At 30.8% G+C, this 102844-nt stretch overlaps 14 protein-coding genes and 1 non-coding gene across 20 annotated transcripts; 9 read left to right on the forward strand and 6 right to left on the reverse strand.

The window, feature by feature from the left end:
• The first annotated feature begins 2513 nt into the window (after positions 1–2513).
• Positions 2514–9580, forward strand: LOC113858345 (protein LNK1). 3 transcript variants are annotated; one of them, XM_027490948.1, is made up of 8 exons: positions 2617–2672; positions 5196–5286; positions 5528–5888; positions 6001–6340; positions 7143–7808; positions 8355–8503; positions 8975–9110; positions 9197–9523. In XM_027490948.1, exons 3-8 carry the CDS (start codon positions 5566–5568, stop codon positions 9281–9283), a joined length of 1701 nt encoding a protein of 566 aa, XP_027346749.1. In that variant the 5' UTR covers positions 2617–2672; positions 5196–5286; positions 5528–5565; the 3' UTR covers positions 9284–9523. The 3 variants fall into 3 exon arrangements, with proteins under 3 accessions (XP_027346748.1, XP_027346747.1, XP_027346749.1); XM_027490947.1 differs by lacking the exon at positions 5196–5286 and having other exon boundaries at positions 2514–2672; positions 9197–9580; XM_027490946.1 differs by lacking the exon at positions 5196–5286 and having other exon boundaries at positions 2526–2715.
• A 2237-nt stretch (positions 9581–11817) lies between these two features.
• Positions 11818–15472, reverse strand: LOC113858793. Its single transcript, XM_027491545.1, has 4 exons — positions 15045–15472; positions 14805–14940; positions 12749–12917; positions 11818–12280 (listed from the first exon to the last, which is right to left on the reverse strand). Exons 1-4 carry the CDS (start codon positions 15264–15266, stop codon positions 12061–12063), a joined length of 747 nt encoding a protein of 248 aa, XP_027347346.1. The 5' UTR covers positions 15267–15472; the 3' UTR covers positions 11818–12060.
• Positions 15473–17367: 1895 nt separating this feature from the next.
• Positions 17368–27000, forward strand: LOC113857800 (endoplasmic reticulum-Golgi intermediate compartment protein 3-like). Its single transcript, XM_027490006.1, has 13 exons — positions 17368–17756; positions 18594–18667; positions 18987–19070; positions 19250–19330; positions 19867–19947; positions 21262–21354; positions 23741–23920; positions 24055–24122; positions 25147–25198; positions 25603–25656; positions 25740–25826; positions 26033–26099; positions 26528–27000. The coding sequence occupies exons 1-13, from the start codon at positions 17615–17617 to the stop codon at positions 26617–26619; spliced, it is 1155 nt and encodes a 384-aa protein (XP_027345807.1). The 5' UTR covers positions 17368–17614; the 3' UTR covers positions 26620–27000.
• Positions 26704–28193, forward strand: LOC113859952. The gene is made up of 2 exons (XM_027492601.1): positions 26704–26755; positions 28096–28193. Exons 1-2 carry the CDS (start codon positions 26704–26706, stop codon positions 28191–28193), a joined length of 150 nt encoding a protein of 49 aa, XP_027348402.1.
• On the reverse strand, positions 28096–28246 carry LOC113860474. The gene has a single exon (XR_003503925.1). It is a non-coding gene; the product is annotated as a U4 spliceosomal RNA (small nuclear RNA).
• A 618-nt stretch (positions 28247–28864) lies between these two features.
• LOC113858694 (3',5'-nucleoside bisphosphate phosphatase) lies at positions 28865–32138 on the reverse strand. Its single transcript, XM_027491425.1, has 5 exons — positions 31536–32138; positions 30751–30875; positions 30258–30572; positions 30000–30169; positions 28865–29538 (listed from the first exon to the last, which is right to left on the reverse strand). Exons 1-5 carry the CDS (start codon positions 31890–31892, stop codon positions 29123–29125), a joined length of 1383 nt encoding a protein of 460 aa, XP_027347226.1. The 5' UTR covers positions 31893–32138; the 3' UTR covers positions 28865–29122.
• Positions 32139–38585: 6447 nt separating this feature from the next.
• Positions 38586–44418, forward strand: LOC113859953 (cationic peroxidase 2-like). Its single transcript, XM_027492602.1, has 3 exons — positions 38586–38675; positions 42228–42387; positions 44006–44418. The coding sequence occupies exons 1-3, from the start codon at positions 38586–38588 to the stop codon at positions 44416–44418; spliced, it is 663 nt and encodes a 220-aa protein (XP_027348403.1).
• A 2087-nt stretch (positions 44419–46505) lies between these two features.
• On the reverse strand, positions 46506–49917 carry LOC113858477. Its single transcript, XM_027491149.1, has one exon. The coding sequence runs from the start codon at positions 49791–49793 to the stop codon at positions 48612–48614; it is 1182 nt and encodes a 393-aa protein (XP_027346950.1). The 5' UTR covers positions 49794–49917; the 3' UTR covers positions 46506–48611.
• A 401-nt stretch (positions 49918–50318) lies between these two features.
• Positions 50319–52665, forward strand: LOC113857463 (3-hydroxyacyl-[acyl-carrier-protein] dehydratase FabZ-like). The gene is made up of 4 exons (XM_027489388.1): positions 50319–50532; positions 50606–50666; positions 50755–50899; positions 51914–52665. The coding sequence occupies exons 1-4, from the start codon at positions 50319–50321 to the stop codon at positions 52169–52171; spliced, it is 678 nt and encodes a 225-aa protein (XP_027345189.1). The 3' UTR covers positions 52172–52665.
• LOC113857462 (chlorophyll a-b binding protein CP24 10A, chloroplastic-like) lies at positions 51896–54058 on the reverse strand. Its single transcript, XM_027489387.1, has 3 exons — positions 53760–54058; positions 52665–53225; positions 51896–52016 (listed from the first exon to the last, which is right to left on the reverse strand). Exons 1-2 carry the CDS (start codon positions 53978–53980, stop codon positions 52676–52678), a joined length of 771 nt encoding a protein of 256 aa, XP_027345188.1. The 5' UTR covers positions 53981–54058; the 3' UTR covers positions 51896–52016; positions 52665–52675.
• A 5840-nt stretch (positions 54059–59898) lies between these two features.
• Positions 59899–61650, forward strand: LOC113859089 (non-specific lipid-transfer protein-like protein At5g64080). 2 transcript variants are annotated; one of them, XM_027491904.1, is made up of 3 exons: positions 59899–60303; positions 60712–60738; positions 61426–61650. In XM_027491904.1, the coding sequence occupies exons 1-3, from the start codon at positions 59961–59963 to the stop codon at positions 61617–61619; spliced, it is 564 nt and encodes a 187-aa protein (XP_027347705.1). In that variant the 5' UTR covers positions 59899–59960; the 3' UTR covers positions 61620–61650. The 2 variants fall into 2 exon arrangements, with proteins under 2 accessions (XP_027347705.1, XP_027347706.1); XM_027491905.1 differs by lacking the exon at positions 60712–60738.
• Positions 61651–65408: 3758 nt separating this feature from the next.
• Positions 65409–65948, forward strand: LOC113860103 (chaperone protein dnaJ 20, chloroplastic-like). The gene has a single exon (XM_027492755.1). It carries the CDS (start codon positions 65409–65411, stop codon positions 65910–65912), a length of 504 nt encoding a protein of 167 aa, XP_027348556.1. The 3' UTR covers positions 65913–65948.
• Positions 65949–75955: 10007 nt separating this feature from the next.
• On the forward strand, positions 75956–78890 carry LOC113858220 (F-box/kelch-repeat protein At1g22040-like). Of its 2 annotated transcripts, none has more exons than XM_027490745.1 (2): positions 75956–76111; positions 77053–78890. In XM_027490745.1, exon 2 carries the CDS (start codon positions 77108–77110, stop codon positions 78551–78553), a length of 1446 nt encoding a protein of 481 aa, XP_027346546.1. In that variant the 5' UTR covers positions 75956–76111; positions 77053–77107; the 3' UTR covers positions 78554–78890. The 2 variants fall into 2 exon arrangements, with proteins under 2 accessions (XP_027346546.1, XP_027346547.1); XM_027490746.1 differs by having other exon boundaries at positions 75981–76044; positions 77053–78764.
• Positions 78891–80281: 1391 nt separating this feature from the next.
• On the reverse strand, positions 80282–85945 carry LOC113860180 (BRASSINOSTEROID INSENSITIVE 1-associated receptor kinase 1-like). 2 transcript variants are annotated; one of them, XM_027492857.1, is made up of 11 exons: positions 85671–85945; positions 85014–85146; positions 84862–84933; positions 84075–84218; positions 83633–83704; positions 83452–83523; positions 83136–83209; positions 82229–82357; positions 81791–82132; positions 81252–81646; positions 80282–80789 (listed from the first exon to the last, which is right to left on the reverse strand). In XM_027492857.1, the coding sequence occupies exons 1-11, from the start codon at positions 85780–85782 to the stop codon at positions 80472–80474; spliced, it is 1863 nt and encodes a 620-aa protein (XP_027348658.1). In that variant the 5' UTR covers positions 85783–85945; the 3' UTR covers positions 80282–80471. The 2 variants fall into 2 exon arrangements, with proteins under 2 accessions (XP_027348658.1, XP_027348657.1); XM_027492856.1 differs by having other exon boundaries at positions 82229–82363.
• Positions 85946–95444: 9499 nt separating this feature from the next.
• LOC113857623 (beta-xylosidase/alpha-L-arabinofuranosidase 2) lies at positions 95445–100384 on the forward strand. The gene is made up of 7 exons (XM_027489703.1): positions 95445–96219; positions 97033–97320; positions 97443–97612; positions 98011–98108; positions 98347–98697; positions 99184–99594; positions 99689–100384. Exons 1-7 carry the CDS (start codon positions 95791–95793, stop codon positions 100258–100260), a joined length of 2319 nt encoding a protein of 772 aa, XP_027345504.1. The 5' UTR covers positions 95445–95790; the 3' UTR covers positions 100261–100384.
• The last annotated feature ends 2460 nt before the right edge of the window (positions 100385–102844 follow it).

Raw genomic sequence — 102844 nt, forward strand, 5'->3', positions numbered from 1 at the left:
AGATAAAACTGTAACATTGTTTTACAATTTTTATATAAACAAAATTATATATTTTTTTTGTAGCTTGCTGAAGTTTCATTACCTTCAATAGTTCAACCCGAATTGGTCAATTCGCCCATTTTACTGGCTTTAGTTTTAAATTTTGAAAACATAATTTAATATAATTACAATGCAAATTCAGTGTAGCATTAAGTTATTTTACGATAAAGAAACAAAAATCATTTGTTTGTTTTAGGAATTGAAAGCAGTTAATTAAACTCGATTCTTTTAATATTTATTCATTAATTTTAACGTTAATAATATCTTTTTATTCAAATTGTAAGTAAAATACTTATACACCGTCTTATTTATAGGAAATAACTATTAATAATTTGTCTAAATTATAAATAATAAAAATTTATTTTCATATATATTAATTATTAAATTATTTTTATATCATTGTTTACTGTGAGATGACTGATTTATTTATTAATTATATAAATTCATTTAATATAAAAACTACCAATTAACTCTTTATTACTGTGAATATTTTTATAATATTAATTGCGTATTTTTTATTAATCGTAATAAATTAGTTATTTTTTTATAAAAAAATAACAAAAGAAGAAAATTTGAAAAAAGTTGTGCAGTTTAACAGTATATACGCGCTTAGAGCCATTGTAATTCAAGATGTGCACATACACATGCTTCATGATGAGACGACATAAGATATCAAATATGATATTTTTATTAATAATTTTTAATAAAAATATTTTTTGTTAGTTGAATCATTAAATATTTTTGTACAATTTAAATTTAATAATTCATAAATGTATTATTTTTAAATGCTAAAAGTAATTAATACACACATATCTAAAGCTCCCATAAAAGGCCTTCTTCCCTACTATGCAATAATTAATAGTCCACATATTGAGGCCCAATGAGAACCTAATGCAACAACGAACAAGGCCTTTCCAGACCAATAAACCAAATCACTGTTGGACACTACCATGCACCATGATATTTCTTTAGTGTGACACCAAAAATCTAATTACTCTTTATGAAAAAAACTTAAAATCAAAATAAATATATAAAATAATATAAAGAAAATTAATTTTAAATTATAATATTCTTCACACAAATAGTTTCCCCTCATTTTCCTGACTTGATTCTAATAATTGCAAGATTCTTACTTGTCCTTTTCACTGCATCAAATGCATAATGCATGCATTGTAACCTGAACAAGTCATGTATTTTCTACGTGGTAAAAATGATATGTATAGGGTTTGTTATTAACTTTGGAAAACATGTCAATAAGTAGCAATTTCCAGTTAATTAAAAATTTCTTGTGTAATTTATTAATTTTTTTAAAAAATAAAATTATATTAATATCAAATATTTTAACAAATCACAGTTTGGATTTATGGAAATAATTTTAAAAAACTACTCGCATATTTTTCTTAAAACAATGTGAAAATATGTTAACAGTTCCTTATACACTGAATATTGAATTGAGTGTCAGACAATTTATAATAATTAAAGTTCCAACACCCGTGGCAATTTTGTTAATATACATGCACTCGTAAAGTAAAATACGATTTTCTTAAAAATGTATTTCTAAGTATATATTAAGAATTTATATATTGTCAATTTTTATTAAAATATATATTTAATATAATAATAAATTTAAATATTATATTTGTTATACAAATATAATTTATTATTTTTAATATGATTTCTTAATATTTTAAAAATTAAATAATAAAATATTAATTTTATTCTTATTTATCTAATTAGAGAGGAAGAAACTTACACAGACAAAAAAAGTAATTATTTTTTAAAATCAATTGCTAAACATACTTAATTTACTCATCATTAGTAATATTTTTTTATTTCTTTTCTATTCAAATAATATAAATATCAAACTTTTAAATGTGCATCCTTAAATATAAAATAAAAATAAATAATAAATAAAATTTATTAAAAAATATAATATTTATTATTACCAATAAATTATATTTTTAATAAAAATTTATTATGTATAAATTCTTGTTGCTGTCTTCTTATACGTATGTTAAAAAATTGAATAAATAGTTTATTTAACTTTAGCCTTTATAATTGATTTTAAACATTTAAAAACAATGAAAATTTATTAAAATAAAAATAGTATAGTATAAAAAACTTTTACATACTTTCTTAAACATATTAGAAAATTCATATAAATAAAAAATACTAACATAAGAATAAGAATAATATTAACATATACAGATTAAATAAAAAATAATAGTTTTGGCGGAGGTGGAATCTAGTACGGGGTAGCACAGCGTTGCATTTGGAAGTAGTTGTCCCAGGACACGTGTAGGGATCAGAAAATTAAAAAGGTACGTGGACGAATAGAAACGCAGTAACTGATCGGATCTCAGTGCCCACCTCCCGTCCACGAACTCCAATTTTCGTGTCCACGTGTCGCTTTCTGCGTGATACCTTTCGCTTCAATTTCAAAAAACATTAAATAAAATATTCATTAAAATGTTTTAAAGAAAAAGGAAAAAGGAAAAAGAAAAAGAAAACTTGTGCCGCAGAGTTGAGTTCGACGGAAAAGAAGACTCTGGAAGCTCCATAACTGCAGAGGTGAACAAAGCTCATAACAAGCCCTTCTCTCTCTTGTTTCGCCCCCAGGATTCTGTTCTCTGGTTAGTTTAGCTTAGCAGGATGCTAATATACTTCTAATTTCGGGTTATTTTCTTGTTCTTGCTTTTTTTTAATTTTTTTTTATTTAATGCTTTAATTCATTCAAGATAAATTTGCAAGGGAGCTCCTAATTGACTATTCTTTTATATATATACTTTGGGATATTCTTTTTAATTTTTTTAATTTTTGCAATAGGCTAGTTATGGTTGCATAGTTTAATTACTGTAATTTTATCTTAATTTTTTTTTAAATGTAGCGAAACAATAGAGTTGGTGTCATATTTTAATTTACTGGCAAGGAAATGCTAGAAATTGAATTGGAGTTATTTTCTGCGATTTAAATTTGCAATCTCTTGTGAACTTGGGGTTGGGATTAACTTTTGGGTTCTAGATCTCGACTTTCAGTGTTTGTCTAATTAGTTTAGTTTTTTTTTTTTTTTTTTTTTTTTGGTGAATTTGTTGTGGTGTATCTTATTGAAGATATTGTATTATTAGTTCATAAATGAGTGGAAATTCAGTTTTGCGCTTTGGGTCAGGCTTCAATTTTAAAGAAGAGAGGATTGTTATGTTTGTTATGAGTGGTTTCTTTCCTGAGAAAGGAAATCTGATTTTAGCGCTTTTTAGTATGGACAAATGTCACGGTCACCTATTTTCGTTTATATCAAATGATAGAGCATGAGATATGGTTGTATAAATTTCCCCGCTGATGTGTTGTTTTGTCAAACACATCTGTACACGAACATTTTGGATGGTTCAGTTTGGTTATAATGTTTAAAATAAATAGACTCTACTCATAATCTAAAATACTAAAGTGATCCTTCTCCTTGAGTTAAAGCTTGGGTTTTTTTAAGACAATAATTTTTGATTGATGGTGGGTGCAGCTGATGTTGCTGTTAAATGCTACACTACTTGTTAACTAGTAAATAAAAAACTTAAATGTGTGTACCTTTCCTTCTTCTCTTCCCTTGGTATGGTTCCACATTTGTCTTTATTTATATCAAAGGTCTAATTCTTGTAAAAATTCTTGATTATTGGTCAAGCCTGAGTTAAGCTTCCTTGAGACTTTCAGTTTTAATCTTAGAATTCCATGCTTCAGGTTTTCTAAGATGGAATTCTATCTATAAGACTCTTCTAAAACCTTTATAGCAGGGTATATTGGCACGACATTTTGGTTCTATTGCTTTAAGATTCTTCTAAAGCCATTTTAGCAGAGTGGTCTATTTAACATTATGTATGACTTTTGTGGTCTCCACCCTGTAACTTTGAAAGACACAATTATGTTGATGCATTTCTGAATGCAGATATCTCTGCTTGTCATGTAAGAGGGTTGTGGAGTTTGGCCTTAAAATTATGATACATTTCTTGGTGCTAAGGTGTTTATTGTTTGTGCATGTGTTGATTTTGTTCCTTTCATGGTACAAGACTGATGTGGTAAATAGATAGAAACCTGTCATCTTATTTAGAAGAAATAGGGATAAATCCCAGTAACAAAGATAGACCACTATCAAATTCGAGGATCTAGAGCTTCAATTCCCCAACTGACTAAATAACTCCCTAACTAACTAATTATTTCACTAACTATGTGGGTGACTATCCTAAACCCAGAAAATCTATTACCTCAATGAAGTTCCTTTCTGGAAAGTTACATAATGTTGGACAAGACTTCTCAGTATTCATTTTGCATGGTCATTTCTCTATAGTGTATGACAAAATCTGATTTTTCCTTGAGAACGTTCAATTATTTTAGGCTATGATTTATCTTGTTGAACTGCTCTGTCTTAAGAAGCACCATTGTGCAGAAAATTTGAAGATGTTCATCATGGGAAATTTTTATGGATAGTGATTGCAACTAGAATATTACCTTGGGGTCAGGGTTGTAGTTGCAGAAATAGGCTCTCCATTCACCGGATTGTGGCTGCATATATTTGAAACACTCCCCCCCCCCCCCCCCCCAACAAAAAAAAAAAATCCCAAATGGTAGGAGCTAGTGCATTGGACCAGCTTTTTTTTTTTTCTTAAAAAAATTTGAATTTGATGCTGAACCTTTTCTTCACTAAAAATTTCATTGCTAAAATTTTCAATTTTGGGTGTGTTTGGATAAGCTTTGGCAAAAAGTGCTTCTAAGATATAGCTCTTTCAAAAACTCATGTTTTCATTTCAAGCAGTTTTTTTTCTTTTTTCTTTAGAAAACCCCAACAAACAACCCTTATATTAAACACACATCATAATTACAGAAAGACCTGTGGCATTAGAGTAGCCAGTTGAGTATCCTTCTCTTCTTCCATAAACTTACTAACATATTATGTTTTCCTAATTTACAGATTGAATGAGGTGCACATAACATATGTAAATACTTATATCCACACTTCTTGCGGAGCTAAAAGTTTAACGTCAGATCTGTTAACTTTATGTGAAAAATTTTGCTAAATGTTCTAATCTAAAGCTTTAAATGTCATTTCTGTACATTTAGCTGATCTCAAGAATTGCATACACATTACCACTTTGTTTCCTTACTAATTTCTACAGAACTGATAATCGTCCTGAATGTGCTCAATTTGTCGTATTCAACCAGTAGCAGCTGTGCATTCACTAACTAAGATGTTAAAAAATTTTGAAGGTTTGTAACTTCAAAATTTAAGAGAGGTTGAACCTATGTTTTCTGGTATAATATGAAATTATTTCCAGGAAACAATATGTTTTTCCACCATTTCATTTGCATCATTTATTTTTTCTCTCTGTAAGTTATATTGAAATTCTGAAATGATTATAATATGTTTGTGGAGTATTTATTATGTTCTATGATGCCAGGTTATCATAAATAATTTTTATTAAATTTCTGTCTTGGTGTTACAACTCAGGGTAAGGAGAAATTACTAATCTGAAAAAGAAAGAGAGAATGCTGGAAAAGGGTACTTGGTCTCACAAGCCTCAAGATCTGTTTTCTCCATGCAATAGTGACTCATGCAAAGAACAGAAAAGGCCAACATCAGATAATACAAGGATGTCTGATCATTGTTTCAAAAGCAGCAATGTAGATTCTAGTAGTAGCGAGCTTTGTGCAGATGATACCATCTTAGGAGACAAGTCTGTGGTGGAGGATGATAGTGTGTCTCAATATCCAATCAATCACATATCTCAAACTGATAATGAACTCAGCTTTCTTGATAATGATGGGTGGCTCAATATAGGAAACTTTGAAGATATTGATAGGATGATGTTGTAAGAAATTTTCTTATGTGACAGAAGTTTTTTCACCTTTCACTTTGAATGAAATGCTAATCAATTCGTCACAATCACCATAAGTATCTGATTATTACTTTTGAAAATGCAGGAATTGTGACTTAACATTTGGAATGGGGAGCCTAAATAACGAAGAAGAGTTCTGCTGGCTCTCATCTTCACATGGAACTGAAGGATCTGATGATGCATTGAAGTCTGAGTTCAAGTTTTCATCTGCTGAAGGGAGTCCATCAAAGAGAACATCAAATTATAATATAGACACGGATGAAAATATTGAAGATCTGCCGATTAATGATAAAATATCTCCTATTGATAAAATACTGACATCTCAAATGGATGCTGATCATGATGCTGTTCCTTCTTCATTATCAATGTTCCATGAATCAGACATGAAATCTTGTAATACAGATGACTTGATGCCTAAACCAAAGGTTGTGAATTTCTGAATATATATATTTTAATTTTCACTTTACAATTGAATTTCTGGATTTCAAATTTTGTAGTTATGATCTGCATGGATTCTCTTAATAAACCACACTTGTAGACATACATATATACTCAAACAAATTTGACTTCTCAAAGGCATATGACACTATTTGTTTGATATTTGCCTCTGGCCTTTTGAAAGTTGTTAATGCCATTGAATTTGGTTATTGAAGTCTGGTGAAATGACTTATGAGAAAGCTATGATGTAGGCACTAGACCTGATTATATTTGGCATTTCAATGATTTAATGTCAGAATTTATATACTCTAGAATTCGATTCAATTGATATTTAAATATCTTCATATAGTTACCCATTTAAAATAGGTTTATAGTTTATGAAATTGAATATATTTCTATCATCATTGACTCCTAAAATTTTAGGAATTGATATTCTTTAGTGTTGAAATCTCATATCGACTATGGATATAACTAGAGTAGAACTTATAGTTATAAATGTTAAGACAATTCTCACCTTTTAAACTACATTTGGGGGTTGAGTTAAGCCTAAGCTTGAATTCAAGATAGTATTAGAGCCTATCACAGGTCCAATATGTGGACCTTTAAGTAATACTCAATTTCAGTTGCTTCATTTTTTTGGTGATCTATTGCATACATCTGGCTTATGTTTGTATTAACAGTATTAACAGTGAACTAATCTGATTGCCTGCCGTATTTAATTCAGGTGAACGTATAAACTAAAATTGTCCCTTAATTTGTATATCACAAAACTGTCTCTTTGCATGACAGATGCAAGGGAAGCTATCAAAGCCATCAACTGGAAAGAGAAAAAATGGCTACCTAGAAAATGGTGATTCCGATCATCCTCATGCTCATGTGGAGCAAAATCTGAAGCAATCTTTTGGAGCCTCTTCCAGTGGGATCACTTCACAGGATAGCATCCATGAACACAGACCAAACATGGATTCTGTAGGACATATACAAATGCACTCAGACTATAGTCGTTCTTCAAATTATACTTCTCTCCTTCCAACTTTGTCTGGATCTAGGTCTGAACATGATGGACAACATCCATCTCCTTCTTTTAAAGAATCATCATACACATCAAACATGGAGAGTTGTCGTGGTAATCCTTTGGAGGCTGCTGTCTTGAAAGCAAATGATGAGAGAGAACAATTATATCTTTGTCATGATGCACAGCTATTAAGTATGGGTTTTAAAAGTGAAAATATGGCAAATCCTGTGCCACTTGAAAGTCAAGGTTCAGCTCAGAAGGTAGGTCATCAGGTTGAAAATGAAAATGAAGGTCACAGTGAAGTTGGGGGAGTTAACATAGGATTTTCACAAGAAATAGACTCATCAAATGTGCAGGAAAGCTCATCTATGAGCTCTGCACTGGGTGAAACCTCACTTGAAGCAATGAGCTTTCACCAGCTTCAACAGGTCATGGATCAGGTATTGGAATCTCTTGCAATGTTCGAGTTTGATTCTGTGTTGCTTATTACTGTCTCTTGGACTACAAAGTCAAAATTAACATGGCAGCGTCTACCTAATTTCCATTTCTTCATCATGATATATATTTTTTTTTTCTGGGCTGTGTTAAGATTACATTGCTAATTCTGCTTGGCCATATAAATGTTGTAAATTTGGTGCTCCTGAAACACGTTAGGAAGCTTGCAGCTAGTATCAACCAAAATATCCCCTCCCCCTCCCCCACTAAAAAAAATATATAAATAAATAAATAAATAAATCCATGTTGTATGATTTGGTTACTCAAAAGTGAGGAAGGCACTTTAAAGGGAAAAAGTACTGACTTATAACAAGTTTTAGAAAATCAATGGCTGTGATTTTGAGAAAACACACACACATACACATGCATAACTAACTATAAAGATATAATTCATTCTCTTGATTTTCCAACCAACAGCTATAACTTTGCACTATTTATTTTGAAGTGCACCCCTCATTGTAGATGAACTAAATCACACGTTTTGATCGCAGTTGGATGCTAGAACCAAACTGTGCATAAGGGACAGTCTATACCGGTTGGCTAAAAGTGCTGAACAAAGACATAATGATGTCAATGCAATTGGTCAAATTGGTGATGATGTTGGAGTGTGCAAAGCAGTAATGACACAGGATGGCAACAGGTATCACTCTCTTCATTTATTTAGTCACGTTCTCAAATTGTAATGAATTCGTTGGGACCTATAGGCAATGGGGATGTGGGTAGAAAAAGTTGAGTCATGGGATCAAGGAATGGTAGAGTTACAGAGTACTCCCGCCCATCCCATGCAGGTGCTATCACTATTTGGAAATTTGTCTTTGGATCTGAGTCATCATATCATATGTACCACATGTATTTGTTGGCAACTATTTTCTGAAAATTTTATTACTTTAATCTAAATATCATTTAAATATATTTACAATAAAAACATTTCAAAAATATTTTGTTGATACAATTACAAAGAATGTTTCTCAACAGATAGGAGAGGAAGAACACGGGTAGTTTCATGTTTTCGCTCCATTCTTTGTTCTTAGCTCCCATCCATTTTAAATATCTACAGAAAAGTGTTTATTTATTATTATTTTTAATTAGTATAACAGCTTGCTCTATTCAGGTGTACGGACTTCATGAATATTGAGACTAATACAAATCCCATTGATCGGTCTGTAGCACACTTGCTGTTTCACAGGCCTTCAGATCCATCAATGTTGCCTCTTAATGATCCTTTACCTTTCAAACCCAGTTCCATGGTATGCTATAATAAATTATTAACATGCTTCAATGAAGTAGATAATTGTTTTTCGCTGGTAGTCTTATTTTTCAGTTTGACTAACAGGTACATGGATCGGTGATCAATCCACCAGTAGTGACAGAGAAATTGGTTTGTGAGGCAGAATCTTCTGCTGGGGTAGATAAGTCTTAAGGGTTAACAGGTGGTAGAAGTGAAACTAGCGTGGGCGGTTTTTGGGGGTAGTCTTCCTTTCATGTCAGTCATCCTATCATACATGATATATAATTATTCGAGACTTATTCATATACCTTTGTTAGGGATTCATTTTTTTTTTTTGCATTTGATATCATTATATTTATGTATAATTAGCCGATCATAAATCTAAGGTAGTGTATGTTAGTTTTTTTACGTTAAATATACAATTTTCTGGCGCAGATCTTTTAATTTGATAGGCATTTAGCTATTCGAATCCAATGGTCTCCATAATTGAGACATTTTTACAGGGCAGGGGTACTTGAGTTTACCAGTTTAGTTTTTGAACAAAACTTAAATGTAGAACTTTATTTAAGATTGGAATTTTACTTTGAAAAATAATGCAACATTAACTTTTATTATGGTGTTAAAAAAATTATTAACTTCAATCTTTAAAATTAAATTTAAACGTAATAAAGTTTTACTAAAAAATTGTTTATATCTTTATAAATTTAATTTTAATAAATGTGTTATTTTTAAGCAAAAAGTTATTATTCTTAAGTGTTTAATTTGTCAGGGTTTCCCTCTTGCAATCTTATTTATTTTGATCGATAAAGGGTTTTAAAATGTCTGGTTTATTAGGTTTAAATGAAGAAAAAAACTCCACCATTTCAAAGAAGGGTTTGTATTTTTTTTTTTGAAATATTGATTATATTTTAGTTATAATTATAGACAATGTGTTTTATTAGTTTCTATTTTTAAAGTTTGTGAAGGAAATAATTGACTGTGATGTTGACCATCTCATTTTGTAAATTTTAAAATCAAAAGATAAGATAAAACTAAAATATTTTTTTAGTTATCAATAAAATAAATTACGTTAATCTAACACACGCACACATCATAATTCAACTATTTTAAAATAAAAAATTATATAAAAGAGAAAAATCATAATTATAGTCATTAAAAAAAATAAAAATTAAAACTTAAAAAATACACTATATATATATATATATATATATATATATATAATCACAATCAAAATTGTTATTTTTTAATTTAATAATTATAATTTTTCACTTTACTTTCTCTATTATGAAATAATAATTAGTTTATAGGATTAGAGTATTGAATAAGAATAAAGAAAACTAATGTAGCTAAATTTACGTACCTTATTTTAAACAAGTGTCTTTTTAGGAGTAGTTCTTTTCTTATTATGTCATTTTTTAAATTTAATCTTAATTTAATATCTTAAAATTTTCATAATTTACTTTTATTTGATATGATATATTTTTTATTGATAATTAACGTATTTAATCTTTTTTGATTTATAAAATTTATGAAAATTAAAAATAATCATATAACATTTGTTTACTTTTATTTACAAAAATTATTTCAATTTAATAATATACATATAATGTACGAAAATTATACTACTTAAATAAAGTATACTAAATAAAGTTTATGTTAATATCACTTCAAATATTTTATGTCAACAAACATTATACTGATGCAAAAACTACTTTCTCTTATAGACCATAAAGCAACATTATTGCTCTTTTCTTTATTTTTTAATTGCTCTTCTATCCTTTCAATGATTGTGGTGAGCCTCCTAAATTAATGTTATTGTTTATTGGAGTATGAATTATTTCACATTCTCTTTTATGTTGAAGTGTCTTTTCTTTTATATTTTCACTTTCAATCATCATTGCTGGTTAGTTTTACACTCCTAAAGTCCCTAGAACTTCATAAAAATCTTCACTTGAAACACATTCCTAGATTGACATGTAAATGTATCTCACCGTGAAATCACTAGTAGACCTCTAATTTGTTTTCTTTTAATTGACCATTTGATAGTTATATGTCAAAACAATAAATATCAATTAGTGGTTAGCTAAATAAAAATAAATTACGAACAACACTAAACTTTATTTCACTAAGTAAAGTCGACTTCATAGATTAACGACGTTATTGAGCTTATTCAAAAACTTAAATGAAAGTGAATTACAAGCTAAACAAACTTTACAATTTTCAACTCTCAAACATACTATTCTCCTTTATTTTATTTTTTTTCTTTTCCTCCCAACTTTTAAACATACCCTAAAGATAACATTACCCAATTAACATCATTGGCTCAAGAAATTAGTCTCACAACTAGGTCTAAGAGAACATCTAGTCAAAGATTATAGAGACAGATAAGTCGTGAACAATGTCTGCATGGAGGCAAATGACATGAGGATAGTAGTTGTGCTGTGCAGAGAGAAAAGTTTCTGATCATGGTGCTACTTACGGAGATCGAACACGAAATTTTCTAAAATGGCATTTTTTGTTTTTAAATGTGTTATTGAAAAAATTATTCATGCTAGTTTTGAGCTTTTCATTTCCAAAACTTGTTCTTAAAACAAGTAGGGAAGAGGATCAACTAGGCCCTAGTTTTATTATTCTTTTCGCAATAGCATGTTTGGTTTCATGCCAAATTTATTCAAATAGTGATTTTGTAGAGATTCTAAACATGCTCTAAGACAAAAATTTGTTTCAGAAACGTCAAAATAATAATAATAATAATAATGTCTATGATACTCAACCAAGGGACAGTTTTGGTAGCGTTGTTTAGATACGACAGCCAAAAGAGATTTCTCTCCCTAAAAGAACAAAACTCAAAAATTACTAATATAATACCGTAATCATTGTTAACAACAAAGTTTGTCTAATTAACAGCATAGTCCTGAACACGTCACATTATACCAGGTATCTGAAACTACAAAGAGACAAAGATAATGCTAATCAAATTGTTGCCTTAATTGCATCTCAGTTTCACTTTTCCAGGATGCATGGGATGATTGGCCCTTCATCCTTTTAGATTTTTCCTTATCCTTGATAGTTGATCCTTTCTTCTTGGACTCGGTGCTGGTATCCTTTGGAGGGCGATCACCACATACAGGGCAGACCATTCCACGTTCACTTGAGAAGGTCTTGGGAATCCCACATTGCAAGCACATTCTACACAGAGAGTGAAGTACTTAAGAATACCAGCAACCAAGAAAATATCTATTCATGTATATATATCAGATAACGATTCTTCTGATGTGTGCTCAGAAGCTATTTATATTTATATATAGTAAATTTTGATTGAAAATAATAGAATTCAATGTATTGATAACATTAAATGCAACAATTTTTAATAAAAACTTAGTATTTATTATTGTGTATCTTTGGACACACGTTAGAAAAACTGATAAGATAATATGATGTTTTTAACTTATTCCTTGAGTTAATGCAATTCTGCTCCAAGAATAAAGAGGAACTTCCTAGTTATCTCATATCATAAACACTTTCTCCATGTTACACCTATTGTGAACTCACAAAGGAGTTTTATGTACAGACAACATGCAGCATTCTTGATATAAAGAGAGTAAAAAACAATATTTTTAGGTCCTTAGTTACTACTTAGTAAGGAATAATGAATACCTCAAAAGCTCTGCAGCATCTTCAGCATTAGGATTTGTTGCAGTTGGCATCCGCTTGCCTCCTTCTGATGCGCCCGAGGCAGTTGATATTGGCGGTTGACCACCATTGATGTCACTTCTTACTCGCTCATGAATCCCAACTAGTTGAGCTTTTGCCTCTACCACCGCACCTATAAGGAATGTATCATAAATATTTACTTTACACCTGAATGGAAAACACATCTATACCCAATGAACAAGATTAACCCACAACAAGAAAAAAATTAAGAGAGGATTCTTCATTTTAACAACTACCAGCTGAGTCAACACATGAAGCAATGTGACAATGCCTAAGAAAAATTGATTTTAACTACCTACTAGTTGTTTTCCTGGTAAAAGTGCATTTCAGATACAGCGACTTAAACAACAATCACCTAGAAGCATTCTCTTTAAACTTGATAGGAAACCATGCAATTTATTTATTTATCTTTCTTTAAAAAAGCCAGATCAGAAGCATTTCTATCTTTTCTTTTCATTGTCTCAGCAATTTGTTCAGGAAAAGGTCTGTAGAAGATATCTTCCAAAAAAACACATACACATTGTAAAAAGCTTGAAAGAGCTATTTAAAGCTTCAGTGAATCTGCTTTAATTTTTTTCATGTAGTTGGAAGTCTCAACTCTCAACTCTCAACTCTCAACTCTCAACTCAATTAATGGTAGAATGTTCAATCTCAATTCTTTTACGTGTTTTCTATTGAGTATCCATGGACACATGATAAGAAGTCAAGAATAGAATATTATACTAGTAAAAAAAAATTTATTACATTGAAAAGGAAATAATCATTCAATGTTTGCTTTCTAAGTGGTTACACTAGTATTTAGAATGTGTTTTGATACATAACTCAAGTAGTTATTCAATAATCTCTTATTATATGAAGGCCATGACATAATTTAATCATGAATTTTATTTAAATAAGTTAGAAGAGTTTATTTTGACAAGCTATACTAAGAAATTTATTGAAATAAAATAAAAAAAGTTTGTAAGACACATAAGCTTCTCAAAAGTCATAAGCTCTTCTAAACACCCCTTAATGCCTGCATACTATGTGTCCATAAGTACACAACACAATAAAAAGCACATTTTATATTGTTCAAGGCTTTTAAGTTTGGTGTTCTGATAATCATTAATCTGTCTTAAATAAATAAAAGATTAACATACAGGAGATTTTAGTATCAGAAAGGATTTCAATAATTTTAATCTCAGATTGCCAGTACCAGCCGTGACCAAAATTTCACAAGACGAGTTGCCAATAAAAGAAAAGAATATGGCATGTTAAAAATCTTTATCATTTACACTACGGACTGGTGTTGTGTGACTAACGAAGTGATCGATCACTGGACCAGTCAACAAAAGTTAAATCCATATCCATATGATATACAATTTTTTTCTTCAGAAGCAATTAAGCACCAGGAAACTATATCCACACACATGAACATATTAATCTGGAGTTATAGCTTAGTCACCCCTCATTATTTTTAATCCACCCCAAATTAAGGCCTAGCTGCTTAACTTGCACAAGTAACAAATTAATGGATTTGGCTTCCCTAAAGTAAAGAGATGCACAAAGGGAAAAAGTGAAGCTTTATCTATTGTTGATTTAAAGTTAATTATGTTTACAAAATACTTTAACCCACATCAATGATGAGTAAAGTCTCACTTTCTTACTTTAGAGGAGCTAACAACATTACAAACCCGAAAAATGTTTGCAATCAATAGTAAACAGCCACACTGAATACTCTATGTAGTTGTACACACAACAACAGATCCGCAGGTCTAAAGGGGCAAGGAAAAACTACCCAAAATCAATACCAACACCTCGTGAATAGCTTGTACCATAGACAAAAGAAATATTGAGACTTAGTTCTATCCAAAGTGAATTAGAGCTTAATAACCACATAACATCCACACTCCAAACCAAACAGACCCTTCTACACCATGAGACCACAAGTTGCATATCTTGCATACAAAACCATATTTGAGATGAAAAATCCCCAAAAGAAAAAAGAATGATATGAAACCTGTGGGTATATCTTTCTTCTCCCTGCGCTGCCTCCTAGTGGCATGCCTCCCTTGTTGTTGCAGATCAGAATCTCTTGCAGGGTTGTTGTTGTACTCTTCCACGCTGTTGTTCAGAAATTGGGGCGGTCCTGAAATCTCCGTTAGGGTAACAGAACAAATTCAATAACTGGGGCAAAATTAAAAATTTCGATTATCGGAATTCCGAAATTTGAAAACTTGAATTGCGGAATGGGAGTTACTTCGGAGAATACGTCGAATGCAGAAGGAAGACCGGAGGCAGAAGGAGGATTGGGACGGTGGTCGAAGATGGATCTGTCCCCCAGAGAAGGGTGGTCTGCGGCGGAGGGTTCGCCGGCAGCGCCATCATCGTCAGAATCTTCGACATCGGAATTGTGGGGTTGGATTTGGTCTTGGTCGTCTTCTTCGGCGGAAGAATAGCCTTGAATAAGAGACAAGCTCATTGTGTTAGTGTGTTTGATTCAACCCTACCCTGAACCTACTATGACTACTACTATTGGTTTTGGTGTTTCTCAGTGGATATAACACTTAACTCTAACATATCATCCATTGATATGTTTCATCTTCATCCTCCTTTGTGTCAGGTGTTGGATTTAACACTCCTCGTTTACTTGCATAATTGCACACTAGCTAGCAAGATTGCAAGCCAATAGAATAAAAGAATAAATTAAACACGAGATTCGATTATCTTCATAAAATTAGTTGCTAAACTGTTTTTTTTTTTTTCATTAATTGAATTACTCTTACACCTATTGAAATAGTATAAATATTTTTAATTTATAAAAAATTAAATAAAAGGTTATAGATTATTTTTATTAAAAATTACACAATTTAATGTAATTTAATATATTGGTATTGTCGTATTTTTTAAAAAAATTATTATTATTTTATTACATGTAATTTTGTATATGTTAAAAAATTAAAATATTGTATATAGACAGAATATATTAATATAAAAATATAATTAATATGTTTTTATGTTTTTTTCTTATCAGGTAAACAAGAATAATTTTTTTTTATCTCTTTAGACTGGTAAATAAAATTGGAATAAGTGTATAAAAATGAAAATACTAACCATGAATGTAAACTTGCTTTGTGTTAAATGTTTTATATTATCCTAAGCAATTTTTTTAAAGAATTAAAAGTAATGTTTTTTATTGAAAACTTAAAATGCAATAATTGTATAATTTTTAATGCATCTCAACTTATTTTTCAACAAAATTTGCTATTTATGATTGCCTAATCAATATTTTAAGGATGAATATTAGTAAAAAATTTCCATAAAATGATTTTAAATTTTATTTTATTGATTAAACATAATTTTATGAAGGAAAAATGCATTGAAATATAAAAAGTCTTAATGTTTTTAAAAATTATTAATATTTAAAAAATTGAAACAAAACCTAATGAATCAAATTTCTTTCACACATGAGCCAATCTTTAAATAACTAGCTTAGCAAATTCTTGCTTGTCCAATGACCAACTCAGTGAAATCTTGCTCATTCGATGACTATTTGTTATATTTGAATAATTAAGTTTTTGTGTCAATTTTTTGGTTGTAGCACAATAATTGTGTTGTCTAATGTAAAATAATGAAAAAAGATTAAGTTCTAACAACAGTAACATGCTTATCATAATGTAGATTACTAGTTTGTTCTCTGCTTGTATTCCCTCCTCCTCTATAAATGGAGGAGCTGAGTCTTTTGAGAGTAAGAGAATTTGACAAACAAATTTCATTTTTTAGCTTCTATTATACGTGCTTTTTAAACTCTTATTTCTCTCGAAAGCTATTTTTCAATATATTATATAAAAAAATGCTAAGAAAAAAACTTGTCTATTAGAAATCTTGGATCGACTGTCTCTGTTATGGTTCTCTCTATCACGATGATGACGGACTTAAAATTAGCCTTATTATGGGATTACATGCTTATGGTTGACTTCGACATGTCCCAAATAAAGGTAAAATCCTTATTATTTTTGTGGCATGAGAGGCTGGTTACCCCATTTCTCTTCTTCAATATATATATATATATAAGTTACCAATATTATTACAAAATTCGAAGTTATACAAGATTTTTTCAAATAACAAAATTACATGTACAGTTACAAAGACATTTATACTTATCACACAAGAGGCATCAATAATTTTATCTTAATTAAAAGTACTGTTAAAATACAATTACATTGATTAAAATTAATTAAACATACTATATCTTATACAAAATTACTTGTCTCATCTTTAGTTAATAAACTATAAATAGTAGAAATTCGGTCATAAAGTTTTAGATTTCATTTCAAAATTTATTTTTAAATAAAAGAAACGTTTGGAGAAATTCGCAACTTTAAAATGAACAAATCTAAAGATTTATTTTTTTCATCCATTAAGTAAATATATTTTAAGAAATAAAAATCAGTTAATATTATATTTATGGGTATTGAATGCAATCATTCAAAAGTTTATCCACTTGGAGACAGAGAGGCGTAATCCATCTGATTTAATTTAATTTGAGAATTTATTTCCAAAATTAAAAAAGCTGAATTTTGCCAATCAATCAAGAAAAAATTTAGAAAAAGAAGGAAATTAAAAAAAAGAAAAAGAAAAAAGGTGTGAGACGACAAGTTGGACTGAATTGACCTTGAATAAGGGGTGTCATACGATTCAATGTTTGGGTCTTTCTTCATTCTTCAACAAACCCATTTATTCAGCTCGCGCCATTCTCCGGCCACCGTCGCCGACGGAGCGCCGTTTTTCCGATAATATCCTCTGAAAGGTGGGTGCTTGTGACCATCCATGGATAAAGTCTTCCACAAGCTCCGCAATTTGGACGCATACCCCAAAGTCAATGAAGATTTTTACAGTCGCACGCTCGCCGGCGGCGTCGTCACTGTCGTCTCCGCTGCCGTCATGTTCTTCCTCTTCTTTTCGGAGCTAAGTATGCCCCTATCTCTCGCTTTTTCTTGTTTATATTTTTTCTTAAATGTTAGAACTTTGAATGATTTTTTGTTACCTGGTTGGTAAAGCTGGGAAATTTAGAATGGTGAATTTGAATTCCGTTGATTTCTGTTTCCGGGTAGTTGAGAAAATCGTGTCAATTTATGTAGTCTGCTTCGCAGTTTTTTTTTCTCTGGTTTTGCATTGAGATGAATTTTAAATGTCTCTTTATTCGGTGGAAAGGGAAGTTTCGTAAAGAAAAATATTTCTTATTGGGTGGAATTGGAGTTTTCTTTTTTCACCTTTTTTATCCCAATTCTGCTTTCTCTTCCAGCCATTACCATGTTTATAATAAATTAACGGTTGAGAGTGCTAAGGCAATGAGTGTTTGATCCAATGTGTTAATCATGTAATTCATGGCAAGTTAGGGGTTTCCATTTGGCCTTTCATTTGGGTGCATAGATTCATCTCAGAGAAGATTTTCTGACAATATGGACCCTGATTTATGACTTGAGAGTAATGTATCAACTATTGGCGCAAGGGTGGTATCAGGTTCAATTAGTGATGCTCTATTTCTAGTGCTTACCCTTTTATCCCCTGAAGCTTATTTTTCTGCAAGTATCATATGATGGAGTCATTGCTCTGGCTGTGGCTGTTTTTTTACTGAGTTTTAGGGATAAAAGGTATAGATCCAATCTTTAAAACGCTGAAGTGATCTTAAAATAAACATAGATAACCGATGCTATCTTTTGTCTGAATCATTACCATGCTGCATACATATGTGACTACTGTCTTTCCCATTAAACATTAATAATGTTATCTGTTACTTTGATTACAGGATTATACCTATACACAGTCACAGAGAGTAAGCTTTTGGTGGATACTTCAAGAGGGGAAAACTTGCATATCAATGTAAGTATTGTTGTTATATTTGTCATGTAACTTTTATAGTTTTATTCAGTTCTTCGTATTCCATGTCCAACCTGTGGGCTATGTATTCATGGATTGCATTTTTTTATTTTTTTGATAAATTTATTGCTTTGGTCAATTGGTCATTTATTGTTGATAGATAATATACAATTTGTATAAATGCTATTATTTCAAATGATTTTGTTTGGGTTTGATTGTCTTTGACTTCTTATGTCCTGTAACTTTGCCCAGACTAGTCTTTGTATTGACTCTTCCTTTTCAGAGTAAAAATTTGATTCTTTTTTCCCTGTTTGAAATGCAGTTTGATGTCACTTTTCCTTCTGTTCGATGTTCAATACTCAGTTTGGACGCAATGGATATTAGTGGCGAGCAGCATATTGATATAGTATGTACTGCTTAAATTAGCTTTTATCATTTAATTTTCAGTTCTAGTAACTCTAACTGCAATACCGCATATTTATACTTTTTGATTCACTGCATTTTTTCATATTATCTATCATTCTCCAAGTCTCTTGTTCATATTATTGTTAATTATTATTTATGCTATACTCTTGCTATTTGCAGCGACATAATATAGTGAAGAAAAGAATCGATGCAAATGGTAATGTGATAGAAGCAAAGAAGGATGGAATTGGTGCACCAAAGGTTAGCGTTGGACTGGGTTTGGCATTCTATTGCTGAATCTCTGATTATTTCTCTTGTAGATTGGTTTCCCTGCATCATATTTGTTCTCCCATGTCAATAATGTTGCTCTTTCTTCTGAATGTTATAAGAAATAGAGGGTTCTCTCTGAATTCTTTATTTGATCACTGGTATACAAAAGATTATACATAGTAATGAGTTGTCTACATTTGCAAAGACTGCATGATGCATTTGATAATGTAATGTTTTTGCCTTTATAGAGTTTGTTCTTAGATCTTGGTTTGTCCCTCTTCATCACCAATAATTGTTGGCATAAATTAAAAAGACAACTGCTGTTAATACCTATGAATCTGATGGGCAAACTTATAATGTGGCTATTTGTCTTGGACCTTGTGCATCTTAGAGGAGTTGAAATCCATTTTTCTATTTTTCATCATGTTTCTACTATTTTTTTTTTCGTTGAAAATGAAAAGACAAAGGTTGATATTCATGTATAATTAATTTACCTTTTGGTTTCCTGTATATCTTTCCTAATGCAGATTGAGAGGCCCTTACAGAAACATGGTGGCAGACTTGGACATGATGAAAAGTATTGTGGGTCATGTTTTGGTGCGGAAGAGGTAGTTTGACTATTTACTATCCTTAAATTCGCTCTAGTTTTCTTATATGTGTAACTACTGTAATATGTACTGGGGAATCAATTTGAACTGTCAATACGTGCAAGGCTTTGATAGATATTGATTTAAAAAAAATTTAGGTGAAGGATTTGGGCTTTTATCAGAAAAATGGGGGAGGAAATAGGTTTCAAGGGTCATGGTGGCAGAATTTCGTGAGATTTAACTACAATAAAAAATTTAGGGATCTATCTAAACAGGGAAATCAAGGGTGCCAAAAAACTAGTGCCTCATTGAAGAAAAATGTTAAAAATAAAAAATATTTAGCTGTTACACTGAAAAAACGTGTTTTACTCTATTATTTATTGACATTGAACAGAAATCCGAATGTGTGTATGCTCTGTACATGTAATTAAAAAAAAATTGCTTGTCACTGCACTCTGTACATTAAAAAAATAAAATGGAAACATCGAAAGCTGAATAAAACATCTTCCAGGTGATTTTATCTGTTTGAATGAGATGGGAACGGTCCATCTGATGTTGATATCTGGTGAAGTTTCTAACTACTACCTTCCTTACATGATACATTTTTTATGCCCTGGCCTAATTTCTTTGTAAGCTACTCTCAAGTCTCAACATTTCTTCTGTGTTACTGTTTTGAAGCCTTGATCTAATATAACATTGGAATACAGTTTATTACTTTTCTAGATTAGATAATTAACTCAGAAAAGGCTTGGTTGTTGTAGTATTAGATTAGATAATTTTAGATTTAACTTTGTTTTTTCTACCTTTAGTTTTCATATCACTGACTGTTTTGCCTTTGATATAATCAATTTCTGTTCTATCCCTTTTATGTTTAGTTACATCATGTTCTCATGTTTGGTAAGTTGGAAAAATAGGAAGGTATATACTCTATAGTATTTCCGTGTGCTTATTCTTAAGCAGGAGAATCGTGTTCACTATTATTTTTTAGTAACAATGACAATAACAATGATAAATCCCAAATCATTTTGTTAAATGTATTTATGTCGTTGACAAAGTTAAGCTGGTGCAAATGTTTGCGGAGTAGCATGCTGGACAAGAAATTTTGTCTTGATTAACACAGTAGCATTTGTTCTTGTGTGATCCTAGAATATATGGTTGACTAAGTTTGAGAGTTAAATTAAATAATGATCATTAATGCTTTCATTTTAGTTGTTCAATATGCTGGCTAAACTGTATATTTTTCTGTGCATTCTTTTCACCATCATTTTAGTGTAACTTACAAATTTTTTTCCTAATTTCTTATATGTCTCCATGCTCTCTCTCTCTCTCATGCAGTCAGATGACCAATGTTGTAATTCTTGTGAAGAAGTGCGTGAAGCATATAGGAAAAAGGGCTGGGCACTGTCAAATATGGATTTGATTGACCAGGTTGGCAACCCACTTTGTATAACACATGAATCCTGTTGTTTACTTTAGACGCAAATGCCACAGTTATGAGGCTGTAAACATTTTACTTGTGTTGTTGCTGAAGCATATTTACTATACTTTATAAAAGCTTAAGAATGTAATGAGGAGGCTAACAACAGCAATGAGAAGTTTCCAACTGTAGCTTATTCTATAAACCCTCAGCTCAGATATAATGCCTTTCTGAGCTTGTTGTTGAATGAATTCTAACACCTGTGTTGATTGTTTTGGACTAATGTATTTTTTGCTGATGCTTGAATTTTTAGTGGGAATCATCATGGACCATTAATCCTCTTCTTTGACAGGGTTGAGGTGTGGGTGGTGTAATTAGTAGTTGGCTGACTTTTAACATCCAAAGTATTTTGTTGGGTATGGTCACCAAATTTTTAATGATTGCCATGATGTGATTTATTTAATAGGAAAAATAATATTTTATGGATATAAAAGAGAAAGGGGAGGACAATATATCCTCCAAAACAGAAATTAAATGGAAAATAGAGAACTATGGAGGTTTGGAATAGGACGAAGCTTTTCATGCTTCAGCATGTCAGAAATGTAAATTCCCTCTAAACAATCAACTATTGACATGGCCATGTCTCTAAGACAAACATCCATGTCTTGAAGTCAGATATGATTTTCACCATGTCCTGGCTGCAGTTCTCCTCAGTTTGGAGCTCATGGACACATGATAATGTCCTTTCAAACTTTGCATTTTCATGCTCTTTTTCTCCTGATTTCGTATAATTCCTTAATTCTAAAATAGATGTGGAAACTTTATAAGAATCTAGCAGAAATGATCAACGAATCCTAAATTTCCATGTTGGATTCTTCAAATCAAGCTTATTAACACACACTTGAACGTTTTGCTTGTCTTCAAGTAAAGAACATGCACTGAAACAAAAATTCTGAATCAGCTCCAAATCAAAAGAAATTTCAAAACTTAAAATGAGCCATGTTTGGCAATCATATCCAACTTAGGATAGCAGGCAAGTAGAAGCTTAACTTGAACATTCCCTGTACTAGCAAAAATGCAGTCAGTCCTCTTTCCATTTCTCAAAGGTGTTTAAGTTAAAGAAATTTACTTCAATTCTTTACAGGAAATTGCACTGTCATAAGTTTGTTTGTCAACATGTTCTTCACTGCTAATTGTTAACATGCAAATATGCAAAATAGAGGTTAGAAGGGTTTTTATTGGTTATAATGAGGCTAAGGGAACTATTACAGCTAGGGGAAAGAAAAATGAATAATGGTTTAAGGAAAATTAACAGATTAAAAAGCAACAAAAAAACAAAAGGCAAAGAGAATAAATTAAGTACTAATCATAAGGATCATATTCAATCTCAAAATTCTCTTTCAACCCATTTTTTGTTCAAATCAATTCTCTTTCTTATTTTTTTATGCTTTTAGATATAAACTCAACTAGTGCTGGAACTATGACTGCCTATCCACACATTAATTACACCATTCATGCTCATACAAGAAAAGTAGTGAATAATTTCAATCTACCATATTGGATTAGGTGCCCAGAAAAATCAGATTCTGACTCAAAGCAGCAACTAGGGGATTGTTTGTAAGGAAGAGTTCTGTATGAAGAGAAATGACGTGTCAAGGATTTAGAGATTGACATGTTTACTAGAGAGGAAGATTATACAATTATATTCTGAATCACCTTATAATCAGCCTCCTACTTTACACCAATTAATCATCACTGATTTTAGCTACCAGATTTTACTTAACAAATAGGATTTTTAATGGTTCACACTTGAAGTTTCTTTATGAAATTCCTTTTTCAGAACTTTTGGTGAATGTTGGGTGCGTCTGAGTCTCTTGAGGTCCTAGGACCAATGCTCATTGATTAGCTTTTATGGTTTCAGTAGAAGTAAAAAGGATATTTTTTTGTGGCAATGTGAAACCTTACATTTGGTTGGAGACTAAGTATCGTAATTGTTAAGGAGGATTCTATGGCACACAAGGATAGTTTGGAACAAAATTAAGTATTTGGCTTCAAATTTTGGCGTAAAGCACATGCCCTTTGTAATGGAGTTCCCTTAATCGATATGTTGAGGGATTTGGAATATGTGCTGCACTGATTTTCTCTTTTCTCTGTTTTTTTTTTTTTTTCTGTTTTGTTCTTTTGTTAAGGAGGATTCCTTATCCTCTATTCTCCTTGTAACCTCTGCTCCTCTTCTTAATGCATTTCTTCTTTTATCCAAAAATTAAAAAGTCTTAACTGTATGTATCCGTTGTTTATTTGTTTGTTTATGGCTTAAAAGCTCTGGAAATCATTATTCAGTTTTTGAGCATTGGGCAATTTAACTATTTCTTTCTGACACTTTGCTTTTGCTTTTAGTGTCAAAGAGAGGGTTATGTACAGAGGGTAAAGGATGAAGAAGGTGAAGGATGCAATATTCATGGATCACTTGTCATTAATAAAGTGGCAGGAAATTTTCATTTTGCAACTGGGAAGAGCTTTCTTCATTCTGCTATCTTTTTGACTGATCTGCTTGCTTTACAAGATAATCATTATAATGTAAGACCGAACTGAGTTTTTAATATCCCTTGCCTGAAGTATGTATTATATTGCAAAAACATTGACAAATATATGATGTTTTCCCGCTGCTTGCAATCTCATGATTGATTTTCAAAATATGGCGTACGATGCAGATAAGTCATCAGATCAACAAATTAAGTTTTGGTGATCATTTCCCTGGATTGGTAAACCCTCTCGACAGGTAATTTTCTTTCTTCTCCAGCAGAAGCCTTTGTTTTCTGGTAACAAGGATGTTATAGGTGTTTTCACACTAGTAGATTCTTAAATATGGATCTAAAATAAAAAATGAAATTCTAACGAAAGTTACTTTCCCGTTATTAATTATTAATGTGTATATATAACTAAACACTTAATTCATATGGTTTAAATTGCTTTCAACACAGACCATGTTGTCTTGCATTGCAAGGCACTAAAATGAGATGCAAATATGTTTTCATTCTGCCAAATGTCCATTTGAGAGCTTTAAAAAGAAATAAACAGATCACAATAGTTTTGGTAACTAAGTAAGTCTACTTCATGGATAGAGCATGGCCAAATGCCATTTATTACAATTCAGCCCTATTTGTTGATAACAAGGCAACATGCAAACTTTGGTGTAGCCGAAATTTCAATTCAAATGGTTGGCCACCAAGATGAACCTTTAACTCAGCTACTGCAAATGAACATGTTCTCCCTCTCCCCCATTCTCTCAACATATAGGGCTGAATAAGGGTGAGAAGAACTTTTAAGTGCAAAAACACCCATTAGCTTATAGTTTCACTTACAAATCTATTAGGCTTTGTAGCATTTTGAAGTTTTAACCTCCTAGTTTTTGTATTGATTTTCATAATAGAGGGTTTGAGTAGTAAAAGCTGAAAAGTGCAGTGGAAGGGAGAATAACTTGTAATCATAATGTACCTAAAACTTGAAGTAGGTATGAGATTTAAGCTGTTAGGTACAGGTATGAGATTGGTTTTAGATACTAGTGCACATACTATTCATGCTTTGCTGCAATAAAGCTTGGCAGTGAAGCTTTGCTGAAGCAGAAAATTGTTATATTATTCACTTTTTTCTTTACTCTCTTCAGTTACATGTAATTTGACCATGAGTACAAAGTTAGTTTCTCATGTATAGTCCTAAGCAAATGATAACCTATTCTGTGACTGAATTCTTTCACCCACCCTCAACCATTTAAACACTTTTTTTCTCCTTCCAATCCCTTGCAGGGCAAAATGGGTGCAAGGACCAACTCATGGCATGTACCAGTATTTCATAAAGGTTGGTAGTTGGTACTATCAGGGAATATTTTCCTCATTAAATATGTGACTAATGATTTAGTGAGATATTGACTATACTGTCATTTTTATGGAAACTGTTAACCGATACTGAGTTCATCGTGATGCTTGCAATATATGTTAAATTTTATTAATCATTATGAATTTCTATTATGTTCATTTTTTATGGTGATGTATACTGCATTCATTTGTAACAAACTCTAGTCGATTCTTGTATTTGTCTTGTATACTCTATATAAGAGAACCAGCAAAAATGTTCTTGAATATTTGTTTCAAAATATTGCATCCAATGTTGTTTTTACGCTTTCTTCTAACCGTATGAATATTGTGCATGCAATTATGCACTGGGTTGACGCATGTTTGGACCTCTTTGTGCATGCATTACAGGTGGTCCCAACAATATACACAGACATTAGAGGTCATGTTATCCATTCGAATCAGGTATTTTTGATATCATGAACATACTGTTTTTTCATGTTTCATTGGACAGTGCCTAAGTAACATCATAAATGTCATTTGCACAGTATTCTGTGACCGAGCATTTCAAGAGTTCAGAGCTGGGTGCTGCAATTCCTGGAGTTTTCTTCTTTTATGACATATCTCCAATCAAGGTAAAATTGCCTAGTAGTCTTGGTACACCCTATAAGATAATCTTCTGACCATTTTGTCGTGTAGTGAATGGTGCACATTTGTGAAATTTGGGGTTCAGTGCCAAATTTTTTGCACATAATTTACATGATGCATATAATTGTGCAATTCATAGAAAAAGAGGACTTTGTTATTGGCTATTTGGTAATTGATATGTTTTATGTTGCAGGTCAACTTTAAAGAGGAACATATTCCTTTTTTACATTTCCTGACCAATGTTTGTGCAATTATTGGAGGTAATTCCTTGTTCTTTTCTATCCACTCCAGCCTGGAAAATGAACAAGATAAGGGCGATAGACTAATTTCTTATCAAACAAGTGCTTCGTTGTAAATATGTAGACAAAAAAGTTGGGATATGTTACAGTTGATAACCAGCCTGATAGTTATGACTTGTGACATATTTTAACAGTGAAAAAAACTGATTGCTTCGCCATTTTCTGTTAACTGAATTAATCCTTTCTCAAGATAATTATACTTCTGTCTGAGAATCAATGATTCATGAATATATGAACTTCTCTCTTCCCCCTTTTTGTCTCTCTCTCTCTTTCTCTACATATGTATTTATCCAAACATATCTGTTTAAAACATACTTTTGCTATTCATAATTCACTTGTCTTGTGCCTTATGCAACTGATTAAAAATGGATTTCAACCTTTCTACGCAGGTATATTCACTGTTGCGGGAATAGTAGATTCATCGATATATTATGGTCAGAGAACAATAAAAAGGAAGATGGAGCTTGGCAAATATACATGATGTGATCACATCCTACGTGGGTCATCTAACTGAGTCTGCTTTCTTGACGTTCATGGTTGGCTGGTGCATTGAGTATCGTTTATAATGCGATCTCATATGCACGTAATGCCAAGATTAAGCAGAGCTGATGAACGAGGTGTATTTTTTGGATCATGATTTACCCCTTCATGTGTAGCAATTTCAATTCAGTTGCTACTTTGGTGCCTTTTTTTCCATGTACGGATGAATATGAGGAATGCAAAGAGTTGGAATTTTTTGCTATTTTTGCTGCATAATATGTGACATGATCATGGATAACATACGGTTCTTTTATTGCTCTATGCTGTAATCTTGCGAAGATTTTCATGGAAATTGAAGAAATTGAACCGGTTAAGTTAGGATTTAAACCTGTTGTCCCATTTCCTATCTATTTAGTTAATGTTTGTAATTTAGCTACAGCAATCAACAATTTTAGGTAGAGTTACGAATGAGTTTTTAACTAATTAGAGCAGTAATTCCGGGTTACATGGAAAATACAATTATAACTAAATGATGAAAATCGTAAGTCAAAACTATAAATATTTGTGAATTAAGATATTCCTTTTCGATCATTTAGATTCAAGCACCATTTTTATGTAGATTCGCACCAAATAAGATAAAACCTTTTGAGTTGGCATTTGAGTCTGAGCCGTAAATTTAGTTCCTTGTTCCATGCATGATTGTCAGGCACCAAATTTCTCGCACCCCAACCATTCACCAAATATATGGTTCCTCAAATCGTCATGTACTTTGTTTAATATAAATTTATCTCCATTACCTTACTTTCATATTACACTTTGCTACTTGATCATTACTCATTAAAACATACAAATAAATATTTTCTAGGTAGTGAGGTACACTTAGATGGTCTACCACTACCAATCTGCCATGGCTGCGTCAGTTATGTCCAAAAGTGGAGAAAATTTTTGGCCCTCTCATCATCATACATATTTCCTTATTTGGTCATTTTCTTTTTTTATTTTAAAATATTTAAATCAAGAAAAAAACAACCGTGCAAAGCAGGTTATTATAATTATTATAATATAAAGAATGAATACGAAACCTAATAGCTTAGCTAAAGAAATGAATATTATTTTCAAGCTAAGTTAAAAGAATAACCGTGCAAAAGGGGTATTGCGGCTTAATGTAGTTTAGAATTCGATTATTTAGCGTCGGATTGGAAAAATGTATACCGATCAAAGACCAACATGGATGCTGCGGTTTAGAATAAACACTTTAATTAGAACAACAATAAATGTGCACAGCAAAGTCGCTAACAGCAAAAAACACGAATAAAAATTTGCCTCCGGGTTGGCTAAGCAAGAATTCCATTTGCTGATAGGCAACAACAATTGGAAGTTCTACGCTTAATGTAACTTAAAACAGATTATTATAATCTCCAACAACCATTGACACTAACACCCAAAATCTGAGGCAAAACTCGAACTAAATTTGCAGGGCTTTACCCCAAAGGGAGCCCTTCCAGAAATTCTCGAAGGCCTGAGCCAAACTCAGGCCTAAGAGGGGGTTTGGAAATAGTTTTCAACCAGCAATAGACGCGCCTCGGTTAGAACCTCACTAGCTGCGTCATTGCCCCAAGCGCAAAGATGAGAATTACTGTGTCCCGGGTCGGAATATATGAGACAGTTTCATGTCTAATAAGGTCCTTCCCCATCGATGTGGGACTAAGTAGTATGATAATGTTAATTCCTATCGATGTGGGGCTAGCCTATAATAATTTTATTATGATAGTAAGTACATCCATTTGAACAACGGTGTCCTTATCTGAGAAAATCAAAGTCGTTATTGAAAACAGCAGATTTACGACTACAATCCAACTAGAACCTTACCTTTCAAAAAAATTTCCCCCCATCATTTACATATAGTTGTTTTCTCAAAAGACTTCGTTTTTTCATCTTCCTCACGAAGCTCCTTTAATCTAATGCATAGGTGGTTTTAATGGTTAGTGCAGCAAGTTCAATTAGAATCGGATTCCTGCACCGCCAAATTGATGGGAGTATGAATACTACTGGAACTGTATAATTTTGAAAACTGACAAAAATGATTGATGATTGAGCCATTTATTAATTGATAGTGTACACGATTTGTCGAATCTTCTAGCTACGGCAAACTAAATTACTCTCTACCACTACCAAGAGAGACTGTATAGCACGTTACCTACTCCAAAAATAATTCAAAATGGATGGAAAATTTTAACGAAATTTGAACGGAAACTGCATTTAGTTTGTCTTTCGTATTAATACAAAGTAAGTTCTTAAGAAGAATACACAAGCTATTCAGAATAACAAAAGAAATCCCATCAGTGATGGAAGATAAAACAATAATTTGAGAAATGTTTGCTTAATGATCATAGAAAAAATTCAAAAAAATCAATAGGCAATTGAACTTGGGAAAATTAATATTAAGATTAGCTGACAAGAATACAGGGAATGATCATCAACATATCTGCTGCCATACAAAACTATCAAGTCTCAATGAGAACCTGAATTCCTCCTCCATGACTAACAGAAACATTGGAAAGCTTCAACTTGATAGCTTCAAACCCAGCATTTTCCATCTCTTGGCTAGTCAACCAGAGAGGTAAACAGTGATCAATCAAGTCCTGTCCACAACTCAAGGGTGAACCTCCCTTAAAAACCCGGGTTCTCCCAAACCTTGTAATTGTTGCTAGGTTAGAATCAGAAGGCTCTTCAGCATAACACTCTAATATTTCCCTGATGGCATTGCACCAGATTGGCCGAGCTACATTAAGGAAGTCATGCAAAACTAGTACTGGAAGGTTCACACTTCCCAGTTCAGATTCGTTGTGCCCTCCTCTCCCATGATAGTCTGACCCTCCAACTTTTAGAAGCCCATAGGCATCAGCCAGGTCACTATATGCTGGACACCAAAAGCAAAAATTAATATGCAAGAACAAATCAATAAGATTTTACTTTTATTTCTGCTTAATGAAATAAATTCCCATCACACAAATTCAATAAGGTAATTTATGACTATATATGTATAGTCTTAGTCAGAAACAAATGGATGTTCTGATACACGAGTTGACAAAGCTGATGAGTTTTTCTCTCATAAATTGGACTAAAATTTAGAATAGCTAATTCAGATTATCAAACAGTTGAATAGGGCAAGTGGAAGGAGGGGGAGAAAAGGCATGTAGTGCAACTAGAACAATTTATGATGTCCGTTTGGAATAAATTATGATTCAACTTGTTACGACAATTGACAAAGTACATAAACACTAGGTTTGGTTTTATATGGAGATTGATAATCCTAAACTATTCTATAACATCATTTTAACAAATAAACAAATGAAAAAAGTTTTGCTATTAAACATGTACCTGCTAGCCTTCCATCACTTTTGTAGACCTCCATTCCATGAAGGCCAGCTTCTTTCAACCTCCTGACAATGGGAACTGGGTTTTTCAATGCCCATGGATGAGCCAGAACAGCAACACCCCCAGTGTGACAAATCATTTTTATTGCTTCCTCTGCCAGAGGCTCACTTCCCCTGCAACACAATTATCATCATATCTTTGACCATTTTCCTTAACTACACAAATAATTGCAATCAACAAGAGGAAGCAATGCAATATTACGTGGAATAAGCAGGTCCACCGTCAAAGAGATATCGAGCAAAGGCTTGTCTGAGATTTTCTACATAACCTGCTTCAACCATGGCACGGGCTACGTGAAGCCGCCCTGGGGCAACCCCCTTGCCTGCAATTCTGCAGACATGCTCCCACTGAAGAGGCAATTTGAGCTTGTTCAATTTTAGGACAATGTTCTTTGCACGAAGAAAACGTCCATCCCTTATATTTGATAAAAACTTGTCCAGCTCCTCAAACCTTGTTGGTCCAATACTGCTGTAATATGCTAAAATATGAACTGGCTCCTCTGCTTCAGAATCACCCCTGCCAGCCATCAAAGTATTGGAGAAAAGAAAAGATACCAAGTATAATTGATTTAGAAAACTATAGTTCGTAAAAATTCTTAATCGCTCTCTCTAAAGAGAGAGAAACAACTCAAGTAATTTAAAGGTTAGTGTTATAATTCAATTAAAAGGCACAAGGAATCAGCAATAAAAATTACCTAGGAGAAAATATTGTGCTAATTTCAACACCAGGGATTATCTTGATGCCATATTTACGAGCTGATTCTACAGCCTCAGGTATGCCTGACAAAGTGTCATGATCTGTGAGAGCAAGAACTTTCACCTGTTATGAGCAAATAGTATAATTAAGAATGAGCCTAACACTAAAAAAGGAAATCCTATGCAAAGCTGGTGTGGTGGCTCAGGCAATAATCTTTGAATATCATGGTTAAACAGGATTTTGAAATAAGTAGAAAGTGCAATCCATAAACAAAATCAAATCGATCATAAATTTCATCCTCACTTATTTTAGAGGACTCTCCACTGTATCAAACTTTCTATCACCTATACCATCTCTTAAGTGGCCTCATTATCCTTATTAAATAGTCATAGAAATATTAGACAACGTCTTAGTTAAAAGGTGCACAAATTTCAAGGAAACATCCCTTTAATTTATAAATACTAATCCATGGTCTGATCTTTTGATTAGCGGATATTACCAAAATGGAAGTTAATGCAGAAGACAATGAGAGACTAGCACAACCTAATAATACTCAGCTGAGTTTTTTTATTTTATTTTATATTTATTTGTGTTGTTTTGCTTTGTTTCTGGCTATAACAATAACTACCTTGAAAAATATCCAATAGAAAGGTAACTAACAGCTTTTGAGGTTCTGTGTACAGATGTTAAAAAGAAGTATACATTTCACAATCAGGCTTAGGCTAAGCATCAAAACACAACTTTTAATCGTTGAAGAAAAAAAAAAAGGACATCGAAACTTACGCCGTTCATGTGAGCTCTCTCAACAACCTTGGAAGGGGACAAGAACCCATCACTGAATTTGGAGTGTGAATGCAATTCAAAGAGAAGCTTATCCCCACCTCTCCCCAGTGGTTTATGCACCCCAAAATCATCCACAACACAGGAAGAGGAAGTTGAAGAAGCCAAAGCAGAAGAAGGGTGATCCAAGAAAACCCATTCACTCACAAACTTGAAGGCCAGAACCTGCTCATGGGTCATCTTCTTCTTGGTGCCACCCCTGTTCTTCTTCTTCTTCTTATTCTTTTTATTATTATTAATATTACTATCCTTACCCTTGTTGGAATTGCTGGTGCCCTGAAGCACACAACCATCTCCCATTACTGGATTGAGCCTTTTGCCCAACGCAGTGCAGAAAAAATCAAAATTTGAAGGGAAAATTTGGTTCTTTGTTAGGGTAGATAGATGGGCATAACAGAGAGGAGCTATAGGCCTAGATAGAATAGAAGGAGAAATTTGAAAAAGGTTACTTACCCTTGTTGTGAAGGGCAGTGTTCAGGGTCACAGGTGTCCTCATCCTTAACCCTTTGGTGCATACGCTCAGACAGGTGTACCGCAGTACTCTCTGCCCTCTCTGCCTTATACGGCTAACCCTTTTATCCCTTCGCTTTCTGTTTCTGGCCACTATTTTCCCATCAAGTAATTAATGTTGCCTTTTATAAAAAAAAATCGCTTTTGTTAATGGTACTTATCAAACAATTAATTATAATCAAAATTATATAATAAATAAGCAAAATAAACTTATTATGAAACTAAAAAGATAATTCTTTTTTACCAAAATAGAATTAATATGGTACAAAATTAATTTCAAGCAAATCCTAAACAATCTATAGATGTCTTTTCTAAAGTCTCAAGAATTAGAATCCATCACATCGAGAGTGATGTTGGGACACATCGTTTCTAATTTATATTCCCTGAAGATGTCAATATTCCAAGCTGTGTAGATTCGTTCATAGTCATGAATTCGCGATGCATATTATTTTGTTGCCAGATTCCCTCGTAACCATAAACAAAAATGTGAGTAACTTAAATTTATTTTTAATCTAAATAAAAAAATTAAAATTTAAATCAAGAAAATAAGTTCTAAAATTGAAATATCTAATTTTAAAATACACACAATTAATTATTTGCATCAAAATTTTAATATAAAATAAAATTTTCATATATATATAAAGAATTAATAATTTGAAAATTTTGAAAATATTAAGAAGTGACATGAAAGATAGAAAATACAAAAGAAGATATTCTCATATTTAAATTTTAGAATACTAGAGTTAATAAATTATGTTAGAAAAATTCTTGTACTGTTCTCTTTCTTTTGATAAATAAAGGATAATTATCGGTTATTATGAGTACTTTTAAATTTGAGTAAAATTAGGAAATATAAATTGTAAGAAAGTATATGATTAACTTAAGTAAGTTTAAAAAATCAAATTAAAAGAAAATATATAAAAATAACATCATGACAAGAAGATTTTTTTATTTTTTTTTATAACTCGTGTTAATTTTGAAAAACAATATTGACATACGTGCATATAAAAAATATAACATACGAATAAAAGAGAAACATGATTATAAATAATGTCAATTATTGAATATTTAAATAATAAAAGGTAAAAACTAGTAATAATGCATAGGAAGAGGAACAAGAGTTACATGACAAAGGAGGCTAAAGAGAAGGAGTACAATTACGAAGGCGAAAATGACCAAACGTTGGAATAAATAAATAATGAATGAAAGTAAAAATAAAAGGGTCACTCTTCCATGATAACACTTTTGCCAGCTGAAAAGAATATATTTATTGCATAATTAGATTGATTTATTTTAGGATAAGTATAAAAAAGATATTTGTTATGTAAATATAAATTCGATTTATAAATATTAATTTTTTATAAACAAATCAACGGGTATAAGTGAATTTTAACATAAAGTTAATTCTATCAAAATTTAAATCAAACCTCCACTTTTGTTGCTATGAACTTTCCCATAGAACAGTAAATTTCAAGATCTGATTTTTAATTTTGCAGCCTTTGATAATTGGGTTTGAACACTGATACATGTTAGTGGCAACACAGATGTAATGATTTTGACCGCAACAACTCAACCTTTAAAATTATATGGGCAGAGTTTTTCACAGTCACAGGTCCTCACTTATCTTTTCTTGATGCTACTTCTCATGCTCTTCACTCAACCCTTTTCCATGGTTTTCAAACCATTTCTCAGTGCTTAGCTATACATGGGAGTCAATGTTTGGTTATTCTTCTCTTTTACTTTTCATTGCTTTGTTTTTTTCCTGAGATCACTTCCTTACATTGTAGCCCCCCTTCCCTTTCTTGTGTTCTCTTCAAAAGAACCCATTTGTTCTTTCTCTTTCTAATGTCAAACAAAGCTTCTCTCTTCTTTTGTTTCCACTTTGGACCCAAATTTCGTACAAAATGAATGCCAATGCTTGCTCATTCAAGTGCAATATATGCAGGACATATTAGTCTTTTCCTATAACCAATATTTCTTTCTTTATTTATTTGGAGCTGTCTCTGATTTTACTGTGAAACAATTAGATGTGTTTAGAAACACTAAAAGAAATATCTTCAAATGCAGATTTAATAAAGAAGTTATAATCAGTATTATTAAAATGTATATTTTTAATTTAATTTTTAGACTTTACTGTATTATAACTTTAACAAAGGACTATAGTAAATAACAAGTAAACAAAATGAATTAAAACATTTTATAAGAGCAAAAATGTCAAGGTAATAAAGTTTCATATTAAAAGATTATTCATAAGTTAAAGAATATATAAGTTAAATAAAATAGACTAAGACAGTTTACATTCAAAATCTTAATATGATATCAAAGTTCAATATAATAAAAAATACCAAACCCAAAATAAAAAAATTCTACTCAAATTATAAAAACATCAATGACATTTTTAAAAATAATAAAAAGGAGTATATGTCTAAATAATTAAAAAAAAACCCTATGTTAGAGGTTTAAACTTAAAGTTCTGTAACCACTAGTAAAAAAAAAAAAGTTACAAAAGTGTAAGTCGCAATTCAACCAAATATAGTTATACTTAAGAAAAAATTTCTAAAATTATAAAGTCTCACATTATTTGCTAGTAAAAACGTTATAAGTCTAATTGTCTAAAATATTTTGAACAAACAAATAACACAAATTCGAAGTACACTCTCTTCTAATCTTGAATTGAACTTAGATTTAAAATTATAATAAAAATAAACAATAATATTTATAAACTACAAGAAGTTATTTTTTGTACCAGTTAACATCCTAACATAAAAAAAAATTGATGATAGTAATATGATACTATTTTTTAAATGTATTTAAGTTGATCTAACTAATTGTTTTTAAGATTTTAATTTGAAAAATATGTATATTATTTAAATGTATATATTTTATTTAAAAATCATAACAAGAATATTATCTTACAATTTTTTTTAAATATTTATTTTATGAAAAGTTTAAAATATAATAAATATGTTATTTTTTAAAAAATCTATCTATAAAAAATTATTTTTCATAAAATCAAGAGAACAAATACTATTTCCTTAAAAAAGATGTGATTATAAAAATTATTTAAAATTTTAAGTGTAAAATAATAATATTTTAATACCAATCAATCATACTTTAAATGAACAAAATCAAATATGCCAGTGTCATGGTTTGTTTGTTTGTTTGTTTTTTTTCTGATGGGAGAAACAATGATTTCTTTATCAAGCTCAAGAAATCCCAGTAGTGAAATAACAAGAAGTACAACAATCCCAGTATTATGAAAAACATGTTTAATGAACTTGTGACATGCTGTGCTATGGACTGAATCTACTTAATACATCCACCAGTGGTCTTTTACACACATATATATAGTTACCATTGCCAAAGTTGAGTATGGAGATGTTACAGTATAAAGATATGAAAGCTTTGTTATTTATTAAGAAAAAAAAGTCCTCACATGCTCACAAAAATATATCTATACAGCTCTCTTGTGCAAGTATTAAGACATATTATTATTATTATTTTAACAATAATTTTTGCAGATTTTTTTAATATTTTTTATTATATAAATCATTTTATGTTATACTTCTCGGCTCCTTTTTTTTTCTTATGGTTTTTTTTCAAAATTTAAAAAACATGAATTTTTTAATAAAATTATAGAAATATGAAATTAAAAAATTGTTAATGACAATTTTTGATATAGTAAAAAATAAAAAATAAAAAAAGTAATAAAGTTTTAAAAGTCGTTATTGGTAATTTTTAAAAAATATTAAAAAATTAAAAAAAATCAAAAGTTACCGATAACAATTTAAACAAAATAATTAAAAAGTATATAAAAAATTATCATTAACAGTTTTTTTTTTGTCAAAAGTCACCAATAATAATTTATTAAAAAATTCATATTTATGTAATTTTTGTCAAAAATTCTATATTTTTGAATTTTAAATAAAAAAATCATATATTAAAAAAAAGCCAATACTTCCCTCTCCTTTTTTTTTTTTTTTTTATCTCTTACTTTATTGTAAAAAAAAAAGTTTACATACAAACAAGTACAAATATAACATCTCTTTCCGTAATAATAGTGTTAAAGCTGAAACCTTGCGTGTCACTATGTAGTAGCCTGTGTCAATACTCAGTTAGTATCTCAGTAGAAGAGACAATATTAGGGCATAAATATTGGACCCGTTCAGGGTTGCAAAGTGCATGCAAAACACACACAAAGAGAAGACTAAGCAGAGCCAGAAATTGACTAATTGGTGCAACACAATTGTAGCATCTTATGTCAGGGCAGGCACTAGCTATAGAATGGTAACAGAGGCAGAGAACATTTTAGTACCCTTTGGTTTAAAACCTGCATCTGTTCAAAGAAGGAGGAAAATGGAATAGTAATGCAAGCTCTTTGGAGGCACTTGACAGGAGTTAGTTGCTTGTGAGGATTTTTGGAGTCAGCCTGCTGCACCTGATTCTGATTCTGTATAGGGTCATATATCAGCATTGTTTCATGTGAAATTTTGTATGCATGTGGTAGCTGTTATCAGATACATTGAGTTCAAAGTTCAAACCATCTGAGTTTTAATTTCTATTTCACAGTTTTGCTCTAGTAAATAGGTGCTTTTGCTTTTGGCAAGGCTAGCACCAATAAGTTACTAAAAAAGGCCTGACATGCAATCGCAGTAAGAAAAATTGAGACTACATAAGAATTATCACAGCTCTGATCATTTATATTAATTTGCATTGGCACAATGTTGAATTTATGAAACCAATATAACTACTAATTAAAATTATAGATGCACTGTATATGAAAAACCATGACCCCCTCCTCCACCATTTTATTTTAGGTCTCGTGGAAAATAATGTTAAAATATATTAACATACACGACAGTATGTATATAGTTTTACATTTTTTAATAAAATATTTTTTTAGTTTTTAATCAATGTTTTAAAGGTACTGGTTAATTTTCTTTTATTTTTAAATAAAATCCAGTGAAGTTTCGAGAAATCAGTCAATATTTGATAAAGATTTGTTTTTCTTTCACTGTTGCTCGTTTGCTAGCTGGAATTGGTTTTTGTTATCAATTAGGTCAAAGTACTGAATAGTTTTCGGCAGTTCAAAAAACTGAACAGAACAAAACCTCAACGAAATACTGGACCAAAAGCATCTAATGATCCGAATACCTAACTCTCAATTTAACGTTTATAAATAAATGAACTTTCTTGATTAAAAAGTTGAGGATGGCACGGAACATTACAGTCACAACATGTTTTTTTTTTTTTTTTAATGTATATATTGTTTGGATTTGCCTTTATTGAATGCTTCAAAGTATAAACACCACTAAGGTGATTTCATTAAAAAAATATATATTTGGTTATGTTATACCAAATTCATGTGTGTTTTTAAAAGCATATTTGATTAAAAGTAAAGGAAAATGTTATATTTTTGCTTGAGTTTGATAATTTTATATTATTTTTTATTGTAAATCTTACTTTTTAGATATATTTTCTAGTAAATGATATAAATTATTTCGTTTCAAACCTATTTTTAATTAAAATTAATTTTGCATAATCAATTGTATCAAATCCTTCTCCAAACTCCGGTTAATAATAAGAGAAAAGATAACAAAACAGTACACAGCAAGAGGAACAAAAGTCACAACAAAAAAGTGACTGGGGAGAAGTACCGTTCCACCAGGAAAATGACCAAACAATATGCTTAATTAAGATCATAAAGAGCATGAAAATAGTAGTTCCCCCGAGAAAGGGATGAAAACAGACGTAAAAAGACGCCTTTTTAGCAATTAACACAATTGACCAACATTGAGTCATTGAGCCTGAGCAAGTAGGTTTATACACCTTAAGCATAAGATGTAACCCATTTATATACTACTCAATATTATATTGTTTGGACATTATATGTATAATTGATTTTTATACAAAAATATATATATATATATATATATATATTATATATATATACATATAATTCTAAAACATATTTTTTATATAAAAATAAATAAAGCTGTTAGGACTAAAGTTTTGTTTTCTGCATATTTAATATAACTATATTTAATGAGACTTGAACTTTTATATTTACATGTACGAATAATGTTAGTAATTACATTCTTTAATACGCACTCTCTTACACACTAAAATTTATTAAAAACTATAAAAATAATTAATTTAAAAGTAAAAAAAAAAAAGAATCATGTAGTTTTAGCTAATAATAAAATATGTGTGAGAGAGTATATTAAAGAATGTGTTGCTAACGTTACTCTTGTTTTATATATATATATATATATCTTAGTTTTTTCATATTTGTGTTAAAAGATATTATCCTATTACAGATGGTTAATAAATAAATGCACCTTTGAGGATTTATAAAGGAGGAAGTTGGTGCTGGGAGTGCCTCTTTCTCCGTTTTCTATTCTTGGTTTTTCTGAAAGAAAGCAAATCTATAAAGGGTTTTGTGTTAAGTAATCTAAGAAGAAGTGTATTTATATGCTACTTATGGGAACTAGGTCCTCTTGCACATTGCACGTGACATCTAATTTTGGAAGAAAGCAGCAGGGGACTGATCGAGAAGATAGCAATGTTACAGTATAGATAATGGTAATAAAGCTGGAACCTGTGACGTACTATATATGTTGTAATCTTGAATCACGAGATCTCAATTATAGTGTGTCAACACTGAATAAACATTGCAGTAGTACTTGGCACTTTGGACCACATCTGGAACGTAAACTGCATGCAAAACACGCTCACACAAAGACAAGACAGAACAAAGCCCCCAATTTACCGCTTAATTGCCTCAAATGCTTTATTGTTTCATCTTATGTCAGAGCATATATATGCTGCCACTGGTTATAAACTCGTGACGGGAGCAAGCAACATTTTAATACCCTAGGACCAGTTATCACTTGTTTCTGTTTATAGATGAAAGGAAATGCCTTAATGGTGAATACAACAGTATTATCGTGAATACAAATTTGTAATTTTTTAAGTTATTTTAACTTGTTTTTCAATAAAAAATAAAGTTATTTTTCAATAAAAAAAAATTTTGTGTTTGAGATTGTCTCACTACTTAATGAAATGAAACTTTTTATTTAAAAATACTATCATAAATATTTTAAAAACCGTGCTTAAATTTTAATTTGTCCTTTGAGATATTGGCACTTTGCAAGAGTCAATTGTTTGTGATGGAGTTATTTTTTCCCATTAAATATTTATACAACAAAAAATTTAATGACACTTACAATCAAATCGTGTTAATTATCTAGAGTATTATAACACTACATAATAAAAGATTAAGCATTAAGCATGTATATTAAATACTAACCACAATAAATAGAATAAATTTTTTACTTTTTTGCAGAAAAAACCCGATTATAAAATAAAATGATTCTCTTTTTCTTTATTTTTTCTCCTTTAAATTAGCATAAACAATCGTCCATTAACAAAAATTCTTGCAAAAACAACTTGAAATGACAACAATGAATTTGACCATATAGCATGATCGATGAAACTCTAAAAACCTAAAGGCAACTCTAATGAATTTGGATATAAGGAAGAAATGAGCCAAATGTCAAAAAGAAGTGGTCAAGTGGAAGAAAGATAAATAAAAAAATCTCTCAATAAGAAGAGACAAAAACTCACTCTATATTTAGTAAGAAGCTTCACAAAAGAAAAGAAAAGAAAAAGGATGGTCTTGATAATAATCTGCACCTGATGGTTTTTTTAATCAATAGAACAACGAAGCCCAATAACAAAACATGAAAGAAAGCCATACAGAGCTTCCAATCCAAGCAATGCTGCTCTACTTCATTGGATTCTACGTAAGTACTCAACATAGGATTCTACAAAACAAACTATGTAGGTTTGCTTATGTGAGGGAATCTAAGATAGATCTGAAATTGGGAAAACAAAATTACCCAACTCGGGTTTTCAACAGTGATAAAGCCACCAAATTGCTGATTGCCGAGAGATTGAAACGGCATCGGAATCTACACAATCCTTGCCGCAAGAAAACGGGTCTCTCTATGAGAGCCTGATTGGTATATATGGTCATACTTATCAGCTTTGTTTCATGTGAAAATTTTTATGCATGTCGAATAAGTTACTTCACTTCTTTGAAAAGTATTTTGGCCATTGGGATGATAGGAAGTTAAGAACCGGAAAAAGCTTAAAAAGACAAAGAAGCTTAACATGCATTTCAATATACAATATAAACTTCATGCATATTTTAAGAAGTATAACATTGAAATTCAAGGAAAAAAACAATAACAATCCTAATGATAATGCTTACACATACTTCCAAAAATAATACTTTCGGATCTTTTTTATAAAAAATAAAATGAATTACTTTTTTAGTTTTTATTATAAGAAATAAACGATAGATACAAGATGCATTAATTGTTATATTTTTTTTATTAGTATTATTAAATATATAAATTATTAACTACACAATTTAATATCACAGATATTTTTAGAATAAAATTTATATTTATAAAAAATATAATAAATTTAATTATTTTTTTTTATCTGAAGATTTAGTCTTTTATTTTTTATAAAAAGAATCAGAAAGAGTATTAAGTATGCTATTAAATTATTTGTACTTTTATGTTTGAACAATATAAATAATGTAGATGACTGATCAATTTACAACGTTGTAAACTATATTCATGTAAGTAACTAATCTAAAAAAAATTATTAGATAAGATAGAAGTGAATATAACTTATAACAAATTAAATAACAACTAGTATAAAGTATGGCCGACAACCTATTCGAACCTCTCCCTTGACAATATATTTTTTTATGTAAATTTTGTGTTTTAATAAATTTTTATTAAAATAGTGTAAAAGTGATAATAAAAATATATATTTTTAATTTAATGACTTTTTTTAGCTTTTAATAATTTTACTTATTAATTTTAAATATATTTTAAAAAAGTGTTAGAAAGAACCTCACTTATCTTATAAAAAAATTTAGCAGTATTTTTTCTATGATGTAACATTCAATAATAATTTATAAAAATTAAATTTTATTAAAAATTATAAGATATTATAAAATTCAGTATATTAATAATATCACATATAATAATATTTAATAAAAATTATTTATTAATTTCTTATTATATTATGTCTTTAAATGCACGTTAAAAAAATTATTTTTTATAATTATAACAAAATTCTATTAATCTCAACCTTTATTACTAAATTTAAACACTTCAATGTAGCAAAATTTTATTAAAATATATATTTATTACGTTAAAGTTATAAAAGTGTGATAAAAGTCGGTTTAACATTTTTATATAAAATAATTTAAATACATTAATTACTAAATTTTAAAAAAATATTAATTTAAGCAACTAATAATGGGAAGAATGAGCTGTTATTGAAAAAAGAAACATGAATTTATCACAGTTTTATAAATTAATATAATAAATATATTTTTTAATAAAAATTTACTATTTTTAAATATTTTAATTTATTTTTATGTATCTGGCTAAAAAATTATTTTTTATATTTTTATTTATTGTGAGATTTATGTTAATAAAATATTCATTCTTTATTTATATAAATGAATATATTTATTTGTTTAATATATACGTCTTGACATTTAAAACTAACTACAAATATTTTAAAATATAATATAAATTTATGATACATAGTTATTTATTAGTAGTTCAAAAAATTAACTGTTTATTTAATATAAAAAAAATATTTCACTAAATATACTTATTTGAATACATTATCAAAATTTTTACAAGTTTATTAATTATGGATGGCAATATAAAAAATGGTTAAAAAAATATATTTATCATGCGAATGAACTTGAACATAATTTTTTAATAAAAATTTATTTATTAATTTATTAGTTAATATTTTCATAAGTTTGATTAAATAAACGTTTTAATTTATTTCAATCAACATCAAATTTAATTGTATAAGTTTTATTTGATAAATATTTAATTAAATTCTTTACCTAAAGGTTTTTAGGTGACAATGTGAGATCTTAGTTTTCTTTCTTGTATTTTTTCTGCTTTCCTTTGATACCAAGAGAAAAAAAATAATGTAAAAAAGTTGACAACATCATGAGTTGAATATATTTTGAGTTTATGGAAAGTTGGGTTAATGGTTGATGCGATGTAGAGTGGTGGAGAAAGTTGGCAAGTGCCAACAGGACGCAGAGATGGTCGCATCTCAAAGGCTTCGGATGTGGATTTGCCTCCCCCAACTGAGCCTGTTCATACCCACAAACACAAGTTTGCAGCAAAAGGCCTCAACACTCTTGACCTTGTCACCCTTGCAGGTTAATCTGCACTCTCACTCTTCATATCAATTTAAACTGCTTATGCTGTTATTTAATTAAGAGTAAAACCATGCATTGTTATGATATAAAGCCTCATGTAATAAAATTTATTTGAATGAAAAAATTAAAACTAAACACATTTGAGGTCATAAAATTTACAAGTTAAACTCGTGTTCTTTTAAAAACACACAATTAAGAGGGATGAAAATAAATAGAAAAAAGAGTAACAAGATATATATTATTTAAATGAATTAAAATAAAAAGTGAAAAAAATAAATATAATAGTAATATACATTTATTTATACTAATTATAAAGAGTAAACTTTAGTTTTAAAATTTAAATTTGTATTAAATTATTTTTCTTAATATCAAAATATTTATTTATTTTTGTATTATTGAAAGAATTAACAACTAAAACAAGAAAAAAGAAAGCAATGGTTTTCTCCTCTCACATTTCACATGTATTATGGAGGGAAATTGTTTTATGTGAGACCCACTTCTTCTTTATTTTTTCCCTACTTTTGTATCATTCAAACAATGAAAATGTTCATTTCACTTTTCTTTTCTTCTCTCTCGCTTTCTTCTTTGTCTTTCATTCAATTCAAACATAATATAAGTCCTGTAACTCGCAAAAAATAATAGATTGTTTTATTTTACATAACATTAAAAATATTATTTAATAATGAATAAACTTCAATCGAGTAATAACTTACCGATAAACATGATAAGTCAAAACAAACATAATCAATCAAAAGGTTATTATAGTAAATGAATAAATGGAAGAAAACTAGAGCTAAATCGAATAAATAAAGGTGCAGAAAATATTTTATTTAATCGAATATATTTTTTTATCATTTTATATTTTATTCTAGTAATTTTTTAATATAATCATATATAATAAATTAAAGTTTTCAATTTTTTTTGTAGCAATTGATATAAGAATAAAGAAGTAAGGTCAAGTGTGAATCTAATTAAAGAGCTTACAACTATTGATATTTTTATAAGACACATGTAATTAAATTATACAGTTTAATAAAAATAAATAAATAAAATTATTTTTTTTTATAAAAAATATTATAACGAGAAAATATTACCCCATGTATAATACTATTGACTTCCACTATCAACATTTATTTTTATTGGTTTTATTTTAGGTTTTCATTAACTCCATTTATTAAAGACAAATGAAAAAATATATAATAAATATTTCATAAAAACTACGAAATGCCTTATAAAATTGACCATTAAAAGTTTTTAGAATATGTTTTATAAAAAAACTAGAGGGAGTGTACTGAATGCCAAATATCATGGTCGGACAGAAGCTATAGCTAATGGAAGACAGTAAATTCTCTCATGCAACATACAAAAATCTCTAATCAAAATGATTAATGATCTAATTAATGAAACCACGAAATTAAACTCCAAAACATTTTAGAACATCAACCTCTTTTGATGGCATAAACCATGCAAAGTGTGAATTATACAAACTAACAAAGCAAGGCTAATATACTGACCTATTCATCCATCCACACGTATTGGCTTTGGCAGATTACAAATCCAATTAATTAGCTTTATACTCACAAAGATAAGTTTTGAGCGGTATTTGCGAAAAATGTAGGTGGACATAGCATTGGTACAGCATCATGTCAAGCTTTCAGCAACCGACTGTACAACTTCAATGGAAATGGTCCTGACCCTTCCATCGACCCTTCATTTCTTTCCAAACTACAAGCACAGTGCCCACAAAGCAGTGGAGCAAATAGAGTGGCTCTAGATGATGGTAGCCAAAACAAATTTGATACATCTTATTACCATAATCTAAGGAAGGGCAGAGGAATCCTTCAGTCTGATCAGGCACTGTGGACTGATGATTCAACAAAGACCATTGTGGAGAGGTACTTAGGCATAAAAGGTTTAGCTGGATTAACATTCAGTCTCCAATTTGGAAAATCTATGGTCAAGTTGAGCAACATTGAGGTCAAGACTGGGACCGATGGTGAAATTCGCAAGAAATGTTCTGCTTTCAATTAGCTAGTAGATAGTATATGGCGTAGCATCAATCAAGTGTGTGATAGATATGTAGTTTGGTTTTTCTTTTGCATAAATTTTCCTAATAAGCTGAATGCATTCAAGTGTAAAAGTTGGTATAAACAGAAGAAAATGCATTATACTAAATAAAGTTATTTTCTTTCTTTCTCTATTACTTAAGAGTATGAGACCTTACATAAGAATGTCTTTTTTTTTGGGTCAATTACGCAAGCATATGTCTATCTAGATTTCCAAGCATGATAGAAGGCTGATCAACATATATCACAAAACGTAGCAGTTGTCCTTCCAGGGATTGACATGGGCCAAACCAAACCCTATGCTCACTCTGACCCAAAATAAGGTATTCTCGAGTGATCGTGGGAGAAGTTAGCTTCTAAGAACTCCAAACCTTAAACCGTAAGATAATGGAGAATGTGAGGAACTTGCTCAAGCCTCAAGCCATTTCTTCGGTTATTACTTGTATTCGAAAGAGATAAGGCCACTTAAAACACGCGCACATATAATGGATTGGCATTCCACCGTTATCGTCATATCTATAACGTTTTTTATTTAAATTTTTGGTCAACATCATATCTATAATGTTGAATAGAACTATCTTTTAGCAGGAGATTGGATTTACTCAAATTATCGGATTTTGGTGAGAACATTAGCTTAGTCTCTAAAAAAAGCAAGAACTTCCTTGCCTGTCTATCTGTTAAATAAAAAACAAAATACTAGAAAAGCATTATAAATTTTTACTTTTAATAAATGCTTGCTTGTCCCACAAGCGTTTTGGTCATTATTTTAATATTAATTTGTTTCACTCGTTTGTACTGTAGTAAGTTTTTTTACAAAGATTCATTTAATATTTGGTCATGTATATGCGTATTTGTTTAGTGCTCGGGAGAAACTAATCTTACATATTACCACAAAAATGAACAGTCAAAATTAATTCCTATATAGGTTGGGAGCCGTTATCCATCAGAAAACTGAAATAGATTAATTTCTTACATATTCTCAGTAGAAAATATAATCGTTTCTTACAAGAAAAGTAAACTGGTGGAATATACACAACTTATTTGGTTGGGACTTTGTAAGTGCTGATCCAATAAATAATGAAGCAGCAAATTTTATGTTTAAAACAATGCTGCTAAATAAACGTTTGCATGCATACAAAATAATGGAAAAATTAAAATCGGTAAGCAAAATACATAGATTTTTCATTTCTCATGAAGCCAAAAAAGGGTGCAATTGCAAGAACTCGAAGCATCGCCCGAAGAGAACCATTGAAAGCACAGTTAAGAATGGCGACGGGACGGGCGTATGTTAGACTAGAAACAATCGGAATATTAACAGCCAAGAAAAATGCTAATAAAGAAAAGAATACCTAAAACCCAACCAAAACAAAGCTATTCTATTAATGTAGACCTTAGGAACCAAGTGACCTACAAGATCTTAAGCTCCCTAAAATTTAAAGATTCCTGTAAAACAACAAAGTAGCGGTAACAGGATCATTACACTACTTGCTTACTGAGATCCCTATTACCACAAGCATTCAAGAGGTAGGCAGAATTAGACTAGGAGTCTCCACATACCTTAATGATGACATTATTTGCTGCACTTTGTTATTTATAAAATTTGCATAACAAGACTGCAGTCATCCTTGACAGTGTCCTTAATGGCACTTTGTCTACAAATCCTTGAATGCCACAAGGCCTCAATCCCCCAAAGAATCCAGCTTCAAATGATTAAACCCTTATCATGAATTCATTCTACACTCCAACACATCCAGTGAAATCCAAGCAAAATAGAAAATGGATTCCGAATTTTATTCAACCCATCTGGTGTTCATACAAAAATGTTGCTTAGGAGGAGCGGTTAGATCAGGAAAAAAAAGGATCACATGTATTACAGAGAAAGTGAGAGTGGTGCTTATCTGAGAAGATGGATGATTGCCTAAGTTTGAGGCAGAGGAAGAAAATTGGAAACTTTTTTTTTTTTTGAAGAAACCATTAAAAAGTAATTTAGATCTAAATGGCCTCTCTGGACACTTGGTTTTTGATAACACAATAGCATCTTTTGGTCTATGTAGCCAACTCCACTTAGTGGGAAAAGACTTTGGTTATAGTTGTTGTATTTTATCCAACCTATCCTTGATCTAAAACAATTCAAACTAAAAAGGCATACCATACTTAAGGATGCTACCTTCAAAGTTCACAAATTTTTATTGCTTCACACAAACTCCTTGGATGTTTAACATTCATGTTCACATTCCCTTCCAATCTTTGTTTTTAATGGTCCAGAACGTGTAACGAAAACCAGGGTAATTAGCATGTACAGCCTTTAATCTTCGGCCACCCACTAACACTAAAAATACCATTCAAATCACATATATCAACTAGCTATGAATATGGCCAAAGCAGTCCTTTGGGTTGAATTAGACCCAGTCCATTTTTAACATCGTATCAATGGTTGAAGTCTTATTGATGTTGGGTCACCCACAAAAATCCAATTCTACAAACTTCATGTTCTAGATGTTCATTCCTAGGTTGAGGGAGGTGTTAGGAACCCATATTAGCTAAGAATAAGACCAAAACAGTCCCTATAAGATAGATTGGGACAATCCTTCCCCCTTGAGTTAGCTTAATGGATAGAGTTAGGCCCAATTCATTTTAAAATATACCCTACTCGTACATATATCTTAGTTCATAATGACCCAAGAGACAATATATAAAAGTAAATATAACACTACATTTTAATATCTAAGCACCAACAATGAATCTGTTAACAAGGAGTAAACTCTACAGTGCCCTTCACTGCTTGACCAAAATGAAATAAAAAAAAAAATTATTTTGTATCAGGGCTTAGAAGCCACACCAAAATAGCAATCTGATAACAAGAGTTCAACACTTGATAGATGAGAAGGATTGAGCAAATTGAAGTTTCTATTTTCAGCACATAAAACTGTTGTCAAACTGATTACTCACATAAACTTGAGATTTCTAGATCCACAATTGTCATACTGTACGGGGGTTCAAATTATCCTAGGGTAGGGAGTATTATTCTTCATGATGTGTTTTTCCATAATTTCTTCTAATGAGTAATGGGTACTAAGGTGAAATTTTTGACAACATAAAATTCCACTGTATCTTTATGGCAAGCATCAACCAACTATAAAAATTGTTTGCACATCCTCCAATAGAACAGAAAATCATGGGTAAAACTGTAGTATTGATATTTTGGTATAAAATCCCAATCCAAGTGATATCTACAAAATATCAGAAATCAGAGGGGTATGTGTCTATACAAGTAGTACCCAACCCAGAAGCAAAGATAGCACAAGAAAATTCAAGATTGCCTACTCTTTACCAAACCAGAACAATCCAAAAACTTCCTTATCCCTTTTCTGCTCTCATCACTTCTAATCCCTCCGTTCTAATCAAATTTCCCCTTGCATTACAAATACCCTGCTGCTGATGAGTGGGCACCAGGTTGTTAAGTGAGGCACACTTTCCATACCCCCACTAAGGGGGTTAATCCCCTTTATAGCCTTCCCTTTCATCCTAAGAATACAATATTCTAGAGGCGGAATATCATTTATGTTATACCCAACAAATGCAGCAGGAATGCAGGATCAACGTCATATTATATATATGATGATTCATATTTAATCTTCTAATAGTAACTATACAGTTGGCATTGTCAGTCTGGAATATGGATAAGCTCATAAGCAATAGTACAGAAACCTTGACTCCTTAGCATATTCAAAACAAACATATAAACATGAATAAAATATTAACATTAGAAAAGCAAAGCACCTGATCAGACCACCATAATCTAGGGAAACTAAAATCTCCAGCAAAACCCCCTAAGTAAATTATGACTCATCGAGAACACCCCATTCGATTTCCTCAATCTTTACAGAATACAACAATAAACCAAAGACAAAAAAGGCACACACCACACAGAAACTGCACAACCACACGCATTATAAATCAAACCATGGCACAACAGAATGACAGACCTCATAATTCTATCAAGAAACAAAGTCAATACATCTACCTAAACACTCAGCCAAAAAAATATTAACTTATAAGAATTAAAAAAGAAAAAAAATGACACCTATGAAGATACTATGATACAATAATGAATTCAGCTTACAGTAAAGCACAAGAGACAGTGTGAATTACACATCCTCACTTGGAAACCAAGAGAATTTCAGGCTTCTTAACCTTGGTGGGGGTGTTAGCATTGGCATTGGCAGCAGCAGCCTTGGCAGCCTCACGAGTCCTGATATCAAGCTGAATGAGACTCCTCGTCGCGAGTATCGCCTGAGGCACCAAATCGTGTGACGCCCTCGCGTACAAACACCTCACTGCATAAGAAGCTGCGTCCTTCACCTCCTCAGAGTTCAACGGACCCAACAAACAGTGCCCTAAGATTCTCAAAGTCGGCTGCAGAATCTCCCAAGGCAAAGGGATCCTCTCCCCCTTTTCCTCACTAACAGAACCTTCCTGAATCTGCACATTCCTCATCCCTTCCACAACCTCCTCAATCTCGCCGTCGTTACCGTCACTGTCACGGAGCTCGCTGTCGCTGTTACTGTTACTGTCGTTCTTGTGATCGAATTCGGTTCTGCAGGGACAGTCCTGGCCGGCCCAGGCAGCGGCGAAGCGAGAGAATTCGAGTTTGGACCAGCTTGGCATGTGGGAGATCTGGGAGAAGAAGGAGTGGAGGGCGACGCCGACGATGCAAGCGCGTTTGGTGGATTTGACGGCGAGTTGAGGCTCTAATGGAGGGGAGATAACACCGATGGAGGAGGGGGAAGGAGAAGAGGGTTTTCGAAGGGGGGAGTGGTAGATGGAAGGGTGGGAGAGGTCGGGGACGGTGACGAGTAAGGGTTTGCCGTTACGTGATTTGGTTTCGGCGGCGTAAAGAGCGAGGAGGAGGGCTTCGAAGCCGGCGAGGGAGGGAGGGTTGGAGGAGTGGATGCGAGAGAGGTAGAGGGCGGAGAGGAGGGGGACGAAGGAGAGAACGACGAGGCGGAGATGGGGGTCGGAGGAGAGGAAGGTGTCGTAGAGCCAGTGGCAGAGTGGGTCGGAGTGGGTGCCAGAGAGGGAGGAGGAGATGGCGGTGTATGCGGCGTGGGATGAGAGGAGGGAGAGGGCGGGGCGGTCGGAGTCAGCGAGGGCGGTGATTGAGTCGGAGGAGGGGAGGATGGCGGCGAGGGCGTGGATGCGGGAGCGAGCCTTGGAGACCGATTCCCACCATGAGTGCATTGGGTCCACCGACGAAGAAGGGGTTTTCTGCGTGATTCCGATGGAGGAGGAGTTGGACGACGATGGCGACGACAATGAGTTGTTGCGTTGCAACTCCATCCTCCCAACGAACCCACACACTACACTGTCGTTTTGCTTTCTCAAAACTGCCAGCCTCACCAACAACCACTCCCCTTAATTAAATTACTAGCGAGTCAATATTCAAGAACAAACATCGAATCAACGCTCCCTTTTATTCACATTCATTTCATTTACATTTATATTTTAATAATCATAAATTTACATTATATCTACTTTCACATCTAACATTCATTTACAATTGCTTATTGTTATTCATATGTTCATTTATATTTTTATTTTAAACAAAAATTAAAAATTTTAGATTTAAAATAAAATAATGAGTCTATCTAAAATAATATTAATAAATGGCGAGAGAGCAGTGGCTATTTTGTAGTTGAACAAACAAAGGTTGGAGACTCCGTCCAAACACGAAAAAAGCCATTAGGGGATGCATTTGGAGCTTCGTTACTTTCGCCAATGCCTCATCTAACTAACGTCGTACATTGTAATAAATATGCATCCATACCACAAACCCAAACTGCATTCTAACAGTGAAGCTCATCAATGGCAGCCCCTGCTTTCTCTAACACCATCGTCTCTTCCACTTTTCCTGCATCCCATTCTTCTCTACCCAAATTTTCATCTCTCAGCTTTCCCAGCTCAAGATCTCCGCCTCCGCCTACCCAGTTCAGGAACGCCAGGGCCACTAGACGGTTTACAACGTTTTGTTCTTCAGATGTTTTAAATGGTCCAAAGGAAGACACCCCAATTGAATTAAGTACGCATTTTTGTTTTCCTCTTATCATTTTGGATTCTCTTCGCTTTCCATTTGCTTACGCGCATGGTTGCAGGGTATCCTGCATTTCCGACATCACTGGACATCAACAAGATTCGTGATATTCTACCCCACAGGTAAGCGTTGAATTTTCTCTGTTTTTCTTTCTTTTTTTAATAGACTAAGCTTTTCTTTTTCTTTGTTATTTTGGTTGGTGTCATTTAGGTTTCCATTTCTGCTAGTGGATAGAGTGATTGAATACAATCCTGGAGTTTCTGCAGTGGCCATAAAGAATGTAACTATAAACGACAACTTTTTTCCTGGACATTTTCCAGAAAGACCAATCATGCCTGGTGTTCTCATGGTTGAGGTAAAAACTATGCTGAGGCTACCATTTTATTTCCCCCTTCTGTTATGCTGTTGTCTTTAATGCTGGTGTGATTTCTTATAATGAAATTTTGGAGCACTGGTTAGTGATTTTGTCAATTATGATGGTCCAACCTGTTGCTAAGAGATCATCATCAATTTGACACATTCTATTTGAAATTTTATGTGCTTGATGATTGAAGCTTTTGTCAATGTAGCCGCACTACAATTATAGGGTAGTAGTCTTTCTATATCTCTTCAATTGTCAAGAACCATGGTCTTCAGTACTAGGTTCTGGGACATTAGCAAGCTGTTGTTTTGCTCCTTGATATCATGTATGAATATAAACACCGGCTTAGGCATAAGGCTAAAATTTGAAGATGGAGAACAATTTTGACTAACTTAAATGTTTGTCTAATCTCAATTATTGTGAATATGATATGTATATTGTGACATTCTGGCTTCTTGTGTCAAGTTTCCTTCATATTTCATTTATGGCTCGTGTTTTGGAGGCACAGAAGGCCTGTGCGATCATACGCCTTAGTGTCTGGCTTGGGTTTTGTTCAACTTGTGCCGGTTTGAGGATTTGAGTGCCCGAAAAACATCAGCAAGAGCCCAATATCTTTCTGGTCTCTAGAGCTAATATTGCATCGTCATCTTGATTGGATCAGTGAACAATGTTTTGTTACCTTCCATTTCTCATTAGACTTTGTAGCTCATTTATGTTCACTGCCCTGCTTCTAGAGACCTGGTTTTTGATAGAGCTTTTAAGTTGAGATAGACAACAGGTTTCTGTAATTTTCTACATTTGCTGTGTGTAAAACACAAATAGCTTTTCCAAGGTCCCGGTCACCAGGACTTCATTTTTAAAAAATGGCCTGAATTGTTTATATTATAACGTTATATCTCATATCTGATCTGGCCCATAAGAAAGCAAAGAGAACCGGAGGAAAAGATCTTATAGGTTCTGTTGAATCATCTTTGTAAGTGTTGATGAATTTGAGGGGTCTTGATGCAGGCAATGGCACAAGTTGGTGGCTTGGTTATGTTGCAACCTGAAGTTGGAGGTTCTCAAGAGAATTTCTTCTTTGCTGGAATAGACAAAGTGCGATTTAGGAAGCCCGTGATTGCAGGAGACACGTTAGTTATGAGAATGACGCTTATCAAACTGCAAAAACGATTTGGAATAGCAAAGATGGAAGGGAAGGCATATGTTGGAGGTGAAGTTGTGTGTGAGGGTGAGTTTCTGATGGCTACTGGATCTGGGAGCGAATAATTAAGACAAATCCTCCAACAAAAAGAAAGGAAAAGAGTTGATTCTACTGCATTTCTTTAATGCTTCTAGCATTCTTCTGGTTGCTTAACCCTAGATTATTTTTTATGACATGAGCATCATTTGACCTCATGTATTTAACATACTCAGATTTCTTGCATAGTATTTATTTATGGCAGTCCAAGCTATCTTTGCGTTTGTGTTGTTACCACGTTGAAAATGAGTATGACATAGATAATAGATACTTTGTGAGAAATTGGCTACATACAAACATGGCCCAACTTGCAATTTTCAACTATCACTATCCCTTTCACTCCACCTGGTTTGGAAATGAAAAATACATGCTAGTATTTATATGAGGCGTCTATATTATAAGTATATAATGCATACAGAAGGTGAATACATCAGAGATTAGAGCATAAAATTTGAAAATTTTCATGGCTCTACAAGACAAAGTTTCGTGTTGTCTTCCTAGCCTCTCAATTCAACCACGTACATTATTTTTGTTTACAAGCCAAGAGCACCAAGAGGTGTCTTCCCCTGTCCAGCCTCAAAGTAGAAAATCAGCATAGCCAACATTGCAATCCTAGCATGCTTAATCTCAGCCAATTTCAGTCTTTCTAGCTTCTCTGCATCTGGAATGTAGACACCATCCTTGATGATGCCAGCAAATCCCAAAGGGTCAAAGAATTTTCCCCCAGGGTAGCCTTGATCACCAGTAGCATTGCCAAAGTTCTCAGCAGTTCTTGACCATGGGGTGGCCCATTCCACTGATTGTGAATCTGGGTTGAAGAAGTCCACCCATCTCTTGCTCTCAACCCATCCCATGAGAAGCAATTGGGTACCTAATAGAGTACCAAAGGAGAAAGGAGCAAGTGCATTAGGATCAGCTCCAGCCTCAAACCATGGAACTCCACTCCAGGCCTGCCCAACAAAGATTCCTACAACTGCCGCCATTGCCCACCTCCCATGAATGAGTTCAGCTTCCCTATACCATTTCAGGAATGCTGGGTCCTTGCCTAGACCCAGTGGGTCAAAACCATAGTCACCTGGTAGCCTTCAGTTGCAACATTGAACACGAAATGAATCCATCAAACTCTCAAAGACTAAGAAAGGATCAATTGTACTTTTAATTTCTATTACTGCTTGATTTTTGTTTCAGCCTCTAAATAAATAAAAAATTCTATATTCTGGATTTTTACGAAAATATTTACGGATTGATTCTTTATTGAAATTATTACAACTTCAATATGTTTTTCATGCAAGAACCAGAACAAAAGAAATGATATGTAATATTTATGGCTTAAAATGTAGAATTTTGTTTTTCTATGGAGGACCAAAACAAAGTATAAGTATAAATATTAAAACGAAACATAATATTAAGCATATAGGATAAAATTTAACACTATTCTAACTTCACTCAAGGGTACGGGGACTGGCTTATAAACAATTTTTCATATGAGAACTAAACTGTAAGATTTGTTTGTGTTATGACTAAAATGGAAAAGATATCTAATGTAGAGACAAAATTAATAATTAAATCACTAAGAAATTAAAGAGAGAAACTGAGTAGATAGGTATGTGGACTCACGAGCCATCAAGCCATTCTGGGTCAACGAAATTTCCACCACCCTTCACAGCAGGGATCCATGATTTCTTTGGGGCAGCAGCAACGATAACTCTTCTGCGACTAACAGCAGCACCAACTTTGCCTCCAATGCCAGCAGCCAGAAGGGCTTTGCTCCTCTTTCCTCCACATAAGAAATGAGATCCAAACCCATTTAACACACCACCAGATGTTGCAGCTGCCATCTCTCTTTCACCTTGCTAAATGCCTTGAGGTTGGTTTGGAGTTTTCTGTGCTGTGATTAAAAATGAAAATCCGAGGGAGCTAGCATACAACAAGGCCAAGTAGGACTATGAAATCTTTAGAAGAAATCTTAAGCTCTCGTGGATAGATTTTGGACCAATGGGAACTTGGTCTCCATCCCCATCCCATGTTGCATACAGCCACGTGGATCACCACCTCGCCACATATAAAGTTTTGGTCCTTCATATCTGATGCTCCTGTCCACACTTTGCCTAAGATCAATAATTCCTGATAAAAAAAACTCAAAATTTTGTTATATAACATTTCTGACATCATGGGTCTCCGGCTAGCTTACCTGTAGGGCATAGCTTACCTGAATATACGACAACGCAATGAACCTCACCTAAATATTTCTGACATCATGGGTCTCCGGCTAGCTTCTTGAAAGAACAAATTATATAAATTACATTAACTAAACGTGTATTTTGAAATTAAAATCTAATAAGTGCATAAGAAAACATAGAAAGTGTATTTTTTTTAAGTTATACTTTGCGTATTAAACCAAAAAGATTAAGTTGGATACGTGTGATTTTTAATAACATCAACTCAAGGTAAAATGTGTTTCAAGTTAATAAGCTCAATCTAAAAAAACGATGTAATTATTTTATAATGGCCTTCAATTGGACAATCTATACCAGCAAGAGATAGCTTCAATTATAGTCACTACAAGCTGGTTTTAAACAACGCGTTGATATTCTCTTTGCTTTTCTTTTCGTTTCGGGTTTGTTCATCTTTGAAGTGCTTCCATATATTCATTGCATATTGTCGAAACCCACTGTTTTGTTTTCCTCTTTTTCATTTTATTTAATTTTAATTAGAGCTGTAAAAAATTTGGCCAGTCCTTACTCTAGTCCCTAATTTATGAGAGTTAGGGTCAAAAAGTCCTGCAGGCCAAAAAAAAATTTATTAATTCATAGGTTCATATGACTAAAAGCCCACGAGACCAAGGTTAAGATCACAGTTCTGTGGATAAATTTTTTTTTATGTTCTTAAAAATTAAATTTAAAAAAATTTGATATAAATTATGATAATTATTAGAATATTTAATAAAAATATTTATTTTATATAACTTTTTATTATAAACTTGTAGTCCAATAATATTACTTAAAAAATAAAATAAAATTTAAAAAAAAATAAATATTTATAATCATTGCTGTTATTAAATAAAATTAATAAAAATAATGATTATTATATAATTTTAATAATTTTTATTTGTAATATTGATAATTATTAATAATTATAATAATTTTTTATATAATTTTATAAATAAATTTTAAAATATTATTTGAGTGTTAATTATAAATTTTTTTATATTATAAAAGTTTTATATTATTATTTTTCTTAATTTATTTTTATAAAATTATTAAAAATTATATATATATATATATATATATATATATTAAGGATCATATTATATTTATGTAAAAACATCTTATATTCAAAAAATAAAGTCACAATAAACATATAAAATTGATAATAGAAAATAATATTGATAAAATTTGTCAAATCTATTAAATAAAAGTTAATATATTTAAAAAAAATAAATAAATATTTTCATCGTAGAAATTATAGATATAGAATATTTTACATTATAAAATTTATAAATACAGAAAAGTAACTTATATTTTTAAATTTTTATCTTAATAGAAAAATTATGATAGAACTTAATACAAAATTATAAACTAAATGTAATATATATATAATATTTAATTTAATTGTTTTATTAATTTATTATTTTAAATTCATAAATATATATAAAATTAATTATGCCATAACATTAATGTAATATAAAAAAATAGTATGTATACAATAAATTAAAATACATATTTATATATTATATATAAATTAATAAATTGACTAATAATTTAATTTTTTTATTTATACATTGATTTATATAAATATTTACTAATTATTAAATTTCAAATGTATATTAACAATTAAATTTTTTTAATAATAAAAAATTTATCTATACTTATACGTATCTATATAAAATATATTAAAATTAATCATTTAAGATTTTACATACTTATATTTATATTAAAATAACCATACTACGTATAAACCTAAGCTATAATGAATTTATAATTATTAAAAAATATTGACGAAAGATCCTCCTTCCTTGATTCATTGTCCTTTTTCCCTTCCTTCTTTCCATTGCCACATATTTCGGTGCAGAGGGAGGAAAAGAATAAGAAGCAAGTTAAAGGCTATAATATCTCACATTTCACACTAACACATCCAAAGTAATCATGGAAGAATATTGGTAATTGTAGTACTCCTATCTAAACTCTATTATTTTCTCTCAAGTTAAAAAAATCAACTTCAATGTCATTCTCATGTCCACCACTCCAATCACCACAACCCTAGTCTCTACTCCTTTACATGCACCATAATCTCAACAACACTGTTCACAAGGGTCCTTTGAGCACTCAGAAGTTTCCTTTTACCTTACAAATAGTAATATAGTATAATTACGCCTTAACAGTGATAGGAGTCATCACACAAGGCCATTTGCTGATGCAGCTCAAACTATGGGCCACCAGTTACAGTGTCGTCGGTTTAAAGCAGATCTAATTCTCATTTTTTAAAATAAACTCACAGTTATTTATAAATTATTTGAGCATAATTATTTAAATCAGTGAAATTCAAGTTTTGCATAATATATATCAATAGTTCACTTAATATTTTATATGTTTTATTCTAATTTAAATTTTTAAAAGTCATATTTTAAATAAATTATTTAAAAATTATCATTTTCATAGTAGATATTTTATTTTCAATCTAGTTTTTCTTTTTCGCAAATGTAAGTTATGTTTTAATATCATTTTACTTCAATTTTATCATAAAATATTTACTAAATACTAAATTAATAATTTTAAATTTAATTAAAAATATCAATAAAAACAAAGTTGAAAATGAATAAAACGAATAAACGATAAATTTTATAATTTTTAACAAGGTCAAATTTTAACTTTCACTGAACTCGACAGACACGCTGAAAACGTTAAATAACGTATAAATGACAAGAACTACAACCTATGCCCTCAAGTTTTTGGTTGACGTAGTAACTATAAGTTTGTTCAGAACCTAGCACTAGTCTCTCCCAAAAAATTTTAAAAAAAATAAATTTCTACCTAAATGCAAATATTAAAAAAATAATTATAAATCACGCGAGACTAAATAGTTTTAATGGTATTTTGAAAAAGAAAATTAAAAATACTTTTTACAAGTTTTTTTTATGTTTATTATTGTTTTCATAAAAAAATATGTAAAGATCGTATTATGGCTCTCTAATAATATTATTCTTAAATTTCAGAAATCACCGATCAAAAATAGGATTGCAGAATGAGATGGAGCAGATCTCAGTTCCCACTAGAGAATACCTTCCTTGCCCTCTTTAGTTAACGTTATAAGAAAAAGTGATTAAAATAATAAAGATAAGAGAGAGCATTTTGGTTTTAATATAATCTAAAGTGTGAAAGGGCCCTATCATCTAACTAATACATCATAAGCATCATCTAAGCATGCATGGGAGGGTTTGAAAATCAAGAAGTGAGGCACATAATTTGAACAATAAAATACACAAAAATTAATTAAGGAGGTCCAAAATGAGCTCAGCTTTTCCCTAAATGATTGTGGGAAATTGCTGGTTGACAATGCAATCACTTCAAATAACGCTGAGTCCAGCTCCATCGTCTAAATTTATATTCATAGCTTTTCTCATTTTCTCTTTAATTTGCTTTCTAAAGCACACAACAACACAAGCTCTAATAAGTGTTGTTGCATCCTTTTGGCGAGGATTGTGGAATTTGCTTCCATTATTGTCACTAATTTTGCCGGTGCTTGTGATTCCAAATCATTATAATCATTTGCACTCGCCGGACCCATCTCATCATTATGTGCATCTCTACTACTTTCAAAGATTTTGTTTTTTTAGTCAAAAGTTTTCAAGCAAATAAATAAAGAAAATTGCCAAGTACTACCTCTCCTTTTCATCATGTCCAGTGCACAACAATGTTCTACCGTCTACAAAACAATTCCAAGTCTTTTCCTACAAATTTGAACTTTGAACACCTCTCCTTCTCTCTCTTTCCCCACCTCTATCACTATTCATTTGATGTCCTCTTGTGGCTTCTGTTTGTGGCTTCTGCTTTCCATGCTAAACCATTTAATAGAATATGAATAATAATGTGTGTACATAGTCCATAAAAGCATGGTTGGAAAACTAACATGGGAAACATTTTGATTAGGGGACCAGACTAATATCATTGAAGTTGAAGATCATCATGTGAACCATTCATGCTCACTTCACACCACTTTTCTCCTTTTTATTTTCAATTTAAAGAAAGATACATTATTCATATTTATCCAAATTTACTATATTTGTCATTTAAATAGCCTAGAAGATAAAGCAAGCTTAGAAATGAAATTCCAATTATTTTATATTGGATTTCTTTTTCTATAAGCTCATCCATTAAAACGAATCAAAGAGAAACTCCCTTGAGTAATAATCATGCTCAAAGCAGTGGATGAGAGGGGCTCAATTTATGAAATTATCACGTAATGCATGATATTCATTTAAGATGTGTTAATTGAATAATAAAAATGAACATTCTTTTTAGATAAAGAGAAAAAAAGAGAGAGAAGAAGTAATAATAAGATGGGTATGACTTAAAAAAAAACAAATAAATTATAAAAAAATGTTATGTAAATATATAATTCCTTTTTCTTTAATTTCATTGGCATGTTTACTGTGCCCTGTCCATTTTCTTGACGGCTGGGAGACTCTGAAGAATCAGGAATAGATCCATCATGGGTTTCATACTCTGTCCTCAATAACACTTAACACTGGTTGACCCAGAAATAAACACCTAACACTGTAGATTTGAAATTTTACATTCTAAACTTTTATTCAAATTCGTTGGTAGGGACAGGATTTGATTGGAATTTCTAGGTCCCCTGTTCTATTTTTACCGTTTATTTATTTAATATAATTCCTAAAAATAAAGACACAGGTTTAATATATACATGATCTTATTAATATTCATTTTCTATTTACTTAACTTAAGATAGTTTTTATTTTTTCTTTTTTATATATTTACAATTGTGAAATAACGTGTTATCGTTAAAAATCAACTTTGAATGAGAGCAGTATGTTAAACACAACCGATAATTAATATTAAAAACTTAAAAGATTAAAATAATAAATATATTAATTTTAAAATTAAATTAATGAATAATCTCAGTTTCATAAACTAAATGAAAGTGGTAATCCACGTTGACAGAAAGCATCAGAGTACTGTGATTAATGCACCTGAAAACTTTTGAAGAAGGTGAACTACATACATGACACGTGGACACCTGCGTTTTCATCCACTTTATGCTGTGGCCACATGCCAGAGTAACTCTCCCTTCGGCGCTTCCTTTTCAAAAAAAGTCCCACTCTCTCTCTCTCTCTCTGGAATAATAACTCTCGTCAAAGCTTCAAACTTTTCAAATTTTTAAGCAATGTTTTGGGAATATTATTTAACCAGTATTGTATATAATTAATATAAAAATAAACATGAAATATTTTTCAATTTAATTCAAAATCGAGTCAATTAATTTAGTATTATTATATCATTAAATATCATTACTTGTTATGCTCAAATTAATCAAACTAAATATTTTCTAATTAGCACTTTATAGACTATTTTGTTTTTGAATTTGCACAAAAAAAGACATTATTCAACCAATGTTTTAATAAAAAAGATTTTTCAGTTGCATTTTGCTAATTTTCAAAATAAAATGTCACCATTTCCGGTTTTACATTCTTATTTAACTCCCTACAACCCAACCTTTCTCCTGCGTGATACATTCATTCCTCTTCTTCACTCTTGCTTCTCTACTCTTCTCATTCTCTCTCTCTCTCTCTCTGAAGAAATGGCATCAAAGTTCTCTCTGATTCTCTTTGTTCTGGCGATGTGGGCCATTGATCTCGGTCAAGGTGCTTCATCCCATAATGCCCCAGCACCATCTGTGGATTGTTCAAACCTGGTGTTAACCATGGCTGATTGCTTGTCCTTTGTTACAAACGGAAGTACCACTACAAAACCAGAGGGTGCATGTTGTTCTGGCTTGAAGTCTGTGCTCAAAACCGCTCCTGGGTGTCTCTGTGAGGCATTCAAAAGCAGTGCTCAGTTTGGTGTTGTCTTGAATGTCACTAAGGCCACCACTCTTCCTGCTGCTTGCAAAGTCTCTGCTCCTTCTGCTACTAACTGTGGATGTGAGTTTTTTCTGCTTTTAGTTGTTCCCCCCATTTGGGTTTTTCTCTGATTTGTGTTTTGGATAGTTTTGTTTATCAAAGTTTTCATTTTTATGGGTGTGTGAGATGAATCAGTCACATAATGCCATTCGCTAACACGGGTGAGAAATATTCAAGACTAATAACAATAGGTTTCAACAGTTTTTATTTAAAAAATCTATTAATTTTGCCTTTGTCCTTATTTTTTGTTACACCGCTCTATTAATTAAGTGCATGAGAAGATTCTGGTCCTATTTTTTTGTTTGTGTACATTTGATTTTGAGGAGTGATCTTTTATTCCTACCCTTCACCCTTTTCCTTTTGGAGTTTTTTTTTTTTTTTTTTTTTTTCTGTATTCATGTCAGTTACCATGGCTTTGTTGTTTTGCAGTGTCTGAAACTCCTGCTGCTGCCCCTGGTATGTTTATCACTTAACATCCTCTTTTTTTAACTTCGTATGATTTACAAATCTTGATATGTGGTTTTATGTTCAATTTTGGAACAAAATTACAAAGGCAAAGGGGATCACATGTTTTATGTTCGATTTTGTGGTTTTCTTCTAGATATTCATTTCGTAGACTCTGGATAATTTAAAATTAAACATCATTATACTGTATTATATTTTTGTATGGTTGTGTGGCCTCTGCTGCACTTGCTGTTTATTTGCACTGTCTGTCTACCAAACATCATGGGGTCTACCAATTGCTGCCATTACAAAGAATTCTGCCAATTATGTTAAAGAATTGTCAATAATTTAAACAGAGATATGGGCGTGTCTATTATTGTTATTGTCTTGCTGTTATCTGTTAGCCATTTAGGTCTAATCTGCAACTTTTTTTTTCATTGTTAGTACTGTAATGTATGTATTGTATTCTCAAGATGCACAAAAATGTAAAATTTGAAAGCCAAAAGTTGTCATCAATATCTTCTGCATGCCAAATAAATATGCCGGATTTCCATCTATATATTCATTTTTATCACATATAGTGTGTATGCATTAGTAATTTACTTTTGTTGTATGAAAAATCTTGATCATTTTGATTCTGGTGTTAGACTCAGACATTATTAGTGTTTCTAATTGAAATATTATTTTATTTATTTCTAGCTGGAGGCCTCCCTCCCCAATCTTCATCTTCTCCAACATCTCCTGCAGCTGCTCCTGCTGGTTTGAATGGTCCTGTAAATGAGGTATCTCCAGCACCAGCACCAACTCAAGGGAACTCAGCTTCAGCACTATTCCCAATTTCAGTTGGATCCTTGCTTGTTTGCCTATTGGTAGCTACAATCTCAGGCTTTTGAGATGAGTTTCGTGCTATTTTGAGAGTAGAGAGATGACAGAAGAGACTACTTTTATGTTTTTTGGGTTTTGCCATTGGAGATCTTGCTATTCTATGTTTGACTTAAAAGTAGATAAAATTCATTCTGTGAGTGACTTGAACCTATTTTGAGGTTGTACCTTTTTTCATATATATAAGTCTATTTATTTATTATATAACAAACACAAGTGTTGTTGTGGTGGTTGGTTTTTTATGACAAGTACATGTGCCACAGTCACAAGGAAGGACATATGTTGTAGCAAGATGGCTCAAATGAACACTACCAGATGGTGCTAGGAGTTCCTATTTAATCATAGTTTCCATAGCCACCACAACTAATCTTTTTGCAAAATCATTAGCTAGCTTGGCTGATTTAAATTAGGTATCATTGGTGCCGTAGTGTGTGTTTTGAAATTTTTTAATTAATTTAACTAATGCCAGTTTGAATGATTTAGCTAATGCTAGTTTGAACCTGCCATCAAACACACCAAGTGGATGTGCTATTTGTGGTGTAGACCTGACCTTTATTGTCAATGAAGCTGTGTAGTTGCCATGCGGTGGCCCTTTTTCTAGGCAGAAAGGCATTGCTGCATTGATCTGTGCTTTCCACTTTTCGGCGCGTGCGTGATAAAAAGAGAGCGAATGTGCAATGCAATGCAAGAACTTTTTCTTTTATTTTGCAAAGCTTAAACAGAAGAAGTTGCTCATTAATAATAGTTATTGCGCAAAATCGTGTTGGTGCAATGCCATGGTTCCACAAGTATGGCATACACTAATTTTCAAGAAAACAAAATATGGAAAGACCGAGCATCCTCAACATTTTTTTCAACATAATTCTTACTTGAGTTTAAATTTATGTAAAATTGGTCAATAATAATAATAATAATAATTTAAGTTATCTTCAATCATGAAAAGCATGAGGATATGATCAATTCCTTTTTTTAGAGTGTTAGCGATACAATTTTTTAATTCGTTAAAATTTATTGTTGAATTAAGAGTACGATTTATAAATTTGTGACTTTTAATAAATTTTAATTAATAGTAAAAAGTGTGTTAAGAAGATAATGTTAAAAATGTAGTTAACTTTTTTTTTTCTTTTTTTTCTTTTTAGACTTTTGGCATTGAAAAGATAAGATACTTTAAATCATAACTTTGAGTCAAGCCATGTTTTTACTATGGTCAAGGAGTCAAGCCATGTAAGATAAGATTGTTTACACAAGGTTTGGATTGAAGGAGTGAACAAGGGAAGAGAAGAAAATGAAAGAGTGAGAAAATTTGGTGTTTAGATGAGAGGAAAAAAGAAGTGGGAGGGGGAGTGGTGTTAAAACATTTGTATAATACCAAAAAAAAAAAAATTCTATTAAGAAAATATAATAAAAAATGTTTATTGAAATTAGTGTAATTTTATAATTATTTTAATATAATCTAATTATTTTTTATTCTCTTTTTTATTCATTTAAATAAGCAAATTTTTTTTATTTCAACTCATCTAAATATTAAATCTTTATAATTTTATTTTTACTCTATTTTTTAACCTCTTATTTTTTTATTTCTTTCTTTTTATTTTATCTATATATTTATTGGGCTTAAACTCAATCAACAACTATGCTGAAATTTTGTGTACAAAAGTGTCCCTACCATGATTGCAAAATATGATAAGAATAGGAAGACAACCTTAAAGAAGTCACTGCAGATCACCAAAAAGAAGTCCCAACAAAAACAGTTCATCACACAATAGTGGTAAAGATAAAGAAGTACCCTGGCTACACAAGCATTTCTCTTCCAACAAAATATGTTTAGATATACCCATGCGTGTGTTAAAAAAATTATAATTTTAGATTCAATGTATAACTTATAATTAATAATATTAAAGTAAACGCAATTTCATATGCATTTGAATGTAAAACTAAACACACTATGCATTCATTATGCTGAATACATCCATATGAGAAAACTTCATACATTCTACATATCTTAGCATTGGACCAGTCTCAGTCACCTACCGAATCAAGGGATATATTAATTGATCACAAAGAATGAGAAGACATTAACATTAGTATGATATAAAATAGTAGTATCAGAATCTCATCCCTAAAAAAAAGAAATTACTTTTGTACAAGATTAATTATACAACATTTTTTTATAACAACCATACGTAGGAAGAAAATAGAGAAAAGTGTGTGATAAGATTAATGATGTTATATACCAAGAGAGAAAAAGATAACATGGTAGAAAAATTTGTAAAAATAGAATGATATAAAATAGTATTGCAGAAATCTTGCAAGTATTTGGGCCTGTGAAAACCAAAAACATCACTTAAGAATGAAGTATTGCAAGACATAAATAATGTGGTACTGTGGGCCTAAGGCATCAACAATAAAATACCCCAACAATAGTGTTGGGTGGCAAAACTGTAGTTGCCACAATCAACAGAAAATAAAAATAAAAATAAAAATGCTGATTGAGGTTGCCCTTTCTTTCTACTTCAGTGTGAAAATTCTGGCATGGTGTTCCTGGGTAATCAATTCATGCTGCAAAAATGAAAGACATCTCTAAGCATTAGAAAAAGAAGAAATTAAATAGCAAAACATGGTCGAGAACAGATATTTCAAGAGTGTAATTTATTAATCAAAATTGGAGTTTTTTTTTTATAATATATGATAACAAACGTAAATATTTTATTAAAAATAAAAATTTATTTTTAATTAATAGCAATTTTAACTTAATTTTTAAAAAATATATAAACCCAATTAAACAAATTAATTTTAATGGAGATAGTTTGATTCGAATTTATTTTAAAAAATTTAAGAAAACTGAACTAAACTAGTGTAATGGTGTTTCTATAATAGCCAATCACGAACCAGTTTTGTCTTAATAGGGCTGTTTCCTAGGAAAATACCAGTTGGACTTATCCAACTGAAATCCACTTTGACCCTGCCGGCCACCTATGCAAAATTAAGAAATAAACACATTGACTAAATCAGTCAAACATGGTTGCTAGCTAGTAACTTTACATTTCTCACAGCTTGTTCATATTCTATACATTAATCATATGGAAAATGATTATCATCCACTCGTTAGCTAGCTGTATTGCATGAAGTAAGAAAGAACAAAAATAAATAAATAAATAATGTGTAAGTTGCTACGATATAATAAAATAAATAAATCTAAAAGTGTACTGATATATACATGAACATTATTGTAAATAAAATTTTTTCCTATAAACAAATAAAAATATATGAGTAACATTTCAAAAAATAAAATAAATAAAAATAAAGGAATAGTTATTATATACAATACAAATCTTTAATTATTCAAGTAATAGCTATAATTAATTATATACTAGTTATCCTTTTGTTAACAAAGTTTAGTTAGTAAATGCCTTTATCCCTTAAACATATTAATAAAGGGTTTAGTTCTTAACTGTGTACATACAAAAGACTTTGTTAGGAAAGTTAAAAATTATTTTAATGCTTTCTATACTTCAAAGTAATTAATATCGAATGTATGATAATTGACCGGTTCAAAATGGTGTTATTATAAAGTTAACACTTAAAATTTTCTTTGAAATTTCAACGTTGTTTTCCACTAGTGTATAGAAAATTATAAATCAACATAAAATAATAGGTATCGTTATCATTACGTGTTGAAAGAAACAGCGAGGCTTCTTCGTAGCAACATCTAGGCTCCTTCTTAACACATTTATAAATGTAAGTGAATTTGATGAACCCATTTTCTCAGATCAAAGAAAGGCACACAATTGAATACAGCAATGGATGCATTATCCTTAAGCTCAAGCCTAAGCATTTGCAAGCCCTCTCAATTTCATTGCCTCCCACTCTCAAGTAAGCAGCAAAGAACTTGTAATGTGAAGTTTGGTGTTTCATGCAGAGCCACAACAACACATGGAAACTTGTATAAAATGTTGTCACTGAGTCCAGGAAGTGCAACAATGGATGAGATTAAGAGAGCTTATAGATCAATGGCTCTTCAGTACCATCCTGATGTGTGCCATGATCCTTCAAGGAAAGAGGAGTCAACAAGGATGTTTGTGCAGCTAAACGCAGCTTACAAGACTTTGTCCAATCCTATGCTCCGTGCACAGTATGATACTGAATTGGGTTTGAGAAGCAAAATGAGTGTTGGTGATCATCATGAGAAATGGGGAAATGGGTTGCAAGAGCAAGTGATTGAGTTGAAGAAAAGGTCTCGTAGACGAATGGGACAAAAAGGGGGTTCATGGGGCAGCAGAATGAGGACAAAACATGAAAGATAGGGACTCATTTTCTGGAGCTTGTTGCTATTTTCATGTGATATTCTTCAATTGGTCTAGTTTTGGGTGTTAATTCTTTCGTGTACATTTAACTATAATGATTTGGTTTTGGGGGAAGAAGGGTCTGCAGTTTCCCAAATATAAGCATTCTTTTAGCAATGAACGGAATAATTCGGTATTTGTTTTTATACTCTTTGCAAGTGTTTACATTCAATGATTTAGTTTAAATACTATTAACATAATTAAAACATTCTTCATGTAATTATTAACATAATTGAAATTCTTATGCTCTACAAAACCAATCATTTTTATTTCATGGTTTAGATATCAGATACAAGTTCAATTTGTTCTATTCCTAAGGTTCAGTAATATGGTAAAGATTCTTACAGTTCAGTTGGTTGAAGTGTAATATCCCAAAAAAATAAACGCAGGATGTACACAAACATCACAATGATTAACTTTTTTGCATGTTTGAACTAACGCTTGAATGATTATTTAAAGCTACATTTATTTAAACACTATTAATTATAATTTTTACTTTGAATTTACGTTTTTTTAACGTGTTTTTATTGATACTATTTATCCTTTTTTATATCTCTTCATCCTTGAAGGACCATCCCTACCAAAATCAATGATAATATTCTTAGTACCTCGAGAGAAACTACTTCACTATATCCAAAACTTAAATAACAGAAAGTATTTGTATTTGACATAGTTGTCCTTGGTGAATAAATATGACTAGTGATTATTGTATTTGACGTAAGACAAATTGAACGCCGGAGGCACTGTATACTATCTATCATTCATTTGTTGTATTATTTTTATGAAAATTTTCAATATCAGTGTACTTTGATGGCAAAGAGAATTCAAAGTCAAGAACTGAAAGAGCTTTTTCTCACAACGGTTTTAAGCAATGCAACTAGAACTACAGGGGCATAAAAGAAAGAAATTGCAAAGTGGAATGAGGGGTAGATAACATTAAATTGTCATTGAACATCACCACCAGTACCAAGTGACTAGAGCAGCTTACTGCCCACCCAATTCCCTAATTTTATTGTGTTGAGGACCACAAGGTCCACCACCATATGAAGATGTTAACAAATGCAAAGGAAGAGGCCTATTTCAAACATTTTGACTCTGCATCTGCATCTCCTGTGCTTCCCTTTAAGGTACTCTGAAGTGCTTTAACAAGCAGTCCAGAACTCTGCCCTTTTCACCTTTGAAATACTCTCAAGAACTGCCACTGGAGAAATGTGCCCCATCACTGTCACCCTCTTTGACTCTACATCTATACTGAATGATGTAACTCCTGATATTGTAGGTTTAAAATTACGTTAGTACCTTTTAAACTACAAAAATAAAATCAAATGCTGTAACATCAAATATAATTTTAAGTCATTTGGACCCAAATTAACTTGAATGCAGAACAGAAACTCCTACTTAAAAAAGTTTAGTAGGTCATTCTTCATTATTATATGTATACCTTGACTCCTCTTAGTGTTTTTAGAGCATGTATTCCTATATATAAATTTTATTTCAGATTACCAAAATGTTAATGTTGTCGTATAAGTGACCTATTTAATGTTTTATTTTCTATTTTACCATGTGAATCTGAAAGTTATATAATTAGCATGAATAATTTTAAAAGTTACTTTTTATATCTATATATTCTTTTAATTACTAATAGATAAACTATTAAATACATTATATATTTTAAAATAATAAATAAATTAACTTTTATGTGATATTAATTTTATAAAATATTAAGAAGGTTATTTAGAGAATTATTAAGATTATTAGGAGAATATAGCAAGTAGAACTAGTACTGATGAATACCTTCCATCTTGGACAGATGTTTTTTCACCTTTCCAGCGCATCCTTGACAATGAATAGCAACCCGCATCACAACAACCTGCATTTAACACCTTTCAATATTTGTCGTAATAAAATTTCAAATATGATAGAGTACAAATGAAGTGTATAAAATTTTCTTATCCCCATTGAAATTTATTGCTATTTTTATATCACATAAACATCATGAAGAGATTTGAATATGAGATTCCATTATTCCATTCAAAATATATATAATATGTGACCCATATGCCTCTAAGACACATACCCATAAATTAGAAAGGAAAACAAATTATTCAGAGGGGTTATTTTACGCAGAAGGGACAAAGGCAAACGGCGTGGCCTCTAATATTACCATCCAAATCCATGTGTATTACCTAATAATTAAAAACCCATTTGCATAAAAAGGACATAATCATTCTTCTTTCTCTACGGAATATGCATGGGACAGGGTCAAGTAATAAGCACGTGAGACATCTTGAAACCTCTGCAAATGACAAATATGAGGAGGACAAATAATGGAGATAATTTGTTTCTTTGCAGAATCCACCTGACACTACCGGTTGTATAGTCCTAGCCATTCTCTTCATCTAACAAATAATCAAATTAAAGGTTAAAATGGAATAGTGTCTAGTGAGTTGTGTTGACCCCATACCTACTGTAGTAGAAAAGGCAGCAATATACCTACATTTATGAATGATGATCAGTCTAAAATCCATTCTCTACTTCCATTTCATATATTCTTTATAGACCTGTTTTTATGACATTTTATTTTGATTGCTTTCTTGATCATTAGATAAACACATCTGTGAAGCTTAATAAAGTTAATATCTTTCATTTTTTATTCTATATAATTTTTTTAGTTTATGTAATAATATAATATTATATTTTTCTTTATTATATAATTAAATATCAAGAAGTGTGAATGTAATTTACTACAATATTATTCCTACAACACTTTTTTCACATCAATTTTTACAATACTGTTTTCTCTTTATCTCTGCATGCTCCACCATTAATCTCATCCCTCATTTCTATTTCTTATCTCCTTATCTCTTTTCTTGACGTAAGCATTGTTGAGAGAAACAAATGTGTATACAGCATTACTCGTTTCAATAACATTAATTTAAAATTTTGAACTACTACCATAGAATAATTACTCATTTCCTTGATAATTAGTGTTATGAAAACAGCAAAGAGAAAGGAGTTTAATTTATGAAACTCCATAAGATAAACAATATATAAAGGAAAATGAGTTGATGACAAAATGACATTTGCATATCTCACTTGGTGGAGGAGAATATGTGAACTTACTAACCTGAAAGACATTATCTGTAGGTGTTTTTTGAAGTTCCTTTGGTTTATTGGCTTGATCTTGATCCTGTCCACGAAGCTTGATCTTTGGAATGCGATTAGGCATGGGAGAGTGAACAAGTTTGGAGTACTTGGCATAGTTGATCAACCTGGTATCATCAAGAAAAACACTTTTGTCAAGCCTCCTAGGCACAACTACAGATCGAGGATCACGGGTACTCATGCACACTGCTATGGATGCCTGAGAGTGGCACATGAAACCCTTTCTCATTTTCTTGTTACTGCTTTTCTGGCTCATCATAGAGGGAAGGGGAGTATCAATGGTGAACAAGAAGTGCAAGCTTGAAGGCAACAAAAAAGGGGTATGGTGTGTGTGTGTAAATATACGATTGCAGTGCTAGTGCTGGTTTTCAGATTGATAGGAGAAAGGGACAAAGAAATGCTGTCATTAGCTAACAATAGGTTACTCCCGGAGTAGAAATATTTTTTTGTCATTTTATGCATATACCTAGGACCTTAAAATCTCCAAAATCATGTCATTTTCATTGATTAATGCCGATAAATTGACAATAACCTTTTTTATTTTTTTTGCTATGAATAAAAAAGACATGATACAGAAAAGTAATTGACAAATTAGACTGAAAATTCGACAAAAAAGATTCATTTTGCGTTTATTTTACTGATAAAAAATTATTTGATTGGTACAAAATGGCTTTCAAAAGATATAAGGGATATTAATTTGATCATCTAAATGTTTTAAATAGTAATTTAGTTCTCAAAAAGTATACAATATATTTATTAGGGACATGATAAAGAAGTAGGTTGAATAATTAGAGTGAAAATCAGATAAAAATATAATGAACATGATTCTTTTTTTTTTTTAAGTTTATCTTGCCAAAAAATAATTAATTTTTCCGTGGAATAAATATATGTGTGTGTGATACTATTATTTTGGTCCCGGCTATAAATATATTATACATCAATGTAATTGGAAATCTGATTGATCGATGGATTGATGTTTAATTTATTTTATACACTATGAAGAATTAAATTGATATTCACAATTTTTTTAGAATAACTTGATGTTCTGTGTATTTTTAAGGGACTTTATTTTGGATTAAGGTATAATTGAGTGATCTGAAATTTTTTCAATTAGGTATCGGTACTTTAAATTTGTACATATTGAATATAGTTCAATGAGACATGAAATGAAAGATTGAATGACACACATTATTTAATTATACTATTTTTTTTATTGGAGAGAATCCTAATCTTGAGATAAACTCAATTAAATCAAACATTAAGAAATTCATCTTATTTATTAAATAAAAATGTCTACTTTCTACTTTATGTGATTCAAAATAAATTTTATGATATACTTTTGTACAATTTTTAAAATAATTCATTAAAATCATTATTATTTTAAATATATAATAGGATAAATAAGCATAGATATAATCAATTTTTATTTTAATGTAAACATGTATGAGACAAAAAGTTAAGAAAAAAGATTGTGAATTGCTGAAAATAGTTGTAAACTATCAATTGAAAAGAACAAGAAATTAGAAAAAGATCTTCAATAAAATTTTTATTTTTTATTATCTCATAATAAATTAAAAATTCACATAAAATTAAAAAAAAAAAGGTACTTACCCAATGCCTAATGATCGCTTTCTATTATAGTTTTGTAGGAAATAGTCACATAATTAAATCTTTGTTTTTCGAAAAATGTTAGAGATAAAATTTACAAAAGTGCCACTTTTGCACTAGATCAAGTAAAGGACCTTGGTAAGATGGAGAAATTCACAATACAAATTTGATTATCTGCTACTTTTTTAAATGGGAAACCATAAGGTGCAGATTAGTTTTTTATATCTAGTATTTAAAAATAATATATACAAAAATATAGGATTTAAATATTGTTATTGACAATTTTTTTTAATGTAGACATAGAAATTTACAGATAAAAAAAATCAAAAAATTATAAAATATCAAAAAGTGTGAATGACATTTTTTAAAAATATTTTAAAAATTAAAACTTATTAAGGATAACTTTTAAAATAATAATAAAATATTTTAAGAGTTCTAAAAGTTGTCATTGATGATTTTTAAAATTTTTCTAATTCTTCTAATTAAAAAAAAACTCATATTTTTGTAATTTTAAAATTAAAAAAATCATAAAAAAGCCTATAGGTGCATGTCACAAACTGCAACCGATGGATGATTAATATTTATGAAAAAAAAAATCATTGTAGGATAAAAGACTTTTTTAAGAAGAAACGTTTAATTTCTGTTAATAATATTATTTATCCAACAGTTATAAACTTAAAAAAATAAAAAAAAAGTATATATATATATATATATATATATATATATATATATATATATCAGCAGGTAAAAATATCTTCGAGGATGAAAAGCAAGTAGCAGACTAATATTTACTAACATACATGGATATGTCTCCTCATTAAATTTCAAAAGAATAATTTTAAATTTTCTAAAAACATTTTTTATAAATTTTCTAATTTATTAAATAAAAAAGAACTGAATGAATTTTAAGTTTTGAAGGCACTAAATGTATTCATATTTTTATTATATATTATTTTACAGAACATTAGGATAATTAGTTTTAAAAAAAATATAATAAAAGAATGCAGCATTACTCATTTTCAATTTTTTTTTTGTCATTATAACCTTAAGTTGTTATTTAAGTCTCATCACTATAGTTCTGCATTACACAAAAATTTTCCCTCATAATAATATTGGTAACAGCAAATGTTCTCCTCAAATGCTTCAGTTCGTACATTAATCACTGATTCATTACACAATTGTATGTTTGTAATCTAAGTTGTGTCATTAGGTATCATGTTATAGAGGTTAATTTGTATAGTAATTAAATGGCTTCTTTGTAAGCCTGTGCACAAACGTGTAAATGATCGAAAAAGTTTTAACAATCTTTTTAAGGTGTGTATAAAGCACACAATAAAATAGATATATAATAATTTTTATTAAAAATTATAAAGTATAATACATTAATAAAATTAAATGCTAATTTTCAAAAGCTGCACTAAAGATTATTCACAATGATTAAGAACATCATGAGGTGCAGCAAAGCCGTACATAATGCTGAGTGCATAAACAGTGGTGATGGATAAAGCTTTTAATTGCTTCCTTTCATCTGTCCCATGTACTTTCAGCAGAATTAATAGTAGGACCACTGGAATCAATCTATCCTTCGATAAGTTCTTCCAAAACCTTAGCAGTAACTTGTAAATTCCACCCCTTCAGAGAAACTGCAATGCTAAATTAAATGCAGAAACATAAAAGCTGTTTATTTTTTATATATAGAAATTTAAAATTATATATATCAAATTACGATGTTTTTTAAAAAGTACAGAAATATGATGTTTAAAAATCATCAATTTTAGTGTAAGTACTGATTAAATGATTAAAAAAATACAAAATTTAAAAAATTGTTACTAGTATTTTTTAAAAAAATTAAAAAGTTAAAATTCGCTAATGATAATTTTTTAATTAATAAAAAAAGTAAAAATACAAAATTATTAATGATAATTTTAAAAAATAAAAAAATAAAAAATACTAAAAAAAGTCACTTATTTTTGTTATTTAGATATATAAAAAGTGATCAAGATTCAATAATTTCTTCACTGGATACTTTTTTTATAAAAAAAATAATGATTAAATCTTTTTTTAATCTTGAAACAATATTATTTTAATTTATAAAATCTTTAAAATGTCAGGCTTTACGTAATAAAAATAACATTATATGTAATATAATATATATTTTTATTTTATTTTAGTCCTTAAAAATGTTATATACTAGACATTTTAGTCATTAAAATTATCACCAACAAATATTTTAGTCCTTAATTTTTTAAATATTTTATTTATTAATTCTTCTTTTTCATTGTTTTTCATTATAAATTATCATTGCTTGTCACTGTCAGTGTTCTTTGTTAGCGACAAAGTCACTACCATCTGACAATAATTATTATTCTTATTATTAGTTCAATAATCTCTTATTTGAATTTTATGTTATTATATGTTTCCTTGCTAAGAGTTCCTAAAATCTTTTCTCAAAGGATTCGCAACATAACCTGAGAAAAACTTTTAATTTCAAGCTCCAAATCTAAAACATCATTGATGCATAAATCTAAATAAAGTTCTTAAAATCTTCTTGTAAGAGTACCTCCTTTACTCATGCTAGGGTGTGGTTATTGTCACTGCATATTGCGATAGTAGGATAAAATCATTCCACACTTACATGTTACCTATACCATTTTAGAATGATGTGACTTTTCTTAGATTAAAGAATATGGTCAAGATTCATTACTTTTCTTGGACATATCCTTAAAGAATTACATGCTCATGGAGATTCAAGAGAACAAAGTAGTAAGGGTGTCCACAAGTTGGTTTGGTTCAGGTTTGGCAGAAAAAATAATCTGAACGGATTAAAATTGATTAGTTTGGTTTGATTCGAATTTATAGAAAAAAAAATTTGAAAATCGAAATCAATTTGAACCAAACACGAACTAGTTGGTTCAGTTTGGATCATTGGATTATCCGATTAAATAATATAAAATAAAAAAACATATAAAAAATAAAAAAAATATCATTTTTTATTCAAATAATTCTTGACACATAATTTCAACATAATTACATAACATTTCAACACAAATTCAAAACAAACCTCAATTCAAAACAAAAAAATCAAATTCAAAATAATTGTCAGGAATCTCTAAAGCCAAAATAATTCAAACACTACAATAACATAAACACTTATTCTTCATTTCTTCATCCACTCTTGACTCTTCACCACATTACAATAATATAAACACTTAATTAGCAAATAGTAGCTAATTAAAGAAATATTGAAATTTATCAAGTAGTATTCATCGAGTTAATTTAGATATATGTTCAGGTGATCAAGTTAGCACAATGTCACTCGTTATCGAACCAAACCACGTTGGATTTGATCGATTAGGATCAGATCGGATCGGACCCGTTAAATATTGGTTTGGATCATTTTTCAGTTTGAATCGGTTTACATTAACGGGTTCGTTGGTTTACCTGATTCAATGGATGCCCCTACAAAGTAAGTTGAAGTAAAAACTTTAAGCAACAAGCATACATTTGCAATTTTGATGAATCATGGACTTTTGCTTTTGAAGGGTCCCCTTTCAAATTTCAAGTGATTTATATTGTTTGTTTATTCTTGACAAGTGGTGACACTATTATAGTTCTAATGTAACTCTACTAAATATTAGTAAGTGGTTGGCAAAGGTAGTTTTTTTATGATGAATAATGAAGAAGAAGAATGATGTATGATAAAAAATTTTAAAAACTATAGACTAAAATATTTATTAATGACTAAAATGTTTGATGGATAACGATCTCAATGACTAAGATAAAATGAAAATGTATATTATACCATATATGATATCATTTTTGTCACGTAATTAATCATATATGTTATTTAACGTAATATGTTATCATTTAGTTAAGTCTATTAATGATGTCTAAGTCTAGGACTAAAATGTTCAACAAAAATAGAAGAGACTAACGTAATATTTTTAAAATTTTTACAATTAAAATGTCTAACGCTTATTATCTCAAGAATTAAATTAAAAGTTTAGTTAAAAAATAATATCAAAATAACTTAAGGAGATGAAAAATCAGAAAAACAACAACATTAGTTAGTAATATTTTGTAAACTTTGGACAAACGATTAAGTAATAGAATAATATTATTTTTGTTAAATGATTACACACTTTTTATGATTAACAAAGAGAGATAAAATAAATAAAAAATAAAAAATAAATAATATGATGAAGTGATATAAAAAATATTATAAAAATTTTAAGGAGAATAACATTACTCTAAATAATATTCTAGTTCTATAATAACCATTTTTACATGATTAGAGTTTACACATAGCACATAATTTATGCTAGTATCTTTTTTGCTTAAACACAAGTATGCCAAGCAGGTATACAAAGTTTATCAACCAAAACTGTTTAGGAAAGTGATAGTTGGTAGTACCTTGTTAATTTTTTCCTTTAAATGGTTTATTGATTATTTGTGCTAATGAATTTTTAAATTTGTATTATTATTTTTATATAATTTTTTAAAATGCATTTTTCATTATTATACTACTTGTCTTATACTTCTGTATCTTTTTTATTTTCTATCTTTCTCTTAAATTATAAAAAAATATTTAAAAAGTATTGTGGAAGTAAAATTGACTTTTTTAAATTGATGGGTTGTTTATAGATATAATAAAACAAATAAGAAAATTAAATTAACATGTATCTGTGATAAAGTGGAATGTCGATTATTTTTCCCTGCTCAGATCACGAAACCAATTGTTCTAGTCCTAATCGGCTTATTTTATTAATACAAGGAAGATACTTTGTTTCTTTAAGTGCTTGTTTAATATTTTTTTAAAATAATATATAAAAAATAAATTAAAATAAATTAAAAATGTCTTACAAAAGTTATAAATTATTTTAAATCTCATTCAAACAAATCCTAAATTTGAAATGTGAGGAACACCACACACATGTTAAAAAATAAAAATATATTAAAAATTAAGATATTTAATAAATATTTTATTTTAATAAAAGATCACTATATTTTTTTGTTACATGTATTTAACCACACATTAAATAGATTGTTTCTAACAAAAAAAATTAATTATAATTTTGTTTCCTTAAATATACATTAAATAAAAAAATCAACAATTTAAAAGCAGATTTTTTGGTTAAATTTTTATTGCAAAGGAGTGATAACTGTGTGAAAGATGTGGGTCGTCTCCTAAAGCGTTGCCTTTAAATGAATGGGGATAGGATTCTTTACTTGTAGTTGCGAGGATGCACACAAAACAACCAACTAACAAGTTTCAGTGTCCCAACTACGCGTGGTAGTTTGAAGTTGTCCCCCTTCTCAGGTCCCAAACATGTCTTTAGCAAAAATTTATAGTGTTTCGTTCAGTTTCTTGGTGGTTCCCTAGTGAGGTACTTAATTGACTTCTGGGTCTTCTATTTTTTACACCTTTTAACGTGTATATGTTTTGCTTTTTAGTGTATAAATGTTTGGCATTGTGGTCTTGTTTTGTGACTTGTTTCAATGCTTGATTTCTTTTCTGGAGGGAGACCCTCTGGAGTACAAGATGCCTGTATGCTGAATTGATTATTTATCTTTGGTTCCTATGAGTTGTTGTGAGTGATTCTTCCCCCTTCTTTTCAATGGGTTTATCGAAAAAACAATTTTTTGCTTTTGCCCCTTTCTTCTGCTGTAGGATTTCCGGAATTCTTGTTTCTGGTACAGTTTTGGTGTTCTTTCTTATGTTGAATTTGTCTGAATGGTTGATGTCTTAAATTTGAATTTTGGTTTTTCAATTACAAACTGTTTGGTGGTTTTGTTCTGGAAATAGAATGACATTGCTGGTTAGTGATTAGTGGTTACTTATTATGAATATATTCACTTCTGTCTATGCATGTTGTCTTCCATGTGGCAGACATGAAACTTCAGCCCTTAATTTTCTTGAACATATACAAAACAGCCAAGTTAGTTCCTTTTTCCTTTTCAAAAATCTCTCTAAGACTATTTCAAACTCTGATCACAACTACTGAGCTATGTTAAATTAATCTTTAAGCATTCGTTGATATAGTTTCAGCTTCATTGTGTAACTGTACATAATCTCATTCTCTCTCTCTCTCTCTCTCTCTGTGATGTGGTCTATCTCTTTTAGTCTCGTATGTATTCAAAACTTTTATCCACGCATCTATTCTAGTGTTCTGTTTGCCTTTTGATTGATTATTTAAGGAAATGCTTGTGAAATGGATGCGATCGTTTGGTCAAAAGTTTATTCCTTTGAGATAAATCCATTACTTCATCAATGCATTTCCTTCGAATGTACTGACTGACGATTTATAATGCTGATGTTCTGAAACAGATTAATCTTGGCAGTTTGGCGTCCGTGGTTTTAGTTTCCATTTGAAGTGGTTTTAATGGGAAATGTACTTAGTCTGAACAGTACCAGGACCAGATGGAGTGATCCCTATGAGGTTTTGCAAGGTGAAGCCTGCAAGAGACAGAGGTTGTCCTCAAGCTATAGTGAGGACACCTCAAGACTGATTCCGTCCCTTCCTGATGAGATATCAATACAGATTCTCGCTAGAGTTCCTCGAATTCATTATCTAAATCTGAGGTTAGTTTGTCATGCTTGGAAGGCATCCCTTGAGAGTTCAGAACTATTTTGTGTGAGAAAAGAGCTTGGAACCATGGAGGAGTGGCTCTACATATTAACAAAGGTCAAGGATGATAAGCTTTTATGGTATGGCTTGGACCCTCTTTCTAGAAGATGGCAAAGATTGCCACCGATGCCGAAAGTGGGCTTTGAAGATGAAACAAAGAAAGGTTTGGTTGCCTTTCCCCTGCGAATGTGGAGCATGATTGGTTCAAGTATCAGAATTGTTGATGCCATAATGAGCTGGCTCGGGAGGAGAGATTTCCTTGACCGGATGCCATTTTGTGGTTGCTCCGTAGGAGCTGTTGATGGTTGCATCTATGCACTGGGAGGATTTTCACGAGCTTCGGCAATGAAATCTGTTTGGCAGTATGATCCTGTTAAAAACTATTGGACTGAGGCGAGTCCAATGTCAGTTGGTAGGGCCTATTGTAGGACAGGTATATTAAATAACAAACTTTATGTTGTTGGAGGGGTTACTAGGTGTCGTGGTGGACTAAGTCCTCTTCAATCTGCAGAAGTATATGATCCTCATACAGGCATGTGGTCCCAATTACCTAGCATGCCTTTTGCAAAAGCTCAGGTGCTGCCAACTGCTTTTTTGGCTGACATACTCAAGCCTATTGCCACAGGAATGGCTTCGTACCGGGGAAGGTTATTTGTTCCTCAAAGTTTGTATTGTTGGCCATTTTTTGTTGATGTTGGGGGTGAAGTTTATGATCCTAATATGAATTCATGGGTTGAAATGCCAATTGGCATGGGTGAAGGCTGGCCAGCTAAGCAAGCTGGAACAAAATTGAGTGTTACTGTCAATGATGATCTATATGCACTTGATCCATCAAGTTCTCTTGACAGTGCAAAGATCAAGGTATATGATTATGAAGGTGATACTTGGAAAGTTGCAGCAGGAGATGTTCCCATTCATGATTTCACTGAGTCAGAATCTCCTTATCTTTTGGCTAGTTTGGTTGGAAAACTTCATGTAATAACTAAAGATGCTAATCACAACATTACAGTGTTGCAGGCTGACATGCAAAATGAACATTCTGATTTAGCTTTCTCCCAATCAATATTGTCATCACCAATTAACTCATTCAGTCAAGATGCTGAATCTTCAGCAGAAACACAGAGAGAATTTTGGAAGGTTCTTGCAACTAGGAGTGGTAGATCTGCTGAACTAGTTAGCTGTCAAACCCTTAAAATTTAGTTTTTGGGGGGATATGAAGTCCTCTTAAGGTCATGACTCCTGAGTATGTCTGTGTTGGCTGGTATGGTTGCTAATATAAGCCACAATGTTAGGAAGATTTCAAAATTGTAAATGATTTCTTTGCAAATGATTCATAAGATGTAACCATTCCAAGTTACCCTCATGAACAAAGAAGAAGAAAAAAACAATTATAACTATCCAAAGCAAGAACATCATTCAAACATACTGCATCAAAATCTGAGGTTGTTCGGGTTCCTTTTTTTACATTATGTTGAGTATATTATCGTTTTGTAGCATTTGGTTACTTGATGAACAGGATTACTGAAATCATCCAGTGAAAGCAACCTTTAGTCTCTATTTACCTTAAACAACTGAAAAGGACGAAGGTTGTAATTTTTATCACAAGTTAAAATGCAAGAGGGGGAAGAATATAAGGGGGAAAGGAGAGGAAGGACATAAAATTTAATAAAACTTACATAAAATTTCATTTTTATATAAAACCTATTCCTTTTATTGGTGTTACCCAATTCGAATAAAATTGACACAAGTAAAAATATCTGGACTCTGGGAGAAAAAAGAAAGTTATTCTTTTGGCTACAGCTCTCAAATTCTTTCTTTCTTTTATTACTTTTATTACGTGTGGTTTGGGAAGTACAATACCAAAGCAAATTTTAAATGCAAACAGGGTATTCATCTTGCCTGTAGTATTTATATTCTTTACCTGTATTGTCATGTATTAGCTCCAAAACTAATTTGAGCAGTGCAATGTCTCTGTAATCGGTAAATCATCATTATTGATTGATGGGGAATTCTTTAACATGATCAAACAGGCTTATGATCTTAGGACTACTCTCTCAAATACTACTCGGCAAGAAAACCATTATTTTTTTTTATAATTATATTTAGATATATTAAAACTATATCGTATGAAAATATTTTAATTATGAGAATTATTTTAATAATATTATAAAGAGTTTTTCTAATTCGTTAAATTTAAATACTTCTTTTATTATACCATTACAATTATTAAATGCCAAATTTAAAAAACAGTAATCTTTAAGGGTTTTTTTTTTGCCAAAATAAGGTAAAAATAAAAAAATTATTGAAATAGTGTATTTACAAAATATATTTTCTGTCTGAGTAATTTTTGACACGTCACCTTAAATATCGACTCTTACATAATTGACATTTATTTTTTTTAGCAATAAAATATAAGTATTGTCTATGTGTAAGACCACAACACTTATTTTTTTATAATTAAAAAAATTAAAATTGATCGAACCCATTATATGAAAGTAGATGCACAATTTGTACTCGGAGATTGATCCGATTGATCCAACACTCAAAATAGAATAAAGTTCTCTTTGTCAAACTAAAAGAGTTATGAAAATATTAAATTTATATCTAATTATCTATATTTATTAATCACATCATCTTAAAAAAAAAATTAACCTATTCAACTATAGTTCAAAAGTCAAAATTACTATAACAGAAGTTTATTTCACACCTTATTTTGAAGTGTAAAATGGGTTGAGAAAAGAGAGAAAGAAAAAGAAAAAAAAATGTGAGAGAAAATAAGAAATGTAACAAACGACGAGATACAAAAATAAGAGAGACAAAAGAAAAGAAGATGAAAAATAGATATAAAAAAAAAGCAGACATTGAAATATAATTTTTTTACAAATATTGAAATACAATTGTTGTACCAAAAATTTATCTCATCCCTCATGATATTAGTTATCAACAAAAGTGTTTGCTCCAACTTAATTGAAGTAAGTAAAATTGAACCCTTGACTGAGAGATCTTTTAACCAGTTGTTTCATCAATCACTATTTAAACCGTCATTTTGCAGCTTTGTGAGACGTGTCCCTTCCTTTGCAAAATGTTTCATCATTCTAAAAGTCTTTCAGTTCGAAGATCATCTAGGACCTGACAGTTCATCTGGTGGGATACTTGAAGCTGAGTCTAATATCCAGTGAGCAGTGTGGTGATTGGAGGAGCTGTAATTTTGGCGGATCATCTCCTCTTTCTGCCACCATTGATCCCATTTTTCTGCCAAACCATCACCCTCTAGCATTCTCACCACCTCAGACATCTTTGGTCTTTCTACAGGGGAGCTTTGTGTGCATAGCAAGGCCACTTGGATTACCTCTTGTACCTCTTCCTCATCATAATTTCCCTGTAAATCTGCATCCACCAGTGTCTCCAACCTCTTGTCTTTCAGAAGTGCTTTCACCTGAGCTCAAAATAATCAGTTGCCAACAATGATCATTAGTCATTGGTGTTGATATCTGTATATAGCTCATGCAACAACAAATTAAACAACAGCCAGGAAGATGAGATTCAATAATCTGGGACAGAATAGGAACAGCCAAATCAACTTAGTATTTTATTTTCATAGCAAAGGCTAGTTAGTTGTACAACAACACTAAACCAGAATATAAAACAAAAGAGGTTTCAAACTTCAGCTAGGAATGCATGGCAAGAGCAAATAAGAACTCACCGTGTAATGAAGTTATCGATTACACCTTCATAAGAAATTAAAAGAACTGAAATTGGGATTAATCGTATCTAGTGCAAAAATATTTCCTTCAACAATATCTTCAACCATACTATGTTAAGAAAAACACACATGATTGCAAATTGAGAAAGAAGTACTAATGGCATATTTTTGGTAAACATAAAACAGAATACTTACCCAATCAAGTAACATGACATCATCATCATTGGCAAGTCGTGCTAAATCAAAAGCCCTCTGTCCAGTTATAAGTTCAAGAAGCATCACACCATATCCAAAAACATCAGTCTTCTCTGAAGACTTTCCAGTTGAGAGGTACTCTGGTGCTATATGGCCAATTGTGCCACGTACAGCAGTAGTAACATGAGTATCTCTGTAATCCATAAGCTTTGCTAAACCAAAATCTCCAACAACTGCTTCAAAGTCCCCATCCAATAATATATTAGCAGCTTTGACGTCACGATGAATAATCTTTGGGTCACAATGATCATGCAAATAAGCAAGCCCTCTAGCAGCTCCTAGTGCAATATGCCTTCGTATTTGCCATGCAAGTGGTGGTTGTGTGTCTGGACGTTCTACAACAATACCATAAATAGATGTATGAGAGAAAATTTATTTTTTTCTTGAGAAACAATTTTAAGTTAAAATAGTAATAAAAGGAATGCATATCAAATTAATCATTCTCAATAGACTAAATAAAACAATATAAATAATTGTACCTCGTAAACACGATGCTACACTTCCATTAACCATGAAAGGATACACAAGCAAACGTTCAGTAGTTGTCATACAAAAACCTTGTAGCCGAAGCAAATTTCGATGCACAGCCATGCTGATCATTTCCACTTCAGTTTGAAATTGCAGCTCCCCACCCTGAGTGCGCTCCTCTTTAAGTCTTTTTACTGCTACAAGAGTACCATCTGTTAAGCGTCCTTTATAAACCTTGCCAAATCCACCTCTACCAAGAATGTTTCTCCCACTAAAGCTATCTGTTGCAACTTGCAGTTCACGCAGCGAAAACTTTTTTAGCTGACCAAGGTGAACTTCAGGATCCTCCTCAGCTGCCAGAGGAGGACATACAAAAATATAGGAAAATCAGTTATGGCTATCATATATTAATCAGTCTTATATACCATCTTTTCTGTTAATCAACTAACCTGCAACATCAAAGAAATAATCCTGTGGTCTCCTTCTTCTCGAATAAGCAAGTGCAATTGCAGGGGTTGCAAACATCAGTGCTGCACCCACAGCAACTCCTCCAGCAATGATTCCAGTAGCGCTGTTACCTTTACCTACAAGGATAAACAGAATTGGACGGGAAAGTATAACTCTTTTGCAAAACTCTGCTTCTCATTGAATAGAATAGAAAAAAGTTCAACATTATCATTAACTCCCTTTCTTGAATTTTAGCATGAGTGACATTCACCTCAAGAAACTATTCATTTGAGCATGCAGAAGAAGCTATGCTTAAGGTATCTCCATCATCAGATGACATTTCTCGATAACAATCAGTCACCCTTTTCAATAAATTTAAATTTTTAAGAATGAAAAGGTCCAGTCACAGAAATCATCCAAAATTCCAGAATAAGCATTTGGAAAAAAAATGCAGCCTATCAATTATCATCAGCTTCATTTCTCCATGACTTTGGAAGCAAAGGATGAAGGATTGGTAGTAAGGAAAGGAATGGAGTGGATGCAGCTTGTGTGAAAGTAACAAAAGTAAAGTACCACCAAAATTGAAAACCTTCTGCATATTATTAATTTTGAGTTTTACAACACCATTATTGAACCTTTTCCTTATCTTAGTTTAAATTACATGACATCAAATTCTAATTGGCCTAGTGGTGTAGAGTTTGACTGTTGCCCCCAGTCTTACAATTTCTTAACAAACTTGATATGCTTTCAATTTTAGTTATAACCTTATATTCTGTCCATGCTTCAAGCCTAGTGCACTTTCTCATGAAAAGTCATTTTAAGAGTTGTATTTTTATCTTATGCTTTTAGGTCGGGTTATTCTTTGAAAATTTAAATTTGTTACCAACAACAAAACAAATATCAACAAACCTGAAGCTGGTTGTGATTGTGGAGTAGACGGTGAAGCTGGACTGGTTTTATTCAAGTGAGGATTATTGTTAAAACTGTTAAGAGGAATACAGGGGTTAGCAAAAATTTCATATCTCGTTCCTCAATGATAATGGTAATGCATATCAGGAATCATGACATAATTGGAATGGGACTTGAGCCCCACGTCAAAAGTATGGATATCTGAGGTGGGGTTTATATCAGGCTCTTGCACAACAATGGCTGTTGGCTAGCTGTTGTAGTGCATTTCTCCCAAGGTTATTATCATAAAGAAAAAAACAATTTCATTTTTACCAACCTGATAGGAGTAAACATTGAAAAAGAACCATTGACTGGGACATTTCCTGTCAAGTTGTTGTTCGATAAATCACTAAATTCCACAATGACCAACAGTGTCAGGTTACACATAAAAATAATGTAGCAAAGTATGTACATTTGCAGTTGTTCATGAAAAAAGTAAATATAGTAGTAAAACTCACAGGACTTGCAGTGAATTAACAGTGGTCAACCTCACAGGAATGTTTCCCGTCAAGCTGTTATTGTTGAGACGCCTAGTTCAGGGGGCAGAACCCCATTTAGTAAATAACCAACTATTGACAAAGGAGTAACAGGATGTGACAGCAAACAATCATCAAGTAGCAAGTGTGGTGGGTATGCGTGCTATAATAACTTGCTGGTAACTTATATTAGCATCTATTTCATGTGCTTAAGTAGGATGGTACTTCTCTTGGGCAAGTTTTAAAAGGATATTTCAAGATGCATTGAAACTTGGGCATATTATGGGTGCATAATCTGCCACCATTTTTTGTGGGAAAGCAAAACTTATGAATGCCAAAAAAAGTAAATGAAGACACAAAATTTAAATTAATTTAAATAACTTTTGCGGATTGAAGATATTAGATAAAGGAAAGGATGTCATACAAGAAACGTAGACTTTTAAGGTTGGCCAACTTGTCTGGAATGGGACCAGTTATGTTGTTCAAGTAAAGATCCAAGCTCACCAATTTTGTCAAATTTCCAAGCTCATCTGGGATTGTCCCAGTTATGTTATTACTATAAAGTTCCCTGTCATTGAAAAGAACAATGGTTTCATATTTGAGCAGGGATATAAGTCCAATGAATAACTAAAAATGGTAGAAGTCATTTGCACAATGCTATAATGGGTTAAAAGTTAAAACCAAATCAAACTTGGGATGCTAAAAATTGAACTACAAAAATATATATAGATCGCATGTATTCAATATGTCACCTTTTCTTTCAGCAATTTATACAGTTATTCCTAACAACCGGCTAATGTCAAGTTATGTTAATGTACAGCAGCATCAATAAGAGCTAAGTCAATGAATTACGGTGATTTGTCAAATATATTGCCTTGTTTACCTGTTTTACAAAAAGCAAGCACACTAGCCCATGGTTTAACTACATTTTGCAATGCCCCCATATCTTCAAAGTTCATTGTTATTTCAAACCATTTTGAGAATCGTGTATGCAGCAGGTATTTCTTTTTATGGAAAATGTTGTTCAACAACAGAACAAAAATTATGTAAATATGGTTCTTAACACCCTCCCCCCCCCCCCCCCCCCACCCCCAAACAAATGGTAGTCATAATTTTGTTGTATGGTCACTCAAGAAACAGTAAGCAAAATCTGCTCAGGTAAAAAAAGATGAAAATTTCCCCAACTATATCATATCTGTTTCATAACTTACAAGTATTGCAAATTTGGGAGCTGACCAAGCTGTTCAACAAGTTGACCCGAAAGGTTTGCATTTCCAAGATCACTAGCCAAACAAACATGAGTTTTTCCTTATATGCACGAACTTTCATAAAAGTACATGTAAAAATGACATAAATATCTTACACACGGGTCACGCTATTGTCACTGTTGCAAGTAACATGAAACCATGTGCAAGGATTGACGAGGGAAGAATCCCAGCTTTGAAGAACACTTAAAGGATCAACCACACTGTTCTTAAATGCACTCAGAGCATCACCTGTCATAGAAGCAATATTCAGGGGCAATTGCCAGCATCCTCAACATATGAAATCGACAGGAGTAAAAAATAAACAAACATCAGCGTTTATGTTGTTCTAATGCAATTGTGTGAAGTACAAGAAGTAAAAACATGAAGCTCAACTTACTCTAGTAAATCCTAGAGCACAAAATTAAACACTTTTCATCTTAGAGTTACAAACATTGAAGCTAATCATACAGAGCACAAGCACATCATGGATACTGCTAAAATCTTCAAGTCTCTGATAAGATAATATTCTATAAACAAAAACTATTACAGGCAGAGAATTGGGTGAGATATTTCGAAAGTCTCCGACGGTTTTACAAGTTATTCAAAGATATGAGCCACAGCTGAAAGGCAACAAAAAGAACAAATAGGTAAAATAAAATAAAAAGGCATAATTGAGTATTATAGTGACCCTACACATTAGAAAAAGCACACCCTCAATGGGATCAGATATTTATGCAGTTGTTAAAACTTCAACACTAACGGGCACCACTCACCTTCTGGATTGCCAGAAACTTCTAGAACCAAAATAGGCCAGAGAAGAAACAAACATTTGATAGATGAAAACATCACTCTCATCAGCCTCTTCAACTGCTCCACGACCTTCATAATCACGCGCACACACTTGAATCCCTCTTAATACTATTTATCTCCATTGTACCCTTCAAGCTCAGAATCAAATTGACCAATAGAAATAGCAGTCAACTTAAGGATATATTTTCCATCGCTGAATAATTCTGGGTAGCTCCAAGTTCTTTTCTTTTTGATATGTTAGTTCTTATTCTGGAATATGGAGCTAAAGTTTGACATGGGTATCATCAGTTTCAAATAAAAATGTAGGATACAACAGTGTTGAGAGAGAGAGAGAGAAGTGCTCCAAAGCTACGGGCATTAAACGTGTGGAATGTTGAGGGAAGACTTGGGATTCAAGTCAATGAACGTTGCATTCTTTTGTGGAGAAATTTGTCCTTCTATTGTTCTTTTCTTTTTACACATACATGTGACTTACGATGTGAGAGGGAATTTTCAGATAAAATTGAATGCGAAATTGTAGTTAAGAAGAAGTAAGAATGAAGGGTCAAAGACGCACGTTTTGACGCTTAAAAAGCTTCTGCATAATTTGAACCAATAAAGGGGGGCATCTTATGTTTACTGATTTGTGATCATAAAAGCATTCAGATTTCAGCGTTTCATCTTTGCCTGTGCATTTTGACAACTACTTGAGATTTTGTTTTTCTTTAGCTTAAATATTTTCACGGCGTGTTTGCTTTGCATTACAAAATCAATTTTAGTTCGTTAGAATAATAACGTCTAAGTAATAACATAAACTAAAATATTGATTATTGTATATATTAAGAATTAAAACAATTGATTATTACATGTATTGAATAATAAAATAAAATTTTGTTTAGATTATGAATTATTTGTTGAATTTTCAAAATAAAAAAATACTAAAATAAGCGACTGTTGTTACATATGTTGAGACTAAAATAATATTTTACTTAATTTAGGGACTATTTTGATGAATTCTAAAAATAGTAAAGAATAAATTAATAATTTACTTATGAAAAAATAGACTCAATTTTTTTTCAAAGAGAGATAAAAAAAGGCACTCGGAACTTTTGTATTTTTTTCAGATTTTACTTAAAGGTATTTGTAAAAACTTACAAAAGTTATTAATACAGTGTAAAAAGAAAAAATGAAAAAAAAAAACAAAAAACAAAACTGGTGAACAACATTTTACTCCTCGATTAAATTGATTCAACATAATTTTATTTTTATTTTTATTGCCAGTACTCAACTCAACTCAACATTTTGTTTTGGTCAACGATTCATCATTATATAGACTTTTGTTCCAAAGATTGAGAATAACTTAACTTAAAAGGCGACAAGTGACCCAAAAAGTAATGGCCCAATGCTAAGCCCTTCCAAAGAATATTGAAGTGTAACCCAAAAAGCCTTAGTCACATAATGTGATCGAGAGGGTTTTTTAAGGGAATTTTTGGAGGATAAGTAAAAGGGAAGACAAATTTTATATTTTAAATAAATATATTTAAAATTAATATTATAAATAATATATAAATTAAAAAATATATCATTTTTTAAATATCATTTTGCACTACGAATTTTAACTGTCTTTTTACATTAGAATTTTAACTGTTTTAAATGATTAAGATTAATTAGAGAGAATGAATGAGTATTAAAAATATCATATTTTATACGTGGCTGACTATTCTGTCGCATCAGAAGATCTGAATCCGAAAATCACATCACTCTTCTGTATTTATTGAAAATAAGATTTTAAATGTATTAATTATTTTTAAATATTTTATTCTAAAGTCACTTTTAAAAATTTATTTATAAAAAATATTATGAAAAGAAAAATGGTTTTCTTTAAAGTGATCCAACATTAACATGAATTTTTTTATTAAAAAACTATAAATAACTTATGAAAATAATTTATAATTTTTATATTTTTGTATTTTATTTCAATACATGTTTTAATATAGTTCATTCAGTAAATTTCTTAAAAATTCATAATTAGTATTTTAAAAATTATTAAATCAATACTTAAATAAGTTATTCGTTTTAACTCATGTTAGTAAAATGTGAATTACACCATGCTAATGTGTTTTTTTTTTTTTTTTGGCATACTTTATTGTTCACGATAAACAGTCACTTCTTCTTAGACTTAGTTTCAATAAATTTTGATAGAAAAAGTGATTTTCTTTTATAAATTATAAATAACTTATTTTATCAAGAAGTTAAACGGAAATTTTTTAAAATATATATATATATAATATTTTTAATTTATGAGATAAATTTTATTTATTTTTTATTTCTTTGAATTTATCAAAAGTGAGCCTTACTATCTTTCAAGTTTTAAATAAAAAAGAAAAAAATTCTCCTATTTAGTTATTAGGAGGTTGTGTAATTTCATATTTTTTTTAGTTTTTATTTTTATTTTTAATTATAAATTTGTCACCTTATTTTTATACTTATTTTAAAGATTTGATAAAAAATATATTGAAATTATTTTTTTCCTATTTTTATTTTCTGTATTAATTTTTAAAGACAAAAAATAGAATAAAAATAAGATAACAATTTTATAAATAAAATTAATAAAATAATAATAATTTCTGAACCAAACAGCACGTAGCAATCTTACACACCTACTCTTTACACATTTGTATCCATTGTGTTCTACACAGTCTATCTGCATGGCTTCCTCAGCTGTTAATAAACGTTGAAACCATTGCTATCAATTTCAAGCTCATTTGCTCACAGATCCATCACCCATCACCAACTTTCTTTGCCTAAACAAAATCATATTTATTATTTTTTATATTTTAGTAAAATAAATAGTTTTTCTAATAAAAATTATTCTTTTTGATTACTTAATTGTTAATTCAATTAATATTAACAATATTCTTTCAATTTAATTGTTAATTGGATGGTGCAAACTAACTAACATTCTCCATCGAGAAAAGGTTTCAATTGAATTCAATTTTATAAATAATTAAGAAGCAATGATGAGCTGAAGAGGAAGTGGGATTGTGAAGGGAGAGGAAGTAGCTTGAATGACAAGTTAGTAATCATCAATCCAACAAATATGATGCACTTTACATTATTCAATGCCAACTGTGACTGACAGAAGCCTTCAGAATTATACATGAAAATTGCGCCCGTGATAAGCAACTTCCCTCACTACAAACATAATAGAGTATGGCCCATTGTTGCTCCCTTGCTTTCTTCTCTAAGGTCCTCAATTTACTTTCATGTCTTTTCATTTTTAATATTCCTTTTTTCTAATAACCTTTAATGCAACATTGCAACTATATATCCATGACCTTTACTTTCCATGGAGCTTCTATACGGACAAAGATGTTGAAGGGGACTAGTGACCCCTAAACTAATAAAAGCAACATCTTATATTTTGTACCAAAAATTGATTAAATGAATAGAAATAACCTTTTTCTGTGTTACCATGATTTTGGCCTCGGCTCCTGTCAATTGGGTAAGAGAGATTCATTGATGAAAGGAAAGGAAGTAAATCCCACGTCAGGACTCAGAATTCACGTTCCCTTAATCAACTAAAATTTGTAAAATTGATGCCTAGATCACAAAAAATAACTTTTTGTTAATATTATGTAATATGTAGAGATGATTTTATTTCAGTCAAATAAAGTAATTATGGATGACAAAATTTTCCTTTTAAATATTTAATATAATTATTGAGTATAATTATATGGGTCACAAAGTTTTTTCCTTTTTAAGTATTTAATTAGAATTCGAAATTACAAGTTAAGTTTGTATCAATTAATATTTATGTATTGTCACAGCATTCCTCGTTGTTGAGGTATATTTATCTCTCAAAGTCAAATCCTAATTAGGCTCAATAGTCACTACGATAGATGATACAGAACCTGTACATCTTTCTGCCTTCAAGTCCACGCTCGAATGGAAATTAATCCACTCACTATGTACCTTTTCGGTGGCTTTTATTTGTCTCCTTATTCATCATAGTCATACCTCTAATTAAAATCATATAGTGATTGATTGTAAGAATCACATACAGCTAATTGCACAACGTATAGCCTAAAAAAATAAACGCAATAATCATGCTTGATTCTTAGTGAAGTTACATAATTGTGGGATCCATCGTGCAAAATCGCCACACAATTGAATCCAAATCAAAATGGGATTTGGCAGGACAAACTAACAAATAGACATGGACATGCATGCTTGTTCTGCCTACCATATATTCCAGCAAATTCGATATTATAAGCTCATCGTTGAACTACAATTTCAAGACAGCTTGTGCTTCTACCAAAGAAATTGGACGATGAAACAAAAGAGTGCCATGTGTCGACTCCATATGTATAATTTTGAAGGCCCAGCACGAACTATGAAGGTAGTTAAGCTTTGATTATGTACACTACACTATATGCATGTAATTTAAAATGATACTTTATATATTCTGGCTTGTTCATCGTGGCTTTGGATAATGTCATTATAATGTCTTGCAATTGATTCATATACTTTTTTTTTAACAACAGTTTTGTTAACTTCAGAGATTTTAAGTAATTCAAATAAAAGTTTTATTGAAAAACATTTATTACATAATTAAAAATGAAAGAATATAATAAATGTTGTTTAATAAAAACCTTTTTTTAGTTGTTTAATATCATTCTTAAAAATTAATATTATCCAAACTGTTAAAAAGAAAATCTTGTCTTAATTAAAGTAGCTAAAGAGTTTAAAGTTCACCATTATCCAAACTTTTTATTTACCATGTATAAATATGTACGAAGGTAGGGTAGAAACATGTCTATAAACTCTGAAAAGAGGATTGAGGAAAGTAAATGGCCATCCCCTCTTATGTAATAACTAAATATGAAAATCACCCAATTTGTATAGAAAGTTGTTTGCCTGCCCAACCCAAATCTTAAAAAAGTACACCCACCGCAAAAAATAAAGGAAAATAAAACTCATATATTAAAACATATGGTTTAAAATGAAAATTTTGGAAGGTTCACTGAACACGGAGGAAAACTTTCTCGGGTTGAATGATGAAAGAGACAATAACTTGTAGTCAGATCCATTTGAAGGAGATAAAGACAAGTATAATTAATGTAGACAAAGAAATTGTTTTGAACCACTACCTTTGAATTATGAGGTATGAAACCTTGGAAATATTGGCTAGACTTTTCTAGTTTGAAGCATCCACTCATTTTGATTTTGTAGTATAAACTTAGAATAGCATTCTCTATACTATAGTTTAAATGTAACTAATAACGGGACGAGTTTCCATGCAAATGTGTCACAGTACAAAATAATATCAAAGTAATGAGTCACACATCAGAAACCTCAAATTATCTTCTTCCTCCTTGCCCTACTCATCACCCTTTTACTTTTCCTTTTAAATTTTTTATGTTTTAATATTTCTTATGAATAAGCATTATAATTCGTACACAGCAAATCTGAATCATAAATCAAACCTTCGTAAATCATGTTCCATTCTTCAAACGTTATTCGCACTTAATTGATCATGGTCTTTGATTATATATATATTATAGCATTTATACAACTAGAATAGACTTTGAGATTTAGACTTGAGTTCAGCTAGCTAATTGAACATTTTAATAATTGCATTGAGCAGATTAATTAGAGATTGGACATCACCTATTGGTACATATCAAGTTTAGGTTTGGCCTAATGAGTTAAGTATATCATGACTTTGACTCAATGGAACATGCAATGAATACTACTTATAAGGTATTTTAATGGCAATCATCTCACGAGGTAGATTATTTTTCAGTTGCAGAATTGTTGTGTTCAGGCAGAATATGATTCTCTGATTTTCCAGCCTTACCATAACAATTTGTGCATATGGTAGCATGTTGTTGACATACGTGGATTCTATGGAGAGACGAAGACCACAATAATTAATCTTCTAATAGTTATAAAGAATTCAATACGCATTTTATTTAATTTATTTTATAGAAACAATTCCAAACATGAAAAGGTTTTGTTATGCAAATTACCTTGTGATGATCTGTAATCAAATTGGCTCATATAGATGTAAAGTAGAGGGGGTGTTTTTCAGTAATGTAGCTTGCCATTCATAGAAATATAGTATCAGTAGGTTTGACTATATAAGTCTTTTATCTTTAAACAATTTGTTATTTCTAATTTTTTAAATGAGTTACATTATATTTATTTAAAAATAATAATTAAAAAACCATTTTAATAAATATGTAATAAAAAGTAAAAATAAAAATTTTAGTTTACCCATATTAATAATAGGAAGATGAACATGACCAATGTATATACAGTTGTCTTTTCGAATAATAAAGTAGTATGTAGTACTATTTAGCGACATGATTTTTGTCCACAAATGTAGAAATACAGTATTTTATCCCATTTTATATTACGATGACTAATGGGTCAATGGGCCCGCGAGTGACATGTGATGCGTCTCTTTCCCCTTTTGTAGTATTCATTCCATTGGATTAACTTGATGAACTCAGTAAATTGGATTGATTTAATTAAATTACTTTAATTTTCATATGATAAACTTTAATCTAAATTAAAATGTTAAATTTTGATTTTAAGATTTTATATTTTCTAAAATTAAACTAACTTGAATTGGATCAATTTTTATATTTTTTATTTTTATTTTAAGATTTGAAACGTCTTCCTTTTATTGATAAATGTATAGTAATTTATATTAAAAATGTAATGATTATTATTAAATTTTATTATAAATTTATAAATTTTTTGTTTGTATATTTTATGAACTAGATTTTTGAAGGTATTTATGGGTTATTTACTCAATGTTCTGAATTAAACTGATATATTTTTCACAACATTGGTTTCATTTGAATTTGTTATTTCTTTAAAAAAAAATATTTGTACAAAATAAAATCTAACACACTAATAAAGTAACACGCATTTATAATAAAATATCCAAGTTCAGTAATACGTATAAAATTTTTAATTTGGCTCTTGTAAAATAATAAGTACACTTTTAAAATATGAAATTATAATAATTAAATATTTTTAAATTAGTCTGATCATTAAAACAATAAATACATTAGTTCACAATTCCTTAGTTTATTTTATGACAGTTTTTGACCAATTCTTTTAGTCCCAGAAAGACAAACTACAAAAGCTTTTCATTTGAATCGATTGGTATATATATTTTAATTTATGATTATAACTATTGATTTGAATATAAATAACTTATCTTGAGATGTAACGCATGTACAGATAATATTTGTTCAGTTAATTTTCCCAAAAATAATTCATAATTTTCACACCTCTTTGGTTAAGTTGTCCCTTCAATTTAGAGGTGTAATATTTATTAGTTCATAACTTTGACAATTAAAATTTAAAGTAGTGTTTAAATACACTAGAAAAATATTCTATTTACCAACAATTCTTTTTGTTTTTCGCCCCTCCTATATTATAGACTTCTCTTAATAAAAATAAATAAATTATTAGCATAATGTGAGTTTACATTAACAGTAAAATATATTATACTAACTAATAATATGATGTGGTAATGGCATCTATTAATTTGTTATACTAACATATTTACTTATTAGTTTAATATACAATATTATTAATATAAACCTCCAATATATTTCTAGTAAAAAATGTCTATACTAAAGAGTCTAATGATATGTAGCAAAAAAAAAGAGTCTAATGATAAATTACTAGTAAATAATTTCTTTGAGTGAAAGTGTCATGAAATTCAAAATGACATTGTTTAGTCATTAAAAATACATTAGTATATATTTAGAAAAATCTCAATTTTAGTTAATGTTATTTACTATTATATCATATTATATATATACACACACATAATAATTACATACTTAAAAATAAGACCCTAATTCAAGAACACTTATTATATTAAAATTTTAAAATAGGTCAATTCGCTCAAATCCATTTTAAATAACTAAAGTTAATTTAAAAATTTATTCAAAATTAATTTTATGAACTCTAAGTCAAAATTAGATCAAAGCTAGCCTGCCCTTTGTTACAGACAGTCATGAGAAGAGAGAATCAGCTTCGAAAGAAATCACTCCTTTGAAAAAAAAAGATGTATCTCATATTACAAATAAGATAAAAAAATTAATGACCCACATTTAATTTGACCTCTCTAATTTGAAGGGAAAATATTTAAAAAGGAAAAAATTGTAATAATGAGTAAAATATTTTTAAATTTAAAATTTAGTAAAAAAATTAGTTAACATCATTAATTTTTTTCTTATCTATTCAGATGAATAATAAAGAGAGAAGTCAAGCTTTTTATTTTAAATAACCTAAAATATTTATCTATATTTTGCCCAGTTTTTCTTATATTAAATAAAGACGAAAACTTAAAAACACTATGAAAATTTTGCATATTATTTGCTTTATTGAATGATTATTGTTTTCTTATTTTTACATAGTTTTATTCTTTTATTTTATACACATGATGCATATAACTAAAAACTTATTTCTTGGAAAATAAGAAAAGAAAATGAGCTAGGTACCAATATTTACCATGCATGATACACATCAAAGTGTCATTGTCCACTTCTTAACCATATACATGACTGTTAACATCAAATATTAATTAACGTTTTAATAACAGTTAAAGCCTTTATCAATTTGTATTAAACAAAGACAAAAGTAAAATTATAAAAGAAGTTTTTCTACGTTTTCTTCCGTCCCTTTACTCATTAAGAGATTTGAAGCCACAACTCAATAAAGTCAGAAAAGGAAACTGCTCCTAAGATTTATTGAAACTTTTATGACCCCTCATGATTCATGAACAGAACATCGCATCTTTATGACAAAACCACACTAACAATTCTACTCTTTATGTTCTCATATTTTTATAAAACAAAAGCATCACTAAATTAAGCATTTTCCTTCAAAGAATTAAGAATAATATTAGAATGGACAAAAGAAAGTATAATCATAATATGTGTACTTTAACAGTTTACTACATCCTTATGGTGTGCAAATTGGTTTTGTCCATGAGAATGACAACCCCAAATCATTTATTCTAATCAGCCCAAAATCTTCACAGGTTCGAGTAGGGATTTGTGATCCTCAAGCTAAGCTCCAGAAGATCACAAGATCAACTTTCTCCAATCACAGTAAATCACATATAGAGGATCCTTTCCCATGCAACATTTGTTGCAACATGTGCACAATTTTCTTCATTGTGATTTGCTCTCTGTTGTTTTCTTTACTATACTATTTTTCCAATTGGTCACTCCTCTGTTTCCACTTTTCACTACGTGACTAAGTGCTTTACTTATCCTTAGGCCCTTCAAACCAGAGCTAGCCGCCATAGCTCCGTCACGTGATTTACCCTCTCAGGCCACTGATGAAAAAGCCTAACCCTATATTCCCATTTACGAGAAAATTTTACAAACAAATCATCATCATCATGTGATGTTATAATCTTTTTATATATAGATAGCAAGTCATGTTTCAGTTTTATATTCTATATATATCATTTCTTTAATGAACATTAAACAATTGGAGTTTATTCAATGTCCATTAATAAAAGAATATATATAATTTAAGATAAAAAGATCCATCCTTAATTTATATTCGGTGAGAATCAATAACATGTTTTTAATACATTTTTATCGTAATATATCACTAGAACAAGTTGAATAATGCACGTAAAATTATTCTGAGAAGCGTGTACTAAGATTTGGTCGCATTTCTCATGTTATATCTAGGCTGCAAGTTGAGCTTCGAAACAAACACACACTTACCAGAAACATAGAAAAGGCTTTTCTTTCACGGACTCGTTTAAGGTCCATGACTTTCTGATCAAAACTGTTTAGATTCCGTCGCTTATTGTTTTTGGCGCTCTGCCAAAAGCAACTTCTTTTAATAGGCCATTTCTTCTTCCAAATAAACACCCATCACGGGCCACTAAAAAACAACTTGTTCCTTAACATTTTTACTTCATGATTTGTTCTCTTTTCTCATACACACTCTAAGAAGATACATTATAAATACATTTCACTTGATTCCCCCATAACAAACATATCCTCTTGCTTCTTTTGTGTTAGAGTTTTCAAGGCCAAAACAATGGCCAGAACTGAAAACAGAGCATCCTCTGTTTTCCTCTGTTTCCTTATGCACTTTGCTGTAATTTTGTTGAGTTGTGGTGGAGTTAGGAGTCAAGGTTCTCCCATTTTCGCCTGTGATGTTGAGAATAACCCTGCATTGGCGGGTTTTGGGTTCTGCGACAAATCGTTGGGCGTGGATGAGAGGGTGAAGGACCTTGTGGGAAGGTTGACATTGCAAGAGAAGATAGGGAACTTGGTAAATTCTGCGTTGAATGTGAGTAGGCTTGGGATTCCAAGGTATGAATGGTGGTCTGAGGCACTTCATGGAGTCTCCAATGTTGGTCCTGGGACTCATTTTTCCAATGTGGTACCTGGGGCAACCAGTTTTCCTATGCCTATTCTCATTGCTGCTTCTTTCAACACTTCCTTGTTTGAAACCATTGGAAGGGTGAGTTGAGCTTTCTCTCCTTTTTCTTTTCATGATCATGTCATGTGTTCTCACCTTTTTTTTTTTTCCTGTGATAGTTCAGATTTCGTAAGGTATTCCTCAAATGTGGGCAAATTTCTAGCTTACCCTTTATTAAATAAAGAAAGTTGTTGACTTGAGTCATTTTAGTTAGTAGTTCTTTCTGTATGTCTTTCTTAATGCAGTTCATTATTGATTTAGAATGTGTTTGGAAATACATTGAAATATCTGTAAACGTGAATCTGATGCAAAAAACTACCAATAATAAAGTCAAAGTAACCATGGATTTATGGTCATTCAAACATGAACCAAACATGCACTTAATGAAAAAAAAAAGAAGAACAAATTAGTATGTGTGAAATGTTACCGGTGTTTCTTTTGCGAAGCAATGAGGTTGAAACTATTGATTATTGATAAGAGAAGAAGGTGGGGTGGGGCAGTTACTTACATGCATTATTGGTTAATGATTTGGACTTGGAAATGGAATTTTTTTGGGTACAAATTCGTAATTGCATGATAATAAATCAAACAAAAAATGCAGGTGAATTCCTAGAAGGAATTTCGATCTTGAAAATCTGAGGTTCTAGCTTGCATTTTGAAGCAAAAGTATATAAAAGAGAGGGATCGACGTTAATTAATTACCAATGACAAAATTGAAATATTAACCTCGTAATCAATTCTTAAATGGTACATTTAAATTGAAATAAAATGCAGAGTTCATGATTGCAAATATCAAGCACTATATTTTCATAAAACAAAAAAGATTTCAACTTAAAAATTTTGTGATGATCACAGGTGGTTTCAACGGAAGCTAGAGCAATGCACAATGTGGGGCTGGCTGGTTTGACATATTGGTCACCAAACATTAACATATTCAGAGATCCAAGATGGGGAAGGGGTCAGGAAACACCAGGGGAAGACCCTCTTCTAGTAAGCAAATATGCTGCTGGTTACGTGAAAGGTCTGCAAGAAACTGATGATGGGGATCCCAACAAGCTCAAGGTTGCTGCTTGTTGCAAACACTACACAGCCTATGATTTGGATAGTTGGAAAGGTGTTCAGCGTTACTCCTTCAATGCTGTGGTAATAATCTACAATTGGTCTAAAACTCATAGTACAGATAGTGTGTGTGAGTCTGTGTTTATTAAAGAAGGAAATGGGAATGTAGAGAATCATTTTTATGTTTTGCTTGTTAATTTGATTAGGTGTCAAAGCAAGATTTGGATGACACATTCCAACCACCATTCAAGAGCTGTGTGATTGATGGGAATGTTGCCAGTGTCATGTGTTCCTATAACCAGGTTAATGGAAAGCCAACTTGTGCAGACCCTGACCTACTTAAGGGTGTTATCCGCGGCCAATGGAAACTAAATGGGTATCGTTCAATCCTTCTTAATCTTTTCAATATCGTCTTTACAATAATAAGGGTTTTGTTTTTATACTTAAGCTATAAATAGAAAGGTTTTATAAAAAAAATATCCATATTTATTATATTAAAATTATAAAAGTGTAATCAATAATTATCTTTTCAATAATTTTTTTATTATTAATTATTTATTCTTAATATTTTCCTAATAATAAGACACACAAAAAAAGAATCTATAAATACCACACTTTTATAGAAAATTGTAACATTTGATGTTAGATTTTTAATGCATTGAATTGTGTCATTTCAATAAAAATTTACTGTACGCAAGTTCTTATTGTGTATCATTGAACACACATTAAAGAAAAAGAAACTGATAATATAATTATAATATATGAACTATGCAGATATATAGTTTCTGACTGTGACTCGGTAGAAGTGCTTTACAATGCTCAGCACTACACCAAGACTCCTGAAGAAGCTGCAGCCAAATCCATTCTGGCAGGTAAAATGGTTAAATAACCATATATTCATAGGCAACCGTTGAATTAGCAATTGCTGGAAAAAGTCTTGGATTTCGGATTTATTTGAATTTTATTTACTATTAATATTAAATAAATGTTATATTGTTAAATCAACTAAGTTTTTTACTAGGTCATACAAATTCTTTACGTTGTCTTCTTTTAATTTATATAAGAAATCTATTTACATATCTTTGTTGTATACAAATTTTGATTTGGCAGGGCTGGACTTGAACTGTGGTAAATATCTTGGGCAATACACAGAAGGTGCTGTCAAGCAAGGGCTTATAGATGAAGCATCCATTAACAATGCTGTCTCCAACAACTTTGCCACCTTGATGCGTCTTGGTTTCTTTGATGGTGATCCAAGAAAGCAACCTTATGGAAACCTTGGTCCAAAAGATGTCTGCACTCCAGCAAACCAGGAACTCGCCCGTGAAGCTGCAAGGCAAGGGATTGTGTTGCTTAAAAACAGTCCAGGATCACTGCCTCTCAATGCCAAAGCCATTAAATCGTTGGCAGTTATTGGACCTAATGCTAATGTTACTAGGAACATGATAGGAAACTATGAAGGTATCAAAATTTCCTACTCTAATCATTTGTTTATACATTCCACTTGGTCATAAGGAGTATTGGTTTATTTATCAATTATTCAAACTTATCAAAAAGTAGATTACTAAAATTCTCAATTTATCAATACCTGTTTGTCCAATTATAGTAAATGAGTTTGGTTCTCATTAAGTAAGTTCTTAAGTTCGAATCTTATGAATGGAAAAAACAATTGGTGTTGAAAGTGCTTCACTCCCTTAAATGGGTTCACTCAAATCAACCAAAAAGGAGAAAAATTATCAATTTGGTATTCCAATTTGCCAAAGATCATTACATCTATTTAGTTCTTGAATGACAATTTTTTTAATGTAAAAATAGTCCAAGTTATTGTCTATTGAGACCAAATTGGTGTTATTTAATGGATCACATTGTTTATATCGTAAGTTGAAAACTTGTTATCTTCACTTTGAGCTATAACACCACACTTAACAAGCTCCTAAAATTTTGCAGGCATACCATGCAAGTATACTTCACCCTTGCAAGGCCTAACAGCTTTAGTTCCTACAAACTATGTTGCTGGGTGTCCTGATGTGCACTGCAGCAGTGCAGCACTAGATGATGCCAAAAAAGCTGCAACATCTGCGGATGCAACAGTGATTATAGTGGGAGCAAGTCAAGCGATAGAGGCTGAAAGTCTTGACAGAGTCAACATTCTTCTTCCAGGACAGCAACAACTTTTAGTCACTGAAGTGGCAAATGTATCCAAGGGACCTGTAATTCTTGTCATCATGTCTGGAGGGGGCATGGATGTGTCCTTTGCAAAAACTAACACTAAAATCACAAGCATAATGTGGGTTGGCTACCCTGGAGAAGCTGGTGGAGCAGCTATAGCTGATGTAATCTTTGGATTTCATAATCCAAGTAAGTTAAGCCACTCACAACGTTTCATCATAGCAATTTTTATTCCAATAATAATGAAACAAGTTTGACACTCTTGGGTGATTTTCTGATTCAGGTGGAAGGCTACCTATAACATGGTATCCACAATCATATGTAGACAAAGTACCAATGACCAACATGAATATGAGGCCAAATCCTTCCACTGGTTATCCTGGTAGATCATACAGATTTTATAAAGGGAAAACTGTTTTCTCATTTGGAGATGGATTAAGCTACTCGACTGTGGAGCATAAGTTAGTTAAAGCACCTCAATTGGTGTCTGTTCCCTTAGCTGAGGATCATGTGTGCCGTTCCTCAGAATGCAAGTCACTTGATGTTGGTGATGAGCATTGTCAAAACTTGGCCTTTGATATTCACCTTAGGATCAAGAACAAAGGGAAAATGAGCAATAGCCACACAGTGTTTTTGTTCTCTACTCCTCCTGCAGTGCACAATGCACCACAGAAACACTTGCTGGGTTTTGAGAAAGTTCACTTGACAGGAAAATCAGAAGCACTAGTTAGGTTCAAAGTAGATGTTTGTAAAGATTTGAGCATGGTTGATGAACTTGGCAACAGAAAGGTTGCCTTAGGACAGCATCTGCTTCATGTTGGGAACTTGAAGCATCCTTTGAGTGTGAGGATTTGAAACAAGGATTCAAATCTTCAGCACTCACTCTTTTCTATTTTTCCTCATTGGTTCCCTCATTAAAAAATGTTGAAGGGGACAGGAAATTGCAACAAAAAAAATGGGTATCAGAAATAAGTTTTCGGTAATTGTAACAAATTATCTTATTTTCTTGTTCAAATAAAAAATTGAAATTAAAATCAAGATTTTAAGTAAAGTGTCCATAGTTTTTTAATGATTTGTCAACGCATATATAAAAATACATGATAAGGATTAAATAAATTGCAATTTTTTTAAAAAAAATTGCAGCATGTGATGATATCCATACATTTTATAATTAATATATATATATATATATATATATATATATTAAAAAAACTTACTATATATTTAAATTTTTATAGAGGCATGTTATGATAACAATAAATTAAATAGTATAATATTATTTTATTGTTTTTATTTTTAATTTAATTTTTTTACAAAATAAAATTTATACTCAAGAGATTGATAGGATGAAGCTATAAAATAGTTTCATCATTATACTGAAAATAACATAAAATAAATTATCCTATATTCTTAACATCTCATTCTTTACTATAAAATATGTATTAATATTAAATTTTAAGCACACCAATATATATATATATATGAAAAAAAAAATTAGAATTTAGCTTGTTTTTCCCGGTCTTTATCATTAGGCTTCAAGCTCTGCATAAACTCAATGTCTAGTAAAAATTGAATCCTTCGTTGCTTAATAACTCATGGATACCAATTTACAATTGAACACTACATAACTATAACCAAGATAATTTATAAGAGAAGATGAAGGGACCTTAATAAGTATTTGCAAATCTCATCTCACACTTCTTAGGAATGACCTAAACAATTTAACAAAAGATTTATATGCAATATGATTAATGGAGAAATATTGGAAGATTTCATATCGTTACTAACTATCATAAAATTGCATAGCAGGTGAAAATATATAAAACCTTGGTTGTTAATGGCATCATGAAATTCAGGAGCAGGATGAATGCTTAGCAAATGTTAATAGTGAATTATATGATGGATCAAGATCTGCTCCAGGACTAGTAACTGTAGGTCTGCAATAATAAACTTAGTTAAATATAAGAAATTCATTAAATTAGTTTTATTTAAAATATTAGTTAATTTAATTTAATGTTCTTAATTTTATTAAAAAAATAAACTTTATTTTCTAATTTAACCTTCAAAACATCTAAAATAACGTCGTGTTTTGAGAAGAAACTTAAATTATAGGAACTTGTTTTAAATTTAAAGCATATAATCATTAATGTCATATCTTAAAATTTTTAAAAATTAAATTAAAAAAGATATTTTAAGAATAAATTTATTAAATAGTATAAAATTAATTAAGATTTATTTATATTTTAAATCATCGTGCCTCATTTTATGTTTTTTTATTGCCTAGACTATGAATGTCGTCTATTGAAGAATATTTTTGTTCTAGTTGAATAGAATTACTAAAACCAGCAATTTTTTTTTCTCTTAACATTTAATATTACTGTATTCAGTAGAACAAAACCACATGCTAAGTTAAATTAATTAGTCAGTTAATTTACATGATTTGTTATTTATGTTTGGAAAAAAAAATACCTAGCTTCTTACATTTATTTATATCAAGTGTAGATAAAACAATTTGGATATTATATAAAAATAAGTAAATGAATATTCTTCAACACTTACTACTTATTGACACTCTTTCACTTTAAGAAACGAAAAACTTGTACTATTTACAAATTATTTACATGCAATAAAATAAACATTGAAAGAAATTGCTATGTGATTTTACAATTAGATATACTCTTATCTTGGCGTGTTACTTTTGCCTTTCAAATATGATGTTTTCTTTATTTTGATACGACAAATCTATTAGCTTTTCACTTTATCCTTAATTGTTGAGTTCCAACGTAAGACTAGCATCGAAGATAATTCGTCTAAATTGAAAATATTGAAATATAAATGTGTTTTTTTAGTTGACACGAAAATTGACATAAATAGCTTTAAGTTTTTACGTAAAATAATTTTAAATTTATTATAATCAGCGCTAGCTTCCTTCTTGAATTTTGAAAAACAATGTTCATTATAATTTTTTAATATAAAATAATTATAAAAATTAAATTAAATAACTTCTTGTAAAGTTAAAAATTAAAGCTATAATTTTAACAAATTCAGCATCAAATTAATCAATGCATACAATTTCAAAGTATAATATGTTTAGAAAACTTTAATTTAAAAGCACATTTAACATTTTTAAATTTTTATCCTAATATGAAAGTATATTTAAAGGTTTCGTTTATAATAAAGTCGAATAAACTTACATGTAAATAAATTTGCAGACTAATTTTTTCATATAAATCAGTAGGTTTAAATTTTTAAACAGATTAATAAATTATGATTTTAGATGATATAATAAAAATTAATAAAGTAATAATATATTGTGTATATTTATTTAAATAGAAATAAATTTCAATAATTTTTACATATGGTAAACCATTTTTAATTAAATAATCTTTAAAATTATTTAGTAAAAAAAGTTAAGTGCAATCAAGTTTGATATATATAT

This window comes from Abrus precatorius, unplaced genomic scaffold (genome assembly GCF_003935025.1).
Source record: "Abrus precatorius isolate BTA unplaced genomic scaffold, Abrus_2018 Scaffold2, whole genome shotgun sequence".
Classification (NCBI taxonomy): Eukaryota; Viridiplantae; Streptophyta; class Magnoliopsida; order Fabales; family Fabaceae; genus Abrus; species Abrus precatorius.

Excerpts from the sequence above, each read along its gene's own strand:
- LOC113858345 (XM_027490947.1), top strand. The coding sequence starts at position 5,566 with ATGCTGGAAAAGGGTACTTGGTCTCACAAGCCTCAAGATCTGTTTTCT. Across the intron at positions 7,809-8,354 it reads TTCAACAGGTCATGGATCAG|TTGGATGCTAGAACCAAACT; the intron begins GTATTGGAATCT and ends TTTTGATCGCAG. Across the intron at positions 9,111-9,196 it reads CTTTCAAACCCAGTTCCATG|GTACATGGATCGGTGATCAA; the intron begins GTATGCTATAAT and ends TTTGACTAACAG.
- LOC113858793 (XM_027491545.1), bottom strand. The coding sequence starts at position 15,266 with ATGAGCTTGTCTCTTATTCAAGGCTATTCTTCCGCCGAAGAAGACGAC. Across the intron at positions 14,941-15,044 it reads CATTCGACGTATTCTCCGAA|ATTTCAGGACCGCCCCAATT; the intron begins GTAACTCCCATT and ends ACCCTAACGGAG. Across the intron at positions 12,281-12,748 it reads GATGCTGCAGAGCTTTTGAG|AATGTGCTTGCAATGTGGGA; the intron begins GTATTCATTATT and ends CTCTCTGTGTAG.
- LOC113857800 (XM_027490006.1), top strand. The coding sequence starts at position 17,615 with ATGGATAAAGTCTTCCACAAGCTCCGCAATTTGGACGCATACCCCAAA. Across the intron at positions 21,355-23,740 it reads ATATGGATTTGATTGACCAG|TGTCAAAGAGAGGGTTATGT; the intron begins GTTGGCAACCCA and ends TTTTGCTTTTAG. Across the intron at positions 26,100-26,527 it reads TGTTTGTGCAATTATTGGAG|GTATATTCACTGTTGCGGGA; the intron begins GTAATTCCTTGT and ends CTTTCTACGCAG.
- LOC113859952 (XM_027492601.1), top strand. The coding sequence starts at position 26,704 with ATGCGATCTCATATGCACGTAATGCCAAGATTAAGCAGAGCTGATGAA. Across the intron at positions 26,756-28,095 it reads AAGCAGAGCTGATGAACGAG|GGCTTTACCCCAAAGGGAGC; the intron begins GTGTATTTTTTG and ends CTAAATTTGCAG.
- LOC113858694 (XM_027491425.1), bottom strand. The coding sequence starts at position 31,892 with ATGGGAGATGGTTGTGTGCTTCAGGGCACCAGCAATTCCAACAAGGGT. Across the intron at positions 30,170-30,257 it reads GGTGGACCTGCTTATTCCAC|GGGAAGTGAGCCTCTGGCAG; the intron begins GTAATATTGCAT and ends ATTGTGTTGCAG. Across the intron at positions 29,539-29,999 it reads AAGTGATGGAAGGCTAGCAG|CATATAGTGACCTGGCTGAT; the intron begins GTACATGTTTAA and ends TTTGGTGTCCAG.
- LOC113859953 (XM_027492602.1), top strand. The coding sequence starts at position 38,586 with ATGGGAACTAGGTCCTCTTGCACATTGCACGTGACATCTAATTTTGGA. Across the intron at positions 38,676-42,227 it reads GAGAAGATAGCAATGTTACA|AGTGGTGGAGAAAGTTGGCA; the intron begins GTATAGATAATG and ends GATGCGATGTAG. Across the intron at positions 42,388-44,005 it reads TGACCTTGTCACCCTTGCAG|GTGGACATAGCATTGGTACA; the intron begins GTTAATCTGCAC and ends CGAAAAATGTAG.
- LOC113858477 (XM_027491149.1), bottom strand. The coding sequence starts at position 49,793 with ATGGAGTTGCAACGCAACAACTCATTGTCGTCGCCATCGTCGTCCAAC.
- LOC113857463 (XM_027489388.1), top strand. The coding sequence starts at position 50,319 with ATGGCAGCCCCTGCTTTCTCTAACACCATCGTCTCTTCCACTTTTCCT. Across the intron at positions 50,533-50,605 it reads AGACACCCCAATTGAATTAA|GGTATCCTGCATTTCCGACA; the intron begins GTACGCATTTTT and ends GCATGGTTGCAG. Across the intron at positions 50,667-50,754 it reads CGTGATATTCTACCCCACAG|GTTTCCATTTCTGCTAGTGG; the intron begins GTAAGCGTTGAA and ends GGTGTCATTTAG.
- LOC113857462 (XM_027489387.1), bottom strand. The coding sequence starts at position 53,980 with ATGGCAGCTGCAACATCTGGTGGTGTGTTAAATGGGTTTGGATCTCAT. Across the intron at positions 53,226-53,759 it reads CCAGAATGGCTTGATGGCTC|GCTACCAGGTGACTATGGTT; the intron begins GTGAGTCCACAT and ends TTGCAACTGAAG.
- LOC113859089 (XM_027491904.1), top strand. The coding sequence starts at position 59,961 with ATGGCATCAAAGTTCTCTCTGATTCTCTTTGTTCTGGCGATGTGGGCC. Across the intron at positions 60,304-60,711 it reads TTCTGCTACTAACTGTGGAT|TGTCTGAAACTCCTGCTGCT; the intron begins GTGAGTTTTTTC and ends GTTGTTTTGCAG. Across the intron at positions 60,739-61,425 it reads AACTCCTGCTGCTGCCCCTG|CTGGAGGCCTCCCTCCCCAA; the intron begins GTATGTTTATCA and ends ATTTATTTCTAG.
- LOC113860103 (XM_027492755.1), top strand. The coding sequence starts at position 65,409 with ATGGATGCATTATCCTTAAGCTCAAGCCTAAGCATTTGCAAGCCCTCT.
- LOC113858220 (XM_027490745.1), top strand. The coding sequence starts at position 77,108 with ATGGGAAATGTACTTAGTCTGAACAGTACCAGGACCAGATGGAGTGAT.
- LOC113860180 (XM_027492856.1), bottom strand. The coding sequence starts at position 85,782 with ATGAAGGTCGTGGAGCAGTTGAAGAGGCTGATGAGAGTGATGTTTTCA. Across the intron at positions 85,147-85,670 it reads AGTTTCTGGCAATCCAGAAG|GTGATGCTCTGAGTGCATTT; the intron begins GTGAGTGGTGCC and ends CTTCTATGACAG. Across the intron at positions 83,705-84,074 it reads CTTAAAAGTCTACGTTTCTT|GCGTCTCAACAATAACAGCT; the intron begins GTATGACATCCT and ends CCCCTGAACTAG.
- LOC113857623 (XM_027489703.1), top strand. The coding sequence starts at position 95,791 with ATGGCCAGAACTGAAAACAGAGCATCCTCTGTTTTCCTCTGTTTCCTT. Across the intron at positions 96,220-97,032 it reads TGTTTGAAACCATTGGAAGG|GTGGTTTCAACGGAAGCTAG; the intron begins GTGAGTTGAGCT and ends TGATGATCACAG. Across the intron at positions 98,698-99,183 it reads CATGATAGGAAACTATGAAG|GCATACCATGCAAGTATACT; the intron begins GTATCAAAATTT and ends AAAATTTTGCAG.